This window comes from Lytechinus variegatus, chromosome 1, assembly GCF_018143015.1.
Source record: "Lytechinus variegatus isolate NC3 chromosome 1, Lvar_3.0, whole genome shotgun sequence".
In the NCBI taxonomy this organism is placed as follows: Eukaryota; Metazoa; Echinodermata; class Echinoidea; order Temnopleuroida; family Toxopneustidae; genus Lytechinus; species Lytechinus variegatus.
This window is the reverse complement of record NC_054740.1, coordinates 38,322,599-38,466,777: the sequence shown is the minus strand read 5'-3', so window position 1 is coordinate 38,466,777 and position 144,179 is coordinate 38,322,599. Positions and strand designations below refer to the sequence as shown.

The 144,179-nt window shown below is 36.7% G+C and overlaps 1 protein-coding gene and 1 long non-coding RNA gene across 2 annotated transcripts; both read left to right on the top strand.

Moving 5' to 3' along the window:
- Nucleotides 1–64,565: 64,565 nt before the first annotated feature.
- LOC121413472 (probable dolichyl pyrophosphate Glc1Man9GlcNAc2 alpha-1,3-glucosyltransferase) lies at nucleotides 64,566–139,816 on the top strand. Its single transcript, XM_041606298.1, has 12 exons — nucleotides 64,566–64,644; nucleotides 83,789–83,867; nucleotides 85,018–85,211; nucleotides 104,376–104,500; nucleotides 107,315–107,382; nucleotides 118,747–118,873; nucleotides 134,254–134,357; nucleotides 134,731–134,994; nucleotides 135,461–135,600; nucleotides 136,594–136,691; nucleotides 137,810–137,882; nucleotides 138,679–139,816. The coding sequence occupies exons 1-12, from the start codon at nucleotides 64,577–64,579 to the stop codon at nucleotides 138,938–138,940; spliced, it is 1,602 nt and encodes a 533-aa protein (XP_041462232.1). The 5' UTR covers nucleotides 64,566–64,576; the 3' UTR covers nucleotides 138,941–139,816.
- On the top strand, nucleotides 124,623–129,686 carry LOC121413483. The gene is made up of 3 exons (XR_005969745.1): nucleotides 124,623–124,707; nucleotides 128,502–128,646; nucleotides 129,478–129,686. It is a non-coding gene; the product is annotated as an uncharacterized LOC121413483 (long non-coding RNA).
- Nucleotides 139,817–144,179: the final 4,363 nt, after the last annotated feature.

The window sequence follows — 144,179 nt, the reverse complement described above, 5'->3', positions numbered from 1 at the left end:
TTCTTTCCCCACTTCGAATGTTTTATCGAAGGTGCTTTGTTTCATTTTTTTGTTTCTTCCTATATTTTCAGCATTCATACAACAATATCTATTGAATTGATACTTTTCTCGCTGCAAAGGAGATGTTCATTAATTTTCTAAAGTTGAAAGCTTTATCTAATATTTAATTGAAATCCACGTAAACATAATTTTGTCCAGGAAATATGAATTATAATTATAGTTTTCAATAGACAGTCTGTATGAGTGGTATTTTAGAATTAAACTCAAGTTCAACTCGATCTTCATTTACAATTATACTTCATTCTGGAGCTTCCATGAACGTTCATGAAAAAGTTGAAGGTAAACAAACGTAGTTGCAGATTCCATATACACGTTTGTAAAACCAATAATCATCATAACATCATCGTTAATATATACATCTTGTATACACTTACATTTATAATTGAACTCCTTGAAACCCTGGAATTTATAGGCTAAAAAGAACAATCACACTGAAGATTACAAACACAGTGGTCGTGTGGTCCAGTGGTTAGAGCATTGGACTCATAATCGCAAGGTTGTGAGTTCGAATCCCAACTCTGCCATTGTCTCCACTTTGATAAAAAGGCCCAAGAGTGATATCTGTCGTCTATTATGTCAGCCACTATGACTGATTAACTTAGACGTAAAAAATGTTTCCAAGGTAATTGGTTATATACCAGCTTGGCGTTTACCAGCAAAAAATGCTGTCCTGCCGAGTTCCTACGCGAGTTACCACAAACAGAAACAGAAACAGATAGGCTCACGTGGGACAGTGGATTGCTACTACTTGCAAAAATTAAGACCCGACAATGTTTCTTAATTTTTCAGCAAATACATAATTTCTTCCAGAATATTTTTGGTAATTACTAGTTTTATTTATAAACACACTTGGGTGGTTATTTTCAAACTCATTTAGAAATCGTTAATACGTGTGGCATCCATCTTTAATGTACAGAAACACTCATTTTTCGAAACTGAAGTGGCTATCCTTGGTAAATATACCTATATTATTATTATTATTTATCTTTACTTTGTATTATATCGTATTGTTCTTGTCATTTTATTTTAATATAAATGAATACATTTGAAATTTCAATCTATTTGTTAGCCCATTATTACTACACGGCTATAACAAATTTACATGGTGCAATAGTTTGAAACTGGCACTCCGTGAAAATTTGGTAAAAAGGGATTTTTTTTTAATTTGCTTGTTTTTTATTTGTTTTTTTTATGAAGGATTAGATAATGTGTTAAGGCAGGAATACTGCTTATTCATTCAAAGTGTTGTGTCATCTGGGATTCTTAACACAAAGATTGGCGATTAATCGCTAATTGCGTAGGCCAATCAGGATCAATGCTACATGCACGTTGTATTGGAAGCACTCACCATAAACCAATCAGAAGTGCTTTTTTATCATGCTTTCCATCGCACTATTTGTGTTATCGAGACTCAATTTTTCCTGATACGTCTCACGTTGAAAAAATAACCACTTCATAATGCTTAGCATTGCCTCTTTCAGCCTTTAAAAATGTTTTCAAGAAATCATCTCATCAGCCTCGTTTGGTTCTCCAGGTCAGTACCCGGGGTTCTGAAGGTTCAAAGAATGAAAACGCTGGATGAAGAAGAAAAAAGGATGAAACAGTGGCTTTGCTTCAAGCATGCTTCCTCATAAAAATGCAATCAATAGACCATGGTATAACACAATTATAAACGATCAGCCAGGGCTAAGCGAGTGTCAACTCGCGGGATCGGTGCTCTGATCGTGTTTATCGAGTAAAGTTGGAATTTGGCGCCTAGCACTCCGGGCGAATTATCGGGCAGTTCATAGGGTGAAATTCCGATATCGTTAGGTTTTGATTAACCTCGAATCTCCTCGCGCTATTGGGCTTTATACAATATTAAATTAAGGTGTGTTAATATATATATTCAGTTCCAGCTCTTTTATGCAGTGCAGGGATGTAAACTTTGAACATTCGGGCGGCGTTCTTATGACATTTTATTTCCCGATTCCCTCATTAAATGAAACTTAGTCCCAGAGAAGTCGCACGGAGAGCATAATTGATATTTTCTCCCGACGTAACGGTCCAATGTAGCCAACAGATGAAAATGATGAGGTCAGAAGAACCAGTGTTATGAAAATCCTCAATGGAAAGTGCCATCGATGACGGGCCTGGATGGGGAGTAGAGTGTTACTCTCCTCGCAGCTCCTTGCAGTTATGTCCAGGCGGTTGTTCTGCTTACAGATTATTCTCAGAAGAAAGACGTTGATGCATATACATGTATATGGTAAATTGTCAGATGAATATGTAAATTTATGTTAGATACGTCGATGAAATTATGAATTTTTTCATAATCGGATGGTGGCTTTTTGTAACCGTTTGTCGTGAAAAGGAAAAGTATATGATAAACAAGTGATGCGAGCTTGAAGCGCGAGCGGACAATGCCAGGCGTAATTACTATTCGAGACATTTGAGAGAGGCAATAGCGGGATGAAAAAAGAAGGGACGCTGATATAGTGAAGAGGAACACGAGTTTGATTTTGACTGAAGTAAAAAAAATGTGGTACCGTAGAGGGCGTGTTATTAGAAGAAGCTTACAGGAGCTGTTGAAACAGTACCAGAACTGCTGGGAAACAACCCCGGGGGGGGCCACTTCCATTCACGAGTGGATACCATGCGCGACCATGGGGTCTGGAAAAGCACCCTAAACACGTAATTTCCATATTATGAAAATGCACCCCTGAACAAGTATTGGCGTGTGAAACCCTACCCTTAACAAGTATTGGAAACAAAACGATACTCTTGGCAAATATTCCCTGAAATGAACCCCTAAACAAGTACAGGAATGTTTATACCGGTCCTTCGGTCGTCGGCTTTACCTTATTTGGTTTAGTACGACCCCACCTTCTACACCTCGCGCAAATCGAACTCTAAACACGAAGTGTTGGGGCAAAAAGGACATCCTTTATAAAACATTTTAATTTTGTTTTATCATCCCCGCAATTTCGACCCTAAACACGTAATTTTCCTAGTGAAATAGATACCCTTTTTTCATTATTTTTGTGTTTTTGACACCCTTATCACGTTACGTACGTAACGTGCCCTATCGTGAAAAAGACATCCTTTTTACGTGTTTTTTTGGTCGCGCATGGTATCCACTCGTCAGCGTAAGTGGCCCCCCCAGGGAAACAACAATGTAAACGTAATGTAAGAGAAAAGATTCGAGGTGGTTGTACACAAATCCTCATTGAAAAAAAATACATACATGTACCTAAATGTCATCACTCGTAAAAAGCATTGTAATCTACAAAAGATATCTGGAATGAAGGCACGATTTGTACATATGCCTATATTGTGTACATATTTCGCTGAACATCTTGTTTACCTCAGCCAGAACATTTTTCTTTTACTCTGAAAACAATTCTTCTGATAGGAGCGAACATGTTATAATATATCGATAAGACAATGAGATCATATATCATGGGAGCGTCGTGGTCTCGTGGTTCTTACTCTTGCCTTCCATTCAGAGGATCGTGAATTCGAATCCCAGCCGTGGCGCTATTTCAGCCAGCATCAAATTGATCCACCTTATGCTGAACTCTACCCAGTTGTAGAGAATTGTGCCTGGCAAATAAACCCATACCTTGAAACAGGCAGGGCAATAATAGCAACTAGCGCCTCAACCACTCTGCGCAGATTGGATACGGTTACTCCATATGTTTCATTATTATTTGTTCATATCGCGCTCATTTAGTATCAAATATAACGTAAGCCAAAAAGAAATTACACATATGAATAATTTAAAGCTGTAATTTATAACACTTTCAGAATTCAAGCATGCCTGCTTGATCAAGACAAATGAGGGCTTTTTATTAACCCCGTACTTGCCCTAGACTGAAAAAAATTATCAGATTCATCATCGTAAAATATTTATGTTCCTGCGCTTCGCAACCACGTAAGTAATGGAATGATTGTGTTTCACCGGGGATTAATCAAATGGAAAAAGTACATACGCACTGATGATGAGCTGCCATGCGTCTTCGGTCTTTCTTTCCAGCTGATGGTACAGTCATACCAACGAAACCGACCGATGATATGTTATTGGTCATAGTGTAATAGCTTTGATCGGTCTGGAGTCGGGTTTTTGCCAGTGTAACTTGACACTCATTTTACTTCCCCTACACCACAGTCAAACCAACGAAACCGATTTCAAACCGACCGATCGTGTGTCATTGGTGATAACGTAAACAGCTTTGATCGGTCTGGAGTCGGTTTTTACCAGTGTAACTTTGCACTCATTTTACTTCCCCTACGCCACAGTCAGACCAACTAAACCGATTCCAAGCCGACCGATGATATGTTATTGGTGATAGCGTGATAGGTTTGGTCGATCTGGAGTCGTTTTCGCAGGTGTGTCAGTGTCGTTGATTTACCCTGATGGAAAGCTTGTTGCGTTGTATCAGACAAAATCTCTGCACAAGCACGTTTGGAAGATCCTATTTTGTCTGTATTAATTGTTATCACATGTTTATCTCAAGAACGATGGAGACGCTAAAGTTTCAATGTCGTCCACCCCCTTCTCCCCTTCCCTCTCCTTGACCTGTCTCTTGCCTATGCTCTTTCTCCCCCCCCCCCTCTCTCTCTTTCTCTTTTTCTATCTCTGTCACTATCCCTCAATATCAATATCTCGAAAAAAAATGTTTTTCTTCCATATCTTCTCCTTCGACTCGTCTTTTTTTCTTAATTTCTTTTTTAATTCTTTTGTTACTTCTCCTTCACTTTCTTGTTCTTCTTCACTGTATTTTCTTCCGTCTTCTACGAAACACATCAAGAAATTACAACTTTTCGAACATGTATGATTATGTATTCATATAAGGGCCCAATGAGGAAGGATGGAGTTATCCTTTATAAGAGGCACTGAAAACATGTCCATTAATAGCTTAGCAGTTTCGTACAGATTTTAAAGACTTTTTAAGTATTTAGTTTTCGTCACGTGGACAAGATGTGTGTTGAAAGGATTTTCCAGAGTGGATTTATCGGACTTGTTCTTAAAATAAAGATAAAAATCGAAGATACCACGCTGACCTTTAAAAGTATTAGCTGAATGTAGGCGTGTTTTGAGCATTAACAAATCTTCCAAATCGACTATACCCTTGTGGATTCGAAATGACATTAAGATACTATGTTTCAGGTATAATGTATTTCGATAAGTCTTGTCTTGTAGTTGGATCCTGGGAGCACAGATTCTCCATGGCAGCTTTTCCTTCCCTAATCGTTTGGGAAAACAACATTGGATTTTAATTAAATTTCCTTTTTTAATAAATTACGTTCCCTTATTTAACATGTTTCTGTAGTTTAACAATAATAGCGGGGGTTGTTATTTGTGAGATGAAAATGGTTACGGATACGATCCAGGGATAATTTGTATTGTAAACAGCTTGTTTTAACTTGAATAATTATGTACACAACATTTAAGGAATGTTCTGTCCACTTTCATAATTTGTTCTTATGTTTCTCGTTTTCTTAATATGAGTTTATGTTTATTAACAACAAATTGATCATATAAGCTTTTCATTCGGAATGTTCACGAGGTCTGTATTTTGTAGTATGATACTTAAAGGGGAAGTTCACCCTGACAAAAAGTTTATTGTAAAAATAGCAGAAAAAATAATAAAAAATATTGCCGAAGGTTTGAGAAAAATTCATCAAATAATTAAAAAGTTATTAGAATTTCAATTATTTGATTTGTGACGTCATATGCGAGCAGCATTTATACATAGCGAATGGTAAAAAATCAATGAAATGTCATTTTCTCAGAAAATTGAAAATGGTTTTCACTGTAACTTTTGTATATCAATAGACAAATCATTTCACACCTGATCATGAATAGAAAACAAAATTAAGTAATAAGGAACCATACAAAATTTGAAATTCATACATTTTATATTACATAACACATGGGGCAGCTGCTCGTTTATGACGTCACAAATCCCAAATTTTGAACTCTAATAACTTTTTTACTCTTTAACAGATTTTCCTCAAACCTTCACCAATATTTTTTACTATTTTTTCTGCTATTTTTACAACAAAGTTTTCTTCAGGGTGAACTTCCCCTTTAACATAAAATCCGAATCAATAGTCGCATAAAATTTGTGATGATACGCTAAACATCTGTATTCGAGTAGCTTCTGCATAAGGACAGGTCAAGTCAGATAGGCCCGTAACAATTTGTATGAAATAAAGATGAATTAAATTCTACTATTTTAAACGATTTTTAAGCGATATTTCAGTCGATATAACAAAAAGACATAGAATTCCATGGAATATATTTACACTGTAAATAGATATTTGGTAAAATTTCAACTAGCAAGAGGGTAATAATGTGTCCAACCAATTATGGGCAATATTTTACCCAATGTGGGAAGTATGATGTCCAGGAAGTTTACTAAATATGTTGCAATTACTTTAGAATGGGCAAAAATTTCATCACGCTGGATGCATAAAAAATGCCCCAAGGAAATGCCTAATGTTGGTTGGACACATAATTACCCTCACGTAGCATGTTTACCCAATATTTTTTTCAGAGTGTACGGAGTTGTCAAATGCTTAATTGGTGGAATTTGTGTTATTCTCTAAAGTTAATGATTGGCTTAATTGGATGGAAAACATTCAACAAGTCAGCATCATCTCTTTTTCATTCCCTTTTTTAATTCATTATTTTATTTCAGAGGGAAATATTATCAAAGAAATTGTTGTGATCTAATATGCCAATAGCTGAGTCGGTTCATGATATCCCCTATTGTATCAAACTGTTAAAGCTCCGAATTCGCACCTGTAAAATAGAAAACATTCCTTTTGAGGAACCTTTCAAACAGATATCAATTCTTTCATATATAAATAACACAATAATATTTGGTTGGTATGCAATAAGATATAAGGGGTTTGACAATTCATTTATTCTGTTATTAGTAGTATTTAGTTTGTTTCTTGTTCTTAGCTCCCAAACAGCTTTATGAAATGCCACACACAAAGCCTAGCTGCATCCTTCCTCGTCTCATTGCATTTGGCGCCATACATTTACATCTTCATGGACATGAAGCAAATCTATTCAGTTTGAGATTGTAATTATCGTAGCCAGATGTGATTTCACCTGATGATTGCGACAGATAATAGAACTCTTAACGAGCCATCAGATTCAGCACCTGGGTAATGTTTCATAAAACCCTTCGTAACTTATGCATATCATGTGGGGATCGTCTTACGAAGAGTTGCAATTGATCCGATCAATCGCAGCTATGGAAAGCCAGCAAAGTCAACCAAAAAAATATTGGGTAAAACATTTTACCACCAAGAGGGTAATTACGTGTCCAACCGAATTGCTGCAGTATTTTCCCCAATGCGTAAGGCATATTGTCCAGTAAGGTTGAAAAATAAGCAACTAGTATTTTAGAATGGGCAAAATTTTTCATCACACTGGATAAATAAAAATGCCCAAAAGAAATGCCCAATGCTGGTTGGACACATAATTACCCTCATGGAGTACGTTTACCCACGTTTTTTTTAGAGTATACATGTATATCTCGAGCAAGCACTATCTGAGAACTGCACTGTGGCAAACAAAATGTAGATACATCTTCAATATTGATATATCATGGCACGCAGAAGAAGCTCACCCTTTCCAACAAAAGTAAAACTATTCTGCAAATATAGGCATTATTGAGATATATTCGGTTCATATCGCTTATATGCCAATGGCAAATGAATGATAGCGGACATACGATTTGCTACGTATACATAGTTTCAATCGAATCATATTACCCGTAACTACGCGATGGCCGAGAAAAATACGGTTAAGGTAATTCCAAGTAAGAAATGACCATTTATTGGACTCGGCCGTTTTTTTTTTAGATAATCCCGCCGGCTTTCTTTCGGGTCCAAGCGAGTCGGAAAGAAATATGAAGTGGAATAATAACGATCAAAAGCATTCCACGCAACAAAAGGCACGCTTTACGACGTCACCGCTTTCCTCGTAGATTCTATAATGCAACCTGTCTAAAAATAAAGGAGAGCAAAAACAATCAATTTGCTTAAAAGCCAATTTCGTTCTCGACCCTCCTCCTACCCCCCCCCCCCCCCACACACACATCGTCTCCCAACATTATTTCCATCTATTTTACAATCGTTTGTCTCTATTTTTATCTCCCTCTCCTTCTTTCACTTCCTCTTAAACTCCGTAAGCCCCCCCCCTCCCACTTTCTCTCTCTTTCTCATAATGATGAGTCATTACTGAAACATAAATGCTGCCAAAACGGTACCATCCCTCCAGCATGATACGGAAAAGCTCTATTAAACAAACTGCTCTCGTCCTATAAAGCAGGTAAAGAGCACAATAAAGTAGAACGTTCACTGTTTATGCAAAGTAATAAAACCAGTGTCACACTCGTACAGGCTTCCATGTACTATTTTCCAAATTCTTTTTTTTCACCATCCGACATTCTAGGCAAATTTGTAACCACATTGCAAACACAGTGTTGTCCAAACTACGCAAGCGTTTTGATATTCACTTAGCCTTGAAGAAGCTGGTCTGCTTAAAAAGCAAAACCGGTGCGGTCTATGGTCAACTTTGTCTATATCAGCCATTTGGTCTGTATACACTATTCTCGGTCTAATGTCAACTTCGTATGATTTTCATTTAGTCTAATGCCTTGATGGTCTATTTTCCAATTCGTTTCGTAATTAGTTTGCACTTTGTCGAATAGAATTTAGGTTCATAATCATTTCATCTCTCTATATTATTAAATGGAATCTGAGCAACTGGATATGAGGCGAAAATTGTTCCACTCTGATAATTAGATCAAACCAAACGAATGGAATTCATGGCGATAAAATCAAATGGTTATTTAGACGAACTGGGTGTTGAAAAACCAGGGTTAGACCATGTGGGATGAGACCAAATGTAAATTAGACCAAACTGGTGTCAAATAGTGAAAGGCAATCCATCACCACATCAGTCATTTTAGTATGCCTGTGATATTTAATTTAATTCATTGTGCCGTTTCAACACCCACTGGTGTTAATAATCATCCGCTTTTTATATAGAGCTTGATACATCTGAACGACGTGTCTTCAGCGCTTTACAGATATGTTGTTACCCCGGTCTTCGGATTCAATCAGTCATTCCCGCACGCAACGTGTGCACATCCTCCACCCCCTTGGGAGTATTCCAGTCAGTCGCCGGTACAATGACTTTCACATCCTACTGGTTACCCATTTGGCACCTGGGTCGAGTGGCAAAGTGTGGATTAACGCCTTGCCAAAGGACGCCAGACCGTGGTGGGATTCGAACACATAACCCTCTGTTTACAAGGCGAGAGTCAGAACCACTGCACCACGGCTCCTCCACTACTGTAACACTTTCTATAGTGCAGTGTAATGTAAATGGGGGACACATATGTTTGTTGATTTTTTTTTTGTAATTTGTCGTCGTCGTTTTACCCAACAAGCATTCATACTCCGCTTTTAACGAAGATTAGAGATAAAACCTTTTTTTAGTGCACCTCCATTCTTTAAAGATCTTTCCTCTAACGTAACCGTTGTCTCTCATTAATCCTAAGTGTATTCTATGTTTTCTGTAATGACGCAAACTCCAGGCATAAATGGAAACCATTTAACATGATTAAGGGAAATCGGCATTCTTTATGGCGCAGTATTAGGAATAATCAGCGATGGAACCTGTCGTTTTCGGAAAATGGGGTGAAGGTTGTCTGGATGATGCATAAAATTGCGGTCATCATGACCGACCACGACACAGGCACAGGTAGCCCCCCCCCCCCCCCTAGAGATTTTGTTATTTATTTTTTCTTTACTGAAAAATCTCCACATATTCCCCAAAAGTATGCACGAAATACTTCAAGTTCACTTTAGAAAATATGTAAGGGCCTTATACATTCAGATCGATCGCTTCACTCCCTCGATTTTTTTTAAATACGCGTCTTGCCCTCCCCTTGATTTTTTTTTGCGTATGTACCTAGGTGGTGATCACTTCTATAAAGTAAGTGACCAAAAAGAAGTGCGGTGCCAGAGTATTTTGATAAGGGCAATGGTGATGTCATTTATTTTTTATCCAGTTAAATAACATAACCGTTTTATACACTGCTTTCTTCCTTGCATTTCTTACTCTTTAGTCTTCTTCCTTTTCATATAAGTGTAATAATAATGTTATTAATTCATTTTTCGTATTCATTTCTATTCTTTTATTATAATTTTATACCACAATATTCATGCACATGAATGAGAATTCTGAATAAGTTTCAGCTGAAATTGCACTGTTTAAAAGTAAAGAGGCAGTCTCATCTATTGACCTCTGGCCCTAGAAACCTACATCAGACAATTTTAATGAATCAATCATAGAAAGGAATTATTCTCATATTCCGTCATTTTCTACTCTTTATAACATTTAGTTTGGGAAGCGAGCAATATTTGGAGTTCTAATTTTCAGTCTTAAGCAGTAATTAACTGATTATAAGGAACACTTTTACATTGTATTTCGTTCATGTAGATTGGTATGTATTGGTATGTACCCTGAATTGCACAAGGATTTTTTTTTATTAAACACTTTTACTTGAAACAAAAAGAAATCCGAGTACAAGAAAAATAAATGATCGAGTTAAACAGCAGAGCAGGCGTGCACGCACACTTCCGATATAGGCCCACAGAAAATATAGGCCCACAGAAAAAACCCTATTTGTCAATTCATCTCACAAAATAGGCAATGACCTTTTACCAGCCAATGTCAATACTTCATGAATGTCCACCATGAATACAGCATGCCCAGCAGTACATCTTGCCCGATGCTCAATGGGGAAGGGGCGAATTCTTCGAACGAGCATAGGGAAGAGAAAAATATTATCTAAGACAATTTAGTCATTGCATGCTTGATTGGATTTGGTTGTTTTTTCTGACTGTCTTGTTTTTTTGTGTGTGTTGTGTCGTGTTTTTTTGTATGTTGTTTTGTGTTGGTTTGTTTTGACTTTCTAATTTCTTTTCTTTTCTATAATTCTATTTTGTTTCCTTTCCTTCGGTTTCGTTTTAGTTCCGTTTTTGTATCTTCTCTTCTGCTGTTTTATTTGCTTTTGTGCACAAAAGAACTGCATGCTAACGCATATAGCAAGTGAACGAGCAGATAAACTCACTGAATTCGCGGCACAACCTGAAATACGATTGCGTCATGAAACTAGAAATGAAGATTTATTATCGCAATTATATTCACCTATACTGAAACCGAAATTCATGGTGATCCAACGGACCTTTGAGGGAAAACCCCCATTCTCGTCGCATCATTTAGTATTGTCATAGATGTCAAAGGCAGAAGGAGAATCTAAATGACCAATATTCTTCTTGCTAAATAATGCAAAGCGGGACCCCGAAACCCTCAATTCGGAGGAACACTACCCCATCAGGGATATGTCTGTCTTCTATTACACGCCCCATAGAAACCCAGCTGATCAGCTATGCAAGTATTATTGCTTCGATTCTAAGAATGGCGCCAAAAGTAGGTTTTACTGGTGTCCTCGTCGTCTGATCGTCACACATGGGTGCAACGCGATCTACAGTGTGGTGATGCTCTTCGCATGAAAATTCCGACGCAGCGCTTATGTGAATAATATTTAAATATTTTATAGAAAGGGGGTGTCGGTCCAATGGAATCACTAGCTTATTTATCACTGCGCTAACGCGTTGATCTACAACGCACAAATTTCTTTTGAAATGTTATTAGTCAAATCACAATGGAGAGCTGAGAGGTTGTTGAAAGTTGGTGGACTGGGACAGCAGACCATCCAAAGATTCGGACCGGACGAAAAACTGCAGATATGTGGTTTATCAACAGTCCTTTGTCAAGAGTCCAGGATGACACCGCTGTTACGATTCAACGACTTTCGGCAAAGGCTGTTTTGTCATTGAAGGGCTTTTGACAAAAGATTCTCTACGTTTTATATATAGCGTCGTGTTGTGAAAAATGCTCCGTTACTTCATGAGATTGTACGAACACATATTATGCATAGCCTAAAATCCCGCACATTTTACTTTCTACCAAATCTATTTCGACGACCAAATGCTCGCTGCATTCACTAAAGAAGCACATTGGAATTTCAGGGCAGATGACCCCCCCCCCCCCACCTCCCACTTCCACATAAATAGTTTTAAAAAACGTTCTTTTTTCGAACGCATGCCTGCCTCTGAGATTAAATTATTTTTCATATTTAATAAACGAATATTTTTTTCATAAGATGCGATGTGATGATCTCCCCTTCGTTATGAATATGCGATGTGTTTCATGAGGCATCTTGTCTGGATCGACTTATGTGCCCTGAGCCAATCAGAAACAAGGATTTCAGTAGCTTATAACAGTAGTCCGTTCAAAACACTATTTGTTTTATGAAAATGAACCCCTGTTTTTGAATAAAGATGAGCACGGTGATGTGGTGATGAGAAAAACTCGTTACAAACCAGATTTCGTTTTCTAAGAATGTTGCTGGGTATACGATTACGGTTAAATCAAGTCAGGTTTGCGGGGGGAGGGGATTCAGCATTCAGACACCCCTTCCAAATGTAAAAAAAAGAAATAGTATTATTAAACTGCCAACGAATGTTGATGGCAAAGCCATGCGAGTGTTTGAAATTTTTCATTTTTATCACTTAAAGATTAACGACAGTAAGTTGCCGATTTTGCTTTTCACTATTTTATCAGGGGCAATGGAAAACCCTACATTAGAGATTTTCCCCACTACATGTAGTTTATAGTATTTTTTTCTATGACAATTCAGCTTTCAAGTTTTTCAGGGCAGTTTTAGTCTTAGGGATGCCCTTTTTATGTAGACTCAAGATAGTTTTCCTAGTTTGGAATAATTGCTTTAATGTGTTAGCATGAAAACAGTTTGTATATTTTTGCATTTTACAATGCATACAAATAAGATAATTTTCACGGGGGCGATTTGGGATTAGAATCAAATCATGAGGCAAAACGTAGCTGTCTTCCCGATCCGGCTGTAATTGACAAACCGTATGAATATAATGATTTATTGTCATGGTTACAATAAATCTATGAATATTAATTTTAGTATATAATTAAGTATAGTTCTTTGGATCCATGTTTTTTTTTTAAGAAACCTATAAATTTTCATAATTACTCCATAGACTGGAATTCGACAAACCAAACCGTTGTCTTTTATTGCATTCGATTCAGTTGAATTCATTTCGATTTCAAGCATGATTTTCATTAAAATTCTCAGTGCAAAAACACATTCTCAGGGAAAATTATGGTTATATAACAGTGTAAGCTTTTAAATTTATTACTAATTGTGACATAGGTGGTCTGTGCTTAACAAGCTTTACTTCTAAACTGACCACGTCCCATATTTCAGATATTCTCAGCTGATTATTCATGTTTGAGTTCTAATCTTTCTGCTTTCAACATTATTGCGAAAAGAAATAAATGAACTTAAACTCTAATTTGAACTTGAAAAATAAATACCTCGTTTGTAAGTTACGATAATACTTTGACTCACTTTAGCACTTGACAAAATAAACGAATAATGTTCTGCGCAAGCGTATAACGATAATTTTGCCAAGCAGCCGCGTCACAACAATAAAAAAATCGGTTGAAATCTTAGGTTGCCTGTAATAAACCGATATAATTCTAATACACCTTAACATATGCTAACATTGGCATGAGAACCGACTGATGGAACAATAAAATGATTTGTCTACAGAATAATATCCCGTACATGACATGGCGGGGTCGATGATCTATATAAACGTGTCATTAGTGGGTAAGATATCAGGATCAATTTTTCCAATCATTTCAGTTTTTCCCGCTCTCGTCATTTAGGAGATTCCCCGCCTGTTCAAATCTACAGCTGCTCCTACCATGCCTATACGTTCTTAATATTTTCTCCGATTGCAAAAGCGCAAAGCCCATGGCACTATACTCGCGATGGCTGTAATGTGATCGTCCGCATAAACATTCAAACGTAATGCCTTATTGCAAGCCTCAATTCCAGCTTGAAATTCTATATCATGACTTTTTTCTCCCTTTCTCTCTTGTCGGTTGCGAGCTTATGATTTGCATTGTGGCTTAAGAGGCCTGAAAATATGCTCAAATCCACCACTTTCAATTTTGGTCATGTTTATGAAGGAGATCGAACAGCACCTATGAGAGAGAGGGAGAGAACCGAACATGAAAATTATATATTTTTTTGTAGGGATAAGCAACATGACATGAAGAGTCCTTTTTTAAGAGAGAAATTATATTTGTGTCATGTGGACTCAAAATCTCAATCTTTGTTGTTGCTTCTGTTTTTTTCTTTGTCAAGTTTTTTTCTTTACTAAATAGCCTGGTCGTCAAAGGAAAATACACTATAAAAAAAACCTTGATTTTACAGAAAAATAAAAGAAGATTTTGCAGAAAGCAATAACAGAATCATTCTGTAAATTCATAAAACAGGAATTTTTCTGCAATTTAACAGAACAGGTCTGTTTAAAAAAGGGGGGAAAGCGTGTTTTATTTAAGGAAATTTGTAAGATTCCATACACCAAATACCAATTTCCTGTTAGATTACACAATCTAGTAAGAGTACAGGTGTTCTCGAGACTCTGCTGCAGGAAGTTCTTTTATTTTAAGGATGAATTTTCTAACAGTGTAGTAGAGTCCATCCAAACTTTAAACAAAATCCCCAAAATGATTGGAAATTTACCAATATTTGAAAAAAACATGCATGTTTACCGTGTAAAAATATACATTAAGTGGGTAAATCTTCACACAACATTGCAGAAAATAAAACAATATTTTTTTACCCCAAAGTTAGTCATCTTCTATCTGTCCCCAATATATGGAATGCCTTTTTTTCTTGCAATTCTTTTATCAAATATTCTTACTTCGCAATGGGAAAACTGATATTTTGATGGAATGTTGTGTCTTTTGGTGGAGGAAAATAGAATGGTAATGGCTGTACCCGGAAGCTACACTAAGAGCTCGTACACCACGTGATGAATATTGAGGGCCGTCGTTAATGTTCCCGCGCTTTTGTCAACGACGAATCCCATCCAACCCCCATCACCTCCAAAGCAAAAAGTAATGAATGAAACATGTAATGTATTTTACATGTGCATGATGAAATACTTTTGTAGATATGAAAGAAAAATCCTATTGTTTATTTGAACAACTCTATTTATTTTGGGTTTTTGTTTCTTTAAATCTTGATTGATCAACATCAATAAACAAATAAACAAGCTGTTTACGTCATTAAACAAAAAGCAGCTCTTACATTTTGCTAGTAATATAGTGAAACAAACCACAGTCAGGGGCGGATACAGCATTTTCCAAAAAGGGGAGAGGGCAGATTTTCCCGAGTAAAGTTTGATAAGCAACCCCCAAAGCCGGCTGTGCCCCCCTGGATCCGCCATGGTCCACAATCATGACAGTATACGCCATAGAGGGGAAGGTGCTTAAATCGCACATGATCCCCTATCTAAAGGCCCGGTCACACCACCAGAACTTTGCTGGAGCGGTGAAAAAAAAATCATCACCGCTCGTTACCGTTCACCGCAGTTTAATAGAAAATGGCTCCAGTTTATGCAACGCCGTATGCCATCGGCCACCGCTGATGGTCCCCTCCGAAAATTTGAAGCTGCGCAAAATATCATTTTCCGCTCCAACAACGCCCAGTCAAAGACGCAGTTCATGAACGCTTGGGTCCGCTAGGCAAACGCAGAAATCTTGAACGCTGGATCACCGCCGCTTCGCCAGCTTTGCCTGGGAGGTGATTAAACGTTGCACAAACTTTGATGGAGCGGTTGTTAGCGTTTTACGAGCGGACACGGGATTGCTGGAACAGTGTCGGGTGTTGAAGCAGCGATCCATTGCGTTGATGAACTTTGTTTGGCGTTGGTATGGAGGTGTCGAAGCGGACCAACGCTCGCTATCGTCAAATCAACGCTAAAGCAACTTCGGCCCAAGGTCCCCGTTTTTACAATTTGAAGGCTGTGGTTCAGCTGCTTTGTCATGGTAATTTGACAACTGCAGTGGTAAACCTCGCCCATTATGGAAGCATGCATATGTTCTTTTTCAAAGTGTGTTGCTTAAGAATTAAAAACTCGGATTTTAGTCCATTTATCACGTTTATAGGTTACATACATGTGTCTTCCCTTGCAGATGGTTCAATGACACCCCCACGCCCACTGGCCTACCCCCCTCCCCATCTGGTATGATAATACCCCCTTTCTTCTGGGAGAGTTTACAGGGGCTGGGCCAGGTATCATGCGAAATGTTGAGTGTTTTTTACAGACTTCAAATGATCAACCAGGGATGCGTCGATCTGATGGCATTATTTATCAATTTAATGATAGGGGTAATAGAGCATCACTCGACCTGGACTTTTTGTCAGTACTCACCTTTCTTATTTCATAACTTGGCTTTTTATTTTGTGTCCTTTCTCTCCTTTTTCACTACTTATCATATCGCAATAATGGCACTGAATTATTTGTGCTCATGCAAATGCCCTGTTATGTTTAAATATTGGTCATCTTGTTTGAATATTTTTTTTTTGTTTCTTTGCTTTTTATTTTCGGGGAAAAGAAAGATGAAAGCATAACTTAACGCACATTAGTCAAATCTTAAAATTACGATGCATTTTTATCATACCAACATGCTTCCCCTACGTTGCTCAAATTAGGAAAATGTGACAGTCTGGAAATAAGCTGAAAGATAAAAAAATTGCATTTCGAGCTTGGTTATGCCAATCATCAAAAACAAGGGAGAAAAAAATGGATTGATAAATACATTGTTTTAAGATATGATATCATATACAGACTGCAAATTTAACATGGACACATTATAACCGCAGAATGATGCCAAGGGACCAATCAAAACACCGGTCAGTGAACAGATAGGTGACGCAAGAGTCAATGAAGTGTGTGAATGTTTAGTGGGTTGGAGAGAGTAATTGATAGGTTGATCGTTCAAGTTTGTATATTTACGAACTACATAAACATCTTGAAAGATAATCGCACCTATCCTTTCTTTCGTTTAAAGGTGATTCGGACGGATTCGTTGTGGTTTCCGGTTGTGCTTCATTTTGAATAATTCCCATAGGGTTTTTCTTCCGGGACATTAACCCAAGAGGGCGTTCACTACTGGGTATCCACCTTCCACTACCTGAAGATGATCTTGAGGTGTGTAACCTAGGGACATTGCCCTCGGGATTGTTTTCTGGCTTAATGGGACTTTCTTGGAATGGTTATTGGTGGTTTAACAAGAAAATATTCTGCTTGTTGCAGTTGAGTTGATGCTACACTCTCTGGCAGGTAACGTGGCATTTTGCTCTTGCGACAGTTGCTCCAGGCTTAATTCCGTCTATGGTGTAAGGTTTGGGTTGCACAAGGATTCTATGTTAGGTTTAGGGTAGGGTATAGTGTTATATCCAGTCTTGAAGTTTGTTATTCGATTAGCGTGTGGAATTTCGAATAGAGCAATTGTCGCCGGGGCAAATGTCATGCCTGGAAACCTTTGGCATTCGTTCAATCATGTTCATGGGTGGAACATGGAGATGTGCAGTCAAATCCACTTTTTAGTCATGTTAGTAATAGATAAATCTTCGGATCTTAACCCCCCCCCTACACACGCACACACACACACACAAAGGGGACACTTACGTACAATATTGCCTGAGAGTATTTACAATCATTGTGGCATACATGTGTAGTGCAGGGAAACAATAAACCAATAAACATGACCTGAGGAAGACGCTTCAAGAGAAAGGGTTGAGAACAAAATCAGAACCTCTACGTATCCTTTGTGTGAACCTGAAGAATGTCTTTGAGCTTGTTGAGAGTGTCAATCTAAATTGCCTGTGCACAGTCTTCTATAATCTAGGCTACCCACCAAAATTCGTAAGGATCATGAATGCATGGCCATGTATGTCCACCCTTATTGTTGCCACCATGTTGTTTTACCCTGCCCTACTCAGATACTGGATGTCACTGGTCGACTTCAGACATCTGACAATTAAAATCAAAGTCCTGAGGCCCGGTTCATTAAGAACTTGCAGCTGATGTAACTTTGCCATTATGACAACTACCATGGTAACCTTGATTATGATTGGATGCTGAGCCCTGTTACCATGGTAGTTGCCATAATTGAAAAGTTGCAACAGTTGCAACTCCTATATGAAACGGGCCCCAGGAGGCCCTCATGAGAGAATTTCGTTTTGCCGACTATTATGTTGTAGCATTGAATGAACCTGATCTGCAGGAACTTTTCACAGAATCAGCAAAGACCTTCGAATCCATTGGATCGAAGCTCACATCAGGAAAGTCGTGCTACACTGCAAAAAAATATTACTAAAATTTCAACCAGCACGAGGGTAATTGTGTGTCTAACCGATTTCTGGCAGTATTTTACCCAATGCGGGAAGCATTTTGTCCAGTAAGGTTAAAGAATAACCAGCAATTACTTTAGAATAGGCAAAATTGTCATCACACTGGATAAATAGAAATGCCCAAAAGAAATGCCCGATGTTGGTTGGACACATAATTACCCTCAAGGAGCATGTTTAAACATTTTTATGTTCCGAACGGACAAGCGCGACTTCCACAGATGGGCTTCTAACATGTATAATTTTATTTGGCCTCAGCAAAAAGAATCCTCGGTAGACCGCTGAAGAAAGAACTGTCTAAAAGCTTCCCTGTGGCCTGCCGCACCCCAGTCCTTGTCATGGAATTACAAGGCCAGTTAGTACGCATTTGGATCAAATATGTTTTGGACATTATCATGCAGGTTCTATTTTACGATATTGTTGTTTTAATCATCATCATCATCACGAACGGAAGGTCACAGATTTGATCCCAACCGAGTCATCGTAAAAATAAAAATCTTCAAAAATTGATCCTTTTGCCTTCTAAATGGCGCTCCGCATTTTGATAAGAAATGAGTAATGATAGAAGGGACCACTGGTATAGCAGTTTTATAACCAAATAGGCTATACACTGCGTAAATTAAACGTTATTGTATTTTCCATTACTGTTATAATTATTCTAAGTAGAAGTAGTAGTGTTGTAGTAGTAGCAGCAGCAGTAGTAGTAGTAGTAGTAGTAGTAGTAGTAATAGTAGCAACAGCAATAGTATTATCAATATTGTAATCTATATTATTATATTCATTGTAATCAGATCGTATTATCATCATCATGATCAAAACTTATCATGCGATTGAAATGTTATTTTTAATTCTAAGTATCATTACTATCAGCATCATGGTCATCATTATCATCATCCCTTCTCTCCACCTCCCCCTTTCTACCTCTCTTTGCTCTCTTTTCCGAATGAGGATAAATTTGGTGAAATGGTAATAAAACTTTCAGGTCATTTTTATGAAGGCCTTACATGTACATAAACCCTAATGGAGTCAACACAAAAACAACCTATTACTGAGCTCATTTGAAATCTAATGAAAATGAGTATCTATAGTCGTAATCCGAATTTACAAAGATTTATTACATACATCCGAGGGGTAAATGATGCACTATCGTGATAGCTGATATGAAATGTAGTTAAAGGATGTTTGGTTGAGATTCTGGGTGATTAATGTCAGAAGGCGCTGTTCAGGACTGTGGAAGGATGTGAACGGATGATGACGCAAACGATATCAGTGATCATTGCTGTCAGTTCATATGGATTGGCTAATCTGGTCTTCGGCGCCACAAGAGACATTGTCAGTCGGCATTGGGATATCTCCATCCACATTAAGGAGTGCTGGAGGGTCACAGATATTAGCAACGGGGTCAGGATTCTTTTATAATTAAGATGACTTGTATCCGCCCACTCCTATATACATTCCCTCACCCGCGCGCGCACACCCCTCACCTTCTCTCACACACATACGAACACACCCTTTGATCCTTCCTGACGTCCTCAAACCTTGTCACTCACACACACACGCACACCCACTCTCACCTTACCCACACACTCGCACACTAAACCTTTCCTCACATCCTCAAACCCCGTCACTCTCTCTCACACACGCGCGCACACCCACTCTCACCTTACCCACACACTCGCACACTAAAGTTTTCCTCACATCCTCAAGCCCCGTCAGTCACACTCACGGGCGCACACACCATTGCGTCACTGGGGACACATTAGCGGTTAGAGTATGAAATAACTACTTCCGTTTTCGATGGAAAGTTGTCTTCAGGCCGACGTTACAAACAAGTGCACCGCGAATGCACCGAGTCATACTTGGTTCCACAACGCATAACGAATTCCTGATAACAATAAATGTATTGAAAATATCTGTCAAACGACCATGAACAGCTGGAATGCCTTTGTTGAAAATTGGTTAACCGAAATCGGAGCTGACGAAAAATTGGAGATCGTTTGTCCATGCAGAGTCAAGGACAAAACCGCTGTCTTGATTTACGAAATTTTGACAAAGACTTCTTCGTTGCTCTCCGGCATTTAACGATACATATTCTATGTTCTTGAAGGCGTTCTTTGTCGCAGTGCAAAATCTGACTATTTGAGAAGGACGGGTCTCTGTTTTAGCCACTGAAATATAACTAAACTCTGTACTCATTTGCCTGTTTCTCAAGGATAATTAGCTTATAGCTTGTGTTCTTACAAAGTAATTAGAAATCAAGATGGAAAAGAAAGACGCAGCGAGTTGAACGCATAAACGGGGAATACTTCAAAAGTTTGTTACTTTATAGAGGCGATAAAAAAAGAAGGCGTAGATTGATTTTAATTTTGATTCGATGCCATATACCTGATATAACGATGTCGGAATATATCTAAGTAGAAGAAAAAATGGAGTACGAACTTATCGGTGAAATGAAGAATGGGGGAACTGAAAGAATAGCGTAGAGGATAACTTCGACCTTCCAAGTGTCAGAGTCGTATTCGAACAATCCACCCTCTCTTTGACGGAGTACGTCAACGCTAATATGAAGACGGGTTCTGCAATTCCAAACTGATTAATTAGATTTCTATGCACAACGAACTTATTCTGATGCTAGCTAGATTCAATCAAGTGATTAAGTCTGAAAGTGAACTACTGCAGTGCTCCCTACACGGCAACTTCAAGTAAAGCCCACTCAACTTTGATTAAGAGTAATCTTTTTTCCGACTTCAGACAAAAAGTTCATGGGAATGCAGCTAGCTTACAGAAAAAAAAAGTTAACGCACAACATGTTTAATGCACTGTTGACTACATTTACTCTAAGTCACAATGGCTTTACTGTAAAGCATGAAAGTGCAATCCCTTTTTATACCTTATACAACTTGGAAAAATCCATCAGCAAGAGTAATTTTATCTTGTTTAATAAGTCGTATAATATATGCAATCATGCTAAACTTTCTTCTGTCGTTAGGTGTTCGTCATAATAAACATGTAGATGTTAGGGAAAAGGAAGTTAGCTCGCAAAATGGGGAGTACTAGTAATTTATCATAATGTTATCTTGCTCAAAGGGAAAAGTTGACTTGCCATCTATCGTTGTAAATTCATATGATTCATATGATTAAGAGCATTTCTGACAAATAAGCGATTTTGTCATTAGCTTAGAGCAAATCTTTGCAAATGGCATTTCCTTTTTTTTCAAACTGAACACGTACTCAATTAATTGATATTTCTTTTTTTTAAGAATATGTATGTAGCTTGCTTGACATTCAACTCTTATCAAGGAGCCACTGCACCGTAAAAATAATTCGACTTCTAGGTTACGTTAATTTACAGTTGTAAAAACTGATGTTTTATTGTCCGCTTGATACCAATTGTCTGTTATTTGACCCGATGCAAAATGCCAAAAATAACACTTTATTTTTTTTCAATAAATAATTAAAATAATTATTTCAAAACCAGGTATGAATAATGATGCTCACCACAGTGATTTGAAAATAATAAATCTGGACAATTGCCTTTATCTGCTCATGCGCAAAGTGCAATTACGAAATGGCTCATAGAATCAACATCACCGTCTCTGTGTTTTTTTTAGCATTTCAACAGATCACTTCATTAATTTTGATGTTTTTATTTCACTTGTCTACGGTATCAATGAATTCATTATGATTATCAGACCAAATCGATCCTTAAATCGCAATCAACATTATTTATGTTTCGACTATATAGGCCCTACCAATAATTCCTATCTACCGGAAATTAGTTGTAGAATTTTGGAATTAGAAAATATTTAATCAACGCCTCCATACTCGGCAATCAGAAAGCGGCGATCAGAAAGTGTCTATTAAGAAAGAGGGATAGATTCACATTGAAATTCGTGTGATATAATTTTGATGGCCTTTTAGCGTTTTCAAGATGGGAATTATCACACACGTAGATCAAGTAACCTGTAATAATCGACCGTTCAGACCTAGTTAATAAAAGAATAGACATTGTTCATTTATACAGAAAATAATAATTTTTCTCGCATCTGTTGTTTTCCTATTGATCCAAGCAAGTCAAGGAATTTAATGTCGGATCGCGGTTATTTTTAGAGGCATATGCAGCGAGGGTTGTCCTCTTGTGTGTAACCATCATTTGGGAAAACAAAGAAAAACGAAAAACCTAGAAAAAATTTCCTTGTCATGATTCATGTTAGTGATCCCCGAATGGAAGAAGAGAGACGTGTCACCCACATTCTGAATTTGAAACAGTAGCGCAGTGTCGTTCGCCCTAATGCCCCCCCCCCACACACACACACACACACACATCAGCCGCCAACATTGACAAAAAAATTGCAAAAAATGGCTCAACCTAATATCCAAGTCAATTTATTATCACAAACTGATAGAAATACAGTAATATAAAACCACTCAGAAATATATTACAATACAAGTAAGGGTAAAGCATTGTAAATACAACATGACAACAAAAGGTTAATGGTTACGACAACAGGCCTAAAAACATTTTGAAAGACCCCCGAAATACATGTACATAAGAAGAAAAAAAAAGGAACAGCACTGATACACAGTGTTCTCCTTTATCGTATTTGTTGCTTCTTATAATGTCCTCCATGTGCAAGATGGTATAAGATGTAAAGCATACGATTCCAAAATTGACAACCAGAAAAATCTGACTCGTCACCGGAGCGGATACCGGTGCATTTACCGAGAGGAATCGCTGTCCATTTGGCGATTGATGTCTCGACATTGACACCACATCCGAACTTCATCCGACGTCTGTCTTTTTTCTGAATCTTTTCTTTCCTCCAACTTGGCTGCAGAGATGAAAAACTGGAACAACAAACTACAGCCTGAAAGGATCATTCTGCGTAGTATACGGGAAACGTCTTTCATTTGGGAAATGTATATATCTTATACATTTTCATTAGCGACTGTATAGTTATTCTATTCTGATAGATTTCCGTGCAGTTTAATTGAACATAATGTTTGATATTGGCCTAATGGATGTAATGTATATGCATCAGTCCATAGATATGATAGTTTATGTAGTTAAAGTAGATTAATGTTCACGAAACAATTTTTTTTTCTAAATAGGAAAAGATATTTAACTCTACATTTATTATTGTTGACCTACGTCATGTATGTATAATTCAGCAATATTTTTCGTATTTCTACCTTGTGGAAAACTATTAACTTGGCTGTAACAGCCACACTGAATGTGTGCTAACGCTGTATGTTTTTGTGTACCGTTATATGCTTTTAATACAGAAAAGTACTTTAGCGTCACGGTTTGGAGAACAGAAAGTATAAAAAAAAAACATTCGAAGTGGTCACGTAGGCTCATCATTAGCTTAGCATTTCACTGGTATTTAACAAGTGTATCGTCAAACCTGAAGTACAGGTCCCCCCCCCAACAAGCATTTGATTCGAATAAAAAGAGAAAAGTCCAACAAGCCTAGCACCGAAAATTGCATCAAAATCGGATGTAAACTAATAAAGTTTTGACATAAGCTTTTGTTTAATTTCACAAAACAGTTATATGCACACCCTGGTCAGTATGCAAATGAGCAGACAGATGACATCCATCACTCCCTTTTTCTTTTGTACTTCATGATTCTTATTATTTCTTCATTTTCATTTGAAACAAAATCGTATTCCTCCCTGGAATATTATGGAATTAGCATTATTTTAACAATTCATAGTTACGTTAAGTTGGTCCTTATTGTTAAATCTGTAAAAATTGAAATATTGTATAATTCGAACAATAAAAAACCAAAAGAAGTAGTGAGTGATGGGCATCATCTAGTCTCTCATTTGCATATCACTGGGTTGGCGACGTTTATCTGTTTTGTAATAATAATCGAAACTTAAAAATGTCATAACTTTCTTGTTTTACATCCGATTTTGTTGAAATTTTCAGCGTTATGCTTGTTTGGTTTTTCTCTATCGATCCATATCAATAATTTTCTGGGGTGGACTTGACCTTTAAGAATTCAAGCGTGATCACTTGGCCATTCCGATAACATGTGGTGGATTAAAATGGCACGTTTCACCAACCCACATATCATCACAAGACAGAAGTTCGTTGCCGTAAATTTTAATTACTACATAGCAGCACGCGATAGATCAATTATCTCTTGAACAACTCATTGAAAATCTGAAATTCTCATTTGTATTCTCCATTCTGGTAGAAATCTTGTGAAAAGTTCGAGCAATGTTTTTATTTTTTCAGGTAATTGCCATCCCCTCTTGAATACCATGGTACCGCCCTAGTCTGCTGGGCAAACCCTTCACATCCAGGGTCTGAATGTGCAGCCTACTCATGCCTTGTGTACTGAAGGCTCTCTTGCTCAAAAGTTTTGTGTGTGCTAGTCTTTGCGTGTAGGCACACTTGTTGATCAAAGTTCTAATCAGGGTCTGTGCCTGCAGACTAGTACCGCCCAAGGAAGCATGCCAACTAATGTTAGAATTGTTTTAGTTTCCATTGAAACAATGTAAAACAAATGTATTAAATTGCAGTGAAATTAATCTCTGTGTTGATGTACCTTAATACCTATCAAGTGTTTATTTATTATTTTTCATTGGTTAATAAATGGTGAACGCAGTAAGTGTTTTACACGTAGGACATGTATATACATCTGCCTCCGAGTATATCTGCATGCATTTTTATCAAACAGATACGAGTATATCACACTTCGGTATATCGTTCTTAAAGGAATGTCGTTCATTTTCCTCTCATCGAACGACGCAAGCCTCTACCTCGCATATTCGGTACCGAAAATCTATCTTCTCAATACATGATATCGATCGCACAAACATTCTCCCAAATATAGCTTGCTAATGTCACATCTCTCTCGAAGAAAATCGACACAAAACGTCGCCAATCCGGCGAGAAAGCCCCTCGTCGCGTGTCGAACCCTTCACGTCGTTAGTGAATTTCATAAATTCTAATGGACGGGAAATCGGTACTTCCAGGTAAACTTGTCATAACTTAAAACTTCTCGATATGTCATCCCCACGCCCGGAGTGTCAGGGGCTTGATTCTTTGGCGGACGGCGCCCTATTTTCTAGAGCAAAAGCCCTCCAGTTGCCGCATTCATCCTGGGCGATTATCACCGACGCGGATCTGAAATCTAGACGTTTGTCATCGAAATTCCTCCGGTGATGTGCCATTATGAATTAGTTGGAATGATTTATGCTATTGTGTCATCTAAATATTCGTCAGGCTCAAGCACATTAATGCCTCCTCGCCATTACAAAAGGTCACGAAATAATCAATGTGAAAATGCCTTACTTAACGCCTGAGATCGTCTATAGCTGGTTAACTTTTGGCATTCTGTCAAAATGTGAAATTTGGATTTTTTATAATCTTTTCTGATCGGGTGTGTGTTCCCTTTCCCTGTGTAATGGGCTTATCATCAATCAAAATAACTATGTTTTTATCAACTAATCTGAAAGCATGCATTTATCAAAATGACACGGAATTAATATACCGTTTAGTCTCTCTTTATTCATGAAGAACATGAAATGACGCCTGTTGCGTTACTTCGAATGGCATATTACATGTATTAGGAAGTTTTCGGCCTACACGACCCACGATGGATTCGAGAAGTTAAAAGTAGAAAATAAAAAAAAAAATTCATGAGAAAGCATAACCAAGAACTCTTGTAGAAATTTTGATTTATTCAATTTATTCAATTTCCAGGAAAAAGACAATAAGAATATGTACAAGACATGCAAGAGGAAGAAATTACCACAGACTAGTGCCTGAGGATGACTAAAAAAAATAGTTTCTGTTATGAAGCTCTCCTCACTAGTAGGGGATATACGAAAATGAAATCGGTATAAAATGCCAATATATGTTTAGATGCATTAATTATTAAAACAAAGAACTCGGTGATAAAGAATGTTTGTTTCCATGCGCAATTATAATATCCATTCAATATGAAATGTTCATGTATTTAAATAAACAAGGTTATGCTATTATCAGATAGTAAAGCCGGAGGAGGTGGAGTTGCATATACTGTGAGAACTTAAATGGTACCATATCGGACAATACACAATAGTCGAACTTGACAACAATGTTCATGCTACAAAGTAACAGCAGTTTCGTCCTGGACTCAGCGTGGACAAACTACTTTTTTGCAGTTTTTCGTCAGCAAACTGCAGGTCCGGTTCACCAATTTTCGACAAAGACCTCTCTGCTGTCCTTTGTAATTGTGTCTTTTGACAGGGTGTTTTTTTTTTTTTGTATTTACAATATTCTCGAATCCGTTCCCATCGCAGTTGAAAACGCTCTCTAATATCGGTCGGTTTTGAGTATGTATGACTGTGGCATTCATTCACGCCAATGAATCCGACTTCAGACGGATCAAAGCTACTGCCTTTATTTCAAATAGCATGATTATCGGTCGGTTTGGAGTCAGTATCGTCGGTTTGACTCTGTTCATTCACATTATTAACCGACTCCAAACCGATATTCGAATAGATATACTAGGCTTCTAATATTAATTATCGGTGAACGTGGCATTCACTGACTCCAATGAAACCGACCCCGGACCGATCAAACCTATTACATGTACAGTACGTTACTTCGAACAGCATGTTATCGGTCGGTTTAGAAATTTGATGTGACTAAAGCCATCTTATTCCCGGTTTTAACGATGTCTCATCCAGGCTCAAAGGCTGTCCTCACTTTTCTACCCGTCTCAATATTTTCTCTTCCAGTCTCATTCAGCGAACGATAAGACGGTGATGAGGATGACTTTGGCATGCGAGGCACAGGTGCGATCTTCATCATTACCACGATTACATCCTCCAGAACTGTATCGCCAACATCCGAAGGGCGTAGAGCGTTAGGTAACCTTCGATGTCTGGGGTGTTAGCTTATTGCAGTTTGTATTAGTGTCCATGCCAAATGTGTATAGTAATATCATATAATGGAATTTATCTTTTCAACCAAAGCACTTGTATCCAACATGTTCACTTAGAGCCCCATTGCAGACTACCATACAATGGTAGTCATTTATTGGTATGTGTCTTAATTACCATTGTAGCTATGTCAAATACGAAACATAAAGGCTCGATGCAAGTCACCATTAGATGGCAATGTTGCAATGGTTGTAACGTTTATGCAAAGGGACGGAGCCAGGGCACACGTAATGGTAAATATTCATGTACAGTATATATCATATAGACGTAAAGGAACAAGTTTTTCATCAATACCATTTTCACCTGTGAATCGTACGACATCGTTAATTCATAGTCTTGCTATCCGTTACAAACCCCACGATTGGTCTTTCGTAGCTGACCGCGAAAAGTCTTGAACCGTCCCAAAGTTTCTGCGATCCGTTCGATCGCCACGACTGATCTGATACGATCTGATATGAACACGATTACTCCAGGATTGAGATCACGGTTTCAATCGTGTCGCGGGTCGTGGCAGTGGGAACTAGGTATCAGGGACACTCCCTTCACCCCCATGGCGACCCCGCCATGTTGAACAACCCAACACACCACCAACCACCTTGCAGAGCAATCAAACCCGATCAATCAGGGAGGGGTGATTAAACATGCCAGACATCGAGCAGCTTAACAAGAACATCATGCATCTTGCCCCGGCTACCAAACTCTTTATCTTTCCTCTTCCAAAACCCTTGATATCTCATCGCTATCGATTACGTCAGCATGCACGCCAATCTCCCCGAAATGGATGACGTATTCATTTTCAAGATTAGAAAGTTGGAAAGCATCTGCGAAGATGGGTTTTTGTGATCGAAAAAAGGGTGTCCTGAATGTCCCTCCCGCACAAAGAGAAACTAGGTAAATGTGAAATCGAACGTATGTCTGGGCGCTCTACTTGTACAACATTTAAAATGAAAAAAAAAATTAGGGTCCCATTACACTTCCTTACACTTGTACAACATTTAAAATGAAAAAAAATTAGGGTCCCCCATTACACTTCCTTACACTTGTACAACATTTAAAATGAAAAAAAATTAGGGTCCCCCATTACACTTCCTTACACACTGTCACAAAAAAGCAGGATGGAGTGATCCTTGAGTTCCCCCTACTGTCCAAAAAGCTTAGACATGTCAGACACCATCTCTTTGGGGGTTTTTTTCTCTCCCTGACGCACATAAATCTAAAGTTGCCGTTTCTTCCTACTCTATAGCTTTAAGCACTGTTGGGAAAGATATATATATATATATATATTAAATGGAATCGCGAAATTATTTTTTAAGCACAAGCACCTCCTCCTCCCCCCCCCCAAAAAAAATAAAATGAAATAAATAAATAAACACTCTCATGTATAACAACCCAAAGATTCCTTTAACAAAGTTAAGATTAATAACAGGCATACAATCAAGCGTAAGTGAAGCGTGATAGCAAACCACGTAACACAAATTTGCATTGAATTATTAACATTATCTTCGGAACTCCCCGATGTACAACAATTATCATGACAACTCATCTTGTGGGTGAAAAGGAGATATTTAAAAATGCATAGCGTAATACTCGCTCCGTTGACAACCACTGACCTGTATCCACACAGATCAGTGTTGGCATCTTATTAGTGAACAAATGTTACGTATGGTAAGGAATTTGGAGCATTATTTAGAACTAAGGCTGCTGCTATTGAAGCTGAAATTGGCCTACTGCCTTTTAACGGGGATCGAACATTGGCTTTGTACTATGAAAAGGATTGTCTTCAACCTATACCTTTTGAGATAAATATTGATAAACTTTGAAGATAGAATATCCAACAATTTGATTTGTGTATAATATTATAAACTTATATGTTTTTATGTAAAAATGATTTTGTTTTGTTGCTGCTTGTTAACATAATTGTTGAGATATGAATCCATGTAGTTGCGAATTCAATGTTTATCATTGAAGAGGGCCTATATTACAGGACTGCACTTCTAAAATCGTTGCATTATGGGTAATGAGCCTGATGAGATATGAGTAGCTCAGGATTTAAGGTGGGACTATTTAGTTCGGATGCCCTTTAATGTCTCTTGAGCATGGGCTTACGATGCCTGTTTTGCCTTGGCGTGATGTCGCAGGATTAAGTTTAGGAATGTGAGCTGTGTCCCCTCGTGTGTTGTTGACTATCATTCCTTCAAGATCCAACTTAATATCGTTCCCGGAATGATAAAAGGCAATGATCATGACTATAAAAAAAGTATAATGGCTGGATGTACAAAAGAATCTTTTTCCCCTTTTTGTAGGGGGGGGGGCGTGCATGGGGAAGGGGCAAATTTTAAATATTAGAAAATTTATACAAGCAAGGGCAGTTTAGTTAAAGTTAAAGTTGAAAACTGAAGGACGCCCACTGTGGGTGGAGTTTACTATCCCCACCCAACTGGGGGTTGTGGCGTGCGCCTGTAATCCAAGCTGTGGGGAAGTTACTAATTGATGCAGAGGTTCGAGGTTCGAGCCCTGGTCATATCTTTCGGATTGTGACTTTAAAGGTCGGTCCCATACGTAAATAATCATAATAATCTGATTGAAACACGTCTGACAAAACTCAATACACACACACCAGTTGACGATTTTAGTAGTACTACTACCATTAACAATGATTAACAAGGTGGTGTTGTAGTGATTTCATTTGTATCAATACTGTTATTAACAACTTTCTAACAATTACGTTTCATGACTTTTCATGTTATCTGACATGTCAGATCAGGGACGTGTTAGAAAGGACAGAAATGTATACCAGCCTATTGTATCAGCCTGCTTTAACCCCATGTGAGGAGCCGACGACAAGATAATGTGTCTTAATTAGTTGTTCCGACAATGCCTTTCGAGTGTTCCAACAATACAGACATCTTCATTCATTTTCGCGACAGAATCTCGGAGCAACAAGATAAATTGAGATTCCAACCTGGCTTGTTTTGTTCTTAATAATGCCTTGAGTACGTTTTGTAAGCATAACAGGTGTCAGCGAACAGAAATAACCTTAATAGTAATGTTTATTTATCAATTTATAATTCATCATTAAAAAAAAACATGTTCATAATCATGCATCTTTCATAATGAGTGAGCTCTAAAATAGCGCAGATTGTCGGAAAATGTTGAAATTAATCAATTTGTAAGTAGTTATAAAATTGTATATTTTTTCACCATTCTTTTATATTATGCTGGCATAAAAATATCACAAGGGTTTCCGAAGGGTGAACGTCGGCACGCCACATGGAAAATGAATCCCCGTGGAATTCTTTGTCAATTATTGAGATATATTCCTATAGATTTTAGAATGCATTGTGCTTGAGTTTCCTAACATTCCTAACACGTCCCTGGTCACAGATAGAGAAGTAACACTTTGAAAATGGGAATCTCTCTCACGCTTATATTGACCTAAGACTTCATACGGGTTGTGATATGGAAAGTACATGTATATAACACGTTATATTCTGAGGCATCGTTATATCAAATCTCTTCTGTTTTGGCACAATCCTAGAGGCTTAGCCCGTTTTTTAAAGACCTATAATTTAAAAGTTGTAGGTTTGGAAGGCATGATGACAAAACTATGAAAGCAATTAATTCCAATTTCTGGAAAATTCAAGTTACGTGTGTTTAGAAAAAAAATGAAGCAAATTTTACGCAAAAAAATCCAATATATCAATGATTGACGTCAATGGAAGTTAACAAATTCACTTTTTTTAGCAAAATATCACTCCATTTTAGGGTGCAAAATATGTCACTTCTAATTTTCGAGTCCCGGGAAGGAAAACAATGGGAATTAGGTTATGCAGGTATTGAGTTTCACACAAAAAGAGAGAAAAGAGGATACTGACTGAAACTTTGATTCCCATTATCCCCGGTGGAAATGCCGCGAAGCCGTTGGGCCGGGGGACGGTAATACTAACCCCACCATGGGGCCATTTGAGAAGTTCAAATACACATTATCCGGATGCGAGGTTGTCAGAATATCCTGTAACAGTGACGTTAATATGGTGGTGTTAAAGAAAAAAAAGATTGAAAAATCGTTTTGGGATCCTTATATGAGGTGCTTATCGACGACTGCCGTAGGTTACAAGCATCACATATATATATATATATATATATATATATATATATATATATATATATATTGTGTAAAGAAATGGATGAAGAGAACAATGGTAGGCGTACCTTAAATCAAGGTTCCCCAGAGCTATCTACCCTTTGGAAAAATTGGTGATGCCGAAAAAATGTCTCTGCCGGGAATCGAACCCGGGGCCCCAGCTTTGAACGCCGGTGCCTTAACCACTAGACCACAGAGACGGGTCAGTGGATATGGCGACCCTGATCCAATTGACCGTCAGATATACAGATTTTCGACACCATACCAATTATGATTTCCTTTGTCGGTTGAAGTTGGGTTTTGAACAATGACAAGCCGCCATGCCTCAGCTGGATCAAAGCTATTGCTTTGATACAAAGCTAGTGCTTTGATACAGTACACGTATGGGAGAAAGTATACAAATGTGTGTGAAGCTGTACAATGTACAACAGCCTTGGCAACTCTTTTATTTTAGTCATTTGCTTACAGTTTATATTCATTTGTATTGATTAGTATGGTTATTATTCTATATCTGTGCAATTATTTCTTATCTTCTATTGAGTTGAGAAATGAAATAAACTTGAACTTGACACTTTCTGGAACGTATAGAATCTATTGTTAAATGCCCTTCATAACAAAGAAGGCATTGTCGAAAATCGGTGAGTCAAAACAGCAGGGTCGTCCTGGAATCTGAACATGTGCAATGATTCGTCAGCTCCGAAACTTATGACGATCACTTCTCCCGGTTCACCGATCTTCGAAAAAGACCTCTCAGCCGTTAATCGTGTCTTGACAGGCATTTTCAATAGATTTACTGCGTTGTAGAATCCGTCCCTGTTAGCAACATGCCACCGTCACATACTAGTATCGCGGTTTAGACTTTATGCTACTGCGAGAAGGGACATGACTGTGTTTAGTTGGTAACTATCATGTTCAACATAATATTATTACCGCATCATGCATTTAGCAAAATGGCCCTGAACTTTTTAACCCCCCCCCCCCTCCCATCACAGTCCACAAAACCTGTGAGTGGCTATCCGACTCATTAGGGTTTTTTCTATAAGAAGAGATTACATTCCTAGCTAAATAACATCAAAGTATAGTAAAAAAAAAAAGTTTCGGAGCTTCGAAAATGTCATTGCCAAATATTTAAACATGTCGGCGTAATGGTCATTTCCCAAAACATCACCCCGTTCCCTTTTCGTCATTTCCCCCCTTTCAGTTGAACTTAATTTTAAGCTAAGTATATTTTATCATCACCCGTATCAGACATCTGAGCTTGTCATTTACAAAACCGTATTGCCCTACATTTTCTGAATATCGGGAATGGTAGGTATATTGTTTGTATTTTCCTCGGTCTCAATGCGCGTATTTACTTTGCATGCAGAGACGACGCAAAATATACCTTTGTATTTTCCCTGGTCTCACATCCGGGCATTTGTGGATGCGTATAAAGAGATACGCTTCATAAGGATTCGCGCACTACAATATACGTCATAATAAAGACAACGCTGGATCCGAGTGCTTGCAAGTACGTCATAATGGTAAAGTGCAGAGCCTAGACCGATATTAACATGACACAAAAGAACTCTATTTTTAAAAGAAATATCCCCATTATCATGATTTTTGCTCTAGATATCTGATTTGGATGATAATAAAAATATTGACTGGCTCTTCTTTCGGGGAACATCAAATATATTGCCCTTAAAAGACCCATATTGCCCTCGTCTAAAGACTCGGGCCAATATGATTCTTTTGCTGGCAATATATTTGATGTTCCCCTCAAGGCCAGTCAAGATTATATTAATATTCGTTTTCAATTGGCAAGAGAGAAACACCTACATATTCGTATATTCATTAAAATTAAAACTATAATCCTACTAATTTTTACTGAATCCGCTACAAGAATCTTCGCTAAAGGATCTACCCTTTTGAGAATAATTGCTAGATTACTGGCCGTTCGATCAAACTTTTAACAGAATATCTAATCGAGGACTCCGACAGATACAGGGAAACGACATGCTTAGATGTGGAATGCAAAGCCAAAAGACTCAAACTAGATTGCATATAAATTAAGTTTTTATCGTTTGAAATTCGGGTATCTGATTTGCACCCGTTGTCAAACCGTAGGGATTTTAATTTACATGGAAATCATCAGATGCATGAATTTCTGGAACAAGAAAGCAATCTATGATTATCAGTGCAGTAGTGCAGTACCCTGTACCGATACAATCGGGAATGAATTCGGTCCAGAAATGATTATGAAACGAAATATTTATTTTAAAAAAAATAGATCACCGTGATCATTGCTGTTCAGAAACTGTTCATTCATTAATTTACACGGAACAAAAACGAATATCAAATATTTTATTGAAATCACGTTAAGTGCGTATGTTAACATCTAAGGGAGATGTCAAGTTGTCTCCCTTCTCTCTCCCCCTCTCTCGGCTCGTTCTCTATCCCACACTAACATCTCTCTCTCTTTCTCTTCCTTCCTTTCTTCTTCAATCTATAGGCCTACATCTCGGCCGAGTTCCTCTTAATTAAAGATATATCATGATTACTGCCACCACCTCCGCGAATAACAATTCACTCTCATTCAAATATTCAACACGTTGAGATCAGATCGAAGCGAGCGTGTAAGCCGTCATTTTCTGAGGAACCGATACTGTGACAATCGAATATTTATATGGGTTTTTATTGATTTATGCTCGTCAGCTCCCGCGCGTGGGTCCATCCCGTGCTGTTACTTGCGCTGACACTCACACCTTGCATGTATTCCCTTGTGCATTCCAAGTGCACCGGTTGTTGTTGTTATTATTTACGTTTTTCATTTTAGTTACAAAATTAATGTTCTCATCATCATCATCATATCTCCTCTCTCTCTCTCGTTCTCTCTTCCTTTTTTCCCCTTACTCTCTAAGAAGAACACGCACCCTCTTTCCCCACTATCCCCAGTAAGGTGATTAGGAAATAAAGGGAGGGGTCTCCACACCTCCCCCTCTTTTTAATAAAAGTGTACAAGATTACATGGAAGTAAAAACGACGATCTGAATATGATCCCCTCCCCCCCGTGCCAGCATGGCCAATGTCCCCATTCGTATGTTTCTGAACACACACGCACCTTCCCAAAGAATGTTAACACAATTCCCACCCCCTCTTTCTCTATATCCCTCTCTCCCTCTATCATACACACGCACCCTCCCACAGGATGTTCACACAATTCCCACCCCCTCTTTCTCTCTATCCCTCTACCACACACACGCACCCTCCCACAGAATGTTAACACAATTCCCACCCCTCTTTCTCTCTATCCCTCTACCACACACACGCACCCTCCCACAGGATGTTCACACAATTCCCATCCCCTCTTTCTCTCTATCCCTCTCTCCCTCTATCACACACACGCACCCTCCCACAGAATGTTCACACAATTCCCACCCCCTCTTTCTCTCTATCCCTCTCTCCCTCTGTCACACACACGCACCCTCCCACAGAATGTTCACACAATTCCCACCCCCTCTTTCTCTCTATCCCTCTCTCCCTCTATCACACACACGCACCCTCCCACAGAATGTTCACACAATTCCCACCCCCTCTTTCTCTCTATCCCTCTCTCCCTCTATCACACACACGCACCCTCCCACAGAATGTTCACACACTTTCCCACCCCCTCTTTCTCTCTATCCCTCTCTCCCTCTGTCACACACACGCACCCTCCCACAGAATGTTCACACAATTCCCACCCCCTCTTTCTCTCTATCCCTCTCTCCCTCTATCACACACACGCACCCTCCCACAGAATGTTCACACAATTCCCACCCCCTCTTTCTCTCTATCCCTCTCTCCCTCTATCACACACACGCACCCTCCCACAGAATGTTCACACAATTCCCACCCCCTCTTTCTATCCCTCTCTCCCTCTATCACACACACGCACCCTCCCACAGAATGTTCACACAATTCCCACCCCCTCTTTCTCTCTATCCCTCTATCACACACACGCACCCTCCCACAGAATGTTCACACAATTCCCACCCCCTCTTTCTCTCTATCCCTCTATCACACACACGCACCCTCCCACAGAATGTTCACACAATTCCCACCCCCTCTTTCTCTCTATCCCTCTCTCCCTCTATCACACACACGCACCCTCCCACAGAATGTTCACACAATTCCCACCCCCTCTTTCTCTCTATCCCTCTATCACACACACGCACCCTCCCACAGAATGTTCACACAATTCCCACCCCCTCTTTCTCTCTATCCCTCTCTCCCTCTATCACACACACGCACCCTCCCACAGAATGTTCACACAATTCCCACCCCCTCTTTCTCTCTATCCATGTATCACACACACGCACCCTCCCACAGAATGTTCACACAATTCCCACCCCCTCTTTCTCTCTATCCCTCTCTCCCTCTATCACACACACGCACCCTCCCACAGAATGTTCACACAATTTCACCCCCTCTTTCTCTCTATCCCTCTCTCCCTCTATCACACACACGCACCCTCCCACAGAATGTTCACACAATTCCCACCCCCTCTTTCTCTCTATCCCTCTATCACACACACGCACCCTCCCACAGAATGTTCACACAATTCCCACCCCCTCTTTCTATCCCTCTCTCCCTCTATCACACACACGCACCCTCCCACAGAATGTTCACACAATTCCCACCCCTTCTTTCTCTCTATCCCTCTATTTTACACACACGCACCCTCCCACAGAATGTTCACACAATTCCCACCCCCTCTTTCTCTCTATCCCTATCTCCCTCTACACACACACGCACCCTCCCACCGAATGTTCACACATTTCCCACCCCCTCTTTCTCTCTATCCCTCTCTCCCTCTATCACACACACGCACCCTCCCACAGAATGTTCACACAATTCCCACCCCCTCTTTCTCTATATCCCTCTCTCCCTCTATCACACACACGCACCCTCCCACAGAATGTTGACACAATTCCCACCCCCTCTTTCTCTATATCCCTCTCTCCCTCTATCACACACACGCACCCTCCCACAGAATGTTCACACAATTCCCACCCCCTCTTTCTCTATATCCCTCTCTCCCTCTATCACACACACGCACCCACCCACAGAATGTCCACACAATTCCCACCTCCCCCCTTCTCTCTATCCCTCTATCACACACACGCGCCCTCCCACAGAATGTTCACACAATTCCCACCCCCTCTCTCTCTATATCCCTCTCTCCCTCTACACACACACACGCACCCTCCCACAGAATGTTCACACAATTCCCACCCCCTCTCTCTCTATCCTTCTCTCCCGCTATCACACACACGCACCCTCCCACAGAATGTTCACACAATTCCCACCCCCTCTCTCTCTCTATCCTTCTCTCCCGCTATCACACACACGCACCCTCCCACAGAATGTTCACACAATTCCCACCCCCTCTTTCTCTCTATCCCTCTCTCCCTCTATCACACACACGCACCCTCCCACAGAATGTTCACACAATTCCCACCCCCTCTTTCTCTCTATCCCTCTCTCCCTCTATCACACACACGCACCCTCCCCCACAGAATGTTCACACAATTCCCACCCTCTCTCTCCCTCTCTATCCTTCTCTCCCGCTATCACACACACGCACCCTCCCACGGAATGTTCACACAATTCCCACCCCCTCTCTCTCTCTCTATCCTTCTCTCCCGCTATCACACACACGCACCCTCCCACAGAATGTTCACACAATTCCCACCCCCTCTTTCTCTCTATCCCTCTCTCCCTCTATCACACACACGCACCCTCCCACAGAATGTTCACACAATTCCCACCCCCCCCCTCTCTCTCTCTCTCTCTATCCCTCTCTCCCTCTATCACACACACGCACCCTCCCACAGAATGTTCACACAATTTCACCCCCTCTTTCTCTCTATCCCTCTCTCCCTCTATCACACACACGCACCCTCCCACAGAATGTTCACACAATTCCCACCCCCTCTCTCTCTCTCTATCCCTCTCTCCCTCTATCACACACACGCACCCTCCCACAGAATGTTCACACAATTCCCACCCCCTCTTTCTCTCTATCCCTCTCTCCCTCTATCACACACACGCACCCTCCCACAGAATGTTCACACAATTCCCACCCCCTCTTTCTCTATATCCCTCTCTCCCTCTATCACACACACGCACCCTCCCACAGAATGTTGACACAATTCCCACCCCCTCTTTCTCTCTGTCCCTCTATCACACACACGCACCCTCCCACAGGATTTTCACACTTCCCACCCCCTCTTTCTCTCTATCCCTCTCTCCCTCTATCACACACACGCACCCACCCACAGAATGTCCACACAATTCCCACCCCCCCCCCCCCCATTCTCTCTATCCCTCTATCACACACACGCGCCCTCCCACAGAATGTTCGCACAATTCCCACCCCCTTTCTCTCTCTATCCCTCTCTCCCTCTATCACACACACGCACCCTCCCACAGAATGTTCACACAATTCCCAACCCCACCCCCCCCCCCTCTCTCTCTCTCTCTATCCTTCTCTCCCTCTATCACACACACGCACCCTCCCACAGAATGTTCACACAATTTCACCCCCTCTTTCTCTCTATCCCTCTCTCCCTCTATCACACACATGAACCTTCCCGCTGACCTTAGCGTTTGCCTTCAAACTCATCTACCCTAACCTTAAAGGAGAATAAAACCTTTGGAACAAGATAGCTTGTGTGAAAACAGAAAAAACCAAAAAAACAGATCAACGAAAGTTTGAGAAAATTCGGACAAATAATGAGAAACTTATGAGCATTTGAATATTTGAATATATTAATGCTATGGAGATCCTCACATTGGCAATGCGACAAAGATGTGTGATGTCACTTGTGAACAACTCTCCCCATTACTTTAGTATATATTTCTCTTAAACTGCCTCTTTTATCACATCTATCAGTACATCATGTGTTCTTTCTGTAGGAGGTCATGTAATACAGATGTTTAAGGAAATACATCATGGATAAATAGCTTGTATCACCATAGGAAAAAGTAAAAAGAAACAATTTGGGGGTATTTTATAGTCCATCAAAGGGAAAGTTTTTCACATGTGACATCACACATCCTTGTCGCATTGCCAACGGGAGGATCTCCATAGCATTAGTAATTGCAATATTCAAATGTTTGTAACTTTCTCATTGTTTGTCCGATTTTTCTCAAACTTTCTTTGTTCTTATTCTTCGATTTTTCTGTTTCGGCATAAGCTTAATTGTTCCGAAGGTTTCATTCCCCTTTAACCACACCAATCCTATCCCGCTCATACACTATACACATGCACACAATAGCCATTACAACCCCCATCCTCCCGCGGACAGACCATTGCGAGTTTTACATGTTTTACCTCCGCCTTGTACGGAGGATTCAGGAACACAGTAATATGCTTTTCACACTTTATTTACTTAACCCCATACTATCCCTAACCCCGGATTATACTATCCTTTCTTCGATTCACACTGTCTTTCTTAACTATCTGTTCAACCGTGTTTAATGCCTTAACCCCGGACTATCCCTCAGCTCATGAATATTGATAATTTTACCATACAGAGCGTGAATAACGTTCAATTCGACTTCTGTGATTGGCTAATGCTTTGCCCCACTTCCCTTTTCACACTGCATCTCTTAGCACCGTTTCACACTGCATCTCTTAGCACCGCAATTGTGGTGCTAGCACCACAATTAGCCGGCTAATCCTGCTCTTTTGCAGGGCAAGATAGTACCGTATACTATTTACCGTGCTAGCCCACTTTGCTAAAACGTAGTGTGAAAACGAGGTGGGCTAAGCTTAACCCCGGGAAATTGGTGGGGCTAAGACACCCCCTAAGCCCCACCAATTTAGGAAAAAAAAGTGCAGAGTGAAAAGCATATAAATGTATTGAAAATGCCCGTCAAATGACAAAAAAAAAACAGCTGAAAGGTCTTCGTCGAAAACTGGTAAAGCGGAACATCATTTTCATCCTAGAATTTGGTGCTGACGAAAAATTGCCAATATATTGTTTGTCCAAAGAGTTAACTGCTATCTTCATTCATCTATTTTCGACAAAACCTGTTTTTCTTTGTCATTAAAGACATTTGACAATACAATTTTCGGTGTTTTTCCTCCGTTGTTACATCGCTGTACACAAACTCCCTCTTAGCGCGGCCATGATCCCTTTTCCAACATTTCTAATGTTATGAATGTAATCTATCAGATTAAGAAGAATTTGGAAGCTATACCACAGAGAGACACACAAAAATGAGAATAGGAGATGGGGTTTTGAGAGATAAATGGATTTGGGTTTATTAAAAAATTTGCGCTTCGTCATTGGGATACCTTCTTACTGGATTCAATACGTAATTCCTCGTCATACTCGATAGTTCGGAAGCCACCGATAAGACAAGCGGAAACTAGGGAGCGTTTCATCAACATTTTCGCCCGGCAAGTTGTCAGAACCGACATCCTTCCTTGATTTTGATTGGCTCATATAGGCACTGTTACTATAGTGGTTTATTTCCAATTCGTCACATGGTCTACCACATGATCTACTTTCATTATTTTAGTCTAATGCCATTCCGTCTAATAACCAAGTGGTCCAATAGCCATTTTAGTCCATATTTGGTCTACTTAAACCAGAGTTAATTGTGCAAAATGAATGAAAGAAAATGGGTATTAGACCAACTGGTTACCAGACGAAATGGTGATTAGACGAAGTCATGATAGGACCAAAAGGTTCTTAGACGAAATGATGATGGGCGAAATAACATAAGACTAAGTGAAGGTAGACCATGTGGTAAGTGGACGAGTTGGCAGTGGACGAATTGGCAATTTACCACTGTAGTAACTGTCGGACAAAACAAGAGTTGTTGGGAAAAAAAAGTATGACAAGGCCTTTCATGAAACGATCCCCTGATCAGGGATAATCGTGATTAAGTGACAGAAGTTCGGATTAATCATGATACAATATAATCAACTATTAATAGCCAGGTATGAACCAAAGTGTACCAGCAGTTATGTAGTGAATCTCAAAATTAAAAAGCGCTTAGCTTATTTCAATGAAATATGTAAATTGACATATAGGCATGTTCCACATTTTACCCATCACCAAAATTTTGCTATGATGTTAATGTTTACTTTTTAATCAATATCATCAAGAATAGTTCTCTCCCTCTCTCTCTCTCACACACACACAAGCACCCCCATACTTTATCTGCCGTTCGTGTTCTCTTTCTCTCTCTCTTTCTCTTATTAGTTTCAAAATTTCACACGATAAACTTGCGTACGTAACAATTTTTCCTAAAAGTCGGTTGTTTATTCAAAACACGTATAGTGCCATTCGCTGTCAAAGATCGATGCCACAGTTTAAAATCAGATTACGCGAAAGATACATCATTTTTCATACAATCAACAACAAAACTGACGAGAAATGGACAGCCATGTGATTTGCATTTACTTTCACAAAACAACAATCTAGTTCTGTGAAATTTCTAGAATATATTGATTGTTCCGGCTCAGCAGAATGCCAGAAGGCTTAAACTAAAGATTCGTGTTAACATTGCAAAGGTCTCATTTAAACTATCCCGGAACTTTGTAATGTGTTGTATTATTATTGGTTATATGTATGAATAAAGTCACACGTTGATAAAAAAAAATGAATCACGTTTATGCCTTCACTTTCAAGATAGCTGTAACTGAATATTCAGAATTTATAGATAATTTTAAAGCGTGTGTCAGTTTATGATGGTGTTTCTGGGCGCTTTACTTTCTACTTCTTTAAGCACTGAAAATTTATTTTCGGATAAATTTTTTTTCAGGGCCTAGTTTTTACAACACACCAAACCCATGCACAAGTAACAAATGGGATCTTGCAGATCAGAATTCCTTTGGAGTAAAATCAATATCAACTAATGCCTTTTATCTCCTAAGAAATACCCACTACCATCTCTACATTCCTGGAAAACTGTGTTTCAATTAGTAACTCAGTCTTATTTATCCTTGTCGGCAAATATTGTTTTTCCCGTCGTCAAGCTTCTTCGACGCCCCATTGACAACCGCGGTTGAGATGCATTATTGAACATTAACTGACGTTTCAGAAAGTGATGTGCATCTCTTTCCGAGCAATTTCCTTTCTAAACTATCCCTCATTAGCATTGCCAACCTAAATGATAATCTGAATACTCTAATTTATTTTCCCCCTGCTTCTCCCTAAATTTCGAGTTGTTAAAGTAATACATGCAATATATATAATATTTGTATACACGAGTATAGTCATGTTTTTTCCAATAACATGTGAAAATTTGATCAAACTGTGGTAATAGTTCGTAATTTTGCCACATGATCGGTCATTACGATAAGGGAAGTTACGAGAGAATCAGCTTTTTTTTTACTATTAAGATAGTTTCTCTCGATTCTTGATAGTAACTCAGAAGAAATTGATATATAACCTAATTAATCGTATTGAATTTCAATTCATTCCATCTGATGATATCAATTAAAGTGCTCTCGTTTCATTCTAAAGCGGTTTCTGTCATTATTTGGCGATAGCTGCAAGAAATGCCTTCTACATTAGGTAATACCAAGAAAAGTACATCGTCACATTGTCGGGAAGAAATGTTTGAGATGGGGACGATATTCGATGGATGTTGGACTATTTTCCACGACGCTTGGTCGGGAACTAGAGCGTGATAAGCTTCTTCTCTTAGACCCTCCTTCCAATCCCATCAGGGCTGACGTAGATGTGACTAGAAATTGACATTTTGATTTGAGTAGCTAAGCTCACCCATTAATAGCCATCGCTCGCTATGTCGGGCAGCCAAGCGTAAGACCACCATGATATTAATGAACTTCAGAGAGGATGGAAGCACGGTGGATCTATTTTGAAGGTCACATCAGAAAAGGTGCTGTTTCGTAGAGATGTATGCCAACTTACACGTGACTTTAAAAACAACTGAAGTATGGCACGCTACCTGCGACTTTCTGTCCTTTTTTAAAGTAATAATGAAATGAGTTGTATGATGAACTTAAATTGCAAGAAAAATTTTATTCATAATTTTTATGAGAACATATTAGATTTCATTTAATTATTGTATCGAATGTGGGACATTTAAAAAACCCTCTATAGCCAGACTTTGCATGGACATTAGGGGAAACTTTGTTTTTTCATCTCGCACTTCGTGCAATCATGTCACATTGAAGTTAATCAAAATCTATGACAATGGGGTCGGTTGGCACATTATTTTTTTAAATAAATGAAAAATCAAAAGTTGGCAGATTTTACTAGGGTGACCATTTTTGTCACGATCTAATCTAACACATGTCGCAGTGACACCAAAAAACCAACTCCAAACCGATCAAATCTATTACATTATTTCCAAACCATCGGTCGGTTTGGAGTCGGTTTCGTTTATGTGACTGTAACATTATTGTCTGTAGGTTTGCTGAGATGGCGCTGTTGACAAATATTTTGCCAGTCTTGTATATTTCGATAACGATCATGCCGCTGAAACTAATTTTAATAGACTGAGCGTTTGGGATCGAATTATGACTGCTCTCGAACACAGTAAACAGTTTGTATAATAGTTTGTTAATTAGTATTGATACTAAGTTTAGGGGTTTGCCTTCGTATAAAAGTTTTGCTTTTCTCAGCAAGTCCCTCCGTTCATTTCCACATTCTTTTTAATATATAAAAATATATAAGATAATTGCAACTCACTTTAGTTTTGTTTACTTTATCTTCAATATTTGTTTTGAAATGTCAGTGAATTGTCTGTATTATATTGAATTTGTATTGTTACTTTGATTATATTTTGAAAATTGTGTTGAACAGAAATAAATAAATCTAAATCTAAAACCGTCTTTAAAATTTAAAACGCCGTTTATTATATGAGCCTTACAGTAATTAAGAGTTAAAAAAATCATGCTTAATTTATTCAGAAAAAATAATCTGTGTTGTTTAAGATTTTTAACACTTTTTTAAACAGCTACTGTAATGTTCATACATGCATTGAACAGTGTTTTTAGATTTTAAACAACGTTTTTACTGTGAGTAAAAACAAAACTCACTTTGAGCATGTCAAAAACAATTTAGACATGGGTCATGGTTGGAATAGTCATCATTCAAATGAAAATACAATTCTGCATTGTGATGCATAAAATATGTCTATCTTTCGTATGGTCTGTTCTTCGATTTCGTTTTCTGCCGTTCTTATACTCTTTTCTCTCTCTCTCCCTCTCTAGATACACAGTAAAAACGGTGTTTAATATTTCATACAATGCAGTTTACTTAATGGTCCTACGGTAGCTTTTGAAACCATGCTTTATTTATTGATACTCAAATATTAATAATTAAACGTTGCAATTTAAAACTTTATTACACTTTTTTAAAAACTGTTTACATAACCATTCTTTATTTATTGATACTCAAATATTAATAATTAAACGTTAAGTCTTTTCAAAAATGCTTACACAGTCATGCTTTATTTATTGATACTCTAATATTAAAAAGAATGTTTAAGACTTTACACACTTTTTTAAACTGCTCACAACTGCTGTACGGTTCATATTGTAAACAGAGTTGTATAATATTTTAAACAGCTTTTTTAATACATGAAAAATATTCTTATCACTTTTTGTTTTAATAGTTTAGAATATCTTGCACTAACATTAATGTAAGTTGGAAACAAACTTGACATGCCCCCCCCCCCCATATGCAATCGTGATTGCAATTATTCCATGTATTTATTTCAAAGCTGTGTTTTATAACCTTTTAAATCCTATAAATTTTATGTGAAGTTCATTCTTCTTTGTGATTTACTGGTTACAGTGCATGTTGTTATCTTTAGATTTTAATATGGAAATCAAAAAAGAAATTGTATCCTAATGAGTATCCAACGTAGAGATGTAATGTTTTAGGTATAAGGTTAATATTTCTTACTGAAAGAACTTTTTTTAATATTGTTTGCCTTACGCTGAATTGAACGGTCGATTTCATCTTGAATGTTACAAAGCCTTTGAGGATGTAAACATGATAAATACAGCGATGATTACTGACCACTGCTTAAAGACTCCCAACTGTTATCTACCAATTTTCTTTCTTCTTGTTTTTTATTTTAATGTTTTACAGTCAATTGCTTGGTCGGAAAAATCCTAATCAATTAAAAAGGGTAACACCCAACCGGACCTCATTTGTTGTGATATCAGAGCCCAACTTAATAATAATGTTTTTTTTTACCTGACTGGATTAAAAGCAAATCTCTACCGATTATTAGCACGTAGGTAAATCGTGTCTCCACAGAGGTCAATGAAAGTGCAATTCCATTGATTTTTTTTTGACGCTATGGTATTTGTCACGCGTATTTAACCGATTTCACATTGACCGAGGATAGAAATCGTTTTGCCTTGCCTTCATGACTTTATTGGTGTAATTTAATCATTGAATTATCCTTTTTGTTCAAGAGTGGGGATCGAGGGACAGTCTAAAGCAGGCACAGGTCTAGGGAGCGGCACACAGCACATTGCCCCCACCCCTTCTAGGCCTAAATCTGTCACAAATACTATACTTATTTGGTGTAGTTGTCCCCTTCTGTATAATGAAGATCATTGTTTGGGGGTTGCTTTTAAATTTATCTTCTACGAAGGGGTTTTGACCAACAAAACATTTTTAGTCAAACTCAAAGGACCGGCATGATTTTAAGAAGCTCATCTAAATATTCACCTCCGCCTTGTCTTTAATCTCTAAAAATTATTAAAATGTTACTAACGTCACAGCGATTTCACAGTGACAGACCATAACTTCACAATGAAGGTGCCCGAATCAGATAATTATGAATATAGAATAGTGTTAAGTCTGCTACGAACTCATACAAAATGTAGACTACAGGCGTATGTGCAGGTTCATTAGGTTCATTTTAATCAGATTCAAACTATCCAGAGAAGTATCTCATATCGAAGAAAAACTCTCTCCCCCAATCAATGTTACCCCAATATATACCCTGGTGATAGTCTGAAACTCGACCACCCCTGGAAGCATGTTTTTGTCATCACATACAATGTAAGACATTCATGTACCTTTGGGCCTGTCATTTCCCAGACAAATTTATTTATCGGATCACTTTCTCTGGTCAGTGGAAATAGAGACCCTATTTATTATCAAGTGGTCAAAATGTTACATCTGCCTAACTATATGACATATCAGGTCAAACACCGGTCACGTATGTGACCGTAACAATAGGATATTTCAGAAATAAATAATTAGAACAAGAGTATATTCAATAACAAAATAAAATAGAGTGTGCAGTGATGGAATTCGAAGAACGGCAAGGAATAAAATGAATAATTTAGACATTTTTAAATAGCCCTGTTGCTCTTTTTTCTTCCTCCACAGACTTCCTGGTCACGTCATTATTTTCTTTCATCCTGTATTGCCCAATCGATTTCAAATCGCTTTCGACCCTTAAACGGTCCAAATACCTGCGCCTTGCTACTTATTGAGCTATTTATAGACAATGATAATATAGGTAAACCGTCTTTGCAGCAAGCAGTGAACTTCAGTAAATAGGCATGAGTAATTTTAAGCTTTTTTATTGCCAAAAGTATTTGTTGTAATAATAAATTCCATTTCGACATTGCATTAAACGGAATATTATTCAAAATCCTGCACTGTAAAACACTGAGTAAAATTTTGCCCAATATTGCGTAGAAAGGGAACTTGCATGTTAGTTCGGTATTTTCAACTAAATTTCAACGAAGCATTGCGTTAACTTTACAAAATATTTGTTAACTCTTTATCCAACCAACATGCACGTTCACATTTTACCCAACATTGGGTAAACCTTTTTTTTTTTAGTGAATTAAGCAGGCGGTGCATGGCTTGCATGTATCCTCTATAATGTTGGGGATTTTTTTTGTCTGTGATGGTGCATCATCCGTCGTACATGTATACCTTTTTAATTGTTGAGTATGTTTACTGTGATTTTTTTCCTTTCTTTTTAAAATTCATCTACCCCTCTCTTCTAGTCTGCTTTTCAGACCCTTCACTCGAGTTAAGGGATTTGAACACACGGCCTTCAAAGACATCTGTATGCCTATATACTGAAGGCCCTCTTGCTATTTCATTACTTAAATTGAGACAATTAGTTTTAAATTTGCTAGTCAATAATGTTGATCAGTTTCGATAAGGGTCTGTATGCCTATACTGAAGGCCCTCTTCCTATTTCATTCCTTACATTGAGACAATATGTGAAGTACAAATTGTTGATCAGTTTCGATAAGGGTCCGTGTCTGCAGATTTCCCCCATCCCTACCACCCCCCCCCCCCCCACTTCCCCTAAGTCCCATAATCAGAGCTTAATTGCACCCCCCCCCCCCCCATGGCAATGGTACTTTATTTTCAGTTTTTGTTCTGTTTTTTTTTATATTTAGGTGTTTGTTTTTTTTCCTTTTTGCTTTCTTGTAGGACTTAGGAATAACAGTAAAATCAGGTCAACGTTGTCAAGAGATCTTCTGCTACCAATCTATTGTTCTACTTGTGACTATCCTCAGTCGTCAAGTCCGCAAATTCCTAGTACTGAGAATGATACTACAAAGTCGAGCGATGTGGAAAAGTTCATAGTCCTCGAATCTTATATTAGTATCAAGTACTGAAATGTCCAAAGGTAAATGTTCTTTGTTACGGCAACATGATAGCCCGCGTAAGTGTGCCACCTGAGTATATGGATTTTCTTCACCCAGATGTATCAATCCTCTCTCAGCTTTAAAGTTATTTTGAAGATTTTCCTCGCGAACAAGCGGATTTTCTCCTGAAATATCTCTTAATCTTTATGATAATCGACTATTTTCTTGGTCTCTTATAGCTTTCCTCTCATTACCCAAACTATCCCCACTCTCCACTCTCTCCTCAATTATTTATGCCTCCCTCTCTCTCTCTCTCTCTCTCTTGGTCTATCTACATTTGTATATACATAAATATATATATACAAATATATATATACATTTATATCTTTTGCTGTCTCTCTCTCTCTCTCTCTCTTACACAGCCATACCAAAATTGAGGACGTGTGTTTGCGGTCTCATACAACTACTGGGCATATTTTCGGAAATTCATGAGCAGAGTATTTCATAATAATATTATAATGGGGACGCTTCCTCCCGTCCTACTTGATCTTTTGACAAATCATGCTTTCATATGTGCCTATCTGACACGGTTTGAAATGAGACGAGGATTGACTGGTATGCTTATCTGGACCGGGGACGTACCGGGTTATAGGACGTCCCCGGTTGAAGGGTAAAGTGTAATAAAATATGCACAGAGGTATGTAATTTAATAGGACTTATCCACACACACACACACACACACACCCTCGCACATCCAAAATAACACCCTCACACAACTTCCCCAAACTCTCGGCATTGTCCTCACCTTCAAGCACATACATGTTTGCCCTCAAAAGCACGAGAACACTTCCACTTTTCCAACTCTCCACTCTGTCCCCACTTTCACCATGTTCACGCAGTACCTTTAAAGGCCACCGCACACATTACGACTGTTCGCGATCCGATTTTGGAACAAATCGCATTTTGCTCATTTTCTGAAAATGTGAATCGAATATATCATTTTATTTGAGGTTTAAGGTCAAGTCCACCTCAGAAAAATGTTCATTTGAATCAATAGACAAAAATCAGACAAGCACAATGCTGAAAATTTCATCAAAATCGGATGTAAAATACGAAAGTTATGACATTTCAAAGTTTTGCTTATTTTTAACAAAATAGTTATATGAACGAGCCAGTTACTTTCAAATGAGAGAGTCGATGACGTCACCCGCTCACTATTGCTTTTGTTTTTTATTGTTTGAATTATACAATATTTCAATTTTTACGAATTTGACGATAAGGACCTCCTTGCCTGAAGCACAAAATGTTAAAATAATAGAATTCCACGTGTTCAGGGAGGAATGAACAGGTGTGTTGTGACATCATCAGCCAACCTAATAAATATTCATAACTGTTTTCACAAAATATTGCTAAACTTTAAAATTCAATAACTTTGTTATTTCTTATCCGGTTTTAATGAAATTTTCAGCATTTTGCTCAGTGAATTCTACTCCATTTATTAAGCTATAAATACTTTCAGCCCGGACCATCCCTTTTAAGAGTACCAAGCGAGTGGAGCGCACGAGCGAAGATTGTAGCCTTTTTGTCTCACATGCATATAGCAGAGTGATACATATAGGCTCCGCTTTTCTGACGGGGGCGGCGGCGTCAACACCAAATCTGAACCGAAGATTAAGTATTTTGAATGACAGCATAACTTAGAAAATATATAAACCTAGTTCATGAAACTTGGCCATAGGGTTAATCAAGTCTTACTGAACATCCTGCCTGGGTTTCAGGTCAAATGACTAAGGTCAAAGGTCATTTAGGGTCAATGAACTTAGACCATGTATGGGGAATCAATATCAAAATCATAACCTAAATTTAAGTTTTTGAAATGTCATCATAACTTAGATAATATTTTAACCTAGTTCATGAAACTTGGATATAAGGTTGATCAAGTATTACTAAATATCCTGCTTGAGTTTCACGTCTCATGACCAAGTTCAAAGGTCATTTAGGGTAAACAAACTTTGGTCAAATTGGGGGTATCTGTTGAATTACCATCATTACTTTAAAAGTTTATGAATCTGATTCATAAAACTTGGACATTAGAGTAATCAAGTATTACTAAACATCCTGTGCGAGTGTAAGGTCACATGATTAAGGTCAAAGGTCATTTAGGGTCAATGAACTTTGGCCAAGTTGGGGGTATTTGTTGAATTGCCATCATAACTTTGAAAGTTTATTTTAGTCTAGTTCATAAAAGCTTGACCTAAGAGTAATCAAGTGTCACTGAACATCATGCGCGCATTTCAGGTCACATGACCAAGGTCAAAGGCCAATGAACTTTGGCAATAATGGGGGTATCTGTTGAATTACCATCATAATTTTGAATGTTTTGGGATCTGATTCATGAAACTTGGACATAAGAGTAATCAAGTATCTTTAAACATCCCGTCCGAGTTTCAAGTCACATGATCAAGGTCAAAGATCACTTAAGGTCAATGAACTTGGGCCATGTTGGGTGTATTTGTTGAATTGCCATTATAACTCTGTAAGTATATTGATCTAGTTCATTAAACTTGGACATAAGAGTTATCAAGTATCACTGAACATCTCATGCGAGTTTCAGGTCACATGACCAAAGTCAAAGGTCATTTAAGGTCATTGAACTTTGGCCATTTTAGAGGTATTTATTAGATTGCTGTCATAACTTTCAAAGTTTATAAATATAGTGTATATAGGGGTAATCAAGTATCACTGAGAAGTTTTAGGTCACATGATCGAGGTCAATTGTCAATGAACGTAGTATTGTATCATTACATGAATTGTCTTTTATGTGAATAATTATTTCATAGTAGTTTTCAAAGTCAGCACTGCTGCTATATTGAATCGCGTGATGCAGATGAGACTGCCAGAGGCGTTCCACTTGTTTAAAATTTGATATTCTTATAGAAAAAGCCACACCTTCATCAAATGGGATCAAATTCCACCATTTTCATTTCCTTTTCTTTTTTCTCTTTATTTCTTGGTGGTTATGGTGCAAAATGCAATTTTGTCATGTTTATATGAAAAAGAATCAAGATTATTTAGGAATGTGAAAGTGATGAGTTCAAAATCAATCTCCCCCTCCCATCATTAGGCCAGGTACCGCCATTAAGCCATTTCAATTTTTAAATGAGAAACTACGCAATCCAAAATGATGATCCCATTCCCAGACAGGATTTTCTGTGATCGTTATCCTGATTAAAGATAGATCGCATTATAGGACCGAGAAATGTATTTTTTTCTTTCGAAAGGAACTCATATTCATGCAATCACCCCCGCATCATTTAGTAATCCTTGTTCACCAACGCCCGGAATATCCTAGTTTTATCGTCAAAAAAATCTTTTGGAAATTGGCCTCGATATATTTTTTTAAACCGTATTTAGCCACGGAGGCGTTCAAATGTGGCTTAAATATTTAAAAAAAAATAACGAAAATAATATGGCATGTAGGATGTGTGATTTAATTGTGGAGGAAAATGATAAGAAATTCAGTACAACGAAGTTTACTATATGAACCTTACAGTAGTTGTTTAAACAATAAACAACAGTTTAAACAATGCTTAATTCATTGAAGATTAGATATTGAAAATTAAACTAGGTTGTTTAAGATTTTAAACACCTGTTTAAACTGTTTAAACAATTACTGTAAGGTTCATAATTATAGTAAACAACATTGTATAAAAATTTTAAACAGCGTTTTAACTGTGCATGCATGGTATCGCTCACTCTGGCGGAGGCGACGGGGGCCATGGACCTCAAAACAAGGAAAGAAAGAATAGAAAAAGAAAAGGGTGAACTTTATTATCACATTGTAATGTCAAAATCTTTCACAAAATTGGATTTTTGTATTTAAAAGAGAGAAAATGCAATCACTTGCTTCGTTCACTCGCAGAGGGGCTCTTCTTAGGTCCCATATACGCCACGCCTGCATGTAAGCTTACTACGCCATTAATCGTTCAAGATGCTAGAATCAACATAGATGAGTTTGAATGAAATGGTAAATGACTCCTCACTTTCTCTGAAAAGTAATACAAAATCCAGCCAATCGACGTTTAAATATATCAGCTAATCATTTTTCTTACTCGCAAATTTAGAGAGATGAATTGCTGTAAAAACATGTAAATGGGGATCCCACCCAAATTATGAGTTGATTTGAAAACGAAATATTTTTTTTTTATTTTGCTTGTTTGAAATTTCTGTATTCCACAATAGATCAACTTTCTGCTGCAGGGAGGGGGGATGAGCTATATACATGTAAACTATGTGCGTATATCAAACAATCCCAAGATAAAATCTAATCTTCAAATCCAAAAAACGAAATTTGCCATTCCTGGTTTTTTTTTTGTTTTCTTTTTTTTTCTTAATTCTTTGTCTTCACATATATTTTCCCATGGATTAAATCACTAAATGAATTGGAGTTCCAGTGGATTTAATTGAGAGATAGTCCCGTTTCATAGCTAAAATTGTGGTTTAAAGCCAATGTAAATTACGGAGACCAAGAATGATAATTCTATCATATTGATAACGAAAAGCAGTGTGCATATAGACCATTCTGAAGCGGTTTCAAGTATTCAAAAGGAGTCACTCTGCACTTTTCAGCCCCAAACATTAAATTGTTCCCCTACTTTGGCCGTATCCCCCCCCCCCCTTCCTTAACGATGTTCATGCAAAACTCTGCAGTCCACGCACGTATTTAGAGCGAGCAAATAAAATAAAAACATGTATATCAATAAGACTATAAGCGATTTTTCCATACTTTGTACACAGCCTCAATAAACCTATTTGGTCTAGTTTTTCTCTTTGTATCGAATCCATTAAAGCCATTTTGGAGACATCTTGACGACAGTTTGTTTTGTCCTCGACTCGTTCTAGTCGATCTGGTTTCCTCCCGAAGATGTCACGTGACTGAAATCGTCAGTCAAGTGACCTATTAGAATTTTAGTCAAATCTTGTTTGGTGGGGTTTTGGTTCTTGATGTTTAGTGTCAAGTGTCAATTTCATTATTTTATCAATCACTATCGGTGGTATAATTTCGTTTGCACTTCTGCTCTAAAAAACATAGGCATTCAAGTTTGTAAAGAGTAAAAAAAAATAATAAAATATGCATTACATTGAACTTTTGTTATAACTTTCAAATTAATATTACCATCGTGTGTCTCACTTTCATTTAAATTTCAAATCAATTTACTTTTGTTTTAATTCATAAGGGTAACAAACAAAAATAAAATAAGCTAAAATGCGACCCTCTGTTTGAAAGAAGATTGTCAGAGCTACACTACGACGTTCCCAGGGGCGGATCTAGGATTTTCCGAAAGGGGGTCACATTTTTCCGATGAAAATTTGACAAGCAAAAAAAAAAGGTTTTCACCTAAGATCGGAGGTCATTTCTTCCGCGGAAAATTTGAAAGCAAAACAAAAAAGGTCCTCACTTTCAAAGGGAGGGCACACTTTTCAAGGAATCCCGGTGGGTGTTTCATAAAGCTGTTCATAAAGTTACGCACAACTTTACGCACACTGGAACACACTATCTTACATGTAGGTCCTAACTTAATTATATAGGGATATATCACTTGGCCTTGGAAATGATCACCAGTCATACGTAAACATGGTCAAGTCATTCGTATCTTAAAGGACAAGTCCACCCAAACAAAAACTTGATTTGAATAAAAAGAGAAAAATTCAACAAGCATAACACTGAAAATTTCATCAAATTCGGATGTAGAATAAGAAAGTTATGGCATTTTAAAGTTTCGCTTCATTTCACAAAACAGTTATATGCACATCTCGGTCGGTATGCAAATGAGGAACTGATTACATCACTCACTCACTATTTCTTTTGTATTTTATTACATGAAATATGAAATATTTATATTTTCTCGTCATTTTCATGTGAAATGAAGTTTCATTCCATTACTTTAACATTTTGTGCTTCAGGCAAGGAGGTCCTAATCGTCAAATTCGTAAAAAATTGAAATATTGTATAATTCAAACAATAAAAAACAAAAGAAATAGTGAGTGAGTGACATCATCGACTCTCTCATTTGGATGTAACTGGCTCGTTCATACAACTATTTTGTTGAAAATAAGCGAAACTTTGAAATGTCATAACTTTCTTATTTTACATCGGATTTTGATGAACTTTTCAGCATTGTGCTTGTCTGATTTTTCTCTATTGATTCAAATCAACATTTATCTGAGGTGGACTTGACCTTTAAGAACAGTTTTATGAAACACCCACCAGATCTTTCATTTTGGGAAAATAATTGATGATGAATATTTGAGGTTGAGTGCCAACATGAGTGAGAGAGCGTGGTACTGTCCAACCAGGCATGCTTGGTAGTTTGTCAAGTGGGAGTTTAAAAGTCCATTTTTACCGTTTCATAAAAAACCGTATAGGTCTAGTTGTTTCCAATGATTTAGTGTTTTGTCCGATCAATACATGACAGGTGATGGTATATACTTGAGGTCCGTTTCATAAAACTTGTTAATACAACAAATTTACAGTAATAGTTAAAATATACTTGAATCCCTCATTCCGCTTGGCTGTTAGTAAAATTGTTATCTAAATTGTGCATTTCGTTTAATAAGAAGTCTTTATGAAAAAGAACCCTCTATATCGCCAACAGCTGGAAATTCGGAAACCATTTTTTTTTCAACGGTTCAGAGAAAATGGTTGTTGTTCATTTTAAATGAAGAGATCCCGCCGATTTGATGTGCTGGAGGGGAGGTGCGTAAGCTAGTAAAAATAGTAAACAAAATAAGCAATAATCCGGAAAAAGGCAACCATACATGTCTCTTTTAACTTTAACAAATTTAGACATTTTTATGAACCTCAATTTTATATATCGAACACTAGGTATATAAGGAAATATAAATGTGTGTGTGAGATGGTGTGAGGGTGTGTGTGTGTGTGAAGGTGTGTGTGTTTGAGTTTTAACAGACGTGTATCAATCAGATATGATTATTTACGTCTGGGAATGACCTTCAACGTCATCATCTGAAAGACATGACCAGAGCTCGAACCTCTTGCATCGATTTGTAACTTCTCTTAAACATGTTAAAGTAGCATGGATTACAGGCGCACGCAACAACGCTAACAGCAGGCAGACATCTTTCTCATTAACGATCTTTTTTAAAGGTACATTGCAAAATGTTATTTTGTTATCCTTGTTACTGTAGCCACATAAACGAAACCGACTCCAAACCGAAGGATGGTCTGTCATAACGTAATAGCTTTGATCGGTCTGGAGTCGGATTCGCCAATGTGACTTTTCACATTTTTCGGTTTACTATATGGAAGTTTATAAGTGCCCCGAGATGTTCAGATAATCATCTCGCCATGTCTATACCCCTGAAAAAAAGATGATCACACAAGATCTCGGTTCGCGCCATGTCTGCATCAGACCTATCGTACCTATGAGGGGCAGACCGCCCCCCCCCCCGACGAGTCACAAACCATGCAAGGGACGTATCCCTGCCCCCCCCCCTGACGAGTCATAACTGATCCCTGAAGAACTTTTCGGGGGGCTTGTCAATTTTTTTGGCGGGCGAATTTGCCCCCCCCCCCCCTCTGGAAAATCCTAGGTTCGCTACTGGTCTGCATCCTGAAAATGTGTGATCAGATGACGTGATCTTGGACCTCATCATGTCAACATCATGTGGGAGAAAAAATCTTTGATCTTATCATGTCTTCACCCTGTAGGAGAGATGATGTGATGTCATAATCTTAGATCTCGTTTATGCCTACATCCTGAGAAAGAGGGGATCGGCATGATCGGATGAAAAGCTCTCCGATCTACATGTAGTCGTGTCTATGTTTATTTGAAAATGTGATCAGATGCCATCAACTTAGATCTCGTCATGTTTACATCCAGAAGGAGAGATGATTCGATAAATGAGCTCTCGGAGTCAATATCATGTCGTTCCTGTCATCTGGGGAGTGTTTCATCAACATTTTCATCCGACAAGTTGTCAGATCTGATATCTTTCTCTGATGTTGATTGGCTGAGAGGTACTGTCACTATGGTAACTGTCGGATAAAATGGGACTTGTCGGATAAAACGTCCGACAAGTACTTTCATGAAACACCCCCCTGATCACCTCTTCTAACAGAATGTAGTCATGACGAGATCCGAGTTCTCGTCATCTGGTCATTTTATCCATGGGATGTAGACATGACGAGATGATTATCTGAACATATCTCGGTGGCTTCTTATAGCTTCCATGTTTTACGGTCGCCTTTCTAAAGCTAGCAGCTCTTTCTAGTAAGTCAAGTATCTTGAAGGATAGCATTTCAATATTTTCCTTTGAACGACCCTGGTTTCATCGTTTTACCGATCTCTAATGACTTGCTCGGAGGGAGACGCAATTTTGCGAACCTTGCAAGTTTCGGGGAGAGGGTGTATTCGAATTCATTAGAAATTAATGAAACAGATTAAATTTCCATTGTGCAGGTGCACCATATTTGTTGGAAGAGGGTAGGATGATAATCATAATCCCTTAAAGCCATTTTTATCCTCGTGCCACTCTGTCTGCCTTTCTGTCTCTCTTCCTCTTTCTTTTTCACTAGTTTTCTTCTCTCTTTCTTCTCCCCTTCTCGCTCTTCCCTCCAAATTGATGATTTGAGAATTAGATCATCTGCCTGTAGACCAAGTGGATAAAACCTGAAATACGCCTGGCACAGATTTATGCAACATCTTCTCTATAAAAATCAAAATTTGTTCGATTTGACCTTCCCCTCACAAACTTGTCATATTAAAAGACAAAATGTGAATAATGAAACTATCTTACGTAGATATGAACATATACTTTAGATTCTCCACCAAATCCCCATCCCCCCCCCCTCTCTCTCTCTCCCTCCATCTCTCTTTCCTGTACGCTCTGCCACAAAAGCACACATCTTCATGCGCTCAAACTTAAATAAAACATAGTTTAATTGTTATCTGGACCGGAAGCGCCCGGACGTCCCCGGTTGATAGGTAAATGTAAGAAAATGTTGAAAGATGTGCAAATTTGGCAATGATAATAATGGAAACGATGTAGGCTACCGTTGCGCGTTTTTGCTCTTTTTTCCCCTAGATACATCACCATCACCATTCTTCCCGCCCTTCATTTTTTAATGTTTTATCTTTGCTCTCTCCTTCCTCTATTCCATTTCATATTTCCCTTCATGATCTCAAGGCATTAAGGTAAAAGCACGCGTCCGCATCATTGCACAATAGAGAGGCCGGCTTTTCCCGCCCTCCGGCATTCTTCCTTGTTTTCATCTTCCCGTTAATCTACTCAGATTGTTACGCCTGGGGCCGATTCACTTGTACGTCTAGTAGCTCTGTACGCACGAGTGGCGACCGAGGGTAATTTGGGGGTGATGGTATTTTAATATTCGTTAAAAAATAGTCCTTGCCCCATTTACCAACTATTTTCTTTGAAATAACCTTGTTGATATTACCAAGTTTCCATGGGCATGATGTGAGGTTTGCTGAAAAAAAAAATCATTAGCACTCGTAGTTACTGCCAGACTACGGCGCGTCTGGTGTTTTCATGCCTTCCAAGAGGTATCTACTTTGTATAAAAAAAAGCCTCACTGAAATCATTACCATGCGCAGCGCGAAGGGGGGTGAGCAAGGGGATGGCTCTTGTGCAATAAGCCCCCCCCCCTCCCTCCCCTCCTTCCCCGCAAAATTCGTTATAATCACAAAATTACTCCTAAAGTTTGTAACAGATCCTTCCATTTCAAGTGAAAATTGAAGAAAACATTTATTGGAATCACTTTGGTCAATCCACTCACTCCCTTATGAAATATAGCAAAAGTGGTTCCAGTATACAAAAAGAATGATCAAAAAGCATTGAGAATTATAGACCCATTGTATTGTTGCCAATATTCTCAAAGATTCTAGGGAAAATAGTTTACAAAAGATTGAATGACTTTTTGATCATTTTTTGATCATATTTTGATACCCTATAGCAATTTGGATTCCGTAAAAATTGTTCACTAAGCATGGGTGTTCTAAATTTGGTAAATACAATAGTTACTTCAATTGATGATGGGAAGTATTACCTTGGAATATTTTTAGACTTGACAAAAGCATTTGACATAATTGACCACGATATACTCCTAAGAAAAACTTGTATATTACGGCGTTCTTGGCCCATTATTGTTTTTTATTTACATTGATGATATCATCAATTCGTCTCAATTATTTACCTATTCTCTCTTTTTGCTGTCGATACCGGGTTTATTATATTCTCACAAGAACATTCATACTCTAATGCAGTCAGTTACTCCTGAAATTTGTAAACTCTATGCATGTTTTGTAGTATCAAACTGCTATTAAATACCTGTAAAACACGATGTGTATTATTTAGGTCTAGAGGGAGGGTAATCCCTGATGATGTTCGTCACTTAGTTATTGGCAATCAACAGATCAATCAACATGTGCAATTTCTAGGTGTTACGGTTGATGAATATGTCTCTTGGAAAACCCACCTTGATCATGTTGATAATGTATGTACTAAAGTTTCTCGTTATGTTGGACTGATATCAAACCTTCGTTATTTCCTACCCAAGAAGACCCTGGTTATTTTATATGATGCTATTGTCACGCCTCATTTGACGTACTGTAATGTTGCTTGAGGGCTGTGGAGCCGTGTTATGTGCAAACAACGGTATATGTGCAAAATTTCGACAGGATTTGTTCAAACGACGGCATTTGTGCAAAAGCCACGCCGGGAAATGTGCAAATCTGTCAAAATTTCAACAATTTCAAGATCCTTCTAAACTACGATCCTGTACTAAATCATAGGTAAAGAGCATAGTCTTTAAAAAATAATTAAAAACTGCAACACCTTACTGCATGTGTACCCTGTAAAAATGAATATAAAATGTAGTCTTTACCTCAGACCCTGCTATATCAATAATAAGACCCCTCCGTCTCATTCCTGTTGAATAAGCTGAGATTAAAGTGTAGTCTTTTACTTCAGACCGGGTGATTAAACAAATTCAAAACTATTAAGCATTTTTTTATGCACTCTCAAATTTGGACCGATTATAATGAATGAGGTTGTGGATACTTTGGGGAATGTCCTGACCCTGCTTCATTTAGGCTGTTACCAGGGTTGCCCTGGGCAAGCTGAAACATCACTATTTTATAACCAACCCCTTTTATTGTACTGTTAAATCATCTGTTCTTAGGTTATACTCATTGTAAATATGTTACTTTTGTTATATAACTCTATGTAAGGGGGGACCGTTAACAAGCTGTGCTTCACTGGGGTCCCAAACATATCATTTTGAGTTCTGTGATGTTGTACTCTATACCATTGTTTGTGTTTGATATGTATGGTTTGAAATAAATACCATACTATACTACTATACTATATATCTTTTTGAAGACTTTATACCACTGGGCATGTTGGAAGTACTCATATGCCATTTTCCCGCTATTGAAGAGGGAGCCTAAAATACGTACATGACTTCCGTATATGTTATACATCGAACATACATTATTATCGAAAACTATTCACCAATGACGACTCATTTCATTCTCCAATTGAAGGAATACGTAAAGACACAAAGCTATAGACCTGAATTTAGAATAAGAGTATAAATATTGTGCTCAATATCATAATCATGCATAGATATTTTGATACCAATAAACGGAGCAAATAACATTGGAGTGCTGCCAATGCATGCCAAACTTTTCAAATGTTACTTTGCATTTTTATCATATAATCCATTCCGCTTTGTGTCGCGGATTTCAATCTTAGTGGCGCCCACGAAATGACATAATGCAGAGGGCGGTTCAACGTGTACCTTGAACTTGTTCGACTAGTAACGATCCAGTGGTAACGATTACCTTTCCCCGCCTTGGCCCATTTTCAAAACTTGAGATGATCTGAGATGACGATGGTGATGAGAAGTCGAGAGAGATGATCAAATCGTTGAGATAAATCGATATTGGTGCTATCCGAATCCGATCGCCTTCCCCCTCGACCAGGGAAAGAGTATACCCTATACGGTGAAGTGGGGTTACCATCCACGGTATCGTGTCCGTGATCATTGAAAAGCGCGAATTTACACTCTTGTAAAAGGTTGGAGGTGAACAAGATATTGCAGTCGTTCCCAGAAGGGCATCTATATAGATTGCCAGGAATGGGACAGTGAGAGTGGGAGGGCGTGGGGCTATACGGAATAGATTGATTGACTGATTGATTGATTGATTGATTGATTGATTGATTCACTCTAAAAAATGAAGTGCTAATTCAGCTCTTAAAGAGCGTGTATAGTGACTGCACTTCGGACTGCTGATTTTCTCGTTCAAATTTGAACTAGACAAATCAGCACTCCGAAGTGCAGTCACTATACACGCTCTTTAAAAGCTGAATTAGCACTTCATTTTTTAGAGTGTTGATTGATTGATTGATTGATTGATCGATCGAATGATCGATTGACTCCATAGGGGTATCGACGTAGGTCTAGGTGTTGGTGGGGTGGGATCCTACATCATTGTGCATGAAGATGAGGGCGGTAGTTGCATGGACTGGACACTCCACCCTTTAAGGAGGGTGATGGTGATTAGATAAAGAAATCGCTGGTGTGTTTGTGTGGGTTGGGGTGGGAAGGTATGTCCGAATTGAATAGAGAAAGGGAGAGAGGGGGCATATATCAATAATAATAATAGACTTATATCGCGCCAAATCCACTCTGTAGAGTGCTCAAGACTCTCATCATATTGGATGATCACTTCTTGTTGTTGTTGTTCTTCTTCTTTTTCTTCTTCTTCTTTCAGTTCTTCTCCTCGGGTCACTAAAGCTACACTCTGCAAAAACTCCGGTGTTGATTTAACACCGGCCCGGAATCTACATGTATATAATTATGTCCACACCAGAGAAGTGTTAAACAACACCAGTTTGGTTTTGGTCTTACACCAGATTTGTGTTCATACAACACCAATTAGTATTAAAACAGCATCAGTTTGATTCCAAACTGGTGTTATTTCAATACTTCTCTGGTGTGGACAGATATAGATTCCGGGCTGGTGTTAAATCAACACCGGAGTTTTTGGAGTGCACAAGTCCTGTCCACTGGAGGTAATACGCATGATGAATAAGCCAAGTGTGGGCAGTGCATTATCAAAATTAATTTTAACGAAGAAATAAATTCATTCTTAGGGATGATATTAGGAATGTGAAGAAAAGAAATAAACGGTGTTCTTCTAAACACGCTATGTTCTTGTCAATATTCCTTAACACTATCACGCCTGTAAATATAACGGAAAGATCAACCTATTTTCAACAAAATAGTATGGAAGCCAATAGACCAGTTCGTAGTTACTTCATGGACAATTTTAGTCAAATGACCTTTCATTTCTTTCATTATAATAGGCAGATTTCAAAGCAAGATATTACGTAAGCATGCCTTACATAGCAGGATGAAGAAATTGAATAGACCAGGTGACTAGAATAGCACACCATGAACACTTTATGAAGGGTTTTGTTGCATTCCTTCTTTGAATGCATATTATAGCATGTTGCACAATGTACTTGGCAAACTGCGAAATACCAGTCGTTCGTGGACGCATTGTTTTTTGTGGATGTAAATGAAAACCACAATTAAAAAGGATATATGAATAATCAAGACATCAAAGTTGGTGCTTATCTCATTAGATTCTAAAGCACCATGTCACTTTAGTACAAATGAGCTTCCTTTGATCATGCGCAGGAAGGAACTACGAACTGGCTTAATGACCGATTTAACATCAGTGAAGTGTGGAATGTGCCCCCCCCCCCTACATCAAAAGGAGAAACTTGTCAGTGCTGAAATTTCAAATGAATATTTAGGGAAATTCCCCTTCGAATCTTTATTGAATTCGATATGATGGGGAGGAAAGTCTTCACTTATACTGGAAGTAACTAAAACGGGAAAAAGTGAATGCATCTCCAGACAGTCATATCCAACCCGTCAATGTGGTTTAATCTACATATTATCTCATTTTTTACTCGTAAACAAAATACCCTTGCGTTCGTCAAACTGGAGATACTCTCTCCTGATTAATCTTCTCCTCGGAAGAACTGCGAATCCGTCATAATGCATGCGGATCATCCAGCGCTGTTAATGGCGTCCAAGAAAAGCTTCTAAGAACGGTGTTAGCAAAGATCTTTGGGGGTTTACAACTTGATACTTGCCTCTCTTGGCGAGCAATCGTAAGGGAGTAATTCTATCCACATTCACGCGCCCAATTATATCGCGGCGTATTAATAGATTTCTAACTCCTCCGATTGCAATTCGAAGGCCGACGTGAATATCTGAAATGTTCTTGTTGTTGTTTGGTACTACTTCTGCGCGCCGAAAAATCCGGGGCGTCGATGAAGTCGTGAAATTTAATTCTGTTGACATTTGGCGATGAGGAGACATACAGGAAGATGATCACGTGTGTAGAGCTCGGTTATTACATGCCATCACCACTTCGTCCTATTACAGAAATTGCGCCCCAAACTGCTTGAATATTCGATTTCGATGTGCAGCAGCCACGCCGGCAGCCACGTCGAAAGTGTGATCATTTGAGAAAACATGCCGTGTGGAGCATAATTTTTATGCAATGTTAGGTATTGAATGAAAATAAACATTTATGATCAATGATCGATTTGCGATGACTGGCCTTGAACTCGAATGAGACCGTTTGAGAGTTCGCTTGTCTGATATGCTCAGAAACCAATATGGAGACACGATAGAGTGACAATTTATTGAATGATTCGTTAAAACGGGTAAAATAACTATTCTCTGCTCGCACTTTCTAGCGGTATTTGTTCTTAATAACTGAATCATGAAAACACTTTCTAATGCAAGGTCTACGCATTATTATAGCTTTTCTATCTATCTATCTGTCTGTCTGTCTATCTATCTATCTACCTACCTACCTATTCAGTGATCAACACAATATTAAAAAATGATGTTTACGTATATCCTCTACATAAACATTCTGTGTATTATTATTAACATTGTCAACAAAATAATGTTCTGTTGGTATATTAAACAGCAACCGGACTTCTTCCAGAGATCTAGGGTTATTGTTCTATGTTCTACCAAGTGGGTCCTATTTTCATTGTTCACTTCTCTTCCTAATTCAAGACCTTCCGTAGGATATGAGCTGTTCCAAGCAAGCTTGCCTTCTGTATCGTTTCAAAGGACACCTCGATTCCTAAAACAGCCAGTAAGCTTCTGTGTCTTAATTGTTGTCACAGTTCCTAAGGCTCCGATGACCATTGGTACCACCTTAGTCTTCACCTTCCATATCCTTATCAGCTCCCATGCCAGATCGTTCATTTTCCTCATCTTCACGCCACGCAAGATCTGCAGTCTCCCGGAATCGCAATATCTATGATGAGGCATTCCTTCTTCTTCTTCTTTGAGAACGATGTCTGGTCGTCTGAGCTTCAATAACTTTGTCTGTCTGGATATTAAAATCCCATAAGAGTTTTGCATAATCGTTCTCTACTACAGGCTCTGCCTGATGTTCGTACCATTTTTCTGCATGGGGTAAATGGTACGTACTTCTTGGCCAGACCCCAGTGAACTGCAGCTGCTACTCCGTCGTGCCTTCCTTCGTACTCATCAGACATGTCAGAGCTGTGCCATTTTGCTACATTCACTCACCAGATGAGTTACCGTTTCGTCATGACACATTCTACATGAGGGAGATGTGTGCTCCTTTTTCTACTTTGGCTCTTCGGTAAAGTGTTCTAATTGCTTGGTCCTGAGCAGCAACAAGCATACTTTCCGTCTCCTTCTTTAAACTTCTTCGTTTCAGCCACTGTCAACTCTCTGGTCCAGCAAACTCCTCTGTCTGTCTCTTTCCATCCTTCCAATCTCATGTTCCTTTGATCAGCCTTCAGCTGTTTCGCTGTCATATGCTTTCCTTTCCTCATCGACTCTTTGACTGCCGTTATGCTATAGTATCCATCTGGCCTTTAAATATAGCAGTATAGGCTTTATTTCTCATATCTTACAGTCTCCTCTATTCCAGCCAGACCACGTCCACCCTTCTCTCTAGACACAAAGTCTATCTACATCAGACTTAGGTTGTAAGTAACATCCCATGCATAGCAACTTCCTTGTCTTCCTGTCCAAGTGTTCGAGTCCAAGCTTGTTTCATTCAACTATGCCAGCAGCATATCTCACTAGGGCTACTGTCCAAGTGATAACAGCCTTCACCATGTTTCAAGCATTTAGTTTGGATTTGAGCACCTTCCGAATTCCCCTGATATACTCTGCCTCAATTTTCTCAATTTCTTGATTTTTCAACTGATCTGCCTCTATAGTATTCCGAGATATTTATTTACATTGATTTATATTTATTATTATTATAATTCATATTTGTTTATATTTATATATTTATAAATATAAATAAATATTTGTTATATATTTATGCATTTATTTATATTTATTTATTATTATCATTATTTATATTTATTTATTTACATTCATTTATATTTATCTATTTATATCTATTTATTTATTATTTATTAATTAATTTATATTATTATTATCATTATTATTATTATTATTATTTTGAATGAATCTTTACTTTGTTTTAATCCACAGCATCAACAGAAAATCATTGTTATACAAGTAAAGAGCAAAGAACAAAATGTTAATAATCAAAGAATAATAAACACAACATTGTACTTCATTACAATAGTAAACTGCAGCATGGATGAGAAAAGATGAAAAAAGAAACCCGTTAACCAACTAAAGCTTAGTTTATGGGTCATAGACCACCGAATTATGTTAGAAACATACATAATTAATCGTTTAAAACCATAAGAACAAACAAAAAAACAAATTGGGGTGAATATCCTCATGACTAATTACACGAAAGATACGCTAAAATAGAAATTGAGAAATGTTGAATGGAAACAACTGCTATTAGCCCTATAAATACGAATCTGGAATTAAAAAAATAAAAAAAGAGAAAAATAAGAAAAGTGGGAAAGCTATATTTTTGCATTGATTATTATGGAACTGTTGTTGTTATTATTATTATCATTATTATCATCATCATTATCATCATCATCATCATCATCATCATCATCATCATGATCCTCATCATTATTAGGCACTTTTATTATTTTACCGTGACGTCCGATTTTTATAAAACGTGATTTTTTTTTCCTTTTAACGTAAACGAATTAGCCTTTATTATCTATAAGACGATAGGATTACCTTTGTTGATACAAAGATGCAAATGAGAAAATGAAACCTATAAAGAATAAATGACTGACTCACTTCATTTTTTCCCTTTTGTTTTAGATATAAAACTATAAAAAAAGGATTTCTTCTTTAAACTCAATCATATACTGTTCGAACAAAAACTAAAGAGGGAGGCATTCATTAAAATGGCAGCCTACATCTGGGTCGTCGTGGCGTGTATTTCCACATTGAAATGCTTGCTTATTCCTTCATAGTAAGTTTAACGAGCAGATTCTGATAAATATGTGTCATGTTTTAATTATAAAATTGCAGTTAAGAATCAATTATATGCATGCTATGACGTTTTCGATCAATATTAGCTGTCGATTCTTCATATCAGTACCGTTTTTTTTATTAATGTGGTCCCATGTGTTGTAAATAATGTTGGTGAAATAACGTTTGACAAGGGTCTGGTAAACAATCGCTCGACGAACCAGGCCATGGGTTCAATTCATCTCACGTGCGAAGGAATATCATGTGCACGCGACACCTGCATACATATCATGGACTTTTGCCCAAATGAAATATTATAAAACTCAAGTTAGTAATACTAATAGTAAGCACTTTACTCGGGCGGGCGATCGCGCAGACAGCGCTAGACGCACTCGTTCAATGAACAAGGCACTCATTCAATGAATCACTCACACAACATGCGAGGTTAGTAATACTAACCTCGCACAACGCATGTGGTTTCATAGTGGACTTTGATGTTTTCATTCATCACACGAATGTGAGGGAATAAAAAACGCCAAACATTTGAGTATTTCTCCACTAATGGAAATTTGTTTTTATGATTTAACTTTTTTTTTTAATGAATTGGAAATTATTTATAAAAGTGTTTTTATCGCTTACCTCCAAGTCTCAACCAGGATACTCCGTTCGATCCGTCCTTAATACTGCGGTGGAAAGTACGCAAACAACAATCGAAAAGCAATTTTTCGTATCGAACATTCTCAATTCAAGTCGTCAGCGCATAATAGGAAATTGTACCAAAAATCAACAGGTTGCATCTCATGTATATACTTATTGGTAAAGTACGCCATCTTTTGACAAGATGATGATGAAAGTGGATTGAACGAGCAAGAAAATAATGCTGATCGCCTAGAATGCAGCTAGCTTGCAACACCGTAAACAAAGGTACGGTAGGCACTTAAGAACCAAGTTTGAAAGGACACTCGTAAAATTACGTCACTCTCGCGATGAATAATCATTAGATCGTGGTCGTGCGTGTTCAATAAAAACTCTCTGCATGCATGCACTCAGTGTGTATTGAACACGCACGACCACGATCTAATGAATATTCATCGGCGAGAGTGACATAATTTTACGAGTATCCTTTCAAACTTACTTTGAAATAATATCGCGCGCCCTCTTTAGGCAAAAGTTGATATCAACGCTGATCAAGAGGCATCTACGTGAAGATCACGAAAAATGCTCTTATTTTATTAAAAACAACACCAAACAGAATTCAACAAACGATCCATATGGTTCGGTAAGTGTCATAGAATAAATATAATGCTTAGCTACGATGTAAAGTCATAGTTATTTTAGTAAAAAGGGTGTGAAAGATTCGCGTGCACCAGGTGCATATGAATCCTTCACACACGAGACGATTTGAAACCATGAGTGTCAATGAACAAGGTTATAATATAACCTTGTTCTCAGTTATATCTCCATGTGTGGCAAAATAAGGGTGGCAATTTTTGGCTTATTTTCTCTTTTTCTTTGGGGCAAATGCTTGATTTTTTTACACTGACAGTTTTCGTTACACCTATTATTCATACTACTTGGCTCTTATTTCAATTTGATTCTTTAAATCATTTTTTTCTTAATTAAAAATAGAGATCAAAAAATGAAAATTTTCTTGCCATATTACTTTCCACCAATAGAGGGCGTACACAAAAATATGCCCAAAATTCAAGTTTTTGAGCGCTCTGGTGAATACAAAAATTATTCCCAAGTTACTAATGAAAAATAAATTGCAATTGTATGAAAATTAGTAATTTTGGTCACAAAAGTGATATTTTAATGATTTTTTGATGTGTGTGCTCTGTACAACATTGGCATACCATAGTCCTACCTGTAGATTCACCAAAGGCAGGGTGGTAGCAGTGAAGAAGTGGAACAAGGTTAATATAACCTTGTTCTCAATTACATCTCTAGATCTATGTGTGGCAAAATAAGGTTGACAATGTTTGGATTATTTTCTCTTTTTCTTTTGAACAAATTGATTTTCTTACACTCGTGACACTGTCAGTTTCCAATACAGCTATTCATCATCAGTAGAGGCGCTGGTCAGAAAATTGGGATCGTCCCAGTTTACAGGGACAGTCTCAATTTATCAAGACATAATTTGTCTTGGTTTATAAGGATATCCTTGTTTTCTGGGACAATCCCAATTTTTGGACCAGCGCCTCTACTGATCATGTAACTGGGCTCTTATGTAAATTTGATTCTTAACATTGTTTTTTCTAAATTGAAAATAGAGATTGAAAAATGAAAATTTTCTTACCATACTTTCCACCAATAGAGGGCGTACACAAAAATGTGCCTAAAATTCAAGTTTTTGAGCGCTCTGGTCAATACAAAAATTTTCCCAAGTTACTAATGAAAAATAAATTGCAACTGTATGGAAATTAGTAATTTTGGTCGCAAAAGTGTTATTTTAATGATTTGTTTAAAGTGTGTGCTATGTACACCATTGGCATACCATAGTCCTACCTGTAGATTCCCCACAGGCAGGATGGTTGCAGTGAACAAGTGGCTAGACGCACCCCACTCACATAACGAGGTTAGTATATACCAGGCCTGGTATATACTATACTAACCGGGCCGTGTTTGACCCTGGATTTCGAAGTAGTCGGCAAACATCGCTTCATTGCTGAAGTAATATTTGCTGAAACTCCTCGCTACGCACCGGGGCTCTTTTACTAATTTGAGATTGAATTTTGCATCTCGGCACATGTCTAATGTACATGTAGGGTGCGCATTACTCTGTTTTAGATTTGATAGGTAAATATTGAAAAATGGTAACAATAAAATGTCAATCTCTGCAATAATTATTGTCTCTCCCACCAGGGGTGAAGGCGAGACTTTAATAGGGATCCATTTGTCGTCCGTCCATCACAAACCTGTAATAACACATACCCCACAACTGTAAGTTGCTTTCCAACCAAACTTGGATGGTGGATGGACTTGGGGGACCTGCATGTTATGCTGCAGTCTGAGGTCACATGGTAAGGTCAAAGGTCATTTTCGGGTCAACGTTAAAGTTTACATGCAAGACTCTCTTATGCAGAGTTGCTAATTTTCCGGATTTTTCCGGAATTCCGGATTTTTTCCTTTGCTGAAAAATATTCCGGAAAAAAAATCGATTGTCAAAGTGAAATCCGTAAAAATTTCCCCTCCAAATCTTGTCACGGAGTTCGCTACGGAGAGCGCAATTTCAATTTTGGATGGCCAATTTGCGCAGACGGAAAATTATTAGCGTTGTGCGCAGCATGAAGTTTAGCTGGTACTGTACTTGCACGGTACGCGCGAGCAATACATTGTAGCAGTTGCAAACGCCGCCCTATACCCTGCAGGGATACGGGTGTCAGCGCTATCCCAGTCGGGCGATCGCCCGGTAGAACCGCTCGAAGCACGGCCCGGTGTGGCTGCAATTGCCTGCTGCTGCGTGAGTGATTGGTTGTCTGCCGCGGGATTTCAGCTAATCGGCGTGGACTGCATTTCGACCCTGATTTCCCAGTCACCATTTACAAATGTCTGAAATCATCGAGAGAGAAGAAGAAGGATGTGTCAGAGATTTAGAAGAAGGAGTAAAAAACAAATGGCGATGAGTACAGTGAGTGAAAAAGGGCACCCCAGCTGCTACATACACCCGTCCCGAGTCGCACCCATTGGCCGCAGCATATTAACCCGCAGCAGGTTAACCCGTACCGTAATGAGTACGGGTTACATGATTTTTTTTTTTTTAGCACCTTTCTTGCCTATGATATGAAGTTTATTATGTCATTAATTATTTGTTATGTACTACTGTAGATTAATGATTTCAGCCCTCTAAAGAATAAGAAAACGTTCCAGCTTCAGGGGGCTTCGCCCTTGACCCCGCCAGGGGCCCTGGGCGGGCCCCTGGACCCCCGGCCTGGGTTTTCAGGATTTTTTTGAGCTATCAGTTAGCATCTCTGCTTATGACACCTAACTCCGCAACCATAAGTCGCTTTTCAACCAAACTTGGATGGTAGATGGACTTGGGGGACATGCATGTTATCCTGCAGTTGGAGGTCACATGATAAGGTCAAAGGTCATTTTCAAGTCAATGTTAAAGTTTACATGCAAGACTCTCTTTTGACACCTAACTCCGCAACCTTTTGTCTTTTTTCAACCAAACTTGGATGGTAGATGGACTTGGGGGACCTGCATGTTATGCTGCAGTCGGAGGTCACATGATAAGGTCAAAGGTCATTTTCAGGTCAATGTTAAAGTTTACATGCAAGACTCTTATGACACCTAACTCCGCAACTGTATGTCGCTTTTCAACCAAACTTAGATGGTAGATGGACTTGGGGGACCTGCATGTTATGCTGCAGTCGGAGGTCACATGATAAGGTCAAAGGTCATTTTCAGGTCAACGTTGAAATTTACATGCAAGACTCTTAACCCTTAAAAGACTGGGGGGGCTTATTCAGTCCCCCCCCCACCTCGACATTTTTCGTGATAAATCCGCCGCACAAAATTTTTTGACCACGTCGCTGACTGACTTTTACATTCAAGTCTCGCGCAACTTTTGAGACCTAATTTGCGACCCCCGGGTACGTGGTTTCGGAATTACGCATCTTTTCGTAAGTGCATGCAGACCCAAAATTGCAAAATAATGTGAATTTGTGTACAAATCCAATGCAAATAGAGTTTTTAGCCAAAATTCATAAATGTATCATTATTTTTCCTTTTATTGATTGAAATCAATTAATTCCATATTATGGTCCAAATAAAGTCCCCGACAATTTCCATTAAAATAACAATAAAAAACAGAAAGCCGAAAAACAAAGAAATACATAAGAAATTTAGAAAACAAATAAAATACATTAAAAAATTCATGTGATTTTGAAATTTTTTTTAGTACATTTGATCAGCTTCAAAAGTGTCTGTTAACCAAAAATTAGCATTTTAAGGGCATTATTTAGTGAATTAAAGCAATATTTTGATTTTACGCATAAATTAGCATAATTGATTAGCAATGAGATTTTGTGCAGAATTTGATTTTCTGGTTTTTGTAGATAATGCCATGGGTAACGCGCGTGCGAAATTTCATCGCGATCTACGGCCGAGATCATAAGGGGGGGGCTGATTCAGCCCCCCCCAGTCTTCTTAGGCATCGAAATAGCCCAGTCTATTTAGGGTTAACTCCGCAACCGTAAGTTGCATTTCAACCAAACTTGGATGTTAGATAGACTTGGGGGACGTGCATGTCATGTTGCAGTCAGAGGTCACATGGTAAGGTCATTTTAGGTCAACATTAAAGTTTACATGCAAGACTCTCTTATGACACCTAACTCCGCAACTGTAAGTCACTTTTTAACCAAACTTGTATGGTAGATGGACTTGGGGGACCTGCATGTTATACTGCAGTCGGAGGTTACACGGTTAGGTCAAAGGTCATTTTGAGGTCAGTGTTAAAGTTCACATGCAAGACTCTCTTATGACACCTAACTCCGCAACCGTAAGTTGCATTTCAACCAAACTTGGATGTTAGATAGACTTGGGGGACGTGCATGTCATGTTGCAGTCAGAGGTCACATGGTAAGGTCATTTTAGGTCAACATTAAAGTTTACATGCAAGACTCTCTTATGACACCTAACTCCGCAACTGTAAGTCACTTTTTAACCAAACTTGTATGGTAAATGTACTTCGGCGACCTGCATGTTAGGCTGCCATCGGAGGTCACATGGTAAGGTCAAAGGTCATTTTCAGGTCAACATTAAAGTTTACGTGCAAGTGTTATTCCATCCCAGTCATTTCACAATGAAGTTTCGATATAATTCTCTTGCTGCCCTCGCATATCATGATATTTCTGGTTATTTCTATAAGTGGGCGAGACACAAAATTGCTTTTGCCTTGTGTGTTAATGCTCTTGATCTACGTACATGTAGACTAACACACTTGACCTTGATAGTGTTTCAGTCACTTGTCACCTGCAACCTCATTGTCTTTATTCAGTTCTTGTGTCCGTGCAATAAATACAATAAATATTTCATATGTTGTTGATCCTTTAAAAATTGCCGTCAAAACTATTCTGTTTGAAATTGCCTTTTGAACTGTAGTTTTCATTCATCATTATTCATGAATCCTCAATGTCACATTCCTCTACATCTGTAGGTGTTCTGTTCCACAGCTCATGTGGATTTGGTGCTTTTCACAATTCTTTGATTTTACATTCATTACTGTCTTCACACTGGCCTCAAACACCGTTACAGTCCCGGGACTTTCCTGCGACTGTGGAGTGTTGCCTTCTGTGTGAATGCTCAGACCCGCAATAAACTACCCTGGGCAGGATAACCTCACCTCGCTACAATTCCGCGACAAAATTTTGCTCTCAAACCATACATTATGTAATGTAGTAATAGCAGCGAGGCAGTCCCGCAGCTGTCCCGGTCTGCCTTCAGTGTGAAGACACACAGCTCTATGTACAACACTGGAATGAACCATTCGGGATTTGTCAACTTACCAATGTTTTCTCCACAATGGGGTGTATGAAACAGAAAAGAAAAGCAACTGATGGATTCAAGTCAATTTTATTATGTGAATGATAAATTTGATGAAATTATAATAATAATAATAATGAGACTTGTAAAGCGCCAAATCCACTCTGTAGAGTGCTCAAGGCGCATAAAGAGCTAAGAGTTAAATAGCAAAGTTTTTATAAGATTTTTTAAAGGTTCGACAGAGGTACATTTTTATATGTCATCAGGAAGGCTATTCCACAAAGTGGGGCATGCAAAAGCAAATGATCTTTCCCCCCAAGTTGTTGAAACTTTCGGAATGACAAGTAAGCCAGAGGTGGATGAGTGCAAAGATCTGCCTGGTCTGTAGTGATTGGTAAATGAAAGACTGTATTGTGGTGCTGATCCACGAATACTATGAAAGGCAAGTAACAAAATCTTAAAGATAATTCGGTTTTTTATAGGGAGCCAGTGCAGCGAATATAAGATGGGGGTGATATGTGAGCGTTTATAATACATGTACATGTATTTTGCACTGCAAATGATAGTGTAATTCTGATTAAAAGCCAAATAAATATTAAGTAATAAATATAAAATTAATGAACTGTTATTTAAAAATTAAGATCGGGGATCCAGCGAGCAGAGATGTGTTCCCGGCATTGGTTTGTATAGTGGTTTTCGGTCACATCAGGGTCACAAGCTTACATGTGTTTGTAACGGTTACACTTCGTAATTCCGAAGGTTCGTAATTCCGAAACACGTAAATTGCCTATACCTCGATGTTTGTTAATCCAAAAAAGGTAAAAGGGTTCGTTAATCCGAATATTTTTGGTGTTATTCCGAAGGTTCGTTAATCCGAAAACAAAACAAGGTTTGATGTTCCGTAGGTTCGTTAATCCGAAAACAAAATAAGGTTCGTTGTTCCGAAGGTTCATTAATCCGAAAACGAAATAAGGTTCGTTGTTCGGAAGGTAGTCCGAAAGCGAAATAAGGCTCGTTAATCATTTCGTTTTCGGACTAACGAACCTTCGGAATTACGAACCTCATTTCGTTTTCGAATTAACGAACCTTCGGAATTAAGAACCTCATTTCGTTTTTGGATTAACGAACCTTCGGAATTACGAACCTTCGGAAATACAAATGTATGCGGTTTGTAACAGTGGTTACTAAACTCACCTAATGGAGTTGCAAATGGAAACAAACTATTTATTATTAAGTTCTTTGTTTGAATAAGTAATTGCCATTTTATACCGATCTTATTTAAACCCCGACTAGTAATGAGAGCTTTATATTCAGAAATTAGATTTCTTTTAGTCAGAATCGTCAGGCACTAGGGCATGGTAATTTCATCCTCTTGTACTACATATTCTTGTTGTCTTTTGCCTGGAAACAAAATAAAAATTTATAATGAAAATAAATAAATACAAAATGCATTAACAGATTATCTAGAAAATAATTCAACACATTGCCTTACTTGATTTTATGCATTTTCCATTCACTTTGTAATGTCCCAGACGTATTAGGCAATTGGTTAGCACTTTTATTTAGTTATGCAATAGAATACTTATTAGATTTTAGCACCTTGTTTTGTTGTTCAGAAATCGAAAGTAAGTAAATGAATTTTATTAGAGCATGATAATTCAATATGTATATTATAAAAAAAGAAAACATTTGAAGAATTGAAATTGCATAATTTGCATTTAACAGACCATTTCGCAGTTACTTCATAGGCAATTTTGGTATGACCTTTCATTTCTTTCATTATTTCTATTTCAATTCAATTCAAGATACTATATAAGCGTGCTTTACATAGCCGAATGAAGAAATTGAATAGACCAGGGGTGGTATTTTGAAAACGTTCTTATCTTTGTTCTTATCTTTTATCGTATCTCATTGAGATAAGAAGACGCTAAAATCATTGCAAATCGGTATTCTGAAAATCTTCTTAACGCGTTCCTATCTCTGTTAGGACTGCCCCCTTCTTATCTCCAACATGCCCATTTTTAAGATTTTACCAATCAAAATGCGCTCTATATTGGCAGTTTAACCAATAAGAGCGTTCTTTATGTGAAGAGAATATCATTGGCGCTGCGCGTTCACTGTTTCTGCCGCATTGCGCGAAATAGGCATTTTATACGCAATGACTGATTTTATTATTTCGAGATGTCCACGTGCACAAAAAAAGAAATAAAAGTAATAAAGCAGGTACGAATAAAGAACAAAATATGAAGAAAGAAAGTAAGTAGGTATGAAAGTGAGAAGACAGAAAAAGGTCAGAATGAAGCAGAAAAAAAGTGAAATGGACAAAGCAGAAAATAATGAAAAAATAAAGAGTAAACACAAGAAAGCAAGCAAAAAGAATTTAAAAATAAAAAAGAAAGAAAATAGAATGAATAAAAGAAGGAAAAGGAAGAAAGAAATAGAACAATTATCAATGATAAAGTGAAGGAACCAAAATGAAGAAAAAAAAATAAGTAAAGGGAATACACACAAAAATAGAAAAAGGTCACACTAATAAGATAAAATAAAGTAACAAGGAACAGAAAAAGAAAAAAAAGTCTAAAAAAACGAATGAAAGAAAGTTAGAAAGAAAAAAAAGAAAGAGATTAAAGGGAATAAAAATGTAAAAAGTGAAGGAAGAGAAAAAAGAAGAAAATTAAACAAAGAAATAAAGATGAGAGAAAAAAATGAAAGGAAAATTAACGCAAATATGAAGACTACAAAAAAGATAAAGGAAAGAAAGGTAAATTGAAAGAAAGAAAGAAAATAAAAAGTTGGGAAGAGAAAACTAAAAAAAAATCGATGGAAAGAATAAAGAAAAAAGTTAAGAGAAGATAGACAGAGAGAAGAAAGAAAGTAAGGAAAAAGAGTAAATAAGAAACGAACGAAAAAAGAATGAGCAAAATAAAGAAAAAGCAAGAAAGAAAGTAAAAAAAGACACAAAAGTGTCACAAAGCAGAAATAAAAAAATAATAAAAATTAAGAATTATTAAAGGGAAGGAAGAAAAAGGGGGGAAAATAAAATGAATGATTAAAAAAGGAAAAACATGTATAAAAACGAAAGAATGGAAGAAGAATAACGAAAAGTTGGGAAAAGAAAACGAAAAATAAATCAATGGAAAGAATAAAGAATAAAGAAAAAAGTTCATAGAGATTACAAACAAGTGAAGGAAGAAAGAAAGAAAAGGAAGAGAAACTGGGGAAAAGCAGAAAAAAGACTCAGTAAAGAAAAAAAAGAAAGGGATAAAACGAAAAGGGAAAATAAAAAAGGAAGAAAGATGAAGAATAAATGAAACAAAGCAAAAGAAAAAAATAAATTAAAAGATTCAAACAGAACAAAAGAAATGACATAAATGAAGAATGAAAGAAAAGAAAGACAGATAGAAAGGAAGAAAGACAGACAGCTAGAAAGGAAGAAAGAAAGACAGACAGATAGAAAGGAAGAAAGACAGACAGCTAGAAAGGAAGAAAGAAAGACAGACAGATAGAAAGGAAGAAAGAAACAGGGAAAAGAAAGGGATAGAAAAAAGAGACGGCCAAAATAAAGGGTGAATGAAAGAAATGGTGGGAGGAATACTTGCGGGCCTACTTGTTACTACTAGAGGCCATAGATTTTGAGCAAGAAAAAACACGGACATCGTGAGATGTGATAACCCTCTAGCTATCTTAAATATCGTGAAAGATAAGAAAGAAAAAAGATAAGAACGTTTTCAGAATACCACTTATCTACATTCTGTTATCTTTTAGCGCGCTTTGGTATTATATGCGTGAGATGTAAACTTATGCGCTCGCTCAGCATTGGATGGAAAGCAAGATAAGAACAAAGATAAGAACAAAAGATAAGAACATTTTCAGAATACCAATTTAAGAAAGTGACGTAGATAAGAACAAAAGTAAGATAAGAACGTTTTCAGAATACCGCCCCAGGTGACTAGAATAGCATGTGCACCAATGAAGACTATATGAAGGTATTAATTTGTTGCATTTCTACTTTGAATGAATAGCATGTTATTATAGCAATGCAATATACCAGTCAGTGGACGTAATTTTGTTTTTGTCGATCTAATAATAAGAAACACAATTCAAAAGAATAGAATAATCAAGACATCAGAGTTGGTGCTTATCTCATGAAATATTAAACCACCATGTCACTTTTAGTACCAATGACCTTCTTCTGATCATGCGCAGAATGCAATTATGAACTAGCTTTAATGAGCTGACCCTGTTATACCAAATTTTGCAAATTAATCCAGACCTTAAAAGGGTTTTTTAGTCAGTAAGGAACTAAATCAAATATTAATCTGATTTTAAGATTATGAATATTTTGATATTGTCCCAGATGTATGTATGTACAGTGTTGTTTTAGATTATAAATGCAAATGAAAGCACACATTCTTGCATAAATTTGCATTTAAATTTTCCTATGCTGGAAATAGATGCTTTAACACTTTGGATCCACTATTATAGCAGTTGTTTAAATTGATTCAAGATAATTTTTTTTACATCTGAGTGGACTTCATTACCTTGGACTTGCCAGAGAATAATGATTTATATATTCCTTATTCTAAAAATCAGACATTTCTACATCAGACTATCTACATTTACTTCCAGGTGTTATACATTCTGAGGTGATCCTTTATGTCAGGTTAAAAACGAAATTAATGGCCCCAAATTTTCAGTTCACTCTACATGTATATTGATTTTTGTGGAGGGGGGGGGAATAGAAGTCAAGAAAGAGCCACACAGGTACAAATACTATGTATAAAGTGTTCCTTTTAGTCAAGGTGCATGTAATAGGGAAAATAAATGCCCCTTATATACATGTATGTGTAACATGCTGTAATTCTGAATGAGATCGTCTATAGTTACCTTGGTCACATTTGCTCTACGGCGGCTGTACGGTCGAAAACAGCCATTTTAATCATTTTTATTCAAACCACCTATGTATAGCTGGTACAAAAAAATGATAAAACAGCTATTGTCGACTCGCCGTACGGCCACCATTGAGTAAATGTGACCGAGGTGTGCATACTTCCATTCATAACTGCACCTATTTGTCTTCATTGCAATAAATTAAACCCAGGGGGAAGCGAAGGGAGTACAGTAGCTTCTATTTGTTTTATGTACAGAGCTCATTGAGCTGTACATGAAAGATACTTTATTACCAGTCTTCGTTACATATATTTCCACAACACCGAACATTGTTTAGCCTGGAACGGCGGGTAATCCTCCCCCTACGGGCTCGGAAAATAAAGTCGCCCCTAAAAAGTCCGGGAAAAAATTGTCTTTCATCTGTGGATGCAAAGATCATTTTGTGAATCCCAAGAAAAACAAATGAGGGCATCCAGCGGAGCAGCTGACACCAAATCTTGTTTTCGATGGAGCTCAAAATAGGCTAGATTTATTTTGGCTGCCTCACTTTTTATCATGTCGCCCCTGGGAAAGAAAAACATGTCTTCTGTTCCAATTAGTAAGGTTAGGGTACGGCAGTTGATGATGAGATTTTTTTGAATGAAATGGTAGGGAAGTTCTACAGTGATGGTTGGCTGGCGTTTTGCAAAGTTTGGATCATGTGAGAGATACTTAAGTCTGTTCTTCTATGTTATGTTTTGGTTAATCTAAGGTTCATTATTATTTCAAGTTTGAATTCAACGTAACATAAGATAAAAAGATTATGCTTCATGAGACAAATTTTTGTGAAAATGCGATAGAAAATTTGGTAAAAGTTTGATATATTTGATGCATGTTTGTTTTTCGCGGTAATAAAAAAAGTCTTCAATTTGCATTGTTTTTCTGCCTCTGCCCATAGACTTATATTGCAAAATATCTGTTGTTTTTCTTATATTATTTCTATCAAATACAATTTCTTGCCTGTACTCCATGCATGTCAGGTTTTTGCTGGAAGTACATTCATTTCCAAGTCACCCATCTATCCAGTTTTCATGCTCATGATAACGTAAATTGCAGGGGGGGGGGGCTCTTTGGGCAATTTCACCTCAAAAGTGCTCAAAAGAGCCCTAGAATCTAAAAAAGGAGCCATGATAAATCCCAATTTAATAATTGCAATGTTATTATTATTAAAGTTCATCCAGCAGTATTCCTGAAAATAAAATATTCATTTTTTTCTCCTGAAATGTAGGCCTGCTGTATTATATTCTTTGGTTTGTCAATGGCAGAGAAATATTTCCATGTTTGGCTGAACTATGCAGTTGAGAATCCATGATCTAGTTTTAGATTTGAATCTTAATGCGAAAATGAGTACGCGTACGCCTACATATTTATTTCATATTAAGGGAATTTATCTAGTTTATTGTGGGTGAAAAAAAATTCTGTGAAATATACATAAAATCATTTCATAATTTTGTTTTGTAACTTTCTGGGATGCTCTTATTCTGTAATACCTCATCTCTCGTGCGGATGTCATCAATTTCTCTTATACCCTTTGCAATAATTCACTGCTTCGGGGAAGGCGATTATGACGGCCGAGCAACAATGCCATTTGAAGTACATCGGTGGTTCCAGCGCATCCGACATCCCACGACTGGGCATTCTCGTCCCGATCCCTTGAGGCCAATGCAAGGGCGCCTGACTGAAAGTTCATGAAAATAGCATAACGGATGAGCCAATAATTTCAGCGGGAAATATAATACATTATAGCCCCAAGGACAGGATTTTATTGAGTATATTGTCGAAGTATATTAGTATAGATGGTGAAGCTTTTTTTCACAGATATGATTAAAGTTTTTTTTGTTCCCGTGACAGATTTCTTTGCAGTATCATTTTCATAAATGTATTTTTTTCCATTTGGATATTGTCATTGATATTTTCTCGTGGAATTATTTTTCTTTTCTTGTGAATATTGTAGGCATTTTTTGTTGATTGTCAGTGAATAATTCTCTATTTTGATGTAACATGATGACATTATTAGTGTGTGACAATTTCTTTTCACCAGTATGATATAAGTGTGTTTTTTTTACCATAGGGTATTTTTTGCAGTACGGTATCCGTTTCAGAAATACAATCTTTTTATTAGATTGTTGTTGATATTTCCCCTTTTGTGATTAAGAAATTGATTTGGTTTTTCATGTTATGTTTCCTGTTTATTGTACAATAACTAAGTTTTTTTTTTAATCAATAACTGCAGGATCTATCGTGATCTGGGTACCACTGCAAAAAACAGATATTTTTATGAAATATACATGTAGGCCAGTGGTTTGGTATCCTGTACATGTTTATCACCACTTTTGATATTTAAAGGGGAATGAAACCTTTGGAATAAATAGGCTTGTGTTGAAACAGAAAAAACAAAGAAGCAGATCAACTAAATTTTGATCAAAATCTGACAAACAATGAGAAAGTTATGGGCTATTCCACGGTTACTCACGTTACATTTGGAGACACCTTGACTCATACTTGGAGCTGTAACTCCATTATTACTGATAGGAACTAAACATCTCCTTATCACAACAAAGTACACAGTCTGACTATCCTTTGGTCAATTCCAGCCAAATGTTGCATTTTTCCATTTTCAAAAATTTCTTTTCGGAGCAATTTTGTTTATACTGTTTATAAGTATACAGTTTAAGGTTTACAAAAACACACTTATATTTACTATACCCTCATTCATTCATAAAATACGCAATGTACATTCTGTTGCATTGTGGTACTAAGATTTCATAGAAAATGTACAACTTTCACCCATCCTTGGCTCCTGGCAAGCAAAGGGTGCTGATGAAAAATCCCACTGTCCATGTGACCTCCAAGCAATAATTTACCATTAGCTGTATTGTTTTACACGCTGCAGTGAAACTATGAGGCACAAAATACATTTCAAGGTGTGTATGTTTGATGTCCCATAAGTCACAGTTTTGAGCATTAAGTTTCCCTCATATGCTGCCATAGACTCCTGGAGACAAGTATTGGACTTTTTTATCTACCATAGTACATGCTTGCTTCAACAAATCAAGCTGCATCTGTATTGGACTTGAAATAGCTATACTGGGGGGACATACATTTCAGTCCCATAAGTCACATGTCCCATAAGTCACATATACAGTTCGTAAACCATGCCACCTTAAAGCTGTCCATGACAGCAAAGAGAGAGACAAGAATGCTTAAAAGCTGGAGAACAGTATGCTGACTGTCAGAAAAAACAGTCTGAATATCAAAGGCAGTGCATTGAACAACAAAAAATAAGTTTGCATTGTGTGCCCAGTCCAGAAAGAAGGAGAAAACTGAATATGATCGCTAAAATGCAAAGCTGAGTGCAGGTGAATTGGGTTTGTTTCACCCTAGCTTTTAGTCATTTTTTAGGTCCAGATCATTCTCTTGGTTTTCTTGTCCCCTTAGAGTGTGCATCAACTGTTTTACATATGATGTGAACTTGGTATATACACGTAGTTCCATGGAAACTATTAAAACCTATGTCAATGTCCCATCAGTCACGAATTTTGTAGTTGAGCGACCCTCTGGATCCTGTCAAAATAAGAGCACCAGTCCTCAAGATGCATTTAAGGCTACCATGAGCAGAGCTATTAAAGCCCCTGTAAATGCCAAAAAATTGTTCAGAAGCTTGCAATCAAGATTTCTCAGAATCATTCCTGCCGCCTGCCAATAGAAAGGAACATGCGCATTTAAAGAGGACCAAAGGGTGGTGTCATAATGTCATGAACATCGAATCGCCGGTTCTAAACCTAGTCGCAGCTGCATGATCGTCTTACACATTTGTATTTGCAAAAATAAATGATTTGTGTTGTCCTTGGTTGTTACCATCATTCTGATAGTCGTAAAAAGGCACTGGTTCATAAAGCTTTTCGTAACTTAAGAGCGACTGTAAGAACGACCGATGATCCTTGTGGTAAATGTCATCATAAATTGGCAATGTTTTAGCATATAAGAAAGGATCACTAGTCATTCTGAAAAGTTGCTCCTAACTTACAACAGCTTTATGAAATGGCCCCAGGTTATTTTGTTTAGAACCAGGCCGCCATTACACCATGACAACTAACATCACTTTGGTACTCTACAAATGATGATGTCCTTACAGGCATTCAGAATTTCTATGAAAGAGATGACATATCAACCCAAGCAGCTGGCAAAAAAAGAAGTTGTGATAGGGTGCATCCCCATGGTATATTTTTTAACCAACATTTTTTGTATTGCCTGAAGTGTATAGTTAATGAATCTTGATGTTCCCTTTGTCAAATCGTGTCCCATGGGGTTCCAAATTGGCAATTTTGGCAGCCATCTTGGATTTTTCATGAAAATCAATTATTTTCATATTTTTTGCACAGACAATGGTAAATCTTCCATGTAAATGAATACACTTTTTACTATACAAGTATACATGTACATGCAGTTTAGATAGTAGAAAGCGATTGCAACTGTTTTCTAGACAGTCCAGTTAATGAATTTTTTAAAAAGAATTTATGCCAAAATTTTAATATTTTTTGTCAAAAATTTGCCTGTGCACTGATATCCATCTGTTTTATCATAAACATCAACAGCTAATGAAAAATAAGAGCATTTGACACAAAAGAGAGTATATTAACAAGAATATTGATTTACTTCATGGCAGCATTAATGTCTTAATTTCTCACATGTAATACACTGTAGTGTAAAGGTCATTTTCTTACCATACTGTATGAGACAGAGAGAAAAGCAACATTTATATGTCCTATCTGTAACAAATATGTCATATCATTATGTCCCATCAGTCACAATTGAAAGTGTGTACATTCTTTCTAACTGTTCATTTTTCATCTGTTTGCTAAATATTTATGATTGTAATTGTTTATTGATTATTTTCTACTTATTTGATTACAGTTCTTAAAACTTGATGACAAGTTAGGAAGCTTTTTTTTGGTTAATGTTCCCTTTATATAAATGAACTGCGTGAAAAGATGTTTCTGCCCTTTGTTGAATTTATTTCTGACACAATGGCATGAATTATTAAGGGTGTCATCTTATTAGGAAATATTTATTCATGCTGAAATTAAGTTTGACTTAAAAAGTCATCGCGAGGAAATGTTAATTCCATGAAATGAGATAGGGTCCCATCAGTCACATTCACTTGTCCCATAAGTCACACACGATTGCACACAACTACTGAAACAAATGAAATGAATCAAGTCCAATTCAAGTACTGTTAGTGAGCCCTATCACTAGTTAATCTCCAAGCCCAAATCTAAAAACATTGTCATAAAACTGAGATAGATATGGCACTTTGAACAAAAGAGCCCAATTTGTGTGGTCCATCAATGTCCCATAAGTCACAATGACATTTCTGAATATCTAGCACCCTATGCAACCAAGCTGAAAGCATACATTTTTGTATATAGTAAGTTTAAGTATTCTTCTTTCAGTTTAATAAAGTAAATCCATGTTTGTGCAGCTACTATTTCAGATATGCACCTCAGTTATGTGGAAAAAAGTATCAAATGTCCCATAAGTCACAATGGAATTGACCCTTTGTATAAAAACAAAACTTGGGAAATCATATGCTCCTGGCAAATCTTTGGAATGTGTCGGTTACTCACGTTACATGATTTGGACATGCATAAAATGAAAAGTCGACATAAGTGAAAAGTCTCCTCATACAAGGCTTTTATGAAAGTTGATTATATCCATTTCAAAGAAGTATATTAGGGAGACAAACTTTGTATATAATTAAAAAAAATAAAGAACACATGGTTTTTACTTGGGGTGCAGATAATATGGTTACTCACATTACGGTTACTCACGTTACGTTTTGTCCATGTATGGTTAACAACACACATGTCATTGAAAATTCAATAATGTGTGTAAATTTCATTGCTAGGAACATCAAAAAGAGATTTTGTACCAAAAATTTGAACAATTGGAGCTTTATTGGGGAGTAGGAAGGAAAAGTATGATTTCGCTTAATAATTATGCATAAATTTAGCATAATCGCTTAATACCAATTTGCATGAAATAAATTACTATATAGTATTGTAGATTATGTCCAAGACAACCTGCACGCAAATTTTCGGCGTGATCGTGCGGCCAATGGCCGAGATCTCAAGGGGGCCTGGGAGCCCCCCCCCCGGGCCATATCAACTCCCAAAATACCCCCGCCTAGATAGGGTTACAGGTAAGGGCATTCAATGTGTTGTCCGAACACATTGAATGCCCTTAAGTTTGGTTAATCAAAACCAAGTCTTACTAATGCACTCTCGCATTGTGAATACTTCTACTTAATATTCAAGTTTTTGCGTGATTGTATGACCACTGATATTTTGATGAACAAAGAGTCGCATCAAAGAGATGTACCCTCATTTTGCTTTTGATTAATCAAAAATAACTTCACAACTCACCATGAGACTTAAAACTTGACATCCCACAGAAAATGTTACCGAACTGAATAATTTTTACTGGTTACTCACATTACATGATGGTTACTCACGTTACAGTTTTTCTTCATCATTTTTATAAAAAAATTGTACTTTTTAATGATTTTGATAGTCATCACTGTGTCAAAGATTGTTTGAAGGAAGAGAATTTAAAATCCCACCAATTAACTGTGAAGAATTTTTCTCTCAGAAAAAAAGTCAGTTTTTTCGGTTACTCACGTTACATCACCTGAGCAGGTTGCAATATTTATTTTTGAATGAGTACTACAAATTTACTTGAAAAGCGGTTGTGTATTTTAAGTAATTTGACTCTTCTAAACTTCAGAAATGTATAAAGTGGTATGTTGTTGCAATAACCAAATGGTAATAAGGCATATTTCATTTTTCACTATTTTTCTTGTATTTTGGTACACAATGGAAGACACAACTTTTGACCATTTTTTTCCAAAGTATACTTATGAAAATAAACTTTTTATTTCTTGTTCCTGAAACTATCATGTATGAAGGACTTAAAGTATTAAAAAATTCAAGAAAATATTGAATTTGAATTTTTAAGCTCATGTCCACCAACCTGTGGAATTGCCCTTATGAGCATTTGAATATTGCAATCACTAATACGCTATGGAGATCCTCCAATTGGCCATTCGACAAGGATGTGTGATGTCACATGTGAACAACTTTCCCTTTGATGGACTATAAAATACCCCCCAAATGTCTCTTTGCTTTTTCTTATGGTGATACAAACTCTTTATCCATGATGTATTCTTTAAAAATTTGTTTTACATGCCCTCCTTGAGAAAGAATTCATGATCTACAGATAGATGTGATAAAAGAGGCAATTTAAGTGAAATATATACTATCAAAAGATTTGTTCACAAGTGACATCACACATCTTTGTCACATTGCCAATGTGATGATCACCATAGCATTAGTGATCGCAATATGCAAATGCTCATAAACTTTGTCATTATTTGTCTGATTGTTCTCAAACTTCTGTTGATATGTTTTTTGATTTTTCTTTTTTCACACAACCTATCTTGTTCGAAAGGTTTCATTCTCATTTAATACATAGTGTGACACCACATGAAAAAAATACTCTGTAAAGAAAGTAGAAAATTGGAAATTTCCCACTCTGTCATAGTGTGAGTGGTTTTTGTGTTTATTTTAAATTTTGATTTTTGGGGGAGAGGGGTTACAGTTTTCAAGGAGAATAAGTGATTCATTCTGTACTCATTAAAAAAAAAAAATTGTCCCGTTTCCACACAGTCGATCCACTGATTTTGAAGTGCATCGTAACTGGCTAGCCCTCACACATAGTCTACCCGTGTCCAAATGGTACTTTGAGGTAAGTTCACATAAAAAAGAAAAAAATCTTTTAAATATTTCATTAAGAAAATAGTAAACCTTCTCGTACAAAGGGTTTTGTATGAGTTGAAGTGTACATGAAGGTAACAGCTATGATTAAAGTTATCTGATTTCTACATCAGTCACTGGCATATTGTGGTTTTAAACCAGAAGATTTTTTGCTGACCAATGCTATTTGCCCATTTTTGTTTTAATATCATGGCCATCATGGCCACAATATTTCAATAAACCATTACCAATGTTGATCCGAACATGTTCATCTATAGGTTTAGAATCGAGATCAAATTCCTGTAAACTGTTCAAGAAGCTTATGAATACAAGCCTGAAGTTACTCATGGTTTGCCAGACATAGCAGTGATTTAGCACATGATTTGCCCTAGAATCGAAGAAGTAACATTTCATTTTACATTTTTACAATTGATATTGAATATACTTTCTGTATGAATCTGGATTGTTTTATGTTGTTTTTGCATTATTTGTTATGTACTTAATTTGCTGTTTTTGTTTTTGTTGAACCCACACATAATCGTGACTAATTTTATGTACTACAATTCATTTCAGACTTTCAAAATTCAACCAATTGATCTAAAAATGACTTTTTGATTTGATAAAAGACTAATTTTTGATATGACCCAATCTGCATTCCTAAAGTATTAATTCAATAACCTTGTTTTTCGTTTCTCTCTTCATATTACGATGAAGGGTAATTCATATAGAAGTATATTGTTATTACATGATTAAATGTATTTCTATTTTGTTTTATTCCATACTATACATGTAGGCACCAGCCAATGTGGAGAATCTCTCAACGCGATTTTCAATTCTTGTAGGTGATGTCCAGGCATTGGCTGGTGTTCAATTTTACATTTCCTTTTGTGATTTTTCCATTGCTGTCATGCTTCTTGCCTGGAAATGAAATAAACAAATGAAATAAATACATAAATTGATGACTGGTGTAAAATATGTATCTCTATAATCTGTAAAACACTTGTTGCTTTGATGTATTATGTGCTGTATATTTGAAAAGCCTTGCAATGCTTGCGGCATACAGCATCATAATTACATGTTGCCCTTAGATTTACAGTAAACGAGAAGCCTATTCAAACTTCTCACAATTCTTCTATTTGTAGGACACTTCAGAATGGACTCTGGATTACCCACCATTCTTTGCATGGTTCGAGTACGTCCTGTCCCAGGTCGCCGTGTTCTTCGACCCTGAAATGCTCAAGGTCGATAACCTCGGCTACGCGTCAGCAGCCACCGTCCTCTTCCAGCGACTCTCTGTCATCGTAACGGATCTTGTCTTGGCGTATGCAGTCAAAGAGTAAGTCGGATATCCTGTGAAATGTTCGTCCATGAATTGTCTGTGTGATTTTAGGAGCAAAAAAAAAATCATCAGAATCTGGACCAGATTTCAGAGAGAAATTATAACCATGGTAACATTGCATTATGTGAACTGCCGTGGTGACATCTTGCTAGCCAATCAGCCGAGATTTCAATTGTGGCAAAGTTTACACCATAATTGTAAATTTCATTATAAAACAAGCACCAGATGTTGAGTTTTCCAACTCGATTATGACAATTTTGGATCCACAATAGAAATGTGATTTCATTATAATAGGTCAAGAGTTTATGTGCCTTATGTATAAATGTAATAATACTTTTACATACTTTGCCTTTTCTATTAAACACCCTTGCCCATTGCAGTTTTCCCTTAGTTTTTTCTTGATTCTGAGCTTTCATAACATTAATTTTCAGTGACAAACTGTTGAAAGTTCCTAGTATATTCTTTGTGTCTGATTGGCTCAGATCGATTCAGTGACAAGGAATGTTTTGTGAAAGTGTCCCATGATCTGATTCTGTCACTAGAAAATGTATTCCTTCCTGGTTGATTCACAATATTCTGTAAATGTACATGTACAAGTTACTGATTTCCTTGCATCTGATTGTTTAAGAGTAAATTACCGATAACAAGGTTTTGTGAAAGGGTCCCGTGATCTGATTCTGTCACTGTAACATGTATTCCCTCCCGATTGATTCACGATTTTCTGTTTTAAGATCCTGAATTCCATGCATCCGATTGGCTCAGAGTGATTCAGTGACAAGATGTCTTGTGAAAGGATCCCCTGATGTGTTGGTGTTGTCTGGTAAACAGTGCTCTCATTAAAAAAAGAATAAACATGTATGCGCCGATATATCTGCTTCTGTCACTGGGGCATATACATGTATTTCCTCCCGATTGATTCACAGTGTAATTTCAGTTCCATGCATCTGCTTGGCTCAGAGCGAATCTCCAACAAGGTATTTCGTGAAAGGCTTCTCCTGATCTGATTTTGTCACCAGAATATGAATTCTTTCCCAATTGGTTCACAATTATCTGTTAATATGAGATCCTGAATTTCTTGCATCTGGTTGGCTCAGAGCAATTTACATACAAGAGGTTTTGTAAAATGATCCCCCTGATCTGATTCAGCCACTAGCACATGAATTCCCTCCTGTTTGATTGACAACATTCTGTTATGAGTATTCCATGAATTTGATTGGCTCAGAGTGATTCACTGACAAGAGGTTTTGTGAAAGGGTTCCCCTGATCTGATTCTGTCACTGGGACATGAATTCCCTCCTGATGGATTCACTGGTGGGAATAGGGTTTCCATTAAGTCCTTCCTGCTCAGCAGGGATCCATTCCGGGAGGAATACTTGACAGAAGAAGTCTAATTGTGTCTTCGCATTTCTGCTTCTTCTAGTATGAATTAGAATTCAATGAAAGTATGTCGTACTTTATAGCTTTCATTCTCTATAGATTTGCAAAAGTGATTGTAATTTGTTTCATGTTTATGGATAATTTGTTTTCTTTTCTGGAAGGATAGTCTGATTTCTCTTGTTGGAGTCCATCCTATGGAAAGGTGAAATATAATGTGTGACCGTTCTCTGCCTTTGTACATTTTGTTTTACGTGTAATAAAATGGATAAAGAAAGAGAAAAAGCCACTACGCACCTAACGATTGGTCTGCGACCCGATCATGGAATAAAACGTAGTATGAGTTTGATGCTAATTATTGAGACATGGAATATCTTACTGTATAATATTCTAGATCATCGCGAGTACATATTCAAATCTGGGGCTATATGCTTTCATCCTTATTAGAATAAAATTGAATTTGATATCTACACTAGACGTAATAACGTCATTGCAGTCTAAAACAAATTTGGCGTTGACTCAATAAAGGCTTGCAATCATCTAAAATTGTCTTTCATTTACATCAGTTACATGTACATGGAATTTGACCCTCAAATAAAAAGAAACCTTTCATTTACATTTTCAGAAAATTAGCAAAATGTGATTTTATCCAAAATTGGATCACATACCAGTTGTAAGATGTGCGGTGGCCTTTAACCCTATCTAGACTGGGATGCTCACTGACTTTTACTTTCAAATCTTGCTCATCTTTTGAGACCAAATTTGCAACGCTCGGGTATGCGGTTCTGAAATTACGCAACATTTCGTGCATGTCAGACCAAAAATTGCTCAAGAACTTGATTTTGTGTGCAAAGTCAATGCAAATTGTGTTTTCAAACCAAAAATCTATGTATGATTATTTTAGTTGTACTTGTCTTTATGGATTTATTTTATGCTGTTTAGGATCCCAAAAGAGTTCCCGACAAAGTTCATTGAAATAAAAATGAAAAACAAAAGATCAAGAAAACATTGAAATACATAAGAAACTGCAAAAAACAATATAATACATAAGAAATTGATCTGATATTTCAAATTTGTTCACATTCATTTGCTAGGAACACCAAAAATTCGAATATTTATCTTTATTTAGGGTATCAGAGGAAAAGATTTTGCATTCTAAAAATCAATTAAAAGCGATTTGCATGAAATAAATTAATACAGATTTTTGTAGATTATGTCACAGATAGAATGCTTGCCAATTTACGGTGCATTTGCAAACTCTCAAGGGGGAGCCTGGGAGCCCCCCCACCCCGGCCATATGATCTCCCAAAATACCCGGTTAAAGGCCCTTCAAAAGCTGCAAATTTAAGTGTGTCATCATATTATGAGCAAGTCTTTGTGTCCCAGTGCCAATCACAAACTAGCTTGATTGATCATACATTTTGTTTGCACAATTATTTTCACATGTAATATTCAAGGTAACCCATCATAGTCCCATTGATAATAATGTTTTGAGAATGGGGAAGACCCAGTAACCTTAAACAATCAATTGATTGTAATCTTTTCCCTGGTTCATCATCTCTTTATAGTGCAATAGAATACATGTATGGGGGAGGGGGAGGGGCGAGAGTCATTCTGAGCCCCCATGTATTTTCCCCTTGTTCATCACCTTGAAATATAAATATAGTGCAACAGAATACATATATAAGGGGGAGGGGATCCCCTGAGTCCTTGTGTAATTTTCTCCCTTTTTCATCATCTTAAAATATGAATATAGTGCAATGGAATACTTGCATGGGGTAGGAGGGGGGGGGGTCACACCAAGCTTTCATGTATTTTTCCCTGGTTCATCTTCCTGAGATATGAATACATTGCAATAGAAAGCTTGGAGAGTGGGGGGGGGGGGGTGGCCTGAGCCCCCATGTGTTTCTCTTCCCTTGTTCATCATCTTTATACATGTATATGAATACAGTGAAATATGTAGGGGGGGGTCACCCTGAGCCCCTGTGTATTTTCACCCTTGTTCACCATCTTGTGATATGAATATAGTGCAATATTTAGAGTACACATACAGTTGGGGGGGGTCCCCCAAACCCCCATGTATTTGTAACCCTGGTTCATCATGCAAGAGAATATGTATGAAGGGGCTCCCCTGAGCCCACATGTAATATTGTCCCTGGTTCATCATTTTTAGATATTAATATAATGTAATATAATACATATATGGCGAGTGTTGCCCTCCGCCCCCATGTATTAGAATATAGTAATGAAATCTGGAATACATGTACATGTAATGGTAATCCAGTATCATTGCTCATCTTTCACAAGTCTTGGGAGATCAAATGTCATGTTCATATATGTAGGGTCAATGAACGTAATAGATATTAACGGTGGGTTTTTTTTTGTGAATGATAATTCTAATCATTTTGAAAGAGGTACCGGTACTCCACTTGTTTTTCCCTGGTTCATCATCTTTAGATATGAATATAGTGCAATGGAATATAGGGGATGCCCTAATCCCCCATGTAGTTTTCCCCCTGTTCCGTCACAGTGCAATATTTATGGGGGGGGGGGATTCGCCCCAAGCCGCCATGTATTTTTCCCCTGGTTCATCTTTAAATATGAACATGTACTGGTCTGATCAGTTCATTATGTAGTACATGTATGCAGATAATGTTCATCCATGATGAACTTAAAATACCGTATTTCGTATTGAGACAAAAAATTTTTTAGCAAAATCTCTTGTGCAAAATCAGATTTATTGCATGAAGCATTAAGGGGAAGCCTTGAAAACAGTAACACAGAGTCCAAATTATTGCTTGATCAATACTACATATGTAGCTCTGTAATGCTGCATTTTTTCTCCCAGTGAAAAAGAATTTAGAATGAGTTCATTGTATTGAAATCGTGGCTAATATTGGGCATTACAGTGGAAAAAGGAAGTCAGGGATGGAAGTTTTCCTTCCAAACATGATAACATTCAATTTCTCTGTTGATGGCTTTGAATAGCAAATTATACAATTCGACCCATTCACTTCTGTACCAAATGTTTTTTTGTTTTTTTACTTAATTATTTACCTTTATCGAGTAAAGTTTATTAAGAATATACATGTAGATCTGTTTTTCTCTCACCATGTAAATGACGAACTACATGTAGTATTTTTTTATAGGTTTATTTGTTTACCTCTCCTTCATAACATTTTATATTGACTTCAAAGAATTACATGTCTTTCTCTCTCATTATTATGTTAAACTACATGTACATGTAGTATATGTTTACTAGTTTATTGAGAATATCTATGTTACTCTCTCACCTGTAAATGTTGATTGTAATATTGAATATGTAGAAGGTTTGTTTACCTTTCCCTTAATTGTATTAAGTTTATGAGTAAAATTGATTGACTTTAAAAGAATCTTCATAATGTAAATGTTGTCATTTTGTTTGAAATTCATTCATATTCAGGAATTGGTGCAATTTCAGGGACTCATCCCATACCACTGGCATAAATTTGAAAGTTGATATTCATGAACTAACATTTCCAAGCTCTCTGCTTATCTATTCAAATCTATGGGCAGCACTTGAAACCAATTTAGGAGATAGGAGTGAAGAGGGGGAAAGAATCTGTTTATAGCTCTACACTGGTCAGTAGTTACATGTACAATCAAAAGCATTTGTTTCACACCCCACCACTATTGCCAGAAAAAAACAGATTTTTGATATTTCAGAGTGACTACAGTGTCATAAATAATGTCCTAAAACAGGAGTTTTCCCAGAAAATTTGTACATGTACATTGCCAGATAACGAGAACTTTTGCAAGGATTTATCAAAGTTGCAGGGATCTCTGCAGCTTGAGAGCAGCTTACAAGAACTTTTGACGATGGGTAAAAAGAATTTCTTGTATGCCTCTAGGAATGTCAGAGGCTTCCTGCTAGCTACATGTAATATTAAAAGTAAAAGAACCTTATCTAGTTAAGGCTGGTGGGAATGCAAGAAATGATTTGATAGTCTACTATTTCGGGGATGTAAAATTAAAGTTCTGGTAATTTGCAAGTAATTTTGTGATTGGATAGGTAATAAAACAACTTTTTATTGTAATCTCGACAGGGGCTTTTACACCTTCCCAATCATGAAAAAAGGTCTCAAAAAGTTTCTCTTTGCATTTCTCTACACATTCAGATCTGCCTGAATCAGGATACATTATTAAAGTTCTCAAATACAGTTTTCAGTTTGCTACAAGACTCACATTTCTGTAGCGAATGTTCTACATTCTTCTTCTGAACATTGTATCAATATTTGTTTTCAGACTACAACCTTGTTGAACGGATTTTGAAAAAGTACCCACGATCTTGCAGTTATTTTCTGTCCTAAAGGAATATATCACAGCTTGTGTTTTTGCAACTTCTTTTTTGCCTACTCACAAAATATTATTTTTATGATTGGATGGATATGAAAGATCTTAGCAGGAAAAGGAGGAGTACATGTAAAGTGTTGGGGTTTATTAGACAGCTAAACTCCCTTCTCCCCAGATGCTGTTAGAAATAGAGTTAAATAGTGGAGGCAACAAGCATCTTGACATTTTATCGCTGCGTCTGTTGCTCTCAACCGAGAAAGAAAGGCTCGCTCGTTCTCCCCGAGGAGCATTAAAAGTGTAGCTCCCGTGAGAGCATTTAACAACCTCTTTCTGTATCAATCTGTCTCCACCCATCTCTTATTCTTTCTAGTCTTTTGCTTTACTTTCATTATTATTTGTTTCCTGCGGTTTCTATGTCAACATTTCCTTTGAAAAGAGAAGAAATTCTAAACAGTACTTTAAATACATGTACATGTATCTCTTTTGTATCTGATTTGTACTTTTTAACATCAAAACATACATTATACAGTACCATTTCCTGTCAACGTATAAATATCCCCGAATATTGGTAGGCCTACTTTACAACAAACTATATGTCTACATGTACCTGTATCTTCTCCCTTAATTCTCCCCCCCCCCTTCTCTCTTTCTCAAAAAAGAAAATAGAGAGTTCTACACCCATTAGCAATGCAATCTAGATCTGTTACTTGTCTGGAAGAGAAAAATGGTCATTATGTGGTTAGAAATTTGGTATCGTGTTACTTTTGCTGACATTTCTTTTTGTGAAAACGAATATCAATGAAAACTCTTGGAAGATGTTTGCATGATATCATGTTTCTCTGGAGAGTAACCATCCATTTTGAGTAGTGATAAGATTTGTAATTAATCCTCCATCTCTTTAATACCTCTTTTGAGTTTTCCTTTTTTTTACTGTTATTCAATGTTTTTTGCCAACAATCATGAACATCTGTACAGTATGTTGGCTTTTCTAGCAGCCTCTATCTCTCTACCTCTGCCTCTCAGCGTAGCCAGATTTGAACAGTGGAAGTGCAGGACACTTCAGGATCAGAACAGTTGCATAATTTTTTTTTGATAACTTAAAGTGATTAAAGCAAGTTAGCAAAAATTTTGTGATTTTTACATACTCTTTAATGAAATATACCATTTTCCCATTTTATTACTCTGCATCTAAATAAGGAAAAAAATAATACGTGTGACTATTTTCTCATGAATGTGTTTGAAATTGTAAAATATGTGACAAACGTCATCCCAGGAAAGATTGTACGAAGGACGCAGGACAAATTGCTGAAATACGGGACAGTCCCTTGAAAGCCCCATCTTTCTCCTTCTCTATCTCTCTCTCTGCCTATCTCTCTTCTCCTTTACGCCAAATTGCTCACCAATTCATGTATTTAGGGCTAGTCAACATAGCAACCTGATCGCTTGCTTGGTCAGAATTCTCGTAAGCAGGGCTGTGGTCAGTACTTGACGTATTGACCCAATCACTTTTGAAGTAATTCTAGCCTTCATTATACATTTATTGGGGAGGATGTATGAGAGTGGTCAGGTCAAGCTACATATGAAGCTCGAAAAGGTATTCAGTCTGCTCCATTACCAGAATACCCAACATTACAAGAACTTGTTCAAGCCTCGAAATACAACTGTAAACAATTTAAGTAGATATGTAACACATTCACACCGACCCGAAGCAGAACCTTTCAGGACCCACCGTAATTTCTTGAAGTTACAAGCATGCTCGGTATGGTGTGATTAGCCCACAGTGCCCGCACCTACTTACATGTATTAATTACCGGCTTAGGTTGAGACTTGTGAAAGATCTCGTACTTTGCTTTTCACACTACCAAAATACCTCGGCCCCAAGGACAAATCCCTTGAGAAAGTTCTTGTAGTTTCGGCAAGTACCTACTAATTTGTAGGTATTTTGCTTTTGGCAAAAAATATCTGGTACATGTATGTTCTGATTGTGGTAGATCACTCTTCATGAGGTAAATTTCCTGATCAGAACGACACAGAATACCTGTTATTCTTGAATTAGAAGGTGGTCTGAATACGTCTAAAAGGCTAAAGAACAAATATGAGAGGAGGAAGACAGACTTGTATTTTAAAAATGGAACTCAGAGGGAATAATTGTCAGAGAAAGAAAGATTTACTGACTGGGGACTTTTTAACATTCAATATTCATCATACATCTTACATAGTGGTGGATATTATGTGTTTACATGTAGGTCCTCAGAACTATAATCATGCTATCATATTTATGTCTAGGGTTTTGCTTAATATTAGAAGATTCTACCAAGTCTGAATCCATGCTTGCTTTCAAACATCAAGAGAATTAAAAAGAACTTGAAAAATAGCTAGAACCTAAACAAGGTCAAAGACTTTTTGTAAACTAATAAAGACCATACAAGAATGCAAGTACCCTGGATTTAGATGCAACTTGTGTGCAATGAAGTATGATGGTTTCAGCTTCATTGCATGTGCTTCATTTGCAACATTCGTGGCCTAACGACGGCCTTCAACAAGTTTCCTTTGAGCACCATTGTGGTATTGATTTTGGTCGCAGTTCCAGAAATGTAGCTAGTGTAACGAGAATATGGAGCGTTGCTTTAGTAATTTCATCGCTTTATTCTATATAACTGTAGTTAAAGTTCCATGGGATATTTGTAAGATAATAGAAAAATGCAACAGCTTCTGCGACAATTGCTCCGATGGAAAATATGCACATCGAGCCAAACATACAATCTGAGCTCCAAAACTAAATAAACCCTAGTTCTTATCTTTACATTATGCTTATCCAAAAACTCTACCACAATCATAGCTTTAACCCTATGCCCTTTTGAGATATGACAAATGGAGAAAATGCCCGGGGGGGGGGGGCCACTTACATGTACATTGACAAGTGGATACCACGATAGGGCACGTTACGTACGTAACGTGATAAGGGTGGCAAAACACAAAAATAATGAAAATAATGAAAATTACGTGTTTAGTGTCGAATTTGTGGGGATGATAAAACAAAATAATTCTCTGAATAAATAGTTAAAACAGAAATCAAGCACTTACCAAGTTACCACGATTATATGGATGATGGTCTAACGAGTGGCAGTTCCCTGGGCCCGGGGGGGCCACTTACATTGACGAGTGGATACCATGCGCGACCAAAAAAACACATAAAAAGGATGTCCTTTTCACGATAGGGCACGTTACATACGTAACGTGATAAGGGTGTCAAAAACACAAAAATAATGAAAAAAGGGTATCTTTTTCACTAGGAAAATTACGTGTTTAGGGTCGAATTTGTGGGGATGATAAAACAAAATTAAAGTGTTTTGTATAAAAGGATTTCCTTTTTGCCCCAACACTTTGTGTTTAGAGTCCGATTTGCGCGAGGTGTAGAAGGTGGGGTCGTACTAAACCAAATAAGGTAAAGCCGACGACCGAAGGACCCGTAACAATAAAACATTCCTGTACTTGTTTAGGGGTTCATTTCAAGGCGGAATATTTGCCAAGAATGGTTTTGTTTCCAATACTTGTTAAGGGTAGGATTTCACATGCCAATACTTGTTAAGGGATGCATTTCATTACTATTAACTAAAAAATAATACTTTTTATCAGTAACACATGAAAAGTAAACAAGAGATATGTTACTGACTTTGGTATTTGTCTCACCTGCATAGCAGAGTGAGACTATAGGTGCCGCTTTTCCGACGGCTGCGGCGGCCACGTCAGTATCAAATCTTAAAGGTTAAGTTTTTTAAATGACAGCATAACTTAGAAAGTATATAGACCTAGTTTTCGAAAATTGAACCTAAGCTTAATCAAGTATTATTGAATATCCTGCCTGAGTGTCACATGACCAAGGTCAAAGGTCGTTTAGGATCAATGAACTGAGCATATTTGGGGAATCAATATCGAAATATTAACCTGAGGTCAAGCTTTGAAATGTCATCATAACTTAGAAAGTATATGGACCTAGTTCATGAAACTTGGTCATAAGGGTGATAAAATATTACTGAACATCCTGAGCTTCAAGTCACATGCCCAAGGTCAAAGGTCATTTAGGGTCATGAACTTTGGCCATTTTGGGGGTATTTTTTGAATTACCATCATAACTCAGAGATTGTAATGGTCTAGTTCATAAAAATTTGACATATTGGTAATCAAGTATCACTAAAGATTCTGTGCGAGTTTCAGGTCTCATGATCAAGGTCAAACGTCATTAAGGTCAATGAACGTTGGCCATGTTGGAGGTAATTATTAAATTGCTGTCATAACTTTCAAAGTTTATAGATATACTGTAGTTTATAAAATGTGGATATACATGTAGGGGTAATCAAGTATCACTGACAAGTCTTAGGTCGCATGATCAAGGTCAATGTCAATGTCTTTTTCTGTCAATGAACATAGTATTATATCATTATATGAATGGTGTCTTTTGTGAATAATTATTTTAGTTTTCAAAGTCAGCACTGCTGCTATATTGAATCGCGTGATGCAGGTGAGACTGCCAGAGGCGCTCCACTTGTTTAAATGTACTTTTTCTTTTGAAACTATGCATAACAAATAGCTACCTGACTTTCAAGTGTAGGTCAACCTAATTGTTATAATATGACTTTTAGAACCAAATATAAATATCCCGATGCTACACGCACTCTGTGTCCATGTAACAGCATTATGCAATCTTTTACTAATAACTTAATGAAAGTTTAATCTAAATGGCCCAAAGTCCAAGTAGTATGTATGGTCTTATAAATAAAAAATTTTTTGTAAAGCCTACAAATAATAAATGTATAGTACTGAGTTACATTTCATGTATGCTGAAATGTCACAATTTGTGCCCCAACTTTAATAATGGAAAGAACCATGTATTAAATATGCAAGGAAGACATGGTTGCTTTTATGGTTTTTTTAAGGGTTATATGGGTGTATATGATTCCTGTATTCATTTGACTTTCATCACAAGAATTACCATTACCAACTAAAAATAAAGACCTGTTTATCAGTATTAAACTCATGATATGTATCTTCAAAACAAGGGATATGTATTAAACTGACTGTGGTGTTGGAAGGGTTTATTCATAGATACTTGTGAAAGAGGAAATCTATATCCATTCCATCTGATTTATTGCATTTAATATTTGAAGTTTGCAATATGAGAGTGGTCTCATTTTAGAGAGTGTAATTTGCCTGTTATACATCCATATAAATGTTTTATTGATGAATGTACACATGCATTGCAATAAACATCCTCGGATTCCTGTGAAAAATAGGACTCAATGATTTAGAAGGGCTTGAGGAGAATAGCCCGCAGTACTCTACACTCTAATACCCTTTTTACACACAATATTCTTAGCCCCGGACTATCGCTAACTCTGTACTATCCTTAACCCCGTACTATTTTTTTTTCCTTTTCACACATGCCAAATTGTTATTGCTAACCCGGATAAGGAATGCTTGCTTTTCACACCCGAAACTCGCTAACCCTGGAATACTGGTAGCTCATGCTTTAAATACATTTTGTCGATCATTCGTAGTACAAGTACTTCACTCGTACACTTTTTACACACGCTAAAATTTCCTTAACCCCGTACTATAGGTGGGGCTAAATGGCATAGTACAGGGTTTAGGTTAGCCCAATTTTGTTTTACACTAGCGATCTTAACCCCGTACTAGCGCTCGTAGCACTGCAAATGCTGCTTTTTTGCAGGGCCAAATAATCCTGTACTAAAGGTTGGGTTAGCCACCTTTGCAAAAATGCTGTTTATTCCCACCTATAGAATGGGGTTAAGGAATTTTTAGCGTGTGTAAAAAGGGTATAAGTTCCAAGGAATTAAAATCATTTCAGATCAGCTGTGAATATTGACCAGTCACATATTACATTTAGATTTAAACCCTTTTTAAAAGATTTGAGATTTAAAAGTTAATCTTTAAGATTGAAAATAAATCCAATTTTCGGCTGGTCAGTGGTCACTATTCACAGTCGATCTGGATTTATGTCAAATCCTTGAAATTTAGAATGTAGTATTAAAGAAGCATGGCTTTCTGTGAAAGACACCTAAAGGCTTTACTTGTAAATATGTTTGAAAATAATTGATAAGGAATTTGAAGTTTGCAATATGAGAGTGGTCCACTTTAGAGAGTGTAATTTGCCTGAAATACATCCATGTAAATGTTTTATTGATGAATGTACACGTGCATTGCAATAAACATCCTCGGATTCCTGTGAAAAATAGGACTCAATGATTTAGAAGGGCGTGGGAAGAATTCTGGATGGCTGAAAGTTTTGGAGCAGTGCTTCTGAACAGAGAGTCCGCAGTACTCTACACTCTAATACCCTTTTCATAAACCTATCCTCCAATTATCCGCCTAAGAGTAATGCGGATAATTCAATAAAAATTGTGTTCACAAACTCCGAAAATAAGCCGCATTATTTTTACGAGCACTCGTCCTGAAAATGGCAGATAATCGTCATGATAACTGGACACCCCCTCGGATGCGGTTGTGTTGGGAAAGGGTGACCTTGTGACCGCACCATGGCAATTATCCGCATTATTTGGAAATGCGTTCATAAACTCAAAATCTTGTCCCGATGCTGCTATTATGCGGATAATAGCAGCATAAAAAAAATGCGGATTACTCTTGTCCTCCTCCAATTTTACGACCAAATTATGCTGCTATTAGCCGCATAATTGGATTTATGAAAGGGGTATTAGTTCCAAGGAATTAAAATCATTTCACATCAGCTGTGAATATTGACCAGTCACATATTACATTTAGATTTAAACCCTTTTAAAAAGATTTGAGATTTAAAAGTTAATCTTTAAGATCGGAAAGTAAATTCAATTTTTGGCTGGTCGCTATTCACAGTCGATGTGGATTTATGTCAAATGCTTGAAATTTAGAATGTAGTAAGAAGCATGGCTTTCTGTGAAAGACATGCTTTAATTGTAAATGTGTTGGAAAATAATTTATAAGGAATTTTGAAAATATATGCTGTGTCTCTGTTGGGACACAAATTGAATCAACTCTACTTTTAAAAACACATATCAAATTGACAAATTTGGCATGAAATCAATATTTTTTTATTATAATCATAGTGCAAATTAGACTTTTTTTTAGAATTTTTGTTAAATTTGACTAAAATAGGCAATTGCATTGACCCTTCCCAGGCCTCTAAACTGAAACTTATTTCTTTTTCATACAAGGAAACTCATAAAATTCATAATGAACAAAAATATTGCTATCATAAGAATGAGCAAAATACATATGGGTCAATCCATGTCAAATCAACCAATGCTTGTCACCCGACCCTCTTCGATTTTCTTTAAACTCGCACCAAATGTTGCCCCAAGTGTCTGACGGAAAAATCTGAAATATTTTGCCCCAAGGTCAAATGGTTGCTAAGATACGGCCTCCCATAGCAACCAATGCGCACACAACAAAATTATTTTAAATAAAATTGCCTATTTTTGATTGACTACTGCAGCAAAGTTTGATTGATTACAGTCTTCATTTTAAGTAAATTGGAAGAACTTTTTGGTCTAAACATGCAGAGTATACTGTAGCGCGGTCCTGTCAACCAGATTTCGCACACGAGGTCACCGAAAATGGCGTTAAGCATCCGTGTCAATGATTTCAGAAGCATGTTTGGAGGCTCATAAATCCAAAACTAAATTAGCTTAGAACCAAATATTATGCACACTTATGGACTTTCAGATACTCAACAGAATTACAAAAAATTGACCCAAGAGTATGTGTCGTTTTCCTGTAGGGCGCCCTCAAAGTTGGATTTTTTTCAAAAGATGCCAAGTTTAAGGTCACGGATCACCTCCCGTCCCATCGAGGACGGGGACCAATTTCTGTGTTTTGATAGACATTTACCCATATTTTCAAGTGTTACTTAAGGGGCTGATTTGCGCATTCCAAAATGGTCGTAAACACCCTAAAATTGATGTTAATGACACATACATGCTTTTCAACACTTTTCAAATTGTGATAATTCAAAGATGAAGAGCCCAAAGACATTGATCTCTTCTGTGATGATAGTCTGTAATTAGTATTAAAAGGATATATCTTCAAAAATAGTTTGTATTGTTGGTAATGACCTTGAAAACACACCTAAAATTCAATAAAAACAGTAAATTGGCTAATTTTCCAGAATCAAAAGGCATTCAAATGGTGTTTACATTGACTTTCAAATGGGTGTCATTTCAAGACAAAGGGTGAGCTTAAGCTAAAACTTGAAAGACATGTTCAACTTTTGGTCTACTTTGAGCAACATAAAATATTTGAACTCAAAACCATATCATTTGACCTTGAAATTATTCCAAATATAGCTATTTGTTGCTTCATAAGTAGCATATTCAAATCACGCGTGTACATTGTACTTTGCAACACATTTCAAAATGGATTTTCTCATAGAGAGAATCCCTGATCAGGCTGATATTTGCAGTATAAGTAGTCTGTAATGGGTTCTTGGAGGATCTACAGATTAAGTACCTATTCTCTCATGACAATGACCTTGAAAATACAGCTGAAAATCATAAAAATCAATATATCATACAATTCTCATTAATAATCAAGTGTTTTTATCCACTTTTAATTGTGTGTTATTCCATCTTAGATTGTGAGTTCATGCTGATAATTGCAAATCATGTTCCACTTTTGGTCTACTTTAAGCTACATGAAATATTTGAGATCAAAACCATATCATTTGACCTTGAAATTATTCCAAATATAGCTATTTGTTGCTTTATAAGTAGCATATTCAAATCGCACGTGTACATTGTACTTTGCAACACATTTCAAAATGGATTTTCTCATAGAGAGAATACATGATCAGGCTGATATATGCAGTATTAGTAGTCTGTAATGAGTACTTGGAAAATCTACAGTTTAGGTAACTATTCTATCAAGACATGAGTGGGTTAAAAACACTTGATTACTAATGAAAATTGTATGATATATTGATTTTCATGATTTTCAGCTGTATTTTCAAGGTCATTGTCATGAGAGAATAGGTACTTAATCTGTAGATCCTCCAAGAACCCATTACAGACTACTTATACTGCAAATATCAGCCTGATCAGGTATTCTCTCTATGAGAAAATCCATTTTGAAATGTGTTGCAAAGTACAATGTACACGCGCGATTTGAATATGCTACTTATGAAGCAACAAATAGCTATATTTGGAATAATTTCAAGGTCAAATGATATGGTTTTGAGTTCAAATATTTCATTTAGCTTAAAGTAGACCAAAAGTGGAACATGATTTGCAATTATCAGCATGGACTCACAATCTAAAATGGAATAACACATATTAAATTAAAAGTGGATAAAAACACTTAATTATTAATGAAAATTGTATGATTTATTGATTTTCATGATTTTCAGCTGTATTTTCAAGGTCATTGTCATGAGAGAATAGGTACTTAATCTGTAGATCCTCCAAGAACCCATTACAGACTACTTATACTGCAAATATCAGCCTGATCAGGTACTAGTATTCTCTCTATAAGAAAATCCATTTTGAAATGTGTTGCAAAGTACATGTACAATGTACACGCGCGATATGAATATGCTACTTATGAAGCAACAAATAGCTATATTTGGAATAATTTCAAGGTCAAATGATATGGTTTTGAGTTCAAATATTATATGTTGCTTAAAGTAGACCAAAAGTTGAACATGTCCTCCAAGTTTTGGCTTAAGCTCACCCTTTGTATTGAAATGACACTCATTTGAAAGTCAATGTAAACACCATTTGAATGCCATTTGATTCTGGAAAATTAGCCAATTTACTGTTTTTATTGAATTTTAGGTGTGTTTTCAAGGTCATTACCAACAATACAAACCATTTTTGAAGATATATCCTTTTAATACTAATTACAGACTATCATCACAGAAGAGATCAATGTCTTTGGGCTCTTCATCTTTGAGTTATCACAATTTGAAAAGTGTTAAAAAGCATGTATGTGTCATTAGCATCAATTTTAGGGTGTTTACGACCATTTTGGAATGCGCAAATCAGCCCCTTAACATTCCGGTAGCAAAATTTCTCAAGTAACACTTGAAAATATTGGTAAATGTCTATCAAAACACAGAAATTGGTCCCCGTCCTCGATGGGACGGGAGGTGATCCGTGACCTTGAACTTGGCATCTTTTGAAAAAAATCCAACTTTGAGGGCGCCCTACAGGAAAACGACACATACTCTTGGGTCAATTTTTTGTAATTCTGTTGAGCATCTGGAAGTCCATAAATGTGCATAATATTTGGTTCTAAGCTAATTTAGTTTTGGATTTATGAGCCTCCAAACATGCTTCTGAAATCATTGACACGGATGCTTAACGCCATTTTCGGTGACCTCGTGTGCGAAATCCGGTTGACAGGTCCGCGCTACAGTATACTCTGCATGTTTAGACCAAAAAGTTCTTCCAATTTACTTAGAATGAAGACTGTAATCAATCAAACTTTGCTTCAGTAGTCAATCAAACATAGCCAATTTTATTTAAAATAATTTTGTTGTGTGCGCATTGGTTACTATGGGAGGCCGTATCTTAGCAACCATTTGACCTCGGGGCAAAATATTTCAGATTTTTCCGTCAGACATTTGGGGCAACATTTGGTGCGAGTTTAAAGAAAATCAAAGAGGGTCGGGTGACAAATTGTCTGAAAATTGGTTGATTTGACGTGGATTGACCCATATGTTTTGAACTTTTTGTGTCTATTTTCATTCTACAAAGGGAAGAGTTGTATTTCTGTGATCTCACAATTTTTGGTCGCATTGCCAAATTGAGAATCATGATAGCATTAGTGATTTGACATTCAAATGTCAATAACTTTCTTATTGTTTGTCCACTTGTTCTTGAATTTTTATTGATCTTTTCCTAGATTTCATGTTTTCATATGAGCTGAATTGATCCAAAAATTTTGCTCTCCTTTTTATAAAGATAAATACCAGTTGTGGTAACGATCTCAAAATGAGTTCGAACAAAATTACCACACAAGTATTTGTATACAAATACATAATATGCTCCAAATGGCTCCTGAAGAAAATGCGTAATTGCTGAGAAATTACCAAAATAAACACGGCTTTTCATAAAATGTCAAGCATTTTGCAAGGCAATATTAATACACTGTCCCACATATGCTTTTCTGTGTGAGTAATCATCAGAATGATAGTTTTTGAGCTAGATTACATTTAATGTACCAGATGTAGGTCAATGATGATGTGACCATTAACCTTGATTTAAAAGACTTTGTCATGAAAGAATTGTTTGCTGCAACTAATTTCTCTTTCATTTTAATAAGAGATTGAAAATTGTATAAAAAGTATCAGCCACCTTGTGCGAAGGACAAGTCAGTGTCACCGATCCTGTCATGTGATTCGTACAAATTGATTTTTTGCCAAGAATGAGACGTTACCAAAAACGGCGTTGCAAAACACGATGGGGCTCGAGGAGGAAGCTACCGCAAGATTATGGATATAAAATTCAATATTTGCGTGAAAAACAACACTGTGATATGCAAGCCAAGTATTCAACGAGGGCCCTCCATTGTTCCCAGCGGAAATATAAAGCCAACTTCATTCAAATCCGTATGGTTGTTTACAAGCTACTCTGTACATCTGTGTTAGAATATTTTCTGCAAATTATATTACTTTCTTGATGTTTTTCTTTTGTTGGTGAGGGTTTATGAACTCGCCTGATTCAATAAGATATTGATCCGATGGTTTTATTATCCATGCATCCTTGCCAAACAAAGTTAGAAGAAGCGATAAAGTATTAGTTTGAATTAAGCAATATTTTGTGAAAACAGTACATATTAGGCCATTATGAATATTCATTACGAGGGCCGATGAGGTCATGTTCCCACTTTCCTAGTTCTCATGTTATGTGTGTATGATTATGTCTCCTTAAACAATGTGTTGCAGTAATGCATTTAAATCAGTTTTCTTTTTCATTCTTGGTGGACAATATTTGAATGAATATAATTTTATATAATAGATTACAAAAGGATAAAGTGAGGACCTGACATAATCAGCTTGATCATTACATGTACATAGTTTTGAAGACATGCATAGAACTGTTTCCTCAAAGTAATGCCAAGTCTTAAAATGTCAGAGCTTTGCTATTCGTTGTCTGACTTTGATGAAATTTTCAGTGTTTTGTTGTCTGATTTATTCTGTCTGTTCAAATCATATAATTTTCAGCCTGGAATACCCCCTTCAAACAAGACTTCGAAAAGAGGCATTCATAATTTTCTCATAGATCTCTATGACCATCCCACTTGTTAATTCCCGTCTGGATATTTTGATATGCAAATTGTAAATTCCTGAAAAAGTAAGTCCTCAATTGAATGTTCACTGCAGTCGAACCCAAGAGTTGATAATATACATTCAATTGCTTGCATTTAAGAATTCAGACGAGTCTGAAATTTCATCTCAGCCAGACATCTTCAACATTAGTGCTGCCAAGGGAAGGACTGACAAGGTTTTTTTTTCCTGCTTTGTTCTTTTTTAATAGAAACAATTCATTTATTTTGAAATTGAATGAAACCTTGTTTATTATGAACAAATGTATGGTGTTGTCACAGCAAACCCTCTTCTTTTTCTCTTTCTTTCTTCTTTCTTTCTTTCTTTTTTTCTTTCTTTATTTATTTATTTATTTCTGTCTCCCCATCTATTTATTCATCTTCATGCATGTGTAGGCACTTGTTTATTCATAATGCGAATCATATTGCTTCATTTCTTTCTTCCTTTCCTTTTTTTCTATCTGTATCTCCATCTATTCATCTATGTATTCATCTTCCTGCATGTGTAGGCACTTGTTTATTCATAATGTGAATCATTAGGTAAGGCATTGATTAATACTATATGATTCAGTCAAGTTGGTCCTTATATATTGAATGTCAGATATATAAAAAATGAAATGTATAATTCAAACAATAAAAAGCAAAAGAAATAGTGAGCGAGGGACACCATCGACTGCCTCATTTGAGTTGTACATATCACTGTTTTTTGTGAAAAGTAAGCAAAACTTTAAAATGTCATAACACTCTCATTTTAGATCCGATTTTGATGAGATTTTTAGTGTTATGCTAGTTTGATTTTTCTCTATTATTCAAATCAACATTTTTTCTGGGGTGGACTTGACCTTAAAAACTAGTTGCCTGGAGAAAACACAAAAAACACACAAAAAAGTGTAGTACTGAAAACAAATGTGGCTTTAAAATGCAAAAAAAAAGTCAATTAGAGAGTATACATATGATATGCATATGGTATTACATGTTTCAACATTACATCGTTTTTCCTCAGAATCCACTATTATTCTAACTCTATGAACAAAGCTTCACTCCTTGTCCAAACCACCTTTTATTAAATGTACATGTAAATCTGCCTAACTCTATCACTCTCCTCCAATTTCCTTTCAGATTTTGCCTAACTCTACCCAAGCCATCCATCTACCGTCGGGAGGAAGGCATGCGAGGGTGGTCACAACCTGGCTTCATCCTCTCCATCCTTCTCATCGCAAACTTTGGGCTCCTCATCGTCGATCGTATCCTTTCCAAAATAACATACACTCAAACCTGTGTCAGGATCCACTTGTCTTTTTTGAAAACCTGTCTTTAGTGGTCACTAATATAGTCTTGCAATTGAAATTAAGACGGCATGGGATTCTACAGGGTATTAAAATGACACTAAATAGGACTTTCCCCTAGAAATAGGATTTTTTAAACTTGTAGTGAATTTTTGTTTTCAGAATTACAAAAAAAAAAATTTTTAGGCCTAAAAATAAGAAAAAAAAGGGAATAAAGAATAAGAGTTTAAGGCCACCTTTCTCAAGTGGCCACTATTTCTGTTTTCCCTTGAGTAGCCTTAATTAAGGTCAAGTCCACGCCAGAAAATGTTGATTTGAATAAATAGAGAAAAATCAAATGAGCAAAATGCTGAGGATTTCATCAAAATCGGATGTAAACTAAGAAAGTTATGACATTTCAAAGTTTTGCTTATTTTTTACAAAACAGTGATATGCACAACTTAAATGAGACAGTCTATGATGTCCCTCACTCACTATTTCTTTTGTTTTTTATTGTTTGAATTATACAGTATTTTATTTTTTTATAGATTCGACAATAAGGACCATCTTGACTGAATCATATAGTATTATACTCATTCCACATGTTAAGGGAGGAATTAATTGTTGTTTCACTTGACAATGATGAGAAAAATAGAGTATTCCCTATTTTATATATTAATAAAATACGAAAGAAATAGTGAGTGGATTATGTCATCAGTCCCCTCATTTGCATACCCAAAAGAATGTGCATATAACTGATTTGTGAAATTAAGCACAACTTTAAAATGTCATAACTTTCTTATTTTACATCCGATTTTGATGAAACTTTCAGTGTTATGCTTGTTGAATTTTTCTCTTTTTATTCAGATAAACTTTTTGTTGGGGTGGACTTGTCCTTTAAATTGACCTTTGACTGCTGTTTGTGTCTAAAGACTTCTTGATAGTGAATAAAATACAATGAGCCCCCAAATCGAATGAAATAGCCCCTAACATTTGCCCTTGAGCTCGATGAATATGTAATTTGGAATGATCTACATGTACATAAATAGGAAAAATATAGCTCAAAATAACTATAAATTATATTCTCTCAAAAAGAGAAATATCTAGAAATGTATTAAAGAGAAAATAGTCTCTTAAAGGGGAAGTTCACCCTGACAAAAAGTTTATTGTAAAAATAGCAGAAAAAATAATAAAAAATATTGCCCAAGGTTTGAGAAAAATTCATCAAGTAATTAAAAAGTTATTAGAATTTCAATTCTTTGATTTGTGACGTCATATGCGAGCAGCATTCCTACATAGCGAATGGCAAAAAATCAATGAAATGTCATTTTCTCAGAAAATTGAAAATGGTTTTCACTGTACCTTTTGTATATCAATAGACAAATCATTTCACACCCGATCATGAATAGAAAACAAAATTAAGTCATCAGGAACCATTCAAAATTTGAAATTCATGCATTTTATATTACATAACACATGGGGCAGCTGCTCGTTTATGACGTCACAAATCCAAAAGTTTGAACTCTAATAACTTTCTTACTCTTTAACGGATTTTCCTCAAACCTTCACCAATATTTTGTTCTATTTTTTCTGCTATTTTTACAACAAAGTTTTCTTCGGGGTGAACTTCCACTTTAACCAGTTTTTTGTTTTAATTTGAAACACCCCTTCAAATGTATTATCAATCATAATAATTTTGTTATTGAGGTTTTATATGTTCTTATTGTACATTACATCACATGGCCTCACAACAGGGAATTGGAATAGCAAGGCCAACACTCGAAGGCATGAGAGTAATACCAGTGTTGACATATTATTATTTTTTTTATTTAGTCATGATATAAGTTACTTGTTATAGGCAATTGTACGTGTTTAGATTAAGCTGTCAAAGCAGTCCGATATTGATGATTTTTTGGATGAAGATAATGTCAGTCTTGTCAGTAATTCAAATTAATTGGATGAAATATAGATGAGAGTTTAGATATCCAGGTCAGTGAATGTTAATTTGTTGCACTGCTCAATTTTATCGTGTTCAGCCGAATTATTGCAATGACTTGCTTTGCTTTTGCTAGAATCCATATCTGTAATTATGCATTACAAATAATCAAATTGCTTGTCCGAAAAATTTTGCTAACCAGGGTTAAATGGCCAGCTAGATTCAAAAGAAATTAAAAAGGTATTGCTAAAAGTGGAATCAATTTGTCTTCAGAATCTGTTCTTACCGATTTTATAACAGACACATCCCAAATTTTTTTTATTATTCACGTCATGTGTGCTCAATCCAACAGATTTTGGTGAAAGCCAAGTCACGATTATCATATAGATCAAAATGTTTGATCTCTCCCACCTTGTTGAGACAGAGTTATACAGGATGATGATTGTTTGATGATTGGTATTGATTGGCCAAGCCCCTGGTAATATTTTTGAGCTTTTAGTTTGCAAAGCAAAGTCCACAGACACACCCACAGCCTGCACAGTTCTATTCACTTGCTTGTTCAATCCCGAGTTCTATAAAACAAAGATTAATCTAGGAGATTGAGCATTTGTCGGTTCAGCCTCAAAATTTTAGAATACTTTGCTCTTTGAAATTAGAACTTTAGTATCAATCAGTAGAAACTTTCAAAATTAGATTAAAGAACTCTTTCTTAACTTTTATACTTTCTTTTTATCTTTATTTTCTAAGCATTTTGGAGCCCTTTAATACAGTACAGAAAATATATTCATATTTTTGCACTACCAGTATGTAATTATGAGTATTGTTTTAATGACCTTGACCTGTCATTCATGTCTCAGATATTCATTTTCAGTACAATGGTTTCCTTTTTGGGTTAATGCTTTTATCTATCACAAGAATATGCCAGGTTAGTCCTTTCTTCAACTTCAAGAGTATGCATAAAGCAAACCTTTTGCTCTTGCATTTGTTTTGCGAGTCATGTTCACACCACTGTGACGTGTTCACACCACTGTGACGTTGCTATTGTTCAAACTGCTAGCAATTGCAATTCTGAAGGCAAGAAAAGGGTTTAAGCGCAAGCAAAGGGTTATGCATAGGAAATAAAGCAATTGTTCGGGAATCCTTGATTTTGATTGGCTGTTGATCAGCATTACCATGGTAGTTACCATTGGATGGCCAAGTTACCATAATAGTAAATTTAATATGCAATGGAGCCCTGCTGAAAAGACCTTTCCTCACTCTTCCCACGACTGTGTGCCTTGTCGTATACGCTCTTTTTGCTACCCCCCCCCCCCAATGAAAAGGTTGCTATAAAAAAGCTTTTGAACAGGTTGAACATATCATGGCAATGTGAATAAAAAAGTGTCCTCTACCCATCCTCACAAAGTTGCTGTAAAGCTGCTCTAAATTTCGCGCTCACCAATGATCTAATCTAATGATCAGGGCAGATCTGGGTTTCAGATCATGAAAGGATGAGGGTAAGTCCGGAGTGAGTGGTTAGGTTTGGCGTTGGCTTGATGTGCAGATTTTGAGTACAATTTGTCATTAGAGCAAATATTTTGCTCTTTATCTTGTAGGTTTATACTTCACCTCTTTCATACAATTGCATTAACCTAAATATTTTCAGCACCGTGACGGCTCTGATCAAGTGACGATACGATTGTCCTTGAACCACCTGAAAGCTACATGTAGTCTTTCTTGTGCTCTTTCTCCATCTTGCACTCATATATCCTCACTGCTAAGACATATAGTCTGGTCTGTTAGCGTCAAAAATGCCCTACTTGTGGACACGGTGGACAAAAGCGTGATTTTTTCTCCAGACCTTTGTTTATGTATAAGAATTAAGAATGGGGTATGCTCCAAAAAATCTGGCTGCAGGAACAGTGAAAAAATGGGTGAAAATGTCAGAATTTATGAGTTCAGATTTGTCAGGTATATAGACTAGCGCTAGTGCAAAACTCAATAGCAGTGCATTATTTTGCATTGGATTAGTTCTTGAATTCAGACCCTTTTTGAACAGATCTTCTGTTTGTCCTCGCATCTCAATGCACCAAATATCTAAATGAAGATGCTAACCAAGCCGAAGGGTGACTGTGGAGGGGGTTGAATGTTGGTGTGTGTGTACATATTTTGGTCTTGGGGTAAAGGTGTGCAAGACACATTTTTTGCATGTGTTGGAAATTGTGTTGCCATGGTAACAGTGTATTATTGCAAAAATAAGGTAAAAATCTTGCAGTTAGAACCACTTCCTCTGTTTTTAACCGATTCTCATGAAATTTGGCACACACATTGGTCTTGAGGTGAAGATGTCTAAGACACACTTTTGTGTGTCTTTCAGAAATCTTGTTGCCATGGTAACAACATATTATATGGTGAAAATTGGGGAAAAAACCTTACAATTCAAACTGTTTCATCAGTTTTCAATCAATTTTCAAGAAATTTGGCACACACATTGGTATTGAAGTAAAGATGTACAAGGCACTTTATGTGTGTGTTTCCAAAATTGTGTTGCCATGGGAACAACATATTATATGGCAAAATTTAGGTAATAACCTTGCAATTTGAACTACTTCATCAGTTTTGTTGTTGTTGTTGTTTTGAACCAATTCTCATGAAATAATTATGGCTCACACATTGGCCTTGAGGTAAAGATGTGCAAGAACCTTTTGTCAGAGAGTGCATTGCCTTGGTAACCACATTTAGCCAGAAATATGGGGAAAACTCATTGTGGATCAGTCTACTTCTCAGTTTTCAGCCTGTGCTCATAAAAGTTGACACAAATATTCATTTTGGGTAAAGATTCATATTCAGTATTAAAAGGGAATCAAGCCTTCGTCATCATGTTGTGTGCATGGAAAAGGAGAAAAATAAGAATGGTGAAAGGTTTAAAGAAATCGGACAAGCAAAATATAGTTATGGCTGCTTTAAAATTAAGATCCCTACTAGTATGTAGAATTCAAATTGGCAACTGGGTAAGTAAATTATGACAAGGGGTCGGGCCGCAAGGACAACTTTCCCATAAGATTTTTGGTTTTCTCCTAAATCCCTATTCCATTGGGGCCATAATATAAACCCGGTAGTATGTTTTATGTCCTCATGAAAGAAAGATATAATTTGAAGTAAAACTTTTGAAAAAAGAAATTTTAGCTTATTAATTATTCCAGTACATGGAAGAGTGGTCCTTGCCTTCTTAAATCACTGTGACATCACATATGCGGTCAATTTGAAGTCTTCATGGGTATAGTGATTACCAATATTTATAACTTTAATATGTTCACAACTTTGTTATGGTTTGCCCGATATTGTTCAAACTTTGACCTATAAACTTGTCTGATTTTTCATTTTCCTCTAAAAACAAGTGTTTATTTGGGTTTGATTCCCCTTTATAACGTCATATAATAGCGCAGGGTATTAATCATTGTCAATAATATTTATAGGCTTTTTTTTTTGGGGGGGCGGAGAAGGTCCTTAAAAACTGACAACATAAAAATATAGAGGGTTAAAGGCCATGACCATGAGGAACTTAAACACTCTTAAAAAACACCCCTTACAGTTTTTATTGGGGGGGGGCTTTAGAAAATTGCCACATAAAGATTAAAATGAAATTATAACGACTAGGAACTTAACCCCCCCCCAAAAAAAAAAAACTTCAGTATATTAATTTAAAGCCTCAAACATTTTGCTTTAAATTTTTTTTTCCGGAATTAAATGTTTTATTTGAAGCATGAAGCAGGGGCTGTCACAGAAATATACTGAAAAAATTAAATGAAAGAAAATATAAGACTAAAATCTATCGTGCACATAGGTATATTTTTGATATGGTATGTTTCTGAGTCATGGATTTGCAAGTGAATTTCTAAAACAAGTGCAGATAATTTTGTATATATTTATATTTCTATAATAATTAGTTGCATGATTAAAGGTACACTTTAAAATATGTCAGAAAAAATATACTTAGAGAGACAGAAAACAGAAGGAGATGGCATGGTGAAGCTCAAAATCAAGAGTGATGTGAAAGTTAAAAAGAAAGAGTAGGAACGGAATATGAATATGAATAAAAGACTGAGTAGGAGAATATAAATAAACAATGGTTAATTGGGTACTGTACACAATTTTTTTTTTATCAAATCAGAATGCATTAAGCTTCAAATGAATGGTCTGAAGTGCAAAGGACTCTTCTTACCTTTGAAGGGGGGGGGGGCATTTTCTGCTAAAAAGTATTATCAGCCCCCTATTTTTTCGGGGGGGGGTTAAGTTCCTAGTCATAATCCTTTATCTGTAATTTTAATGAGGTCATTTTCTAAAGACCCCACCCCCCCCCCCAAAAAAAAAAAGAGTAATGTCTAGCTTTAAAAATGCATTGACCCCTGAGGGACAAAGGTGTAGACTGGTTTGAGCATGGGGAAGTAGAACTAAAAGTGGTATGGGGAGGGGTGCACATCTCGGGGAGGTGGAACTAAGGTTTGGAAAATCAGCTGTTGAAAGTAGAAGGGGTACACATTTTGTTTTGCTTGCCAGTGTTGGAACTCCTCTGCTTCAGCGGAAGGTTTCATATTCACCCACTGTACCTCCAGCCTATATGCCCTTAAGGGGATGCGTTTTTTAAGAGTGTTTAACATTTTTTTTGTTTCTAATGGCCACTGCCTTTAACCTTCTTTGATGTCAGATTTAAAGGACTAATCCTGCCCCTTCCCCCAAACCCAGAAATATTAATGAAGGTGATTAATACCCCCACATTCTAATGCAGAGAAGACATTTAGAATTTAATATGAATCTTTACCCTAAGATGAATATTTCTTCCAATTTAAATGAGCACTGACTAAAAACAGGGGAAGAAGTTTGATCCACAATAAGTTTTCCTACATTTCTGGCTATCATATGTGGCTACCCTGGTACAGTAATGCACTCTCTGACAAATGCAAAAAAAAGGTTCTTGCACATCTTTACCCCAAGGCCAATGTGTAAGCCGAATTTCACGAGAATTGGTTCAAAACTGATCAAGTAGTTCAAATTGCAAGTTTTTTACCTAAATTTTGCCATATGATATTTTGTTACCATGACATAACAGTTTCTGAAACACACACAAAAAGTGCCTAGTACATCTTTAATTCAATACCAACGTGTGTGCCAAATTTCATTAGAATTGATTGAAAACCGACGAAGCAGTTTGAATTGTAAGATTTTTTCCCAATTTTCACCATATAATATGTTGTTACCATGGCAACAAGATTTCTGAAAGACACACAAAAGTGTGTCTTAGACATCTTCACCTCAAGACCAATGTGTGTGCCAAATTTCATGAGAATCGGTTAAAAACAGAGGAAGTGGTTCTAACTGCAAGATTTTTACCTTATTTTTGCAATAATACACTGTTACCATGGCAACACAATTTCCAACACATGAAAAAATGTGTCTTGCACACCTTTACCCCAAGACCAAAATATGTACACACACACCAACATTCAACCCCCTCCACAGTCACCCTTCGGCTTGGTTAGCATCTTCATTTAGATATTTGGTGCATTGAGATGCGAGGACAAACAGAAGATCTGTTCAAAAAGGGTCTGAATTTAAGAACTAATCCAATGCAAAATAATGCACTGCTATTGAGTTTTGCACTAGCGCTAGTCTATATATCAGACAAATCTGAACTCATAAATTCTGACATTTTCACCCATTTTTTCACTGTTCCTGCAGCCAGATTTTTTGGAGCATACCCCATTCTTAATTCTTATACATAAACAAAGGTCTGGAGAAAAAATCACGCTTTTGTCCACCGTGTCCACATAATTCCGCTAACTGACCAGACTAATAGGCTCTCCTTTCATTCAAAAAGGACTCAGGTTCATGAAAAGGTCTTGCAAAGACCTACATTTCATTTCATTGGATTTCATTTACATTGCTGATTTATCACATGTACATGTATGAGATGTCTTTATGGAATGAATTCAGGCTTTATTACTTTTTTAACATTTTGGACTTATAATTTATTATCTAGATCAAGTGTAAAATGATCTCATGACATGAATTATATTGATAGTTATCATATTATTATCTAATATTTTTTTTAATGAATGATTATTTTGAATGCAGTAAAAGGTTGATGATACTATGACAAGCAGTCTTATACATCATACCATGATAAATCAGCAACACAAAGATCCATGGTCTCTTTGCAAGGAGCCTTTGCATAAAAGGGGGCTTTATGAATGATAATTGAGATACTTGTCAGTATCTGAAATTTCTGATTCTTCTGAAATAAAGATGAATTGAAGTCATTTCGGCGAAAAAAAGAAGGATAGCCAAAAGGCAGACAGGCATCTTTCCTAGAACATACACATGCATAGTAAAAGATGATTTACTGAGAAGAAAATTGCCTCCCCCACCTCCCCTTCTAGCTTGGGACCTATTGGGAGATAAGTTGCCTCCACTTTGAATTAATCCTTAGTGAGAAAGGCATAAAGAAGTGACCCTGACATTTCATCTCATCCCATGCAACATTCATTCTCACTCCTTGGAGCCCATTTAGACTACGGAAATGTATAGAGGTGTTAGGGTTAATATGTCCTCAGACCTTGAACCATGAGGTCTGTGGTTCAAATCCCACTGTAGCACTAAAGTCTTGGACAAGATACAATCGTGGATAGAGTGATGGTGATGATGATGATGATGATGATGATGATGATGATGATGATGATGAATGATGGTGGTAATGATGATAGTGATGGTGATGATGATGATAGTTGATGATAATTATGATGATGGTGATGAGATGGGGTGATGATGGTGATGATGATGATGATGATGATGATGATGATGATGATGATGGTGATGATGATGATGATGATGAATGATGGTGGTAATGATGATAGTGATGGTGATGATGATGATAGTTGATGATAATTATGATGATGGTGATGAGATGGGGTGATGATGGTGATGATGATGATGATGATGATGGTGATGATGATGATGGTGATGATGATGATGATGATTGTAATACTGATTATGGCGGTCATTACAAAGTTGTATCGTATTGGCGATCAGAAACTGGTGTTTTGCAACATTACATTTGTAGGATCAATGAAATACAAAATCTCATAAATGTAGCAGTTATTTTCTTTTTATTGTTTATAACTAAGTTTTTTATAACAAAGTTTTTTAGAATCATTGTCAATTTTCCCGTTTTACTATTTTTCGGACCACAAGCTTTTTTTAACCACAAAAACATCAAATCATCATTGTGATACATTTACTATCTAGGAAATCATTGATTCACAATATTACTGTATTTTTATGACATTAAAATCAACACAGGATTTGCTTGACATATTCTTGTGGTAGAAGTAGATCTTTTTATGATAAAATATGAAATAAAAGGGAAATCATGACCACTTGGAAGATGTGAGCAAGAGTTTTGATAAAGGCTAGAAAGAAGAGGGTTTGCCTGAGGGTATAGGGATCTCTGCCAATAAATCAGCGGCACCTTTCTTGTTTACCGAAATCCTGCGATATGGTCAGTTGTCTGTTGTCCCACTATATATACTTACCCCCTGGGAGTCATGTGTCGGTATGGGCTGCAGACCGATCACATTACTGTCCATCTCCCGTCAGAGGGGAGATTGGTGTAGAGGAACTTTCCGAGGTTGTCCATGCAGGGTATTGCCTTACAGAATGTCGTCAAGCACTTCATAGCCGGTTTATGGCTTCACTGGGAATTGACACGGAGGGATCAACGGGCAGGCAGAGATCCATTAGCGATGCCTTCTCTATGCCTCCACGGACTGCTAAACGGCTTGGGTTATTGGTGCAGTGCAAGTTAAAGCCATTTTGGCGGCGGATTTGTTATCCGATAGGGGGGCATTTGTCTGTATTCTTTGCACATACTATAGGCCGATCTCGTATCGCCGGGGTGAGGTGTCGTCCAGGAAGTGAATGCATGATATGGTGATATCCTATTAGCTATTCTAAACCCGTGCTGCAAAGAGGCAAAGTCAAGTTTTAGAACCATTTCCGTCTGGAGATATGAAGGAATTTGATATTTTTCTGCTTTTTAAAATGTTCCCTGTTTTCATGCACTTGGAAAAAAAATTGTGTAAAAAAAAAAGAAGAAAATATTAACGAATACTTAACATATTCATATTCTGCAGATTTGAGTGTCAAGTATTAGTCTGACAGCTAGCCTGTAATCCTCTTCATTTTATGAAGTTTGATATTTCTTGACCATTTTCTATGATTGAGGTATCAAAAAAGCAGAGATATTGAACTTTTCAGAAATTACACTTTTTTGAAACTCAGATACCACCTGCCAAGTGGCTTGTAGGTATCCTATCTTCAAATTGTTATTGCTCACTCATGTGTTGAGAAGGTATCATATGCATTATTCCAAATGAAAGAGTCTTAGACTTGAAGCTTTACCTTTAAAGGTCTTTATCTTGTTGTATCATCAGTAATTCCCTTTTTTTTCTGGGACGCTCTGTATTTGTATACTCTCCATCATTCTATGCCTATAAATAATCCCATAAGGGATATGAATTCCCCAATGTTCTTATCTAGGGTGACGCATCATATCATATTTAGATCATTATACATACAATGAATGTCTTTAATTTTTTCACACTAGAACTAGTAGAAGGGATCGGTTTCTTAGCTCCCGTGAGGATTTTACTCCACTTTTTTGTACAGTCTTTGACTTTTGATGTGAATTATTTTTGAGCTTCGATGAAGAGGAAGTTGTAATCCAATTTCGATGTGCTGCCTGTCTTGTTGTTGTCGTTGCTTGTTTTTTTTCATTTGGCTGCATTCAGTCTACCCCAATTATCCCATAAAGAGGTACACAGCTTTCATATTTCCGAAATAAATCTTATTTTGCTCTTCAATTTGGCAAGAATTGTTCACTTTTTTTCATGCTTTAAAAATGAATATTTTTATAAAACGAGCATGAAGTAATAATGAATGATTATTTTGATGAAAATTACCAATATAAATTTTTAAATAGATGTTTACTTGTGTTTATCCCATTGCCAATTGTGTGTATATTTGATATACATGTATCTCAACAGCTCAATATTCAGGAATGGCTCCATGTTTATGAATATTTCAGTACATGTATGTTTTCCCCCTCTAATCATATTTCATATGTGATTACTAACATTCAAGGCTGGTATGTTGAGGTCATGTATATAAAGTAACTATCTCTAAAAATGAATTGGTATCCTGAGATGACATTCTATCATTCAGATGACATTGAAATTTTGCATAGGACAATTTTTTTTATATCCTGTTTATCTAGAGATACACAAGAGGGCAGTGGTGTGCATAGATATATCCATCACGCACAGTATCTAACCATTGTAATGATTGCATCCATGCTACTTTGAAGAAAAGATCACATAAAAGTCAAATAAAAATAGGGTGGGGGCTATTTTATCTCTGCGATATCTATGACCTATCTCAGCAATATTTCTCAGTGAATTATTAAACTCCAAATGCTTTAATGGAATTAAAGGGAGATTTCCTACATAAGCATTGTAAGTAATACCTTAACATTATTTCTGTAGAATGGGGAATTATTTCAAGAGACTTTTCTTGATTAATATTGTCTTTGAAATGGTGCTTGTAGTGATGAGACAGTGACATCTTAAGAAAAAAAAATATTGTTCATTTTTTCAAAGAAATCCCGTAAAGTGGCGTTAGCATATAGTGCAATTGCATTTATTTTTAATTCAAATTTACGCAATCTCGCTCCTTTACCACACTTTTGGCGGAATTAATTTTATTTTTCTTTGTTTGAGTGAGAGAAGAGTGCTAAGCATTTCTAATTGGATGTTGCTTGAAAAATAGTGTTGAAGATCAAACGAAGATGAAATGGTTCTCAGAATACCAATTCTGAGAGATTTAAAGGGTATTTTATATCACTGATTTTAAAGGAGGTGAAATATTTTATTTGATTTTATCTGTGATAAAATGGTTCTCAGAATACCACCGCAGGGTAATAATATTATTGAATAGTAATAATATGTGGGGTAGATATGTACATATAGTTATAACTAAAGCTATTTTCAAATTAGACCCCCCCCAAAAAAAAAAAAATGAAAAATGAAAAAAAATATTGAGAATATAAATATCAAATATCCACAAAAAGATGACCTTTGAAATGTGATTTATGGGATTCTATGTGGCAAATCATAATTGATATCTGTGATTTTAAACTCAAATTTTTATATGTCTTTAATAGTATGAATGCAGTAGTACTGTATAATGTAGGAAAGATGTTCTTATGTTTCTTATCCCTCATACTTTTGAAAAGGGACATTCGATCGAATGGGGGGAAAATAATAACGGAGAGATGACATTGATGGCATTTTTATTCAAGAATGTTCACAACCTGACACCTCAGACCATGCCCAGAATAGCAATGAAGAATACATGTATCAGGAATATCAAAATGTGTAACATTCTGTCATAGTCTGAATGCAGTAGTATATTGAAGGAAAGATGTTTAATTTCTTATCCGTCATACTTGTGAAAAAGGACAGTCGATCAAATGAAAAAAATGATAATGGAGACAAGACATTGATGGCATTTTTATTCAAGAATGTTCACAGCCTCACACCTCAGACCATGCCCAGAATAGCAATGAAGAATACATGTATCAAGATATCAAAAGTTGTAACATTCTGTCATAGTCTGAATGCAGTAATATATTGAAGGAAAGATGTTTAATTTCTTATCCGTCATACTTGTGAAAAAGGACAGTCGATCAAATAAAAATAATAATGATGGAGACAAGACATTGATGGCATTTTTATTCAAGAATGTTCACACCTCAGACCATGCTCTGAATAGCTATGGAGAATACATGTATCAGAAATATCAAAATTTGTAACAAACTTTACTTAGAGGTTAGAAAATGTCTGTTAAAAGTAGGTCACGAAATCATCTCCTAAAACTGTTCATGATTGCTTCCTGTAGAGGCAGGTACAAGTACATTATGTATATTGCCAAGAGATTTGAAATGTATTTAAAACTCATGATTCAACAAGAATTATTCATAAATTCACTTGTGGACTAAGTGTTTGATACAAGTTTCCCTTTCCCGCTAGTGAAAATGATAATGATACTGGTGATGATGATAATGACAATGGTGATGATGATAATCATAATCATGATAATGAGAATGATGATGACAATGATGGTGATAGAAGTGGTGGTGGTGGTGGTGGTGGTGGTGATGATGATGATGATGATTGGGGTGGGGTGGTGGTGGTGATGATGATAATGATGATGATGGTGGTGGTGGTGATGATGATGGTGATGATGATGGTGATGATGATGATGATAATGGTGGCAGTGGTGGTGGTAATGATGATGGTGATGGTGATGATGATGATGATGATGATGGTGGTAGTGATGATGATGATGGTGATGGTGATGATGATGATGATGATGATGATGATGGTGGCAGTGGTGGTGGTAATGATGATGGTGATGGTGATGATGATGATGATGATGATGATGGTGGTGGTGGTGGGGTGGGGTGGTGGTGGTGGTGGTAATGATGATAATGATGATGATGGTGATGGTGATGATGATGGTGATGATGATGGTGATGATGATGGTGGTGATGATGATGGTGATGATGATGGTGATGATGATGGTGATGATGATGGTGATGATGATGATGATGATGATGATGATGGTGGTTATGGTGATGGTGATGATGATGATGATGGTGATGATGATGGTGATGATGATGATGATGATGAAAATGATAATGGTGGTGGTGGTGGTGGTGGTGGTGATGATAATGATGATCATCATCATCATCATGATGATTACAAATACAATGATAAGTTAAGATGATTATGAAAGTGCATGTGTGAAAATAGAGTAAAGAAAAAGGAGGAAGTAAAAAAAAATGGAGGAAAGAAAGATATTGAGAAAAGAAATACAATAGAAAGGCATGTATGTGTTTTATTTCTACATTTAGGTTGATACATGTACAGGCCTTTTAAACATTGATATGTTTATTATCGTTTTTCTATAGGAAACATTTTTATTTTCATCACAAATGGGTAAAATTTAAAAAGGCACCAAACGTCCAAATGAAGGCCAAGTGCTGAGACCATTGCCTTTGAAAGCCTCGGATTAATTTAAGCCTGGGATTTGTATTCAGTTTCAATGTGAAGAAAGAATGAGGGGCAAATATTTGCATTCATAATAAAAAAATTAACCTAGAACTATATATTTTTTTCTTTATCCTTCATAGGATCGAACTCTAGAGGGAGCTTTTTGGTTTGCCGTGCTACTAAACTTCAAGCACATCTATGTCTATGTAGCTCCAGCGTATTTCATCTATCTTCTTAGGACGTATTGTTTTACTGCATCAAATAAAGGCATGTATGATGAACTATTCAATTTGATTTCAGTTTGTATATTGTAGATATTTCAGTATAAAATATGTACAAAATCATGTTAAGGCCAAGTAAAATAAGAAAGTAGTTGATCGTCCTCGCGCGCATCACTTTTGGCCGCCGCATGAAAATTTTTGCTATTTACTATTTTCTAAAAAAAAAAAAAAAAAAAAAAATTGTGTTGTTTCTCGTCCTCGCCATCTTCCCTTTTTAATTGCAGCATCAATTTTCTTGTTATTAACTATTTTTATGGCTGCTGAATAACGAACAAATTCACAAGATTACTCTGGGATCTCTCTCGCAACTTTAAAAACAATTGCAAAGTCCGATATCGCCGTAATTGCAAGAAAGAAAAAAATTCTGATTTGTTTTTTTATTGGATTTTGAAGATACCATCATAAATTGGCGAGGAAATAAAGTTTGCAAACTCGGAAAAGATCGCGGATTTCTTCATTTTTAGTGCATTTCCGGGACCCCGCTTACTGAATCTGAACTAATCCGTCGCATGCTCTTGAAATATGGCGCAGATAAAACAATTCTAATGACGTAATTTGTATTTCAGCTGGGTTTTTTGGTGAGTGATAGCGCCTGTACTTAGATGTGTGTTACGGTGATTGTGTGCTTGTGACTCTGTTGGGAGAGACTGCTGACTAGCGACCGACGGATTTCCATTCTCAGCCGTTCTCTGATTGGTCAATTAAGGCAGTGCGGTGTCTGTGTGTTCCGTGTGTGTATGTGTGATGCGAAGCGTGCAGTACATGTGTTCACTGGACGTGAGGGCATAGAGTAGACACCCAGTCGTTTTATTAATTTTAACTTTACAATAACAACGATCAGGGATAGGTTTATTTTGTTGCAGTGTGTGCATGTGAAGGATATATCACAGCTCTTAATCAGCTGACTCTCTTTCCAACTTAAAAGTGTAATGATAATTGCTACATTCCAATTATTTGATTTGTTTGTTTTAGAAAGGGTCTTTTATTTTTTACTCAGTCTATCAATCCTCTCATTGATTAAAGAGAGTCTTCACTTAATTGCGTTTCATTACATTAACAGAATGTCCACTGTAATGGAAATGGAAACATGCCAGTCAATTGATGCAGCATAATGTGAAAATGGAAACATGCCGGTCAATTGACCGATATAATATGAAAATGGAAACATGCCGGTCAGTTAACCATATGTTTCAGTGTATAATGAAAATGGAAACATGCCGGTCAATTGACCAGCAAAATGTGAAAAATGGAAACATGCCGGTCAGTTTACCATATGTTTCAATGTATGATGAAAATGGAAACATGCCGCTCAGTTTACCATATGTTTCAGTGTATAATGAAAATGGAAACATGCCGGTCAATTGACCGATATAATATGAAAATGGAAACATGCCGGTCAGTTTACCATATGTTTCAGTGTATAATGAAAATGGAAACATGCCGGTCAATTGACCGATATAATATGAAAATGGAAACATGCCGGTCAATTTACCATATATTTCACTGTATAATGAAAATGGAAACATGCCGGTCAATTGGCTATATGTTTAAGTGTATAATGAAAATGGAAACATGCCGGTCAATTGACCAGCAAAATGTGAAAAATGGAAACATGCCGGTCAGTTTACCATATGTTTCAATGTATGATGAAAATGGAAACATGCCGCTCAGTTTACCATATGTTTCAGTGTATAATGAAAATGGAAACATGCCGGTCAATTGACCGATATAATATGAAAATGGAAACATGCCGGTCAGTTTACCATATGTTTCAGTGTATAATGAAAATGGAAACATGCCGGTCAATTGACCGATATAATATGAAAATGGAAACATGCCGGTCAATTTACCATATATTTCACTGTATAATGAAAGTGGAAACATGCGGGTCAATTGACCGATATGATATGAAAATGGAAACATGCCGGTCAGTTAATGTTTCAGTGTATAATGAAAATGGAAACATGCCGCTCAGTTTACCATATGTATAATGAAAATGAAAACATGCCGGTCAACTGACCAATATAATATGAAAATGGAAACATGCCAGTCACAATTGGCTATATGTTTCAGAGTATAATGAAAATGGAAACATGCCGGTCAATTGACCAATATGATATGAAAATGGAAACATGCCGGTCAGTTTACCATATGTTTCAAAATAAAAATGGAAACATGCCGGTCAATTGGCTATATGTTTCAGTGTATAATGAAAGTGGAAACATGCCGGTCAATTGACCAATATGATATGAAAATGGAAACATGCCGGTCAGTTTACCATATGTTTCAGTGTATAATGAAAATGGAAACATGCCGGTCAATTGGCTATAGGTTTCAGTGTATAATGAAAATGGAAACATGCCGGTCAATTGGCTATATGTTTCAGTGTATAATGAAAGTGGAAACATGCCGGTCAATTGACCAATATGATATGAAAATGGAAACATGCCGGTCAGTTTACCATATGTTTCAGTGTATAATGAAAATGGAAACATGCCGGTCAATTGACCGATATAATATGAAAATGGAAACATGCCGGTCAGTTTACCATATATTTCACTGTATAATGAAAGTGGAAACATGCCGGTCAATTGGCTATATGTTACATTGTATAATGAAAATGGAAACATGCCGGTCAACTGACCAATATAATATGAAAATGGAAACATGCCAGTCAATTGGCTATATGTTATAATGAAAATGGAAACATGCCGGTCAATTGACCAATATAATATGAAAATGGAAACATGCCAGTCAATTGGCTATATGTTTCAGTGTATAATGAAAATGGAAACATGCCGGTCAATTGACCAGTGCATAATGAAAATGGAAACATGCCGGTCAATTGACCAATATGATATGAAAATGGAAACATGCCGGTCAGTTTACCATATGTTTCAGTGTATAATGAAAATGGAAACATGCCGGTCAATTGGCTATAGGTTTCAGTGTATAATGAAAATGGAAACATGCCGGTCAATTGGCTATATGTTTCAGTGTATAATGAAAGTGGAAACATGCCGGTCAATTGACCAATATGATATGAAAATGGAAACATGCCGGTCAGTTTACCATATGTTTCAGTGTATAATGAAAATGGAAACATGCCGGTCAATTGACCGATATAATATGAAAATGGAAACATGCCGGTCAGTTTACCATATATTTCACTGTATAATGAAAGTGGAAACATGCCGGTCAATTGGCTATATGTTACAGTGTATAATGAAAATGGAAACATGCCGGTCAACTGACCAATATAATATGAAAATGGAAACATGCCGGTCAATTGGCTATATGTTATAATGAAAATGGAAACATGCCGGTCAATTGACCAGTGCATAATGAAAATGGAAACATGCCGGTCAATTGACCGATATAATATGAAAATGGAAACATGCACATATAGCCAATTGACCGGCATGTTTCCACTTTCATTATACACTGAAACATATAGCCAATTGACCGGCATGTTTCCATTTTCATTATACACTGAAACCTATAGCCAATTGACCGGCATGTTTCCATTTTCATTATACACTGAAACATATGGTAAACTGACCGGCATGTTTCCATTTTCATATCATATTGGTCAATTGACCGGCATGTTTCCACTTTCATTATACACTGAAACATATAGCCAATTGACCGGCATGTTTCCATTTTTATTTTGAAACATATGGTAAACTGACCGGCATGTTTCCATTTTCATATCATATTGGTCAATTGACCGGCATGTTTCCATTTTCATTATACACTGAAACATATAGCCAATTGTGACTGGCATGTTTCCATTTTCATATTATATTGGTCAGTTGACCGGCATGTTTTCATTTTCATTATACATATGGTAAACTGAGCGGCATGTTTCCATTTTCATTATACACTGAAACATTAACTGACCGGCATGTTTCCATTTTCATATCATATCGGTCAATTGACCTGCATGTTTCCACTTTCATTATACAGTGAAATATATGGTAAACTGACCGGCATGTTTCCATTTTCATATTATATCAGTCAATTGACCGGCATGTTTCCATTTTCATTATACACTGAAACATATGGTAAACTGACCGGCATGTTTCCATTTTCATATTATATCGGTCAATTGACCGGCATGTTTCCATTTTCATTATACACTGAAACATATGGTAAACTGAGCGGCATGTTTCCATTTTCATCATACATTGAAACATATGGTAAACTGACCGGCATGTTTCCATTTTCACATTTTGCTGGTCAATTGACCGGCATGTTTCCATTTTCATTATACACTTAAACATATAGCCAATTGACCGGCATGTTTCCATTTTCATTATACAGTGAAATATATGGTAAACTGACCGGCATGTTTCCATTTTCATATTATATCGGTCAATTGACCGGCATGTTTCCATTTTCATTATACACTGAAACATATGGTAAACTGACCGGCATGTTTCCATTTTCATATTATATCGGTCAATTGACCGGCATGTTTCCATTTTCATTATACACTGAAACATATGGTAAACTGAGCGGCATGTTTCCATTTTCATCATACATTGAAACATATGGTAAACTGACCGGCATGTTTCCATTTTTCACATTTTGCTGGTCAATTGACCGGCATGTTTCCATTTTCATTATACACTGAAACATATGGTTAACTGACCGGCATGTTTCCATTTTCATATTATATCGGTCAATTGACCGGCATGTTTCCATTTTCACATTATGCTGGTCAATTGACTGGCATGTTTCCATTTTCATTACAGTGGACATTCTGTTAATGTAATGAAACGCAATTAAGTGAAGACTCTCTTTAATCAATGAGAGGATTGATAGACTGAGTAAAAAATAAAAGACCCTTTCTAAAACAAACAAATCAAATAATTGGAATGTAGCAATTATCATTACACTTTTAAGTTGGAAAGAGAGTCAGCTGATTAAGAGCTGTGATATATCCTTCACATGCACACACTGCAACAAAATAAACCTATCCCTGATCGTTGTTATTGTAAAGTTAAAATTAATAAAACGACTGGGTGTCTACTCTATGCCCTCACGTCCAGTGAACACATGTACTGCACGCTTCGCATCACACATACACACACGGAACACACAGACACCGCACTGCCTTAATTGACCAATCAGAGAACGGCTGAGAATGGAAATCCGTCGGTCGCTAGCCAGCAGTGTTGGGAGAACTGCATGTGTGCTAGGATGATGTGATTGACTGTGCTGGCGCGACATGTGAATTTGTGAAATGCATTGAATTTTCTGGCGAGTTTTCTAATGTCAGGAGGCAATGCATCAAATATTCAATGAGGGATTTAATATTCAAAATCAATTTTAAAAATGAATAAAAATTGAGCAGTAGTATTAAACATTATGTAAACGAACAAGCACCCGAAAACTGCGATGCGAAACCATACCCAGAGCTAAAAATGAGATTGGCTCTGGAAAATTGAACAAGACTCCATGACAATAAAAAAGACCTCCCCCATGCATTTTTTTTACCCTTACATAAATTAAAATGTTTAAATTATTCACTTGACATGAACATTCTGTTTGACAACAATACAGTACCAGTATACATCAGTAATAATTCATCAGGGCCCTGTTGCATAAAAATTTATGTCATAATGACATAAATTTCGATCATGACATAAAATCATGCATAGCTTATGCCGTTGACATAAATTTCGTTGCATAAAAATATTTATGTATTGTTTTAGCTTATGACGCGATTTAGTTGTCATTTTTCAGCCGCAGGAAGCTCTTGCGAAAAAGGGTCTTCGGCTTTCTATTTGGACGGGATAGAGGCCTATTTTGGTATGTATCAAATTTTCATTGTTGTATATCGTAGATAATAGATATATCTCACGTTCTGACCAAAATTAAAAGTTTCTAAGTATGAGGAGATGTTTTAAATAAATCATTATCGCCGTCAATTTTATGTAATGATTGCTCGGATCCTCTCCGGCTGCTCTTAGCCGTACAACGCCGGCAGTGCTAGCCGGAGGTTCCGGCGTCTGACAAAGACAAATAATGCATGGAATCAACAACAACAGAACAGTGTTAAATAATCTTCACGACATTGAACATTGATTTTAAGGTTCAGCGTCGGATAAACACAAATAATTCATGGGATGAACACTGACAGAAAACAGTTTTAATTAATCTTCACGACATTTTATTGGACATTTTCATTCATTGATTTGAAATTAAAAGTTTTTTAAGAGCATCACTGTTCTTCCTGGAAAGATCTATGACTATGTTAACATTACTCGTTAGGCCTAGTCTAACGTTAGACTTAGAGCCGAACTGTCTAAGATTAGACTAGAAGTCTAGACTAGACACTCTAGAGTCTATACAAAACAGCTCTGTCACTCACCGTGAGGGCCTAGCCCAGCCCCAGGCCTAAATAATTAGTTGTGCTGAGCCTATGTTCGGAGATTAAAAAAAGAAAAACCTTAAATTTAGGCATGTCACTGTCAGTGTCAATGCAGGGCCAGGCCCTAGCAAGTAAAAGCTTGGCCCCTTTATTAAGTGCTAGTCTAGATCTAGATCTATTGTTATCTAGTTTTCTTTCTAGGACTAGATCAAATCTAGGGTCTAATTTAGACTTAGTCTAGCTCTAAAAAAATCTAAGTTAAACTTGTCTTAGTTACTTAGGTGAGCTGAGCTGGCCCTACAATTTAGTCTAGACTCTAGTCTAGGCCTACCCTGGTTTGGGCCTTGGTCCTGGCCAGTGAATGAGGTAGTGCAGCCCTGCCCCTGGACTGAGTCTGGCTGGGGCTCCTTCCATTCATGTTTTTATTAATAGATAGTTAAATAGATCTAGCTCAGGGCCCAAAAATTGTGTTTACATCATTAGTAAACTAATCATTTGTGGGGCCTATATATCATTTATATGAAATAAGCAAGGCTCGACATTAGCGGTGGCCCGGGGCCACCAAAAATTCATCTCGGGCAACCATTATTGAAAAAATGTTAAGTTTTGGTGGCCCGAATCGGGCAACCAATAATTTTCAAAGTAGCGCAATTTTTCTCCCGATTTTGCATGCATTTATCAACCTTCTACAGTTACAATTGCAAGCCAATTCGTCATGCGCCTTTTTTGTTAATCTACACACAAATACACACACACAAAGAGTGCATAGTCATGACAGTATGTAGGCCTACCGCTAGCATACAGTAACTATTATTCAGCCGGCCGCGCCGGCTGTCTGGCTGAGCTTTGCATGCATGAAACCAATGCAGCTAGCTGTGCACGAGCAGACTATTCAGACCCAGGGAGCTGCGATACAAAATGTTACTGCTAAGAAATCTTCCCCAGAACTTTGGAAATCTACGTCAAAGTCACATTTTACACCAATGAAATGCCCTTCTACAGTCCATATTACTGAAACCTGATTAATTGCAAGCATTAAAAGGAGGAATTATGACCTCTCTTTTGACTCAAAAAGACCGATTTCCAAATGCATTAATACACATAGGTGAGTACATCACAGTCCCATATGTGCATTTGTATGTATGTTGATATTTGGTTTATTTCGAAGCTGTGTCTCTTTGAGCCAAAAATAAATAGGCCGCTCTTTCTTTCTTGTTTACAAATGACTTCTTAAACCATTCTTAAGGAAGTAAATACTTTGGGAAGGCATTTCATTGATATGACATGTGATTTTTTTCCATCATTTTGTCAAATATAGGGAAGGAATTGTCTCACTGTTTTTTCCAGATAACTTTTGCCATTTTATTTTTTTCTTTCATTTTTTTTCAGTGATTAAACCATTTATACCCCTTCCCATTGAAAATACCTGATTAAAGAACATGTTTCTACTGAATAATAATAATTTTCCCCATTTTTTGATAATTTTGTTTTATTTTTCTTAAATTTTTTGTTTTTCTCAAAAAAAATTTTATGACCTGTTCTTTGTTTTTTTCTTTCTTCATTTTTTCTTTTGTTTTATGCAAAGTAAAATAACAGCAAGCACGATTTATATACAAGATGTACAAAGAATAGTGGTACGTGTTAGTGATTGCAGAATATTTTAGTTTGTTTTATTCATTTTTAATTAATGTTTTTCTTTATATTTTTCGGGCCACCAAACTTTATTAGTGGGCCACCAAAAAAAATTATTTGAAGGTTTAATGTGGAGCCTTGAAATAAGTAACATTATAGATCTACTAGAACTACAAAAGTTACTTTAGATCTATTCTATGTCTAATCTTTAGCCTGACTTTTAACTCTGACATCAAAATTCAAATACAATCTAGTATATGTGTAGGTTATAACTTAGACCTTTGGGAGTCCTCTGCTGCCGACGCTACGGTGATGGAGCCCCCTGGGTTTATGATAGAGCTATGGAATAGGGTGTCTAGCTCTAATATGATATTAGTTTCTAGTGCCAGGAGTAGAGGCCTAGATGATTTATTCGTTGGTAGATGTGCACTTCAATAACATGTGTAGAGTATAAGACCCTAGCAGCGAGGGGGGGGGTTCCATCTTCGTTCAAAAAACAAACAAAGTGATTAGTGTGTAATAAAGGTGATAAAATAATTTAGAAAATCCTGGGTCACCTTCTGTGTTAATGAAGAATGGAGACTACTGAACAAGAAGGTAAAGAAGGGGGGGGGGGGAGAATTACACACTGAATTAATTAAGTTAAACACTGAACTGAAAAGACATGTAACTTCACGAAAAACTGATGACTATGTTGTATGTTAATATCTAATATTAAGATATTAATGTACATCTATGATGGATTAATTTCTATTAATTTTTAAATCAGTGCACAAATAATATGCTTGGAGAAAAGGCATTTCAATTACTGGTAACTACTGGATTTGGTTTCTGATCTGTGAATAAAAATAACCATGACAAATGAAATTCTCTTGATGACTGTTATTAAGAACTCCTCATAGTATATTCTATTCCTTTTACCTATTTACTGTAAAGAGGATTTCTTTTAGATCAGTTACTAGAGGGGTGCTTTTTTTAGAAAACAAAAACTGGCAATTTGAAGTAAAGAAAATCCCTAATTGTATGAATAATAGAATTATAGGGCCTACAATTACTTATCAAAATCTTCACTAGAAGTATTCATACATTGAGTGTGTAAATCATTTTTCTAACATAAAAAAAATGAAGCCTAAATGAATCACTTGTACTTTCCTTAGTAAGTGATAAAAGGTGCAAAAAAGTGGCCTTGTTATTGTTTGCACCCATAAAGTTCGTTTACCCAATAAAAGGGGCAACTTTCAACCTTTTAAGGTGCATAATACTTAAAGATTAAAGATGTTCAAATTTTTAACCTCAATTACATGGTTCAAATCTGCGCCCTATATGATGATTAATATAACTTATGCTACACCCATAAAGGCGATTCTTAGTATGTTCATCAAACCATTTCAAGGTTGAAAGATTATACCTCATTTGCCTTAAAATAAAATATTCTGTATAACTGTACCAACACCCCTGTCAAATATATTTGACAAAATCTGTAATGATAAAAATATATTTTTTTAAAGAAGGGACTTCAGTTGTTGTTTATACAAAATGTAAATATGAATTCATTCTCATCTGTTACTATATGAAAAATTTGGTATTCACTTTTTAACAGGTGACCCACACAAACGGTGAGAAGAGGTAAAGAGAGAAAGGGGCACAGCAACTGGAAGGAGAGGGAATTCCAGACACTCTACCACTGTCTGCAATTGAATAAGAAATTTCTCTTTGGATCAGGGGGTCAAGCTTCTAGTATGAAGGTGAGTCTTTATATAAAGTTGTGTTTATTGAATATTCTAACTGTAGATACAAGTATACTACTGTACGGTAATATTTATTCTTGTCTAATTTATTATTCTTAAGAGCAGTTGCAAATGTGATGTCCTGTTCTAGTAATTTTCAAATATGAATCTCTTAAAATTCATCCACATCTTGTAATAAATACATCTTAAGTTTACTCACAAAAATGGATAATATGAATCTCGTGAATTTTTATAGAAATTCAAGTTTCAATTGGCAACTGAGCCCTCTTAATATTTCAATGAATGATATTATGGAATGCATTCACAAAAATATGTAAGAGCAACAACAATGCAACTCGTCAAAGGAAAACAAAATCTAGGAAGGCTATTGGATCCATACTATTGTAACAATTATTTTCCACTTAACTTTTGCAAGAGATTCAGATTCAGTTAATTTATATTTTGTATTAGAATCTCAACAAAGAGGCTAACAATGAGAGCTTACAAGCATAAACGCAATTTAAGTGCATTTAAGAATAAATAGTAGTAGTGGAAGGGTATATTTTCATTTTCAAGTAACACCACATATAAAAATTTTCACAAATGACTTGATTGAAATTAAATATATTCTGACTTTAATTATAAGTATATAAAAAATGATATTCGAAAGCTATTTACCCAAGTTTTATTTAACATTCTATATTTATTTTAATTATGTCTGTGATTGCAATCTCAAAAGGATCTTTCATAATCTTTTAGAGATACATCATACATGTAAATGTATGTGAACACTTTACTGTTATCAAGTTGAGTTGCTAAAGTTGTTTTCACTGATTCTTCTTATTTCAGATTGTTCAAGAGTCAAGACTGTTGAAGAGGTGACGTCATGGACCTGGTAGCACCTGGCAAGGGAACTAAATTATATTACTGTTCACCCTCAAGTATCCTAAAAACGGTTTAAAAATTTGAACATTAACAAAAGTACTAATTTTCATTTTTTCAAAGATAATAATCATTATATTGACATTGTGGATATATTTTATGATTATCATAAAATTATTATAATGTTAATGATGATAGGTCATAATAATACAAATGAACAATAGGTAGAAAAGAAGACAACCAAGAAGGAGGAAGAGAAGAAGAAAAAGAAGAGGGGAGGAAGAGAAGAAGAAAAAGAAGAGGGGTGGAAGAGGAGAAAAGGAGAAAAATAAATTACAACACTGTGAGTTCCTCTTCATGATATTACAGAAATCTTCATCTCTTTTAAGTGGAAATATCTATGAATAATATAATATATAATGATATGAAAAATACGTTTTATTTAAATCCATGTTCCACTTTTAATCATGTTTATAAAGTCATAGGACAGGTGACAAGATAAAATTGTTTCACAAATTTCTAGTGTGTATTTATTTTTAAAGTAATAAATTTACATAAAATGTCATTCTTTTTGCTTCATCTCTTTGTTGCTTTTATTGAATCAGGGGGGGGGGGTGTGGTCTAAATATGATTTGCCCCTCAGGACACACTTGTTTCCCTACTAAAAATAGTAATTAATATTTGTAGAAAATTGTAGGATTATTTTTATAAACTCTAAATATTGTCCCATGAATTGTCAAATTTGGAAAGTAATTGATTGAGGGCGAGAAATGAAAATGAGATAGATCTATGTAGAGATGCAAAGATTACACTGTATAAGTAAAAGTGAGAAAGCGGGGGCGAGGTGAATTAGAATGGGAGAAGGGAAATGAAAAAGTTTAAATGTGAAGGAGTCATTAACAGAAGAGGAGAGATGTATAGAGAATTGGTTAGATAAATTTCGTGAATGATAGTGGCCTAATCTCGGAGGGAGGGAGATAATGAAAGCGATAAAAGGATAAAGCATTTTTTTTTTTTTGGGGGGGGTTACATTTCATGAGAGAGAGATAGAAAGAAAATGGCCAGGTGCTCAAAGATGAATAAATATAAATGATTGGTGACTGGGGTATGGATTAAGGGATACAGGTGGTATGAACGTGTCCCAATTAAGGCACAAAGCCGTGATGAGTAGTGGCCCCTCATGTGCACTCCTCTTGGAATTTGGGCAATAAGTGAGCATATTCTAAAGTGGACCCCCCCCCCCCCCATCGCCCCATCTCTAATGGCCAGTTTTTGGCACGGATTAAACCCCGTCTCTTCTTTTTTATTTAGGCTTGTTTATTTGTTTTTTTTTCATGTCAAATATTTTCTTGAAGAAATTCCCCCATTGTGCTTCCACGTTTGTAACCCTCGCCGCAACTGCACTGGCAAGGTGGTTCCATGACATGCTTATATAATACAAAATTGAAATTATCAAGAAAAAATAATAATCATTGATTACAGGGATATATGCATGGTTGTCAATCGGTGTTCATGGTTTGGGGATGACTGACACAAATATTGTTCTCTGTGAAGGAGTTTTCTTTCAATTAGGGGCTTTGGAAATCTAAATTGTTATGGGGCAGACATGGCATAAAGGACGAAATTTATAAAAACTGCGAGCGAGCAAACATTTTAACTTTGTAATACAAAATCTAACTTTGTGATAGATGTTGATATGATATGAAATAGCATATATCATATTTCACTTTTTTATTTTCCTTTCTTTTGTCAGACCGAATTTTTCATGATAATGCTACCTTTCTTTCTCCAACGAGACTATTAACTAAGAACTAGATGAATAATGCAAGCGAGAAGCTGCATCTGAGATTTTCGAAAAAAATTGGATGACCTATAAATTATCAATTTTGATGACCTTTTCATATTTCCTTTTTCTTTCCTCTTTTAAATTACAATTCGTATTTCTTCTAGGCCTACCATTTTAGACTATGAACCTGAAAAAAGAAAATTAACAAAGAAAAGGCGATATTAAAAAGGATGATGAAATAAACGAGGCACGTCCTATATGCACTTTGTTGCGGGGAAGGAACATTAAACTAGAACTATCAATGAAGGTGATAAATACCCTTGCCCTTAGCCGTTACAAACTTACAATGGCAACAGTTTCAAACTATGAAAAATATATGTCTTGCCCATCTTTACCCAAGACCTCCACGAGCAAATCATGAACATAACTGATGAAGTAGTTTGAACTGCAAGATTTTGCCTAATTTTTGACACATATATTGTTACCATGACAACACGATTCCGACACATTAAAAAATATGTCCTGCACATTTTTACCTCGAGACCAATGAGCCAAATTTCATGAGAATTGGTTTAAACTAACCAAGAAGCCGGAACCAATATATTTTTGCCTAATTTAGGGCAAATAGTATGTGGTAACCATGGCAACATGATTTCCGACACACACAAAATATGTGTCTCTCACATCTTCACCTCAAACTCAATATGTAAACCAAATTTCATGAGAATTGGTTGAAAATTGATCTAGTAATTAAATCTGAAAGTTTTTTTACCAATTTTATGTCATATAATATGCCGTTACCATGGCAACATGATTTCTGACACACAAAATAGATTTTAAACCTACGGGAAGCAATTCAAATTCCAATACCAACGCCAACACTGGACTTGAAATCACCCAATGTATGTACCAAATTTCTTTTTTAATCACATTTGAATTAAGCACAAAGGGGGCGATTCTAGACTGAAAGTCAGAGTTATTATCATCATTTTGGGAGGTAGGGTGGTGCTTGAAAAATATGTGGCGTTGATATAAATTATGTCATCATTCTAAGGAAAATGTCCTATCCTCAACGAAGTAAACACATTAACTATTATGCTTAGGCCTAGTTTTGCTTATGAAAATAAGGGAAAGATTTATGATTGTTCGTTTTTCAAATATTGAAAGAATACATCATATGCTATCCAATGACACAAAAATTATTTCGAAAGTCCAAGTAAAACTCAAAATATCATCAAATTACAGAGGGCATAATTAAAGAAAATGATCGTAAAATTACCCTTAAGTCACTTATTGCAGAAAGCCGCTGTTTATGTCTTGATTTTAATCACGACATAAATTTATGTCATTCAAATGGATTTATGTCATGATTTTATGTCGCGATATCAGACATAAAGCTTTATGCAACGGATTTATGTCATTATTTGTGTTTATGTCATGATTTATGCTATATGACGTAAATCGTGACATAAATCATGACATAAATCAATACATAAACTTTTATGCAACAGGGCCCAGATTTTATTTTCCATAGATTTCCAATCAATCGTAGATATTTATACATATAAATATGTATATATATATTTCTAATCATTTATTATTACTATTGAGCATACATCGATCACATAATTCGAGCTTGACATGGCCTGACAATCATTTGAATAAAAAATAGCAAAAAAAATAGTAAATAGTAAGGACCTCCCTCATCACTGATGTCAAAAATCGGACCGAGAATATGCCTCCGTGTTCTTAAAAAAATAGTAAGATAGCAAATAGCAAGGACCTCCCTCATCACCGCTCTCAAAAAACCCGGACGATCAACTACTATCTTTTTTTACTTGGCCTAAAATGATTGGGAGCTTTAGATGAAGATTCCACCTTAAAACGAGAAGAGAATATTAGATACATGTATATGTATGATATTAAGTTTTAGTTTAGAATATAAAAAAACGATTGCAGTGTGTGTCCTCCCCCCCTCCAAAAAAAAAAGTGTTTGGTACCACAAAAATTTTTTAAAAGCCTTAAAAACGTATACACTGAAGCTTTTCGACATGCACTCATTGGAGTAAAATCGCATAAGTGGCTGGAACGCTATAGCAAAATAATATATAGAACCGAAAGAAAAAATGGACGCTGAACGGCGAGCTGTGATTGGCTGTCAAGCTTTTTGGTGTGTTCTAGTGTTCTAGTCATGCGATTTTTACTCTGATGAAAACATGTCGGAAGGCTTCAGTACATGTATGTCTGTTTTAAGGCTTTTTACAATAAAATCAATAAATAAAAAAACAAGAAAACAAGAAGTTCTTATGTATTTTGTCTAGCATAGGCAAATGGGGTATTTTTCATTCACGTCAACGTAAAAGTCAGATTTTCTTCTTCATTCTGATACCGTTATATGAAATTAACAAATATACATCAAGAAGAGCAAGAAAAGTGTAAAATTTTAACTAATCAATTTGCACAAAAAATCAGGACATATTTAGTTAGCACTACAACGATCTTGTATGAGATGGGGATGGCTCATTAGCATTTCTTTCTTGTTATTTTTCTTGTGTGGGTGTGTCGTGGTCTAGTGGTTCTGACTTTCGCCTTTCAACCAGAGGGTTGTGAGGTCGAATCCTAGCCATGGCGTGGTTTCCTTCAGCAAGAACTTTATCCACACTGTGCTGCACTCGACCCAGGTGAGGTTAATGGGTACCGGCAGGAAGTAATTCCTCAAACAGTTGTGTGCACCAGAATCGGTAGACTAGCTTAGCCGGGGTAATATAGGCTGTATAATGAACTGAAATCATGAGCCATTCTTGTTCAATAAATTTAAACCCTGTTCAAGAAAGTTTTGCATGGATGACAAGTTGCAAGCTACTGAAATCCTGCGTTTTTATTGGCTTATATCATTTTACATAATTTCTTAAATTGTTGATTTTTGTGGAACATCCTGTCTTTTTTTTCATGTACAGATGGAGGTGTGAAATGGACAAGTTTTTCTCTTGTAAGATTAATCTGCCTTGGCTCTGTGGTGGTATCTGTCTGTGCCTTGTCTTTTGGCCCATTCATTGCTATGGTAAGGATATGAAATCTTTCATAGTTTGCTCTCATATATGACTTAAAATTGTGCACATATTGGTACTGTCATTTGTGGCAACACTTATTGAATAGGACTACAAATAAGTGGTTCAGAGATGCAAACCTTTCCACTTTGGGGCATATTTTTTTCTCTTTTTTGTTGTTGCTATGAATAAGGCAGTATGTTTTGTCATGTCTTTGCATTTTAATTTCTCATGACAGAGTATGTGTCACAGTTAATTGACTGGTCGTGTCATAGATTTGTTTGCGATCCATGGTGGCATATTGCTGGTGACAAGATCGAGTAGCCATAGTCTAATTGATTCTTTGTCACTGAATCTGATATTTCTGCATTTCATCTGCATCCTAAGGGCCAGCTTCCTCAGGTGCTCTCTCGGCTGTTCCCGTTCAAGCGAGGGCTCTGCCACGCCTACTGGGCACCTAACTTCTGGGCCCTCTACAACGTGGCCGACAAGGCCCTGACCATCATCGGTATCAAGTCTGGAGTGGTCTCTGGGGACATCCTCAAGCAGAAGGCGTCCATGACTGCAGGTCTGGTCCAGGAGTTTGAGCACACGGTCCTACCTTCGGTCCCACCTATAGCCACTTTTGTGATGACAGGGCTTTCAATGATGGTGTGTATACAATGAGCAATTGCATGATATGAGTGACATGGAAGTGGTTTATCCACTTTCAAATGAAGTTACAATATTTCAACCGAGGGAGGAAAAGATGTTTTTGTCATTATAAAACTAAGATGTTACATGATAACACTCATACCAGTTTATAACCAACTTGTCATAAAAGACCAAACCTACATTTTGATAGCAAAGTCAGTCAAGGATTATTTAGCATTAGAACATCCAATTTGCACAACCAAGTGCATTTATATTTATAATCCATCCCCCTTTTTCTCTTCCGTTCTCTTTCTCTCTTCCTATTTTTCTGCATGTATCTTTCCCCCTTTTTTTTCCTATTTCTCAATCTGTCTGTTTCTCTCTTCGTTGCCTCCCCTCCTCTTTCTCAATTTCTCCCTTCCCCTCTCTGCCCCTCTCTCTCATATCCCTTTCTTAATCTTATTCATTTGTCTTTCTTGAACAGCCATCATTACTCCACCTCTGGCGCTACCCTGGCGGTCCAAACGGTTTCATCCGTTCCATCACGCTGTGTGCCTTCAGTTCGTTCATCTTTGGATGGCACGTCCATGAAAAGGCCGTCCTCTTGATGATTGTGCCTCTCAGGTGAGATTGAAGGATTTCATTAAGCAGTAGCCAGTAGTATATTTTTTTCTTTACTGTTATAAGCTACTGTAAATCTGTGTATTTGATTGGCCGAGAGAAAATTAGTCAGTGAAAATCACTCTGACGAACCTTTTCATTAAGCGTTCCCAAGAGGAGAGTTTTCTAAAGCAAATAGTGATTTTTCACTGACTTTCTTTCATTTGTGCTAATCAGATGCAAAAGTTTTCAGAAGCTTATAAGAATTGAGTGAAAATTACTGCTTATTTCATGGAAATGCTACCCAGTTGTTTTCTTTCAATGATACATACTTTTGTGGCTTGTTTCGAGGAAAAATGGTTTAATAGGCAAGTGGCAACAATTATAGTGTACGTTATGGGAAGGGGAAAGTTGGATGAAGCGTTCGTGTACAGGCCACCACACACCTTATGATTGATCTGCGACCTGATATGAAATAAAACGTAGAATTTGATGCTAATATTGAATCATGGAATGTCTTACTGTGTAATGTTTTAAATTATGGTACGAATACCTGTGTTCAAATATGACTATCCCCTAATCCTGATTAGAATAAAAGCAAATTTAATATTTAGTCATAATGATGTCATAGCAATCATATGATTGGCTACAATTTTAAACTAATGTGGCCTTTACTCTGAAATAAAGGCCTGTAATCATCTGAAATTCTTTCGGTTTTAATATGGCCCTCAAATAAAAAGATACTTTTTATTCACATTGTCAGAAAATAAGCAAAATGCGATTTGTTCCAAAATCGGATCGTGAACCAGTGGTAAGGTGTGCGGTGGCCTTGAGACATACTGTATGGTTCAGTTTTATCGAATTTTAGTAAAATTATTACTGTGTCAGAATTAAGACATTAATAGACCACTTCTAATCAGTTTCATGCGAATTATCCTACACAATGTATCTAGCACACATCATCATTTTCGATATTTATGTGGAAGGAATCTGTTTCTCCCATCATCCTCATTTTAGTTTACTGGCAGTACAAAGTTTCAAAGATGCCCAAGTCTTCCTATTATTATCCACTGTTGGTCATTTTTCGCTCTTCCCACTTCTATTCACTCCAGCAGGTTAGTAGAATATTATCTTGATTTGTTGTATGTTCTTATTTGAAATAATATTATAAAGGGCCAATTCCATGAATTAGTCAACTTCTTTGTATGCCCAGTGTCCATTTATCCACTTGTTTATTATATTTTTTTTTTTGGGGGGGGGTTGCTTCACTAGGTTACACTTCGTAATTCCGAAACCCATAAATTGCCTATATCTCGATGTTCGTTAATCAAAAAACATAAAAGGGTTCGTTAATCCGAGTGGCGTTATTCCGAAGGTTCGGTAATCCGAAAACGAAATAAGGTTCGATGTTACGAAGGTTCGTTATTCCGAAGGTTCGTATTTCCGAAGGTTCGTAATTCCGAAGGTTCATTAGTCCGAAAACGAAATGAGGTTCGTAATTCCGAAAATGAAATGAGGTTCGTAATTCCGAATGTTCGTTAGTCCGAAAACGAAGTGAGGTTCGTAAATCCGAAAACGACATAAGGTTCGTTAATCATTTTGCTTTCAGACTAACAAACCTTCAGAATTACGAACCTCATTTCGTTTTCGGGCTAACGAACCTTCAGAATTACGAATGTATGCGGCTTCACTGTACATTCTCCAGCCATGATGAATTTAGAGCATTCCATGTTTTCCTACAATGTAGGGTATACATGAAAAAAAAAAGTAATTCCATGAATGCTTCACATAAAGAGCATTGGATGTAGAGGAGTATGCATGCTATGTGACTTAATTTGTTTATTGGTGGGGGGATATGGAAATAAAGCCAAATGAAATTGTTGCCCAGAACATATTAAATAATAAAGTATTTTTTCCCCCTCAAAACGGGGGAGTAATGCTCGATTCAACCAAAATTTGTGTTTATAATCTCTCTCCATTAGGGCTGATATAGTGTTTATTTATCTGTTTTGTTTTATTTATACAGGGTGACCCCATCAGTACTCTTGTACTGTTTTCCAGGGGGCCCTGTAAACAAATATTTACAATATAACAAACGAAAAAAAATTACATAAGGAAATAACAAACAGAACATCCAAAAATATTTGTAAGTGAATACATGGAAAAAAGATGATGGTGCGTGAGTAGTGTAGTTGTTTTAATGTTTTTTTTACAATCTTTCTCTTTTGTATAGAAACCCCAATAAAAGTCTGTTTGATGATTGTCTATACCTGCTTTTGTTTTCTGTGCATGGAATCTTGTCACAGGTAGGTATACATGTATGTCCCACGTGAGAGGGGGAGGGGCAGGGAAACAATTGAGGTATTCGTAAAGGTATTCTACGTCATGTATGTGTAGTAAGGTGTATAATACTAACAGAGCTGCCAAGTACATATGTAGTACTGATTTTCAGTATTTAGTACTGAAAAGTGAGAAAAATACTGATAGTTTAATGTAAAATACTGACTTCTAAAGTGTCAGCTTTATGTGTTGTCCAATTGTATTTTTTGAAAATACTGATTTCCTCACCGAAATACTGATTTTCAACTTTAAAAATACTGAAATGTTCTTTTTCAGCTTGGCAGCTCTGTACTAATCCTAAAATTACCCCAGGGCACGTGTTTCAGAAAGGCTTTAATGGGATGTAAAGTCATGCCAAAATGTCATTGCGAACATGTTATTTAACGTGCGATGTGATTGGTGGATACATGGTAGTGAACGTCTCAAGTTCACGATCTGACTAATGTGGTGACGTGTTATGTATTGCACACACCTTGAATGTAAGGATGGCTCCACAAGATGTATGTACATGTAAATGGGGCAAGATGTGCAGATGTTTTATTTTAACCAAGCACCTGATCAAATAAACCTTGATGTAAAATTGGTAGATTTATCCAATAAAACACATTTTTTTATTTCATGCCCTTCATACATGTGTCATAACCATTATGGGGTGCACTCACTCTTATAATCTAGTAATGAGTTGGATTGAATCATTGTTATGTTGCCAGACAGAATACATCATTTAATCTTTATCATTTGTTTTCTTTCCTATATCTGCAGATCCATCAAGCAATCATTCTCCCTCCCCTACCTCCCGCTGCTGAATCCCATAGATACCATGTACATTGTGGGGCTGGTACCCCTGTATGTGTACTGTGATATCATGCATCCTCTATTAGGGCTGTCAGAACAACTGGCTTTCCTCCCTCTGTTATTGATATCAGTGTATTGCTCAGTAGGTGTTATATACTCATGGTTGCGACTCTACTCTAACACACTAAAGAGAGGGGGTGTCAAAGTAGAACATAGCAAGCAGGACTAGATATTTTTTCTTTTTCTAAATAAAATTACATACATTGAATTCCTATTATTTTTGTTGTTTTCTTCGGTTATCTGTTGCATAGTTTGACTCATGCTAGATGATTGAAAAGTACATGCCACAATTTTTAGTATTTTTATCTTCAATGCTCTTCTTCAAACATACATGTAAGCTTCAGTAAAGATAGCACTGTTGGCATGACACTGGCATCATTATGAGCTACATGTAACTGCACTGATGTTCAGTAATTAGATGTGAAAATGAAAATACTGATGGTTTCCTGCGGAAGGTTCTTAAGTTTCAGTTATATGCGTTGCCCTATTCTAAATACTTATTTTCAGTTCTTTAAAATACTGAAGTCTTCTTGTTAAGGTTAGTAGCTCTGATGTAGAGTTTGAATGAACAACATTCTTAATAGGTTTTCAGGGTCCAAATAGAACTTATAGAGAGGATTTTTATATAAAACTTAAAAACGTTTTGCCTTATTCTCTGCCATTCCAAAGTTTATATTACAATTACGACTACCTTGTGAGGTATTTATGTACAGTACACCATACATGTATGTTCATCATAAAAGTAGGTTGATTTTCATTTGTCTTCCAAAGATGTATATGAATTCTTAAGGCCTTGCCTACAAGGTTTTGCCAAATTTATTTTAAGTATGTAAATGTAGTTACTATAATTTTAAACTGCTTGTTTTGTTTTCATTTCATAACAATGTTGATGTTTCGACTCTTATCTCTCAGCTGCCTAATTGAAATATATCTGTAAAATTGATAAGATGAAGTGATAATAGGCACATAGACATAGTGCTAGCTATCAAGACATAGTGGATGTGACGTGGTGGAGCAGTTCTGACTCGTTTTGTAATCAGTGGTTGTATTCAAATCCCACCCCAGCCTAGCGTCCTTTGGCAAGATATCGACACTGCCATTCTCCACCCAGGTGTTAAATCGGTACCTGGGTGGTGTTTCATAAAGCTCTTCGTAAAGTTACGCACGACTGAAACCCGTTCTTAGGTGCTAAATCAGTTACATAGAGATATCATATAGCACAAGAAATGGTCACCAGTCGTGTGTAAAGTCATCCGTAACTTACAAAGAGCTTTATGAAACGGGCCCCTGGTAGGATTTGAACACACGGCCCTCTGATTGAAAGACGAGTCAGAACCAGTAGACCATGACATCCCTGAAATTGAGTTGGGAACAAGCATTCCATATAAGTGTTGTCCAAGTTAACCTGCGGCCACACAATCAATGATGTGAAAATTCGGTCTTTATCTATGAAGGTCAAGTCCACCCCAGGAAAATGTTGATTTGAATTAATAGAGAAAAATAAAAAATAAAACAAGAATAACGTCGAAAATATCATCAAAATCGGACGTAAAATAAGTTATGACATTTCAAAATTTCGCTTAATTTTCACAAAACGGTTATATGCACAACTCTGCAGCAAATGAGAGTCAATGTTCCTCACAATTTCTTGTTTTTTATTGTTTGAATTATACAATTTTCCAGATTTACAGATTTGACAATTGAGGACCAGCTTTACTGAACCATTAAATGTTAGACAATTGTAATTCCCCCTGTTCATGGAGGAAGAAAACTTGTTTCACCTTCCAATGAGGAGAAAATTAAAATATTTTATGTATCATACAAAAGAAATACAAGTAGTGAGTGAGTGATGTCATCAGTCCCTTCATTTGCATACTGACCAGGATGTGCATACATGTTTAAGTGAAACTTTTAAATGTCATAACTTACTTATTTTACAACCGATTTTGATGAAATTTTCAGCGTTATGCTTGATGGATTTTTCTCTTTTTTTTCAAATCAACTTTTTCTGAGGGTGGACTTGTCCTTTCATAAGAACTGGTTACAAAATATGATAACACAAACCTGTAAGTACACTGTAAACACTTGTGCTTTTAATCATGTCCTGTAACATTTGGTACTGATCTGAAATTTCACAAAGCAATAAATATCGCCATGGTATAGGTGGTTTCAAAATGAAATTTATTTCAGTTTGTACATGTACTTGATACTGTCCTGCAGTAATTTATCTTTGGTTGTGACAACATCGTCTATTACAAATCTGATTGGCTTGAATTGTCAAAATTGCAGAAGGATCGCAGGAAGATCTGACATGTCAAATGTGTGAATTCTGGGGTCCGTTGCAGAAAGAGTTGCATTTAAACGCAAGTCAAATAATCAATCGCAAGTCCCAAATACGCGCTGTTGATTGGTTGAAAATCAAGTTGCGCATGATTTTTAGAGTTGCGTGTGATTGCAACTCTTTCTGCAACGGGCCCCAGGTCTGCAATTTTTCTGCAACAGATCAAATCGCAGTTGCAGCGTATTTCAGGGTGGCCCACACTGCTATTTTGCTACAATCAGATCTTAGTGCAATCTTGTGGCATTGTGTGCTCTGGGCTTCAGCCTCATGCAGGGATGTCAACCTACAAGCAAAAATAAGGGAAGTATTTGACATGTTTTCTGCTTGCACGCATGTACAGAAATTGTTATTGGCTCAGACAATGAAGGCATAGTGTACAAACCTCAATTTCAAAAGTACCATGAAATGATAATTTTGGTCCTAGATCATGGAATAAGAAAGCCTTTTATCCTTTTCACAATTTTCTATGTTTTTCAAGCATCCACCGTGCAGCAGTGATTTTTTTTCACCAAGCAAACCTTGCATATTACATAAATTTCATAGTGAATATTACACTGTATTGAAATGGAAATCATTTCAACACGAACACTTTGATTGTACTGTTGCTATGAATTTACACACACTGTTGAATATTGCACCTTTATTTTTTTATTATTTCATTTTTTTACTCACATATTTGCATTTTTAGAGAATACTTTTTACAAAGGAGGGTTACAAATTTTGACCATGTACAGGTATATAACATACAGTAATATGTTAATGGGAGTAGGATTTTATACAGTTTAAAAGTTGCATGAACAATTAGACTGAGTACACTTTGGCTTGTGAACAAAAATGAGAAAAAGATGTTTGAAAAGATAAAAAGTTGAATTATTTGAAGAAAAAATACAGGGAGAGGCCTTGAATAGTGGAAAGAATAGAAATGGAAAAAGTGCATTAACATGAGCATGAAAAAAAAATGCAAGAGAGGGGAAACATATTCTGATGAAAAAGAAATAATAAACATTACACATACATGCAAGCAAGGTGCTACAGTAACACCAAGCAAACTATTTTTTCCAATGGCATATCATCTGTTTGCTTAGAGTCAGTCTCGCCAGTGTGAATGTGCGGGTAACATGAGAGAGAATAAGAGTGAGATGAACAGGTTGAATTATTCAAAAGAGAAATAAAAGGAGCTGGGGGAGGGGGGTTACATGGTTAACCCCCCCCCCTTTAAATTTCTTTGTTACCCCATTGCCCCCCCCCCCTTAAAACCTTTTCGTTTTTTCTTGAATGTAAAATTTTTCAGACGTACGAAACGACACAAAATTTGTGGTGAGGACCTTTTTTTTTGCTTGTCATTTTGTTGGGGGGTAGGAAACAACCTAAAATTGGTGGTGAAGACCTTTTTTTTGTAAACATTTCATTCAGCTTGAACCCCACCCCTCCCCCTTTGCCTGCATACGCTACTGTGTGATACATCAAACCAACCACAACTATGAAAATTCAACAACGTCATCATTCATATGCAAGCAATTTGCACAATGTCCTTTTGTAAACAAAGAAGAGCACACTGAATTTTAAACAACACAATAAATCTACGAGTATACAACATCATCAAAAAGACATTGTGAAGATACATGCAATTTACATATCGTCAGTGATTTTACAAACCGGCTCAAACCTATTTTCGGTCAAATTTTCGAAAAATGTTTGCATATTCTGAAAGCCTGTGATTCACTCTCTATTGATTTGCCAAATTCCAGATTAAAATTTGTATTATTTAAAGAATAATTTGAGCATATTTAAATTTCTTATGGACCGGCTCAACCCCCCTACCTTGATTTAAAGAACTGGCTCAAACCATTCTTTGTGTACTATTAAGTCTCTAGAATGGCACGCACAGGTCAAAGACCCAACCTTGATGCTGCACGTATGTGGTTAGTGCCTCTAAAAAAACATGCGCATCGCATAAATGATTTTACAAACTGGCTCAAATCGTGGCTCAAACCGTGGTTTGTGCTGCTGAAAAACTGCGCATGGTGCGCGCGAGCTTACAAACTGGCTCAAACCCCGTTTTTGCCAAAATTAGCAGCTTTTAAAATGCACACATTGCTTCATATCAAATTTTGAAAGAAAAAATACGAATTGCTGATGAAATATTGTATACTATAGAAGAATAGAATGTATGCTCTAAATTGGTATAAATAATCTGGTTTCTTTCAAAGCGTGAAGTTATGAGGGTCTGAAAAACATCCAAACTTTGAATGTGATTTTATCGAAATCATGTTTTGGAGACCAGCCGAGGTATGAGCCAGTTCGTAAAATCACTGATATCGACGCTGCTTGCTTTCCATAGTTGTGTTTGATCAGATCAATCTTAACCCTATCTATGCCGGGGTATTTTGGGAGTTCATATGGCCGGGGAGGTCCTCCCAGGCCCCCCCCCCTAAGAACTCGGCCGTCGACCACGTGATCGCGCCGAAAATTTGCACGCAGGTTGCCTGGGACATAATCTACAAGATTGCATAGTGACTTATTTCATGCCAATTGCTATTAAGTGATTATGCTAATATATGGGTAATTAATATGCAAAATCATAATTTTTCCTGTAACTCCCTAAATAAAGCTCCAAATGTACTAATTCTTGGTATAGAAACTCTTTGTGGTGTTCTTAGCAAGTGTACATGAAAAAAAATTGCGATATCAAATCATTTTGTTTTTCATTGTTTTTTCAATTAAATTTGTTGGGGACTCTTCTGTTATCATAAAAAGCATAAAATAAATACATTTAGACCAGCAAAACTAAAAATAATCATGCATTTATGAATTTTGGTTGATAACACAATTTGCATTGACTTAGTACACGAAATCACGTTTTTGAGCAATTTTTGGTCTGACATGCACTTACTACATGTTGCATAATTTCGGAACCACGTACCCGGGTGACGCAAAATTGGTCTCAAAAGTTGCGCAAGACTTGAAAGTAAAAAGTCAGCGAGCGGCGCGGTCAAAAAATTTCGCGCGGCGAAAATATTGCGCGATTTGTTGAGGGGGGGGGCCTCCGAGGCCCCCCCCCCCGGCC

Excerpts from the sequence above, each read along its gene's own strand:
- LOC121413472 (XM_041606298.1), top strand. The coding sequence starts at position 64,577 with ATGGCAGCCTACATCTGGGTCGTCGTGGCGTGTATTTCCACATTGAAA. Across the intron at positions 85,212-104,375 it reads TTGGCGTATGCAGTCAAAGA|ATTTTGCCTAACTCTACCCA; the intron begins GTAAGTCGGATA and ends ATTTCCTTTCAG. Across the intron at positions 135,601-136,593 it reads TTGATGATTGTGCCTCTCAG|TTTACTGGCAGTACAAAGTT; the intron begins GTGAGATTGAAG and ends TCCTCATTTTAG.